The 122,658-nt window shown below is 53.1% G+C and overlaps 8 protein-coding genes across 14 annotated transcripts in view; 4 read left to right on the top strand and 4 right to left on the bottom strand.

The window, feature by feature from the left end:
* Nucleotides 1–9,022: 9,022 nt before the first annotated feature.
* On the bottom strand, nucleotides 9,023–39,676 carry SGSM1 (small G protein signaling modulator 1; the record flags this gene model as incomplete). The annotated part of the gene is made up of 24 exons (XM_082293715.1): nucleotides 39,593–39,676; nucleotides 29,662–29,737; nucleotides 26,082–26,244; nucleotides 25,161–25,313; nucleotides 24,569–24,636; nucleotides 24,298–24,443; nucleotides 23,737–23,868; nucleotides 23,079–23,203; nucleotides 21,302–21,369; nucleotides 20,765–20,928; nucleotides 20,242–20,371; nucleotides 17,811–17,949; nucleotides 17,478–17,542; nucleotides 16,966–17,111; nucleotides 16,306–16,434; nucleotides 15,683–15,865; nucleotides 13,909–13,980; nucleotides 12,822–13,403; nucleotides 11,980–12,104; nucleotides 10,729–10,811; nucleotides 10,365–10,474; nucleotides 9,999–10,095; nucleotides 9,471–9,638; nucleotides 9,023–9,111 (listed from the first exon to the last, which is right to left on the bottom strand). Exons 1-24 carry the CDS (start codon nucleotides 39,665–39,667, stop codon nucleotides 9,023–9,025), a joined length of 3,288 nt encoding a protein of 1,095 aa, XP_082149841.1. The 5' UTR covers nucleotides 39,668–39,676.
* Nucleotides 39,677–44,648: 4,972 nt separating this feature from the next.
* On the top strand, nucleotides 44,649–51,632 carry LOC309579864 (sodium-dependent serotonin transporter-like; the record flags this gene model as incomplete). The annotated part of the gene is made up of 12 exons (XM_082293418.1): nucleotides 44,649–44,823; nucleotides 46,540–46,674; nucleotides 46,765–46,984; nucleotides 47,126–47,264; nucleotides 47,454–47,588; nucleotides 48,234–48,337; nucleotides 48,639–48,972; nucleotides 49,177–49,308; nucleotides 49,394–49,493; nucleotides 49,713–49,813; nucleotides 51,164–51,331; nucleotides 51,552–51,632. The coding sequence occupies 12 exons, from the start codon at nucleotides 44,649–44,651 to the stop codon at nucleotides 51,630–51,632; spliced, it is 1,824 nt and encodes a 607-aa protein (XP_082149544.1).
* Nucleotides 51,633–55,693: 4,061 nt separating this feature from the next.
* Nucleotides 55,694–68,092, bottom strand: ANKRD13A (ankyrin repeat domain 13A). Of its 2 annotated transcripts, XM_082293203.1 has the most exons (16): nucleotides 67,695–67,719; nucleotides 66,123–66,176; nucleotides 65,420–65,552; nucleotides 65,185–65,309; nucleotides 64,676–64,721; nucleotides 63,898–64,041; nucleotides 63,344–63,539; nucleotides 62,703–62,769; nucleotides 61,676–61,757; nucleotides 60,927–60,985; nucleotides 60,196–60,332; nucleotides 59,742–59,899; nucleotides 59,181–59,285; nucleotides 58,825–58,976; nucleotides 58,548–58,612; nucleotides 55,694–57,783 (listed from the first exon to the last, which is right to left on the bottom strand). In XM_082293203.1, exons 2-16 carry the CDS (start codon nucleotides 66,129–66,131, stop codon nucleotides 57,585–57,587), a joined length of 1,677 nt encoding a protein of 558 aa, XP_082149329.1. In that variant the 5' UTR covers nucleotides 66,132–66,176; nucleotides 67,695–67,719; the 3' UTR covers nucleotides 55,694–57,584. The 2 variants fall into 2 exon arrangements, with proteins under 2 accessions (XP_082149329.1, XP_082149328.1); XM_082293202.1 differs by lacking the exon at nucleotides 66,123–66,176 and having other exon boundaries at nucleotides 67,695–68,092.
* Nucleotides 68,093–68,634: 542 nt separating this feature from the next.
* GIT2 (GIT ArfGAP 2) lies at nucleotides 68,635–93,201 on the top strand. 4 transcript variants are annotated; one of them, XM_082293254.1, is made up of 20 exons: nucleotides 68,635–68,748; nucleotides 73,072–73,205; nucleotides 73,719–73,831; nucleotides 74,526–74,631; nucleotides 74,949–75,035; nucleotides 75,180–75,310; nucleotides 75,748–75,842; nucleotides 76,484–76,529; nucleotides 77,334–77,382; nucleotides 77,830–77,902; nucleotides 78,227–78,324; nucleotides 78,605–78,716; nucleotides 79,169–79,311; nucleotides 80,023–80,172; nucleotides 81,791–82,039; nucleotides 83,480–83,569; nucleotides 85,960–86,042; nucleotides 86,130–86,312; nucleotides 90,121–90,184; nucleotides 90,971–93,201. In XM_082293254.1, the coding sequence occupies exons 1-20, from the start codon at nucleotides 68,697–68,699 to the stop codon at nucleotides 91,181–91,183; spliced, it is 2,271 nt and encodes a 756-aa protein (XP_082149380.1). In that variant the 5' UTR covers nucleotides 68,635–68,696; the 3' UTR covers nucleotides 91,184–93,201. The 4 variants fall into 4 exon arrangements, with proteins under 4 accessions (XP_082149380.1, XP_082149379.1, XP_082149382.1 ...); XM_082293253.1 differs by having other exon boundaries at nucleotides 77,331–77,382; XM_082293256.1 differs by lacking the exon at nucleotides 81,791–82,039 and having other exon boundaries at nucleotides 77,331–77,382.
* A 291-nt stretch (nucleotides 93,202–93,492) lies between these two features.
* On the bottom strand, nucleotides 93,493–98,141 carry TCHP (trichoplein keratin filament binding; the record flags this gene model as incomplete). 3 transcript variants are annotated; one of them, XM_082293378.1, is made up of 12 exons in its annotated part: nucleotides 93,493–94,012; nucleotides 94,486–94,569; nucleotides 94,640–94,828; nucleotides 95,017–95,098; nucleotides 95,322–95,494; nucleotides 95,747–95,813; nucleotides 96,113–96,225; nucleotides 96,416–96,589; nucleotides 96,806–96,874; nucleotides 97,457–97,510; nucleotides 97,719–97,899; nucleotides 97,969–98,141. In XM_082293378.1, the coding sequence occupies 12 exons, from the start codon at nucleotides 98,139–98,141 to the stop codon at nucleotides 93,980–93,982; spliced, it is 1,392 nt and encodes a 463-aa protein (XP_082149504.1). In that variant the 3' UTR covers nucleotides 93,493–93,979. The 3 variants fall into 3 exon arrangements, with proteins under 3 accessions (XP_082149504.1, XP_082149505.1, XP_082149506.1); XM_082293379.1 differs by having other exon boundaries at nucleotides 94,708–94,828; XM_082293380.1 differs by lacking the exon at nucleotides 97,457–97,510.
* Nucleotides 98,142–99,302: 1,161 nt separating this feature from the next.
* Nucleotides 99,303–102,043, top strand: GLTP (glycolipid transfer protein). The gene is made up of 5 exons (XM_082293544.1): nucleotides 99,303–99,441; nucleotides 100,132–100,193; nucleotides 100,412–100,545; nucleotides 101,043–101,193; nucleotides 101,356–102,043. Exons 1-5 carry the CDS (start codon nucleotides 99,339–99,341, stop codon nucleotides 101,536–101,538), a joined length of 633 nt encoding a protein of 210 aa, XP_082149670.1. The 5' UTR covers nucleotides 99,303–99,338; the 3' UTR covers nucleotides 101,539–102,043.
* A 3,011-nt stretch (nucleotides 102,044–105,054) lies between these two features.
* Nucleotides 105,055–110,679, top strand: TRPV4 (transient receptor potential cation channel subfamily V member 4; the record flags this gene model as incomplete). Its single annotated transcript, XM_082293265.1, has 15 exons — nucleotides 105,055–105,419; nucleotides 106,328–106,500; nucleotides 106,660–106,812; nucleotides 106,944–107,084; nucleotides 107,174–107,472; nucleotides 107,906–108,085; nucleotides 108,170–108,328; nucleotides 108,442–108,534; nucleotides 108,698–108,771; nucleotides 108,857–109,022; nucleotides 109,222–109,288; nucleotides 109,509–109,822; nucleotides 109,954–110,081; nucleotides 110,280–110,401; nucleotides 110,537–110,679. The coding sequence occupies 15 exons, from the start codon at nucleotides 105,055–105,057 to the stop codon at nucleotides 110,677–110,679; spliced, it is 2,577 nt and encodes an 858-aa protein (XP_082149391.1).
* A 5,635-nt stretch (nucleotides 110,680–116,314) lies between these two features.
* FAM222A (family with sequence similarity 222 member A) overlaps nucleotides 116,315–122,658 on the bottom strand; it is a gene marked incomplete at both ends in the record, with an annotated part of 12,061 nt that continues 5,717 nt past the window's right edge. Inside the window, 1 exon segment of the mRNA XM_082293177.1 lies at nucleotides 116,315–117,522. Coding sequence (XP_082149303.1) covers nucleotides 116,315–117,522 — 1,208 coding nt within the window.

Here is a 122,658-nt window from a genome sequence, read left to right as displayed (position 1 = left end):
TGAGGACATGGCTCCATCCCGATCCCAGTGCTATCAGCAACAGCACGTGGTCAGACTTGGGGGGCTGTGGGGAGAACAAAGGGATGCAGATTTCCTGGGAGTTTGCTTTTGTTTTCCCAAGCAGAAGAGTGACTCAGATTTCAGCGCACTCCTGTAACTCAGCCAACAACAACACGTCCTTAGTCACGGCGATAAAGCCGAGGATCTGTGTTCCATTTGCTGAACTAAAAAAAGCTCAAACTCATCCACCCAAGGGCCAGGTCAGTCACTAAACCAGACACTGCGCTGAACCCCAAGCTGAGCACAGTGACGACAGCATCTTCCTCCCCAACAACCTCACTGAACTCCTGGAAACTGCTCAGAAAATCCACTGAACCAGCACGGATAATCTCGGTGCTGCACTATCACAGAGAGCTCTCTGATAACTCCTAAGCACTCACATGTCGTTCCAACACGGCTGCCAAAGCCTTGCAGAAATGCTTTCACTTCCTGAGAAATGCTCCAGGAAAAAGCACGGTACTTCCTTGTGCTTAAGGACCGGCCTAACACATCCCTGTGCTGTTGTCTCCTGGATCTGAGCTCGTTTTTCATGGCTGTGAGGTACATCCACAGCTCGTTGCAAATGCCAGAGCATGGATTGCTCCACCTTAGTCATTGCACTCAAAAATTGCGAGCAAAAGGAGAACTTAAACTGACAAAGGGAAGGTGTGATTGAATTTTAGGAAGAAATCCTTCTCTGTGAGAGTGGTGAGGCCCTGGCACAGGGTGCCCAGAGAAGCTGTGGCTGCCCCATCCCTGGAAGTGTCCAAGGCCAGGTTGGACAGGGCTTGGAGCAACCTGGGATAGTGGAAGGTGTTCCTGCAAATGAGATGGACTTTAAGGTCCCTTCCAACCCAAACCACTCTGTGATGCCCTGAGGCTCCCAATCCCAGGCTAGCAAAATCCCTGTCGTAGAGTCCTCCAGCCCCCAGTGCTGCTGGGCTGGGTAGGAACCCAAGGCTGTCAGCCCTTTACCCTGCATCACTCAGGTGGTGGTGCCTGTGCAAACTGGGCCTCTCTGCAGGGTTTGCCCAGGCATTGCTACAGCTGTGGGTCAGCCTTTGAATTTTCAGCTTCATTGTCCTTTGGAAAAGGCCTCTCTGAAATACGTGCTGGAGCACCTTAAGGCGGCAGAGGGAGCGTGGGGTGTTGCCAGGACAGCACCCACCTGGGCAGATGTTTGTGCCAGGACTCAGCATGTCCATTCATGCATGTTAACAAGGGCTATAAATACTCCAGGTCCTTCCCAGCTCCGGTGCCACGTGCCAGAGCCTGGCAGGAGGGTGTGTGAGGACAAGCACTCACAGCTGGGCTCACCAGCACAGCCCCCAGTGCCCCCCATCACAGCCAGCCCTGGGCGCGGGCCACAGCCAAACTGGTTCATCTGCCACAGCAGCTCAGGAGCCAAAGGATTGGGCTCATGGAGCAGAGGATCAAAACAGAGCACAGAAAAAACTGGGGCTGCCACCACCCTTTGGAGGAGCTCCCATAATCCAACCCTGGCTGATGGTGAACATCTCCTGAAGAGCCCTTGTTGGCAAGGGGTGGGAATGGTTTCTCTTCCTGCACAGGACAGAGCTGCTGCCTCACTGGGGCTGCTTCACCAGCTGCTGTCTTGGGCCCTGCATGGAGGTGGCAATTGATGGAAATTTCCATGCACTTCAAAGCACAATCTCAGGATAGCTGCTTTTGTGAGAAACTATCCCAAGTTAAAAATTAATGAAATTCACTTTTAGGATCATTTGCTTTCCTCCATCAGAACGGTAGGGTTTTTGCCAGCCTCTCCGCACCAGAACAAAGAGCATTCCTGCTTTGGCACCTTGGGGATGTGGCCTCTGGTGATTAGGTTGCCAATTAATATCAGGTAATTAACACATTTGCAAGGGCTGGTTGAATCCCACCCTGACATTTTGCAAACTCTGCATGTTTGGGGAGTGTCTTCATCAGCTTTTGAAGTTCTGAGCTGTGATCTCGCTGCAAACCTCAGCCTGCACTGGAAACTGGGGCTGCGCCATTAGAGCAAACATGCCTCAAGAAGCAAACATATTAAGGATTAATTAAATACCAGGATTTATTTAATTAAGCCTCTTCACGTAAGTATGTAGAGGCAGGAATCTGGAGCGAGCATCCAGCCTTCCTTGCACTGCCATTTTTAGAAATGCAGTTAAATTCTGTGCTGCTTAAAACACAACATTGGGGTGGATGTGGAGCCCTCCTGCCTCCAACAGCAGTGCAGGAACCCACACCACAGAAAGGTGGTTGGGAGCACCTCTTCCCCATTCCCACACACGACATCCCCCTTTGGAAGAGCACCCAAGGATCTTGTGGAGTCTAGAGGGGTGACAAGTGCCAGCCCTGAGCAGGGGCAGGCACCACAGGCAGCTTTGTCCTCCTCATGTTTTTGATGAAAAACTTGTCCCTCCTGTTCCCTACAAAAAAGGCACCGCAGCCCATCCTATCAGTGCCAGTTTAAAGGTCTGGAGATTGATCCAGGAAATACTGAGATCAAGTCCAAGGTCATTTTGGGCACCGTTGCAGAATGCACTCCTTCACCTCCTGCACACCCCAGCTGGCAGCACAGGATCAGGTATAAACCATCACCACCATGTGCCAGCTCTGGGCTGCTCCATGCCAGGGCCCTCTGTCACCTCCCCATCTGCCCTGTCTGTGGCAGTTCACTCCATGCAGCACCAAGGACCTGGCCCAGCCCTTTTCCTCCTCTTCGATTGCTCTGTTTCACCCTCAGTTTAAATTCTCTGCGTTACAGGGGGGGTACAGCAAGAGGTAGGATGGAGGTGACAGTGCCAGCAGAGCCAAGGAGGTGTCACTGCCACACATCTGCCCAGAGGGACAGGGACAGGTTCAGCAAGGCTGGACAGAGAAGGCCAAGGCATGGGATGGGGCAAAGCAAGGACCGTGAGGGCAAGGAGGGTGCAAAAAGGAGCCCCAGGACCCCCAGGACAGGGGACACTCACCATGAGCAACAGAAGGCTCTGGAATCTGTGGAAATACAGAGCATTTTGGGCACTCCCTGCTCAGGGTATCCCCATTTGCTGCCTTCCCAGGGACCGCGCAGCCAGAAAGAACCACCAGGATCTGATTGATTTGAAAATACATTAACCATAGAGAATAGAGCTTTAATTTTTCTTTCTCAACAACAATAATGAACAGTTTACATTAAAAAAAAACCAACCCAAAAGCATGAATAAAATAATATAAAACAGATATTATACCACAGTGTGGAATTCAGATAACCTAAGAACATTAGCAGCACTTCTACAAATAGATTAAAAGCTTTAAGTGCTCATTAAGCTCAGATCGAGCAACTCCCAGAGACCAAAATGGCATCCAACAGAGAAAAAGCAGCAATTCTGTGTAGGGCAACAGAAAAGTCTAATGCCAGGACACCAGATACATTCAAATCCCTGTGCTGAGGGGTAATTCCCTGTCCCACAGAGCCCCCACGATGGCTGTCACACCCTGTCACCCTCTCCAGAACACTCCTTGAACAAGGGGAGTAACAATCATGGGTCTGAGGTAACATCCACGTCGTATTTTCAAAGCTTTTCCTTAATTCTGTTTGGGAAAACAGTTTCTTCCCCAGCTTCTGGGAATTACTCTCCAGAGGGACTGAATTTCTGAGAATTTAAGTCACTCTTACATAGTCACACAATGACATTTTTTAGTCTCTCAGTATCCAGGATCGAGATTTTCAATTCTTTGTTGCCCTTAGCAGCAAAGCCATACTCATCCCTAAAACTTTCACGTACTTAAGATCTTGTGCATAGTTTCAATTTCAGCATTAATTCATTTTTTAAAAAAAAGTTTAAAAAAAGGATAAAATGGTGCTTTTTCCCCCTTATCAAAGCACTGATGCAAAGTGCCCTTGCTCCTGGTCATGTCCCTCTGCCGGTGGCTCAGGAGCCACCATGGAGAAGGGACCGTCCCCTGCAGCGCCATCCGTGGGCTCTGCTCAGCCTCCATGTGCAAAATCCATCTATAAAAGGAAGCTATTAAACTACTGCACGGGAATTTAAGGTGGAATATGCTTATCACCAATCTAAAATTAAATTAGGAATTGGATTAGATTAGACACAGTAAAAGACTTCCATGGTTATTCCAACCGCGCACAATCTCCGGGAAGTACAGGATTTGGGCAAAGTTGAGAAGGAATCCACAAAATGAGCTGTGTGAACGTGTGGCTACGGCACCAAATGGCCTCAGCCATGGCCCACGTGGCCACCAGAGAACAGAAATGTGGTGTCACCAGGGACCACAAAGGTTTAGATGCCTTCATCAGTGAAATATTGATTATTCAGGGCAATGAGGATGCTGACCTTGAGTGAGATCACTGGAACAGCAGGAACAATCAGTGGCATTTGATCTCCTTCAGGGTGTCTGAAAAAGCTTTCATAGAAAATTCTGACACAGGTCCTGGCGAGTTCCAACCCTTCCACAGTGCTAGGAAGGGTTGGAACTCCCATCTCTACATTGTGCTCTATCAATTTGTGCTTGCACAATAGTAAAATGCTGAAGACAAGCCCAGAACTGCTCAGTACTCAGGGAAATTCCCAAACGGAATGAGAAATAAGACAGAGGTTTTGATGACATGACCATCATTTTGGTCCTACTGATCAAAGGCTCAGAGGCTCCCACTGGGCCTCTAGAGAAAAGTGATTTAGATATTGTAAGATATTTCAAAAGCAAACTTAAGATGATGAGAATCCCAAAACTGGTCCCATCCCCCTGGTCAGAGCCCCATGGGCCACAGTGGCTCTCAGTGCAGGGGACCAACCTCAGGATAAACCAGGAAAGAGAGGGAAAATAGTCAGGCAAAGTAAGTCATAAATAAATAAAGAACAAATAAGAAGAACCTCGTCCCATAAACTGCTCTTGGCCACAAGGCTTGTGTCTCCAGGATGGGATTTTGGGATGAGGTCTGTGATCCCCACGCACCTCTTCAATAGTTCCATCTCTCAGCCTGTTTTTTACCTGTCAGTGACAAGGGCTGACACACTGCTGGCTCACGTTGCACTACGAGGAGCATTTGGATGAGTTAAGAGATGTTCTCCATGCCAGGGGCTGGATGAGAGCAGGACAGGGAGGCAGCAGGAAGTTCCCACACAAAAACCCCTCTCAGTCTTCATGAAAAACGTTCACAGCAAAGCGATTCAGAAACTTCAACACAGCAAGAGAAAAACTAGGAAAATCACACATTTAGGAACAAACACAACTTCTAAAGGGTCTGCACAGGTGACACCAAAAGAGATGGGGACCAGGAGCTCGTTGGAAGGTTGCATGAGCAGAAAGCTCAAATGCAGGAAGAGAATCCATTTGTCACTCCCTCAGGGGAACACAGGGCCAGGACACAAACACGCAGTGGATTTACACACACCGAGATGATCTGAGCTCAGCAGCTCGAGCTTGAGACAAACCCCAAACCCCACAGCAACGTGGGTGAGGGTTTGGAGTGAGGGTGTGATGGGAGCTGAACTCTCAGCCCATGGAGCCCATCCTTCCTCAGGCTCAGCTCTGGAGCGACTGGAGCAGAGAACATGGGCTGGCAGCACATGCAACCCTTGCTGCACCCAGAGGAGTGCAGCAGTCTCCTCAGAAAGCGTGGAGTCATGGAACGGTTGGGGTTGGAAGGAAACTTAGAGGTCACTTAGTTCCACCCCTTGCCATGGGCAGGGACACCTTCCACTAGCCCAGGGTGCTCCAAGCCCCATCCAACCTGGCCTTGGACACTTCCAGGGATGGGGCAGCCACGGCTTCTCTGGGCACCCTGTGCCAGGGCCTTATAGTAAAGAATTTCTTCCCAAAATCCAATCTAACCCTGCCCTCTGTCAGTTTAAAACACAGAGCTCCAGTCTCTGGTCCCACAGAGCCAATAACAGGCTAAAATAGTCCTGGGCTGGCAGTGCCATTGTGGGGGGTGGATTTCAGCTGCATGGAGCTGCTGGGATGAGACATTCCTCTTTCCCAAGACAAGATTACTGTATATGGACAAGCATTCCCTGGCCACGGGCCTCTCCTGCATGGCAAACAGGCCATCCTTGGCTGCACGGCTGGGAGAGATCCCTGCTGGCTTCCACAGCCATGATTGCCACTGTCAGAATTCCAGAACAAGGCTTTATCTCGTGGGGATCCGGCAGTGGGGCAGAGGCAGGCAGGAGAGGCTGAGGCCGGAGAAGGCCCACAAACAGCTGCACAGCAAAACCTTTGCTTTTCAGCTTCTTAGCAGCTTTTAACCATCAAAGAGGGCCCCAGGCTCCTGGTGGTGCCTCACTGTGGGTCCCCACAAGCACAAGAACCTGCCCAGCAAAACAGATGAAACAAAACTTTTTAATATTATTTTCCCCTCATTTTGTTTTTTTTTCCTCTTGTCCAGTCTTAAAGTCAGAACTAAGATGAAGCCAAACCGAGGTTGTGATGCTGGCTCTGCTCTGAGCTTCCTGTTGCCCCACCAGAGCAACTCTCCCAGCACAGGGACAGTGACAGATTGGCACATCATGGAACAGGTGCTATAGAAACCACACAGTTCTCAGAAGCAAACGATTTCTCACTCCTCCCCCCTCAAAAAATAACCCACTTAGTTCACATATTTTCTCTCTATACTGTATATATATTATATATAGACACGATTCTCTGGTAAACATTTACAAGATATTGTAAATAACATTGAAAATTTCTATCTCCATTTGCACAACAGCACGCACTCACACGCCAACACACAAGGACACACAGTCAGGTACAATCAATAAATAAATACTTTCCCCCCCACCCCAGAAATGATTCAAAAAACACTGCTATTGAGCGGCCCAAAGACACTCTCAGTTAATACAGACAGCAAATATTGTGCAGAATTTCTTGGCTGTTTTTGTTTAAAAACCAAGGAATGAAGCTTGAAAGGTTACGTGTCAGTGACGTTGCTTGGTCAGGTGGTGTTTCAGGTGACCTGTGGGTCCTTGTCCCTCAGGAAGGGGAGTACAGAGTGCTTCCCTTTGCCTCTAGACAGGTGACAGATCTGTCCTAGAACCTTGAGGGAACAGGAGCAGCCTGGGAAGGAGGGAGGACAGGAGCTTTTCACTCTGCTTGGTGGAAAGATGAAAGATTCTCACAGGAACTGGCAGATCTCAAGCTCTTTGTTTCCTATGCTACTACAGCCCAGCACCTTTTGGGGTTTTACTACTTCAGGGAATTTCCCAGATTGTTGTACACATCAGTTGGGATTATGAGGAGTGAAGGGCTGCCCATTGCTCTCCTCCTGCCCCAGCCCCTTCCCCAAAGGGTTCAGGATGTGCCACTGCCTTTTCCAGCTGCGACCTCCATGTCCCAGTATACAGAAATGGCTGATTTGCTCAGAAACAGCAAACCACTCCACCACGCTCCTCAGGCCTTCCCTGAAGCAGCAGTTTTCTCTGGTGAAGACTGACAACCACCTTTTTTCTGCCAGCAACATCTGACACGTGCCACAAGCCAACACAAACCAGCACAGACAGATGTTCCATGGGAGAAGGAAGGGCCCCTTTCCCTCCCATGGGAGCACTCCAGCAGCAAGGCAGGAGCAGGGCCAGAGGAGAGCACACACACAGCACACATTGCACCCGGGAGGAACACAAATTTTTGCAGCAAAACTTGAGAGAAAGTACCCTTAGAGAGAGAGCTCCAGCCCAGTGCCCCCAGCACTGCCCTCCCCGGCTGGGCTGGGCCCTCCATCCACCCACCCCTCTCCTTTTTCTGTATTGTTTTTACCTGAGTTGAAAAATGACTCCAAAGCCTCTGCAGGGCAGCCTGTGTGGGACACAGCAGCTGGAGAGGCACTTCATGCAGTGGGCTCCAGGCTGTGCCACAGGAAAAGTGGCCACACAAGTGCATCTTCCCAAAGCAAAGACCACTCAGGGACCTTGGGCTAGTTTCCTCTCACAGGCCTGTGGGAGAAGTCCACCAAGACCTAACTGGAGATGCTCAGTGGGATTAGGGGACTCAACAGCCAGCCCTGAAGCACATGGGAAACCCCCAGGCACCAAGGGGATTGTCTGAGCTGTTGAGCTTCGAGCTGCCGGTCTTAATGGACAGACAGGCTCTGTCAGAGGGAAAGTCAGGATAATTAGGAGCTCTGACTTGCCTTCTGAGGAGCCCTTCCCTCATAGGAGCTCAGAGGATCAACAAGGAGACCAGACTCCTACCACAAGCAGCTAAAGTAAGGCAGGTAAGGAAACCGCCAGCCTGGAGTTCCCAGAGGAGGTCGGGACCAGATTTCTCAGCGTTCAGAGAACATTACAGAGGCTGGATTTTGAAAAATAAACCCCAGTGCTGAATTTGGAGCTGTTCTGAGAATCCATCCAGACATGAAGCTCTTGTGTGCTCAGATACTGTAGGAACAATGTAAAATCCCAGGGAGAAAACAGCGCCCTAAAAAAAAATAAAATACTGAAGGGGAAGCAATGCATTGAGGGACAAGATCAAAAGAGGAGTTTCTGTGATCAAAGTCCCCCCCATTACTGGCAGAACCTCGTTGTGTTGGTGGGAAGCTGAGAACTGGCAGCATCCCTGTGCTGCCCGAGCTCGCAGGGCTGGCTGCCTTCCCACACCACAGGGAAGGGCTGCCCAAGGAAGCAGCTTTCCAAGGAATCAGCTTTCCCTATGTGCCACCAAGCTCTGCTCCCCCAGCTCTGCCCTGGGATGTGGCAATGCCTGGGCAGTTTTGGTGGCCACGGCAGCTGCTGCCCCTCCAAGGCCAGGAAGCCACTGCCTGGTCCTGCTCCCGGCACAGGAACACACCTGGAGGGATCTTTGGTTGAGTCACTGCAGAAGGTCTGAGCCGGGGCCTGTGCTGAGCCCAGGGGACTCCCAGCTCACACAGCAGCACATGTCCCACCACCTGAGTCCCACAGGTGTGGCACTTGGAGAAACAGGAGAAGGGAGGAAGTATCGGAGGGGAGTCCCGGCTCTTTGCGTGCCTCGTCTGCCCCAGGGTCCTTCATTTGTTCTCGATCAGAGTCTGCACTTTATAGACCAGGTCCCGAGCCAGCTTCAGGATCTGCTTGGTGTTGTGGCGCTCGGCCATTTCTGGAACACAGACAGAGGGACCGGACAGGTCAGACCTGAGCAGCCCCCACCCCTACAGCTCTGCTGCCCACATTCCCAACCTCCCCTCGCAGGGACACCTGGCTCTGGAGAGCCATCCTTAACCAGCCCCTTGGGATGGGGAAAGCAGCAGGAAGAGCAGCCCAACCCCCAGCTCCCTTCAACACGTCCAGGTTGGCCACTGCTGAGGAGGGCAGGTGGATCCCAGCACCACCAGACCCCTCAGAGCTCTGGGTGTGTTCAACATTTCCAGCATTGCCCAGATGTGTCCACAGCCAGCCACGTGCTGCCCACACCTGAGCAGCTGCCCCAAACTGAGCCTGACAGAGCACAAGCTGTACCATTGAAAAACTTGATGATGTCTGTGAAATCCATGTTGTTCTCCAGGATGATGTCCCGGTACATCTCCACCAGGGCCAGGGCTATGAAGAGCACGTAGTGAGCAGAGGACACGTGAGCAGCAGCCCAGATGGTCTCCCAGACGGCAAAGACGTCGTCGTACACCAGCTCTGTGAGCAGAGAACAGCAGTTACCACTCCACTCACCCCACCCTGACCCTCAGAGCTCACAGCAGCGCTGGGGAGACATGCTGGGTGCTTCCTTCCCCCAGGAACCTGCTCCAGCTGGAAGCAGTAAGTCAGTCATCTGCAGGGAGAAATATTCTGCCCTGCAGCAGGTGACACGGGCCCCAGGACACACTCGTGGAAAGGCTCAGCAGCAGCTCTGGAACAACAGGTTGTGTATCTAGACAGAACAATCAGCCAGACATAAACCAGGGAAAAGTGAAAAGGAATTCCAAGTTAAGTTTAAAGCTGCTGAGAAGCCTGGAAACGGACCCTGCCCCACCCTTGGGTGGTCTCAGCACACACCTCTCTTGAAGTCCAGGAGAAACCATCGGTAGCAGAAGTAGAAATGAGTGTAATCCCCATTCTGGTGCATCAGCTCAAAGAGCTCAGAGTCCAGAATCTGTCAAAAAAAGCAAAAGGAAACTCAGGAATGCACACACAAAGGACCGGCCATCCCTCTGCCTACTTCCCTCCATCCCACTGCTCTCCTACTGCATCAGCTCCCACCAGCTCCTCCCTCCCTTTCCTGGCACACGCTGCTCCAGGCTGTCCTTAGAGCCCCTGCTGTCTCTCCTGCTACCCAGCACTGAAACCCCTCCTCAGCCCCTCCAGGACCAGCTTCCCCTCTTGGGTGTGAGGAGCCACCATCCCCATGCCAGGAACCCTCACCTGGATCAGCGACCTCATGTTGGCAAAGTGGGTGTCCATGGCTCCTCCGTGGGGGAAGTTCTGATTCATCCTCTTCATCAGCTCGGTGAAGCAGCTGAAAGCCAGAGCCTCTGTGCAGGGAGGAGAGACATCACTGCTGGGCTGCACAGGCACTGCTGCTGCTGCTACAGCAACATCCTTCCCAAAAGTCCACCCTGGCCCCAAGGTGGGCTCCTGGGAGCCAGGCAGTATCATGGACAAACAGGATCCCGCTCCCCATGCCTCCAAGCACTCCACTGCAAAGGGTCACCTCCAACCTGGTAGATCCCCCCAGCAGACCCCCACACACAGGGACAGGGAAAGCAGAGCAGAGCCACCCACTCACCATCATCCAGGATGACCAGGAGAGGGGCCAGCAGGTCACACATCCCCTGCACGTAGCCAATCTCAATGTGCTGCCAGATGTAGCTGTGTGAGAGAGACCTGGGTGAGAGGTGACCTGGGACCTGAGTGCCACCACCTGCCACCTCCTTTGCCCATGCCCTGTCTCCCTTCCCAGGATGCTGGGGCAAATCACACCTGTTCATTCTGTTATCCCTGTGCTGCAAATTACTCAATTCTTGTGGTGACTCCCAGGTAGGACATGCATGGCACAGTCCTGGATCTACACCCTGCTATGGCCACATCCAGGGTCAATCCAGGGCCGTGCCGTGGCCATTGCATGGAAAATCAGCACAGGGAAAAGCAAAATGGGAAAGCACAGAACAGTGGGGTCATTGGTTAAAGGGCAGAGACTGATAGAATTTGTTAATCTCTCATTCTTATCCTTCTCCCTCCATTCATTTTCTTGGTTCTCTCTGCAGACACTGCCTGCCTCGCCTTCCCATTCCCAGTGTCCCAGGAAGCACCCAGCCCTGCAGGGATATCTTCCCTTATTTGGTAGCAAGGCAAAATGTGTTCAGAGAGGACTCAGATCTGCTGCTGGCACAAGGGAAGGATCTTTTCCAGCCTGACCACTGGTTTTCCAAAATGTGCTGTGCTGAAGGTCTAATCTCAGCAGAGATCTCCAGCTCTGGCTGTTGGGTGAAGTGACAGCACTGATGGAACAGCAGCTTCTCCTCATGTTTGCAAGATGAGTGATAATATTTTATCCTTCGCTGCCTGTGCAGCAGCGGCTGAGCTGGAGCTGGTCTGACTCTGTGAGTGTCACTAGGCAAGCTCGGAGTCACAGGGACTCAGAAATGCACCCAGGTCTGGTTCTTTCCCGGGATTTTGGGCAGGCACAAACCATTCCGGTGCTTCAGGCACTCTCTCATTAACACTACCTTAGCACTGTGGGCTGATCCTCATTAAAACATTTTCCAGGCATAGTTCAGAAAGCAGGCAGGCTGCACTGGGTTCCTGGGCAGCCCAGGGAGCCTCTGCCTTGGCCAAAACCCCAGGACACAGCAGTGACAGGGGAAGGACAGCCAGACACCTCAGTCTGGGAACCGCAGCGTCCTTGGAGCTGTGGCCCCAGCGCTGGGATGATGAGGGGATTTGGGGGAGGAAGGCAAGGAGCAAAACTCAGTAACCACAACACAGTTTGAGGCTCCAGCCTGCGGGTGAATCCCTGGAAGCCCCCCACAGCCCCCACCTGCACATGACATTGCGGAGCTTCTCCAGGTTGGCGGGGGTGAAGTACCAGTAGTTGCGGTCACAGCGCTGCACGTCCTTCTCGATGCGGTGCAGGTTCACCGTGTACATGTCCAGCAGCTCTGGCTGCCCAAAACAAGAGCAGAGTTGATTTGTTTTCCAGTAAAAAGCAAGGTGAGAGTCGCAAGGGCAGTGGAGCGACAGGGCAGAGTTTGGGTGGAAGGTGGGAGCCCCTCTATGCCCAACTGCAGGCAAATGCAAATCCTGCCCCTCCATTCAGCCCCAGTGAGGAAATCTGGAGTGTGGTGTTCAGTTCTGGGCTCCACAGCTCAAGAAAGACAAGGAGCTGCCAGAGAGGGTCTAGCATAGGCCAGAGAGATTATTTGGGATCTGGAGCATCTCTGTCATGAAGAGACACTGTGGGAGCTGGTCAGTCTGGAGAAGACTGAGAGGGAATCTCATCAATCCATACAAACATCCCAAACTGTGCACCAAAAGGACAGTGTCAGACTCTGTTCAGTGGTGCCCAGTGACAGGACGAGGAGCAATGGCCATAAACTGAAACACAAGCTCCACCTTGACGTGAGGAAGAACTTCATTCTATGGAGGGTAGCAGAGCCCTGGAACAGCTGCCCAGGGAGGGTGTGGAGTCTCCCTTTCTGGACACATTCCTGTGTCACCAGGACACATTCCAAACCCACTTGGACACATTCCTGTGTCATCTGCTCCAGGTAGGAGGGTTGGACTGGATGATCTCCAGAGGGCCCTTCCCACCATTCTGGGATTCTGTGGTCCTGTGAAGCAGCCAGGAAGAACCCCCCCCTTGGACAGGTCTGTACTTACAGAGTAGGTGACACCCGTGGACGAGAGAGCAGCTGGTTCACTGCTGGTCAGATCAGTGACAGTCAGAGAGTCCAGCTGTGGGTACAGACTCTCCATCTCCGGCTCCTCGGAGAGGTTGTCCTCACTCTCCACCAGGCTCTGCTTCTCAGCCTCGCTGTCTGCCCAGCTCTCCACCACAGTCAGGGCCACGGTGTCACTGTCATGCAGGAGCCCTGCTGAGCCTTTACCCACAGGGACAAAGTCCACGGTTCCACCAGTGGGAAATTCACCTTCCAGGCTGTCTTGGCCTTGCAGCTTCTCCTGCTGGACACCATCTGTGTCCGGTGGGGCTGGCACATCGGACCCAGCAGCCTTTCCCTGGGAGCTGGATGAAGATTTGGTGGTTTCCAGGGCACTGTCCTCGTTACTGAAGCTGCGCTCAGAGAACCCCGATGTGATGGAGAAGTTTTGGGAAGAGGGGTGCCCAGAATCAGGGGAACACGTGCCGTTGGGAACTGTCCCATTGGGGATCTTGCTTTGTTTGCCATCTTCCAGCTGAGCATCTACTTCAGTCTGTTCCACCTCATCCACAGATTCAAACACCTGCAAAGGGTGAGTGGGAAGACATCCCAGGCATTCAGCAAGTGTTGGGAACACAGGCACTATGTCCCCAAGAGCTGTGCACTCATAGTGCCCGTGTTCCCAGCAGTGGAGAGGAAGGAAAATCCCCCTTTAGCTTCTTCTCCCTGGATCTGAGTCAGCGCTTGGTCGTTTGCACAGCCCCAAGCCCACAAATCCCTGCTCCAAAGGACTATGCTTTTCTTGGCATTATATACTGGGCAGAAATTTCAACAGGTGTAAACCATCTGGGCATGAGCAGAGGGAGCAGCCACAGACCTTCAGGTGTGAGGCCACTGGGCAGAGCTGAACACTGAGCACCACAAGCAGAGCACAGTTCTGACATTAATAGCTCCAAAGCAGGTTGGGGACTCATTTACCTCTTCCAACACTGGTTCTGTTTGCCAGAAATCATTTTGGTTGTGGTGAGGGATCGGCCCAAGCCAAGGCAGAGCCGTGGGGTCAAGGAAAGGAGGGACAAGGTGCTCACCTGGGTGCTGGAGCTGGAGTCGCTCTGCAGCCGGGCGTGGTTCTGCCGGCCGGAGCTGCAGCTCTGCGAGGACTGTAGGGGACAGGGAAAAGGGCAGCGAGAAAGAAAAGAAAAAGGGTCGGGGTGAGGGAGCTCAAGTAGAGGTGGCACTTCTGCAGGTGAAGAACAAGCAGAAAATGCATCCAGTAAATTCTCACATTTGATCCATGGAGGGTGTTGCTGTCACATCAGTGCTGCCCTATCACCCAGAGCAGTGCTCTGCTTCAGCCCCTGACACTGCTGGGAAGGTGACAAAGCCAAAGCCCCAGGCCACTGCACTTGTTCAAGTGCTGTGAGTTGGGTCTGAAGGAGCTGCTTTCCTCTGGCCTGCACAGAGGTCATACTGCCTCCCTGGAGTGCAAATTTCTACAAATCTCTGTCCTAATTTGGCAGCAATGCAGCTCAGCCCAGCTCAGTTTACATAAACGATGAAGTCAGGCTATAAAACAGTCCCTCCAAGCATATTCATGCTTTTTTCCTTTTCTTCAAGGACAAATATTGATGTTTCAAGCCAGACTCAGTGGAAGCAGCTCCTCTCAAAGTCACGAGCACCCTGTTCTGGTTTCCAGCTGAAGCACAGAGGGAAGGGCTGGGCTTTGCAGGCACCAGCTCCGTGCTCAGCTCCGTGGGGTCCCTCTGAGCAACCAGCCCTCAATGGGAACAAGTCCTCCCCATAAACTGAGCAGAGGCCGTGACATCACACACAAACAATAGGATTTTAAGAAAATACAGCACAATCAGAACAGCAGTTGTCCCCACCCTTGTATTGTGGGTGTTTGCTGGGCAGGGCTCTGGTGGAGAGAGGAAGGGCGACAGTTTTCCTCCATTGCTATGGGAGCACTTAAAACAGGAAATTTCAGGTTGAGATGGGAAAAGGGGGAAACTTTGCTGGTGTTCGCTCTGCCAGCTCCCTTCCCAGTGCCTGTTCCCAGAACAGGCACATGTGGGTACAAAGGAAGAGCCACGGTGGAGATGCTGAGGGGATGGGAATGATTCCCAGGGCTTCAGCCAATGGAGCAGCACCTCTGCTCACCCTGAGAGCTGCATTATCCAGTTCCACCCTGGCCCTGGCTCAGACCTGCCTTCCCTGCATCTCTCCCTCTCTGGGCACACACGTAGCCTGCAGGATTGGGGCTGAGCTCATCTCTTTCCCAAAGCACCCACACAAACTTCCCAGAGGGAAGCACATCAAGTCTCGAGCGCTCACCTCCCCTCAGCTCTGGGACAGTAGCCTGAGGCCAGGGAATGCTCTGCCATGCTGGGCTCTTCTCCTCCAAGGACAAAACTCTCATAGAAACACTCCCTGGACTGTTCCCAGGACTGCATTTTCTTTCACAGGCTTTTCCCTCCACACCCTTTGGTTTGAGCTGTGGATCTCATTCCTCACTGCATTGCTAAAAGCCAGTCCCACTGTGCTGGGTGTCCCCATGGATGAGGCAGTGCACTGATGGTGTAATGAGGCTTCTTCCATGCTGGGAAAGGGAGCCAGGAAGCCCAGTGTCCTGCTTCACAGCCCCTCAGTGCCAGGAACGTGGTCTTCCTCCTCACCCCTACTTCAAACCATCTTCCATGGAGCTAATCCTCGTGTGCCCCATGAGTATCTCACTTCCACAGACTACAGCAAGGGACAAGACACACAGGTGGGCACCAGTCAGGGAAGGAGGATGGGCAGGACCTGTGTCTCCATCCCACAGGGACTCCAGGTGGGCACTGCCCAAGCCCCCCACACCCTCACCTCGTTGCTGATGGTCGAGTCCCTGTGCATCATCCTCTGGATGTGGGAGTCCAGGCTGGCCCCTGAGGAGCACTTGGCCAGGGCTGCGGCGTGGGACTCCTTCTCGCGCTGCCGGACGATGGCCTCACAGCCCAGCCACTCTGCCATCGTGTGCTCGTAGCACGCCCGGGTCTGCTCGTCAGCCTGGGACACAGGGGGACAGGAGCTGGGAATGGCTGTCCCTGGAGAGCTCCAAACCAGCCCCTCCTCTGCCCCAAGCAGCCCTGCACAGGGGGGTGCACATTCGTGTGAACTGTGGCTGGGTGGGACACAGTCACCCTTACCCTGCACAGTGCCTGACCCACAAAATGTGGCCAAAATTTGGATGGAGAAATGCCCATCCACCTCCTCCCTGCCCTTCCAAGGTGCACAAGGCACTGAACATGAGGAGCTGCACAGGCCAGCGATCAATTCCTGCTGATCCACGTGTTTGTCCCACGCCTACCTACAGCCCAGTCCAGAGTGGACATGAGGCCCAGTGGGCTCACGGGGTGGGCACTGCAAACAGCCCCTTCCACTGGGCAGCACCAGGGCACACCAGTGAACACACTGGGCTGCTGAGCTGGCAGCACACCCTCACCAACCTCCTTCCTCTCTGCCTCTGTCATCCCAAACTGGTAATGGCCCAGCAGGAAGGGCCACACAGCCTTCCTGATCTCGTGCTGGATCCCGCCATAGTAGATCAACCGCAGCAGCTCCTGGTCCTCGTAACTCTGTGGGAAGAGCCTGGGGTCAGGGACACAGCCAGCACATTGGATGTGAAAGTGTCCCCAGCCTGGCTGTGCCACCCTTCACCACCCCCAGCCCTGCTGCCCATCTGCTATAGATGATCCCTCAGAGCCCTGCCTGGGCTTAAGTAGAGCCAGAGGCTGCTGTGGGTGGGCATTTCAGCTCCCCACACCAGAGAGTGGCCCACAAAAGTCACTGAGGGCCACTGCTGTGCCTCTGACCTGGCAGCACATCAGGAGCCCACTCGGGACAGCAGAACCTGGGTGACAGACACTGCTGCAGGCAGGCTCTGAGCTGAAGCACTTTAAGGAGAGCAGTGTTCACTCCCCAGCTCCCACGTGCCAAGGATTAGGAGCCTCAGGCTCTGTGCAGCCTGGGACAGCCTGGCTGACTTCCCTCCTTGAGGAACTTGTTGACGTGTTTGACCACCTCCCCATGCTACACCCACTTCAGTGCCACTGCCCTGGGCTCCCTGAGCCCAGCAGAGCCAGTGTGTCCCCAGGGCATGGCCCTACCGAGCTGTCCTGCAGGTATCTGTGCCAGATGTCCACGGTGAGCCCCGCGCTGGCGCTGCAGGGGACGTCGGGGGACACGATGTTGTGGTTCACCAGCGCCGACAGGTGGGTTCTCACCGTGGACAGGTGTCTGCAATAGGCCAGCCCTGCAGCAGGAACACCACACCTTCAGCTGTGGAACTCCGGGGGAAAACGAGGATGAAGAGCAGGAGAAAGCTCTGGTGAGGCTGGTCCCTGGGGGAGACCCCCTGCAGCCATACCCAGCCCTCAGAGCAGGGAATCTACTGGGACAGGTCCCTCATGCTGTACCCCCAGTGCTGCTGCTCACAGGGCTCCAGGCTGAGGGTCAGAGGGCAGCTGTTTGCTCCCCACCCTGAGCACGTGCAGCAGACAGGTCCCAGTTCCCCTGACCACTGCCAGCTGCCCCAGCACCACTCCCAGTGCAGAGCCCAGGATCTCATCCCTTATCCCAGCACACATCCCAAGGCAGCAGGGAGGTGACAAGTACTCACATCCATAGAAGGCCCGGGACAGGATCTGGTACTTCATGTTGTCACACAGCAGCTTCAGCGGAGCTCTGCCAACAAAAACCAGCGGGATGTGAGGAGAAGGAATGCTCCTGTGCATCCCCTCAGCCTGACTTTGATCCCACTGATCCAGCTTTGCCTGCAGAGATTCACCAGGGGCGCTGCCCAGGTCCAGAGCAGCAATTCCTGCTGCCAGGCCATGGAGCAGCTGAGATGTCCCAGATGCAGGGACAAGCCTCACCTGAGGCACATCCCACCGACCCTGCCGTGGTCCCCAGACACTGAGCCCTGGCTCTGCTGTGCCCATTGTCCCTGTACCTCTCGTGGCTGCAGCCATTGGCCGGGCCCCCGTCGGAGGAGCCGCTCTGGGAGCAGGAGGAGCAGGAGGATTTGCGGGTGCTGGGCTGCCACATGGGGGGCAGGACAGCCCCTGGAGCGTCCATCAGGTCCTGGGGCACTGCAGGAGGGCAGAGAGGAGCATCAGGTACAGCCTGGCACTGGCCTGCAGTCCAGGAGCTACAGGGGCCCAACAGAGAGCTTTGATTGGCAAATGCAGCATCCCACACTCTTCCCAAGGAGGCTCCAGCAACCAAGTAGGACCCAGCACAGGGAATGACAGCACTGGTAAGCTCAGGAGGGAGGAAAGGGAACAAAGAGCACTGATGAGAGAGAACCATCGCTAATTAACCAGCTAATTCAGAAAGCTGATCTTAAACTGCTTCATGCTGTCCAAGGCAGAAACCCAACACCCAACACAGATTGCAGAGAGCAGAGAAAACAGGACTGAAATCAGCTGCTGTCCCAGGAAGAGCCGATTACTGGGAGGGAAAAGGCCCATCCCTCAAAGGATCCCCTCCAAAGTTCAGGGAAAGAAGGGAGCATCCAAATCACAAGACAGGAGATGAAGACTTGGATGAGGAGGTTGAGAGGGACAGCAGGAGCTCTGCATGTTGTCACTTGTTAATCCCTGCTTAAACTCAAAGTGCTGCTGCAAAGGCCTCAGGTCCTGCTCAGGTACCACCCACACACAGCCCAGGCCATGAGGAATAATCCTTTTTACCCCTCCTTGGAAATTAAATTGTGGTAGAAATTTCATCTTCTGGCTGGGCAAGAGTGGCCTCACTCTCCCGTGGTGTCACTGACTCTCCCTGCTTGGGATAAGGAATAACTGACATTGGCAGGAAAAATACTGAATTATTCCTATGAAAGTCCCTTCCCCTCCCACTGAGCTGAAGGGTCAGTGACAGTCGGTGGTGACAGGGACAGCTCTGCAGGACCTGCCAAGTGACAACACAGGTGAGCTGAGCACCAGACCCAACCAACAGCTCATTACACTGATGCCAAGAGGTGCCCAGAGCAGCACGGAGAGCTCGGGATGTGCCAGGGAGACTCAGACACCACTTAGGGATCACCACCATCTTGCTTCCAGCTGGAATCTTCATGATCTTCCCTCTCCCAGCAGTCACAGGTGCAAGGAATGGGTGAAAAGCACCATTAATGGCAACTAGAGACACGGAGAGAGGACAAGGGCACAAATGAAAAGGGGAGAAAGGAAGAATCTGTGGAGAAGAGAGAATGATGCAGTTGCACCCCTGGCTGGGGAGGTGCACAGGAACAGCACAGGCTGTCATGATGCCAGCTGAGGAGATGGCAGCAATTCATTTCCCAGAAAATGTGGCCCCCAGCCCGGAATTTTAACGAGTAGAACAAAAGGCAGCCACGGAAGGGAGCATCTCTATCTGCTGGTTTAGCTTCAATCAGGTTTTAATCTGACTCACTGAATTGTGTTAGTCAGCTGAAGGCAGGGAGAACCAAGTATAATCCCAGTTGACATTATGGAGGAGTCACAGCGGATGTAGTTTCTCCCTCATAGCCTCCAAAATACAGGAAAAAAGTTCCATCAGATTTCAGAGCTTTTTTAACACACACTCCACAAGTCTTCTACCTAAAACTCATGTTTTCCCCCTTATAAAGTCACCCATGATGTCCCCAGAGGTCAGAAAATCGCTCTTGGCATCTCACAGAAGAGTGAGGACAAATGTACAGACATTTCAGCCAGGCTCAGATCATTCACCACCACACACTAAGAGGCATTTCTGGTTTGGAGAATCCAGCAGCATCCCCTCCCTTGAGTTAGGGACTGAAGACAGGTGGGTGCAGCCTGGCAGCAGCCAGAGCAGGGTGCTGTGACCTCTCCTTTGTGCTGCAGAAGCCACACTTGACAGAACATCACTGGATTTAATGCAGCCTGGGGACTGCAAGAGAAGAATCAGCCCTGGGGGCTTGTGATGGCAGAAGGTGGCCCCCAAGTGACCGAGGTGAATCTTTTCACTGAAATTATGTGTAAGAGAGGTTTTTTCTGATCACTGACGCTGTCGGGCAGCTGCAGAAACAAAGCACTCAGTAGCAAGTGGAAGGTTAGAATAAAAAACACCACAGAATCATGGAATGATTGGGCTTGGAAGGGAACTTAGAGATGATGGGCAGGGACACCTCCCACTAGCCCAGGTTACTCCAAGCCCCGTCCAGCCTGGCCTTGGACACTTCCAGGGATGGAGCAGGCACAGCTTCTCTGGGCACCCTGAGCCAAGGCCTCCCCACCCTCCCAGGGAGGAACGATGACATTTAGGATCAGGCAGCACTGACACAACCAGAGCCCCCTTCCCTGGAACCACCTCCTGGTTTGCCCCGTGCCCCTCAGCACCGTGTTCTGACTCCTACTACCCCCCAAAGCATGCCCTGCACTCACCAAACTCCGCCTGTGTCCCGGGGTAGATGATCCTGAAAACATAATCCGTGGCTTCGTCATCTTCCTTGTCGGACGCGGACTCGGAGGAGCCCTGGGGGCTGCGCTTCCTCAGTTTGGGAAACACCTTCCCCTGGGGGAGCAGAACGTGCCCTTCACGAGACACCCTAGGCCCAACCACTCCCTTCCCGAGCTCCTGCCCCACACACTTTGCCATGTCTGCACATTCCCTGGGCTGGATCAGCCTCTGGATCAAGTTTCCAGTGGCAGATGAATCCATAACCCTGCTGGGCACAGCCTAAGTACAGTCCAGAGAACCAAACCCTCATGGGCAGCTGTCCCACGCCACCCTCCCCAGCTCTCCAGAAGGCTCTGTTTAGCTGGGTGAGGCCATGAGCTAAACCAAACCACCACATTTTAAGCCCACTTTCCTTATTAACTCTGGGAGGGGATCATTTAAAATGCAGCAGCCGCTAATGCCAGGCAGAGGATCCACATGGGAAGCCCAGCAGGAACAGGCACCCACCTTTCCCCGCTGTGACCAGAGGGGTGGATCCAGCTGACCATGGGGCAGGAGGCCGTTCTCCAGGCAGGACAGGAACTGCAGCAAGTGCCCTCCACGGGGGAAGCGCAGAGGTGGCCTCTGGATGCCATCCTGGCTCACCAGGACAACCGTGCCACCACTGTCCACTGTTGGCAACAGCGAGAGCAGACGCACCCATCAGCGAGAGAAACAGCACAGGCCGAAAGGCAGAGGGCAGGAAAGCTCAGGGAATGGAAAATAAGGATTTTCTTCCTAGTGTGGGTTCTTCTCTAAGTCCAGGATAAGACAGGCCCTGGAGAAAGCCTGCTGGGATCACCCCCTTGGAAATCAGAGCAGGGAGCACTCCCAGCCAAGCACCACAGCCAGGAGCTGGGGGAAAGACTTTCCTAGAAGCACTAGGATCACCCAGAGCTCTGGGCATCTGTCCTGCAGCCAAAGCAGAACCCTGTGCCCTCCCCAGAGGTAAGGGATCAAGTGCCAGGGTGACACAGCCCCCAGCAGCCCCGGCTCTGGCCTTACCTTGCTGGTGACAGTGCAGATACACAATCTCCTCCAGGCGAATGGTCATGGCATAATCCCAGTACACACTGGAACAGAGTGACAGGGAAGCTGTGAGCCTCAGGGATGTGAGAGGCTCTACTGCTGCTTGTGGCAGCTCCAGATCCTGCTCCAGATACCCTGGAACCAGGCAAAGCCACAGAAAGGATGAGATCCCAGAGCAGCGATGCCAGCCTGATGAGCGACAACATCCCTCCAGAAGCAGGAACTGTCCCTGCCACCTCAGCTCAGCCAGGGCCAGTCCTGTCCCACCTGCTCTGGGTGGTTTCTCTACCCTCACACTGTTCCCAGACACAGAAAATGTGTCCATGGATCCTGGCTACTCTGGGCACCCCAAGAATCCACCAGGAGCAGCCCCAGAGCCCTAAGGAAATGTGCAGTGAGGTCCAAACCTGGGCTGCTGCTCTGCCCTGGCTCGGGGAAGTAAACCCTCACAATTTGTGGGGTTTTTTCAGAGCTCACAACACATTTGATCTCAGCTGCTTCTGTTCAAGAACTGTCTCAGCACAGGCACCTCGAGGTGTCTGAGCAAATCTAGAACATGCAGGAGAGCTGGTGGCCACCAGACAGGGCAGGGTTTCATTCCTCTGGAGAGACCAGAGCTGCTGTCTGAGGGTGTCAATCACATCCCACTTCTTTGCAACCAAGCAAACTTCCAGATTCTGAGCAGCAGCAGCAGCCTTCACAAAAATAGTGCTTAAATAACATTAAAAACAGCTCGTGAAGGCAGTGAAGGACAGGAAGGTGTGCAAGAGTCACTCCTTGTACAGTCATACTTACTGTGCCATCTGCCTCCTCTCTTCCTTGGTCACGTCTTGACACTGGGAAATTTTTAGAGCTTAGGCTGATGCCCAAGATGAGAACTCAGAAAAGGAGTGTAGAGATGAAAACAGATTTTAGGGGAGGGTACCAGGCACAACTGAACAGCCCAGGGGCCAAGAAGAAAGGGGAGATGAAAAGAACACAGGTAAACAAAACCCGAAAAACTACAACTGACAATGAAGAGAACTGAGACCAAGTTTTGCTGAAGAAGATCTCAACTCTAGGTCAAAGCATCAGTGTCCTAAACACTCCCGTTTTCCTGGAGCATCTGCTGCTGGAAAGGGATTTTGTTTCTCAGGCAAACTGGGACATGGCATGATTCTGCAAGGCCTGTGAAAGGATTGCAGGTGGCAAAGGAAAGGCCAGCAGTGCCCCAGGAGAGAAGGGCATGGCCACACTGCCTGCCAAGCCAAGGGAGCAGACTTCAGGAAGAACAAGCTCCAGGGACTCGGATAAATCCAAGGAACTCGGAATACCTGCACCAGGATCACCAAAACAGCACCACCAAACAGCTGTCACCGAGCCTGATCCCCAGGGAGCTGCTCCTGCTCCCTCCCACAGATTCTCTTCCCTGCCCATGAGCTCCTCAGGTCCCCAGATGACAACAGCCAAGATAAACCTGGGAGCACTGTGTCCTGGGAGGGAGGGGAGGGCGTTCCCCTCAGAAAATCCCCCAGGGCAATTAATGAAACCCCTCTGTGCGTTTTGGAACAAGCCCCATTCCCTCACTGAGCACTTCCCAGCAGAGACACATCTCACACCACCTCCTGCCACCCTCTCCCAGCCTCCTTCCCATTCTAAGCTCAAGGATGGTGATTTTGCTCTGGGAAAACACTGATGGCTTTGCACACCAGATCCAAACTCTGGCCCAGGGGAACTTTTCCCCCCCTGCCCTGGCACACTCAGAGCCAGTCACCTCTTCTCGTAGTCCAGGTCCCCCACGGAGCCATTCATCAGCTGGTTGGGGGTCCACTTCAGTGCCATGATGTCGGCAGTCTGGTGAAGGGACAGATATCCCGGGATTGCCTCCATGTCATCTCTCTTGGGAAAAGAAACACGGGGACAGAGTGAGCTGGAAGATGCCAGAAGCACAAAGCCCTGGAGCCCAGTCCTGGCCCCTCACACAGCCCTGCCCGCTGCCCCTGAGCCCACCCAGTCACAAACAGTAAGAAACCCACTGTGTTGCTGGAAAACCTCCTAGCAGAGACTCCAGGATACCTCACTGCCTTGGAAAAGGGCTGAGAGCAACTGCCCAGCAAGGAAAACTTAACAGCTCCACCTAAAAGCAGTTTGCATTTCATTTATTTGACTGCAAAAAGCAGGAAGGGACAGGAAAAGGAGTTTTGTGGTAAAGAATGGGCAGGGAGAGGAGCCTGTTTCTACTCAGACTGAAGCAGAGCTCTTCCACCCCACTGGGAGAATCCATATCACCAGGACCTCCACAAACACAGTCCACTCACTGTCCTCACAGATTAAAAACGTGCTTTTCTCCACCCAAAAGCAATTTGGGATAGAATGAGGTGCTGGGGAGCAGAGCAGGGTTTCAAAGCCCAGGTTTCCCAGCACGAACTCACCGGCTGCACCAGGACGTTGTTCTTGCCGTACAGGAGAGTGGCTCGGGAATTCTGGTGCAGGGACTCCACGTAGTCCCTGGCAGACAGGGATGGCCTGTCATCCATGCTGCCACTGGAATGTCTTTTCTGAATCTGCAAGAGACACGCCCACAAATCTGAGGTGAGCACAGACACCCTCTGGCTTCCCAAAAGCTTCTCTTGAACCTCATTCCCTCCTCACTTATATACTTGAGAGAGTCACTACTAGAAATCTTTCCCTCAGGGTGCTCTAAGGGGATTCCTAGCTCTGTCCGAGCTCAGAGAAGCCCCAGGACTGAGTTTTGTTTGCAATGCACAGAGCAGATTCAGCTTGCTGTTCGCACATGATGTTCTCAAGGGACACAGACCCTGGGATGCAGTGCCATGAGGGGCTGGCACGCCAGTGCTCTCCATGGACCATGTTCCCAGCACCTCTGCCTCAAAGACTTCCCTCATCAGAGGGCTCCACAGGCCTTTCCAAGCAAAGGGAACCCAGATCCTGTGGCTCTGGGAGGAGCACAGAGAGGTTTATCCCCCACTCACACAGAGCGCCGGGCGCTTGGTGGGCGAGTCCTGGCGGCAGTGGGAGCTGTGGATCCGGTGCCTCTGGACCAGCTCGTCCGCAGAGGGGTCTGTCCAGAAGTGGTCAGCAGTCTTCATCTTCGTGTACTCCAGTGCACAGGGCCCCACTGTGGAGAGGAACACCCCAAATGTAAGGGAGCCATCCGTGATCCCACAGCCGCGGTCACCTCCCCAATCCGCAGATCATAGATTTGGGAGCGCGGGTTTGGAAAGCAAGTAGGGAAAGTGTTACCCAATAAAGATGCAAGAATTGGCCCATCCACAGGATCCATCAGGAGAGCTTCCTTCTCGTAGTACTTACTAGAAGAAGTAAAGGACAGCAGAATGCTGGAGCACTACAAAGTTATAGACAGTGGGTTTAAATCCCTGTCGTGCCCTTTGCTTTCTCTATCTCCCCTTGATGGGGAGAGGGCAAGAAGCCCTAAACAGGCTATTTCTGACAGCTGAGAAATTCCTGGGGAACAGCCACCCTCCTGCAGCACATCACAATCTCCTAACAAACCTGCCCAGGAGTGGAGACCCTCCCAGGACACCTCAACATGCAGATCCCAGAAGGAATCAGGGCTGCATTGCCCTGACAACCCAGCCACCACCAGGGCCAGCATGGCCTGTCTGTATTTTAGGGAGTGATCACCAGCAGCAGGGTATCCATCAGAGTCCCCATGATGGGCACTGAGTGACACAGCTGGCCTGTGCCATCCAGGGACTTCCCTGGCCCACATGGATACTGTTGTTCCTCAGCCAGCAACACCCCCAGTGCCATGAAGGGGTGGGTGCTGGCAGTGATCCGGACAGGGACATGGGTGGCCTGTGCCAGCACTCACCTGCTGTTCTCCACCAGATAGTGCACGATTTTATCCAAGACCTTTTCGAAGAGGGCCGTGCGGATCCAGAGGTGCTTGATGGCCTGAGGAGACAGGTTGGGCAGCTTCGGCACCTTGCGCACGTTCTCCGGGACGCCCTGGGCTTGGTTTCGCCTTTGGAGGTACAAGACAAGAGACAACACCACCACAGGCTCATCCCTGAACTCTGAGGGAGCCCAGGGCACTCCTGCCACCAGGGGTTTGGGGGTGTTGGCTGTGGTGATGAGGGGATCCCAGAGAACTGCCTGGGACAGAGCTCTGGAGGTGCTCCCTGTGTCTATCCCACCCCCTGCTCCAGAGGGGCCACACCTGCATTTGAAACCAGACTTCACTAAATCCATTCCCCACTGTAAAGACACCCCAGAACTCTGCTCTCCCTCAGCAGAGTCCTCTAGCCCACACATCTTTCCATGGCTGAGCTCACAGGCTGAGCAGCTCATCTTAGGACAGCTTAAAATTCCTGCCCGCAGGAAGCTGCTCCATCCATCTCCCTGTTAATTGTCCAAGGATGAGTAATCCTCTCCCAAACAGCAGCTGAATTACTGCAGGTTCAAGCCCTGCACACTGAGACAGACCAAACGTGGTTCCAGCTGGCTTGGTGAACTGGTCCATAAACTGTGACAGCTCAGCAGCAACGTGCTCAGCTGTCCCTGAAGCACCAGAGCAGGCACAGAGGGAGTTAGGACTTGTCCACCCCTCCTTAAACCACAACCACAACTCAGTCTCCTAGAACAGCAACCAGTTTGGTCAAGATATAAAAAACCCCAGGACAAGACTGAAGGAGCAATTCCTCCCGTCGAGGCTCAAGCTGGACCCAAACTACACCTCCCACCCCAAAACCTGAGTGAGCCGAGAGGATTGGCAGCCACAGCAGTGCCTTACGCGTTCTCAATGAGCTGCTCCAGGTCCTGCACCTTCCTGCAGAGCTCCTCTGCCAGGGGGAAGCTCTTGCCCACCTTCATGAACAGCGCTGCGATCTTGTTGCTGCGCAGGAACCCGGCCGCCCTCCGCTTCAGCCCGAACAGCACGCAGCATTCCACGGCGGCTGCAGCAGAGCACACACCATGGCATCAGAATATTCCCAGCTGGAAGGACCCACGGGGATCATCGAGTCCAACTCTTTGAGTGACTGGCCCATCGGTGGAGCACACAGTTATTAGCACCACGCTCTACCCAGCTGAGCCAACCTCAGCGTCACTGGAGCACCTTCCCTGTGGAGTCAGGCTGAGAGAGTTGGGGCTGATCAGCTTGGGGAAGAGAAGGTTGTGTGGAGACCTCACAGCACCTTCCAGGATCTGAAGGGGCTACAAGGAATCAGGAAAGGGACTGTTCATCAGGACACTTCCCACTAGACCAGGTTGTTCTAAGCCCCATCCAGCCTGGCCTTGGATACTTTCAGGGATGGGGCAACCACAAGCTCCTAAAACTCCTCAGACAGTAAATTTGAAGGCAGAGACATCCCCACCTTCGCTTCAGGAAATTCTAACCCCATCACACACGGGAATTAACAGCAAACATCACAGCCTCTCCAGGCAGGGTAATTGCTGTGCTGGGCAAACAGGCTGACACTCTCCTTGTGGGTTTCTCGTGGATTGTGGAGAAACCAGCCTCTCCCTGATGTTTTCCCTTTGGCCCAGTCTGAAGGATGGGCACGGCTGGAACAGGAGGTTTCACTCCCTGTGCTGGGATGGTGCAAGTGAGGAGGAGAAAGCTCAGGAGGCAAGGACAGGCACACTAAGGGTTTCTAAAGCAGCAAGGGAAATGGGGCAGTTTTCCCCAAAAAATCTGTGTCCATACAAACATTTTTCTGAAAAACTGAAAGGAACAAAGAACCTGGGGATAAACCACAGGCAATGCCAGCAGCTCAGTCTGGCTTTGGGGACCCTCCTGGCTCAGCAGTGACTCCGTTAGCACTCAGGGACACAGGGACTTGTTAAGTCCTTGTGGAAGGCTTTGCCTGACTCTGTTTCCTGGACTCTGCCCAAAGGCACTCACCAAACCCCAGTGAGTGCCCAGACAGCCCCAGACACTATCCCTGCCCTGCCATGGTGAGGGGGGATCCCGGGAGCCGGCGATGACTCCACAGAAAGACGCGCACACGCACAGGCTCTGCCTGCAGCTCATTCCCAAAGTCCCCTGGGAAGGCTCAGGATGGATGTCTAGCACCAAACACAGACTGATTAAACAGGCTGATCAAAGCACTGGAAAATCACACGGACCCGCAGTCCTCAGACCCTTGATCCAGGTCTGACAACGAGCTTCCTCTCCCTCCTCCCCGGGAAGCCGGCGCTGCCAAGCTGAGCCCACCGGATGCTGCTTCACCTCCTGCCTGGAAAGGCACACTTCCCTACAGCTGAACAGCTCCATGGAGACACGGAAAAAGGCATTCCATGCAGCTCCCAGGCTGTGAGAGGCTCATTATCTCGCCCTGCTCCGTGCTGTGCCTGAGCTCGGTGCCGAGCAGCAGCATCCAAGGGCCGGTGAGACACGGCCTGTGCTGGCAGAACAACAATTTGGGCCAGCCCAGCCCTGCTGACTCCCAGCAGCCAGGCAGAGACTCTGCATGGACACCTGGCTTTGAAACCAGGCACTGCACAAGGCCTCCCAAAGCCCAGAGGGCTTCACCTGCCCCGGGATTATGTGCAGCTGCAAATAAGATACAAGCCAAACTGCTCCATGGCTTTGCCAGAAGATCCAACATCTCTCTCATTTTCCCTATGCTCCGTGGCTGAAATACAAGTGACAAACAGCCCCACCTGCCTGGGACTGCACCCAGGGGTGCCCATTTGGAGTGGCCAGCTCAGGCAGGTCCTGAAAGCTCAGGTACCACAGCAGGTGAGCAGCCAGGGTTGCTCCTGCCCAGCTGCGCTCCCGAGAGAGAACCTCTGTGAGCTCCCAGTGCCACCAGTTCCATTCCAAATGCCCAGCAGACAAATGGGAGCACTGGTACTCCTGCTGTGCTCAGGTCACAGGCAGCACATCCCAACTCCTGCCAGGCAGGGAGAAATCCCAAGTCCTGAATGGCCTCTGGCACACGGCATCGAGACAGAGCTGTCAGCAGCATCTGTTCCCAGTGCCACATCTGAACATGTGCAAAACACCACTGCTGGCAGAACTACACGGAAATGTGCAGCTTCCATAGGAAAAACTCTCCCCGTGCTCTACTAAATCCAGGGGTAATGGTAGGATTTTTAAATCGGATGAGTTTTGGAGCTCAGTTGTGTCACTGCTGCAAGCAGACACTGAAGAGATTCTCCTCACCCCTCAGGACATTACCTACAGCATAGCCACGTGGTGCAGGGGCCCCGTTCAGCTACACCCAGGTGAGGGGGGAACTTTGGCTGCTGGCAAAAGACTGAAGATACTCCTGAGCTGCCCAGAGCTCTGACACGATTCAAACCACTCGAGCTGAGCAGCCTTGGCTGACGTGGACACCAAACCCTGGGCTCCCACGGCCCCGCCGCTGGCTCCCCATCAGCCTCCCAGGGCAGCCTGGATGTGACAGATGCCAGCTCGTGTTTGTCTGCTCCAAACCCCCCTCAGAGCACCACGGGGGCTGCTGCCCTTCCCTGCCAGACCACTGGCTCCATCCGGAGGGGTTTGCGCTACGCCGGCCGCACAGAGGGCTCGGCGAGGAGGGCTCTGCTGGGAAGGCAGCTCTCTCCAGGGAAAAGGGCAGCTCTGGCAGCCAGAGCCAGGCTTGCAGCACGCTCTGCTTGGCAGGGAAAGAGGTTATTTACAAGCTCACCCAGCTCCTGGAGAGCCACAACACCGAGGAAGGTGCACGAACCGTTCCAGTGAGAGGAACAGCAGACGGAGCAGGAGGGGGACACCGGGAGCCAGGGAAAGGGCAGCAGCATCGGGAGAGGCCAGAAGGGACCAAGGAGCCCTTCGTGCCTGGATGCCTCAGCTCCCTGCTGCAGGAGCCTATAAATAATCCCAGGCTGAGAAGCCTCGTGCTGCACAGAAAAGCAGGGAATGAGTCACACCTGGAAGTCTGCTCTGCTCTTTCGATGCCACACAGGGAACAGGCTCCTGAGTGTCTTTGATGTGAGGGCCCAGGAAGAAAGGAGAAAGCCCAGCCTCCAGGCTCCTTTCCATAAACTCCTAGTCCATAACAGCAAAGAAAGATTTGGACTTGACAGACTTTCAGTTGAATCAACTCTCAGGGGAATTTAAAAATAAAAGATTATTTCTAGTCCTTCCTCAATGGCTGCACACACTGCCAGCACCCCTCCCTCTTTTGACATATCCCTGTATATTTTAAGCACAAAGACCTCAGGGACTCTGACCTCTGCCAGAACAATCCATCCTCTGGCACTCCCCAGTGCCCAAGCCCAAGGTCCTGGAGCTGGAGCATGTCCCCAGGAATGACTGGTTCCCAGGAATGGCACATGGCACAGCCCAGGCAGGGAGTGCCCAGCACCAAAAGCCCCAATCCAGGCCAGCATCGGAGACTCACCACAGAAGGAGATGATGTGGCTGCTGTCCTCATGCACGAATTTCCTCGTCACAGCCTCCTCCATGATCTGCTTCACCTGCAGGACAGAGGCAGTTAGGGAAACTTCAGCATGGAGCAGAGTGAGGAGTCCTGCAGTGGGGTGGGTGCACAGGAACCTCCTCTGCTCCCAGGTTTCCCCAGCTGCACAGGAGGTCTCATGGAGGATGCAGCTCTGCCTGCTGAGCATCGCCAGCTATTTCAAAAAGTCAGGTATAAAAAAAGGGCTGCTTCATTTTTGAGAAACTTCACAGGAGGAAAATGATGAGCCGAGAATTAACTGAGGGATCTGAGCACCGTTTAGATGAAAGTCATCTCATAAAGGTAGCTAAATCTCATATTTAAGGCTTTTACAGCATTGTTCTGTTCTCTCATTTTGACAAATTTCCTGTGACGCAGCTGTCCCAAATGACTGCAACTCTCCATCAGTGCCTAATTCAGCAATCACCTGGCACCAGCTGTGCCCAGGAATTCCATTTGCACAGCAGTGCCAGCAGCTCTGCCCTCTCTGACTCTCGACTGGCACTCAGCTGATCCAGGGGAAGCTGTCACTTAGTGCTCATCAGGGGCACGATTAGGGGACAAAAACAAACAGGACCCCACATAAATTAGGAGGGTAATTATTTGCAGGGAGCAGATGGGAGGTCAGACCTGGCAGGTCAGGTCTGGCAGCACAGTGGTGACTTCCATCCCCAGCTGTCACTCTCCCTAATCCTGCTACAACCAACCAGAGTCCAGCTGAATCTTTGCTCCTTAAACATTCAGTTCCCAACCACTTTTCCTTTCAAACACAGCTGCCAGCATGCCTGGATCTCATCTCCCAGTGCCTCTGTAACATCTTGATTTTGGAAAACACAGGGGAAAGTGTTCCCAGTGCAGAGCTGAGGGTCAAGACTTGGCCAAGCAAACCTTGCAGGAATGGGAGACCTTTAATGGCATCATTTGGGGAATTAATCCCCTTTGCAAGGTATAATCAAAGTTATGCATGGCTGACAGCTCAATAAAGGAAACCCTGAGTCTGGATTAAGACAAGAGTCCTCTCCGAGCCAAGAGCTGCTCTGTGTCAGAGCCATCAGGTGAGATCCCAGCACTGCTCCCTGCTCGGTGACTAACGGAGCACTGAGACTTCCCTGGATGCCTCGGATGAGCTGGTACTGAGTCAGGAAGTCACAGCAAGGAATGTCACCGAGATGTGGAGCTCGGGACTGGAGGTGGCTGGGAAATTCCTCTTGGCACAGCGTGATCCAGCTCCTCCACCTCCCACATCGCCCACATGCCAACCCCGCGCTCAGAGCGGTGACTCCACCTGCAGGAACACCCCGGGGACCAGGAGAAAGCTCCATCTTCCACCCCAGTGCTTTGTTGTGTCCCAAAACTGCAGCTGGCCCTGGTCAGGGCACCTCCTGGTGCTCCTTTACTCCTTACCTCCCACCTACAGTTTTCCCCTTGTCCCGGTGCCCTGTGCTGGGCACCAGGGAAGGGGCAGCTGCAATCCTCACTCAGGGCTCCCTGCTCCAGCAACTTTTTATTTTACACTTCAGCAACAGAAACGGGGACAGAGCAAGTCCCAGCAAGAGGAGAGGAGCCTCTGTCTCCCACACATCCCTCGACCTTGGCTGCAGGGGTGGATCAGGGATGGGAAGCACCACACACCTCATGTCCACCAGCGCCCAGGTGCTCCCCAGAGCCACCCCTTTTCCTCCACCTGGAATTCCACGTCACCAAAGACATTCTGGAAGCCTGCCCAGCTCAGGAGCTATCCCTGACCACCCCTGGGAGCAGCCCTGAAAGGGAGGTTCACATCCTGGGGCCCTCAGGGATTCCCTGAAATTTGGCTCTCCCAGCTGGCTGAGCCACCCTTGTCCAGGTGGCTCCTAACCCTTGCCCAGGCAGGCTGAGCTTCCTCTGTCAGCAGGGCATAGCACTTCTCTCTCACACATCCAGCTGATCTCCCAGAAAATGATGACACACAGATATTAAATGCACACTCGTGCCAGCACTGGTGGTATCAGGATTTTAACCCCCCTCCCGCAAATACACCTGAGAATCAACGTGCAGAGTTATGTCTTTACCAGCTTCTGATTCAATCAGGAAATATTCCAATATAAGCAGCACATTCAAATATTTGTTTGAAATTTCAATATATTGACATGATGCCACAGGGCCTTCCCCAGGCCAGTGACCATCTGCCTGTCCAGGGCCTGGGGAGCATCCAGGACAGCAGGAGCCAGCTCTGACCAGGCATTTCAGTGCCAGCACTGCACAAACCACCTGCACGCTCGAGCCACAAGCAAAACACCTTCCAAGAGACACAGATTAGTGGAAAATTACTCATTAAAAGTAAAAAAAAAAGAAAATGCACTGCATTGACTGAGGTTGTAACGCTAAAAATAAATCAAGGAAGTCTAAAGGACTGGAAGTGGAAAGGGCACTGCAACAAGGGCACTCACCTGGCATGTGACAAATACAAACACCAGCCCAGGAGGTAGAAGACAGACAGACAGACACGGCCTTGTAACAGAAAACATGGGATATCTTGGAATCCTGGAATGGTTTGGGTTGGAAGGGACCTTAAAGCTCATCTCATTCCACCCCCTGCCACAGGCAGGGACACCTTCCACAATCCCAGGGTGCTCCAAGCCCCATCCAATGTGGCCTTGGACACTTCCAGGGAACAGAATCAACACTTCCAGGGAACAGAGCTCAGAGATCCCAACTTTCTCTAAGCACCAAGAAAATTTTCCAACAAAACCATCTTAACGTTTGCCCAAACAGACACAGCTGGCATCTCTAGGACAGCTCCAAGCCAGAGAACCCCAAAACTCCTGACAGATCTCCTGTGCTGTTGTCTGCAGACCCCAAAGGACTCTCCCACTCAGAGCAGCCCCTCCACAGCCATCTGGGATCATCACCACCACAGCTGGGATCTGCCACGTGCTCCCAGATCCTCTGGGAGCTTCTGATACCCCGGGAACATCGGCTCAGCCGAGCTTGGCTCCCTCCACAGAGAAGACTTGAACAGCCTCTGAATGTGCTGCATTCCAGCATTTTAATGCTAATTCTCAGATTGTAGCCAGAACAATCCCAACAGATGAAGCTGCCCACTCTGGAGCTCATGCCAGCCTAGGGAAATGAGATGTTTGCTCTTCTTTTATTAGAAAGGAAATTAAACCAGCAACTAATAATTTAGCTGTAGGTAAACTTGGGAGGAATCTCACCAAGAATTCCACAACAGTACCAACAAACCCCTGGCTCCAGCTGTGAGCACAGGACAAGTCCCCCTGGAAAGTGAAATCAAACCCTCACCTGTCCAACAACCCCAGACCCCAGGGAGGGATGAAGGCTTAGACCTCTCTGCTACAAAATTCCCAGGGATATGCATCATCCAAAGCCCAGCTTTCCTGTCACCCAGTCCTGTTGTCATTTACACTGCTGGAACAAGCGAAATATTATCACAGCCACCACCGAGGTGCAGGGACCAGGAGCAAGCCAAGAACTCCAGGTTTAATTAGTCCAAGAAAATATTGGCTCACAACTGTTTTACCTGGCCAGGTTTTTCCCTAGAGAACCCGTACTCTGCATTATCCAGGGATGTTTGCAGTCTCTATTTTCCTGCCATCCCTCTTGCAAAGCCTTTCACTGGTTATTAAAGCATTTCTATGGAAGCACAACACCTCCTGTCTATTTGGCCATGCTGGAAACTCCATGGAATTGTTTACAGCAAGCCAGATGCAAACAGAGTCCCCAGGGAGATCCTTTTCCCAGTCCTGTTCCAGGGTCAAGCTCGCTCACGTTGCCACAGGCTGAGGGCAGCTGCTCCCAGGAATAGGCCTGGTCACCAGATCCAGCACCAAAAAACATCTGGATGAGCAAAAAATGTGGCCCAGCAGCCACACACTGGAGCTAAAGCCATGGGAGAGCATCCCATCCCAAACCCAAAGGATTTACAGCAAAAAATAGAGGTGAAGATGAAGCTGGAGATGTCTCCTGCTCCCTCTGAACATCCACCTCTACACGGGGTGTCAGATTGGGTGGATGAGATGCTGCAGGACCAGAGCCAGGAAGCTGCACTGCCTGTATCCCCTCAGAATCACAGAATTCATCACAGAATCATGGAATTGTTGAGGTTGGAAAAGGCCTCCAAGATCACTGAGCCCAACCATTCACCCAGCACTTCCAGGTTCACTGTCCCTGTTCAATCCGCCTGGCCCAGGAGAACCATCAAGCCCACCAAACAAACAAACAAACAACAACAAAAAAAAACTTTAAAAAAAACCCCCAACCCATTGATGAAAGAGGCTTTAAACCTGGTTTGCTTTTGTACATTTGCTTTTCAAATTCTTTTCCAAGCTGCGGTTTTCTCGTTCTCATCACGGTCTTTAAGTGCTGCTTTGATTATGTGTTTGCAGTTAATTCTTGCACTTAAAAAATCCCATTTTCCGTGTCAGTTTTGGTGCAACGAGTGCACGTGGGCATTTCTTGCTGTAGTCTGAGCTCTCCTGTAATTGCTTCTCCCAACCAAGGTCTCTTTCCAGGAAAAAGCTCCACAGGAAGCAGCTCCCCATGCTCTGGAGCTGTGTCCATGGAGCACTGCAGCTCTGTCACTTCCCAGGTGTTTCAAAACGCTGAAGGATCACTGACATGCAATATTAGGACATCCCCAGGCAGGGTTGTATTTGCAAGGACAAACAGACAGGGGAATATTTCCCAGCAGGAATGTGAGCCTGGCTTTGCTGGATGTACCAAAGGTGTCCAAAGCAAAGCAAGTGGAAAATCTCTGCTTGGCTCCAGGACATTATTCCAAACCCCCACTCCTGGTGCCCACAGGAGTCTCTGTGTGTGGGGAATGGTGGATGGAAATCCTGGGATATCCAATCACATGGCCAATGCTGGAGCTAAAGCCACTTTTTAAGCTAAAGCAGAACTTCTCAGACTGAAACCTCTCACCAGCCAGCTTCACCTTCTCATTTGAAAATGAAATCTCTGCCTGTTGCCTGTCTCATTGCTACAACACCCTTTTTTAGCAGACTTGTTGACAAAATTCACGTTTTCCAACTCGACGCTGCAGGATTTCCTGTTTCTCCTGCCTTACCACGTTCCTCCTCTTTCCAGCAACAAACACCCAGGTGATCCCAAAAGCAGGTGCCAGACAGACTGTTCAGCACCACCACGAGCTGCAGCCACGCTCTGCCACTTCTTCAAGAGTTTACAGGCTGACCACTAAAAAAAAGCCCAATTAATTGTGCTCGGATCAGTTAAAACACAGAGCACGTGCACCATTTATACCCAGAGACCTCAGGGCTCTCGCCAGACGTTTTGGTGGCCCCTGGCATGAGGGGACACCACAGGGACACCTCTGATGGCACCAGACACTTGTCTTGAAAGCCATTTGGCAGCTCCCTATTCTTCCTGCCACAGAAACATCGATCACACTCCTGCCCACGGAGACCTTTGGCTTTTCTAAAAGTCTTACTTAATTATTTATCACCACTTGCTGAATAAAACATGGCACCTCCTGCAGCTGAGGGATCCTCCACGTGACACACAGGAGGGATTTCCAGGCCAGCCCTTCCCCAGGAACCACATGTGCTCACAGCTGGGGACTGGGATGAGGCTCCTTGGGGGATAAGGGAGGAGAAGAACTCTGAATGCTTGTGCAGCTTGCTGGAAAATGAATTAAAAAGATATTAGTGGAAGGATCCATAATGCAACATCACATCCTGGGGGGACACAGGGGCATCCCAGCCATGTGTATTTACTGAGGGTGTTTTGCACCAGACTTTCTTCACAGGGCTTCAACTTTTGGCCAAAAATCCGTGCTTGCAACTCTAATCTAAGCTGCCTAAGATCACGTTATAGCTGGTTCTATTCCTGTTGTGCTTGTCAAACGCACATTTCCACGCCATCTGTGGGCACTGCTGGCACTGCTCGCTGTAAATGCTCAATACAGACATTTAAAGAAACATTTAAGGAAAACTTTAGTCATTTCTGTGTTTCCAGCAGCCGACCTCGAAGCCGGGTTCTGTTCTCAGCACATCCCAAAGCCCCTGGTTTTCCCAGGTAGTGATGTTGCCCTGACGAGGCTTTTGGATTCACTGAAACGTGGTGAAGGATGAAACCAGCTTCCAGCTCCCAATCGCCCCGAAGTCCTGAATCTGTGCAAAGCCAGGTATTTCCATGGCAACAGCCAGGACGCCAGGAGGGAGGAGGGGGAGGATATTTTGGCAGCAGAGGACAGAGGGTCCTCCCAGCACAGGGAAGGTGTGAGGAAGGGGGAAAGCAGCACAAAACCTGCTCTGGGGATGACAGCTCAAGCCAGGGGTTTCTGGAGCACCAGAGCTCTTGTGCAAAGCCCTGCTTTTACATCGAAGAGGAGAGGAAATGGTCCCCAGTGATCAGTGCTGCTCTTCAGAGCAGATCGATGCAGGCAATCGAGAAATGCTGCATTAAGGGCCCTCTGTTCTCTCTTGATACAGAAACATCTGAAAAAGGCTGCCCTGGGTGCTTGAGAGACATCAGAGGGTCCCTCTGCCAACAGCAGCTTTCATCACCAACCTGCAGCTCATCATCCTCATCCTTATCTTGCCTGAACACTTTTGACAGCTACACAAAGGCCTTTTCCCTTTTTTTTTTAATAAACTGGCCTCGAGAACACTTAAAGCTCTCAACATTAATTTTTCAAATCCTAGTAGCATTAAATTAATTTACAATTTTCTACCCATCCAGAATGAAATAGCTGGCACTGACGCCTCCAATCTGATATTTTGGAACGGCGGGCACACAGAAAAACAAACCCAAGCTGCAAAAACACTGCTCTTACCAGTCATTTGTGTTACTTAGCCACAAACCAGGCAACATGGCTGCAAAGCAGGGGCTTCTCTGAAAGGGTGGGAGGAAGAGACTGACTGTTGTTCCCATGACACATGATGAAGGAATTAGTCAACAGCCACACAGTGACAACCATTCCAGCTACTGAAAAACAAACAATATATCTGGTAGAAGACAAGCAGGCTGTGGCCAACCCCAATTTCTAAAAGAACTCTAAGAGCAGGCAGCAAAATGTTCAATCCAGGTTTGATAGCTACCGAGGAACAAAGACTCAGAGCTGCCTCCTGAGTGGCAAGTTAAACATAAACTAAGTTTTTGCAGAAGAATGACCAAGATGACTGTTTGCTTTCATACACCATTCAGCTTTTCACTCAGCTCACGCTCCAGGGACACGTGTGCAGGTGGATTGCACAGGTAACACCTGCTTCCCTCCCTCTGTGCCGTGAGGCTGCCTGGAGGGAGCTAAAAACACCTCAGGATTCTCCTCTATTAAAAACCAAACTTGTGAAAGAAGGGGAGGAGCACAGTTTGGAAGGGGAGTACTTCTACTTGGAAACCCACACCCCTCCAAACCTGGGTATTTCAGGCTCTGGGTTTGTAAAGAAGGCTCATTCCATCTGATAAAAGCTCTGAAAAAAATCAGAAAATGTTGGTCATGCTGCTTACCCTGCACAACAGGACACAGGATGCCTCCTGTGTCAGACCTCATTCCTTCCCTTGCAGCCTGCTGACAAACAGTCCATTTTGCAGCTTCCAGAGTTGGTTTGATTTATTATGACCATACAGGGCAGGGGGGAGGAAGAAGATGGTGACAGATAACACAGCTCATCTCACCCTGCACATCCACTGCAGCACAGGACTTCTCCAGAATCCAGTGCCTTAACCATGGCAACAGCCAAATACTGAGGGCTGCTCAGTGCCCTGGCTAATTCCAGTTTACTGTTTCTGTCCCTGCTCGGATCAAACCTTCCTCCCAGTGTTTGCCTCGCTCAGTTATGGCCCTGGGTGACAGATGTGCCACAGCTCCCCAAGGACAGCCCTGGCTGTCCCTGCTCTCAGCTGGGCTCACCTGCACCGAGGGCCCTGGCAGCTCACACAGAGCCCTGGCTGGAGCAAAACCAGGCGTGGTCTTGTGAAATGAGAATAATACAGGTTTGAGAAAGGTTAAAAATTTGGGAGTGGGGAAAAAACCCCAGGAGATTTCTGCAGCTGGCCCTTTCTACTGCTCCTTGCAGTCTGCACAAGCTCCTGACTCAACCTGAGGTCAGCCTAGAAAAGGAAGGAAAACCAAAAGCATGAGCAAAGCGGGCCTAAAGAGCAGGCAGCAACAGGCACAAGAATGCCCACCTGCTCCCAGTCTCGGGGATGGCACTAAATAATTAACTCCACAACTTACAGGATCACGTTTCCCAAGGTTTTTAATTCCCACCAGAGCAAAGCCCAGGTGGAGAGCACAGGTCCTCTGTGGAATTCCCCCACCTGTGTGGCTGTGCACCCACAGCCCCCTTGCTGGACCCAACCCCTGTCCAGGTTCAGAGCTTCCAGCGGGAGTGGAAGGGCACGTGGAAGGCAAATCCCAAGGGAATGGTAACCACCTGGTACCTGCACAGGCAGGGAACCCACATCCACACCAACATCCCGAACAATGGGACCACCGGGACAAAGCCTCTGCTCTGTGTCAGCTCTAAGGGGCTGCTGGAGAGGTCCTGGAGTGTGCCAAACACCCAGGTCACAGCACCATGGTGGCACTTCACCAGGGCAGGAGGGCTTCCCCCGTGCACCCCTTTCCTCCCTCAGGCTTTACTCGCATTCACCAAACCCACATTATCTCCCCAAAAGCCAGCAGAAGGGCACGGCACAACCCCAGCTCTGCTCCCAGAGGTACCAGCTCCACTTTCCCCCAGCACACGGCCCCAGGAGGGAGCAAAGCTGGGCACTGAGGGCCAGCACGGCAGAGGCTCTGGGGGAAGCTCCGGGCCGGCAGCAGCCCTGGCTCCCACCCTGCAGCAGCCGTCTCTGCACTCAGGAGCTGCCACAGACAGTAATAATGAGATAGCAGCTCTATCCACAACGCTAAATAAATGTCATACCCTTTTCCTGGTTTAATAGCTGTTGCTGAGGCAACCAGTGGTATTCCTTAGCACCACACCCGGCACAGCATTAAAGGTGGGAAGTGGTCTGGATGGGCAGCGCAGTCACCCTCCCCAGACCCACCACCCACGGGTCTGCTTCTCCCGACTCCAAGCAGTGTCTTCCATTCCCCGGGAGCCTGTAAACTGGATAGCGAGATGCTCGTAAGAGCAGAAACAAAACACCACACATCCCCCCACACCCTCCGACATGCCGGGAGGTGACCTGCAGGGACAGAGCGTGGGTAGGACAGGACAGCAGCTCCCGGTGACCCAGCGCTTCCCCACCCGGCACGCCTCAGCTCCGTGACTCGATGGACCGTCTACTCAGGTGTAACACACGGGATAAACACGGAGCTCGAGGCAGCTCAACATAAAACACCGTACAAACTAATAGAGTTAAAGATGCCTGAGAAGAGGAAGCAGAGCGAGAACGCCATCACCCTGCCCTGGCCACACACATTTGGGCCCCCCCTTTTCCTGCCCGGGGTCCCCAGCACCCGCTGCCCCCCGCCCTGCCAAGGAGCGCCGTGCTGCGGGAGGGCTCGTCCCATCCCCGCTCCCAAGGGAAGGATGCAGCACCGGGAGTCGCCCCTTTTTCCCTGCGGAAAATCCCAAGTTGTGGTGTGCTCTGCCCCCAGCCAGAGGCGATTTTTCCAAGGATGCGGGGCGCTGGGATGCCGGGCACTGGCGCTGCAGGGATGCTCCTCCGCCCCCCGGGACCCGCAACCGCGCCCGGGTGGGCTCTCGGCCGGGAGGGCTCTCGGCCCCGCTCCGGGCTGGTTTCTTTGGGGGCTCTTAAACCCGCGGAAGCAGCAGCCGGAGCCAGCGGATGCCACGGGCGAGCGGGCCCGGGGCTCCCCCCGGGCAGAAGCCGCCGCAGCCGCCGCTCCCCGCGGGCACCGGGCCGGGGCTGCTCCCGGGGGTCCCGCACCCACCTCCTTCTTGACGGTGCGCAGCAGCCGCTGCCGGGTCTCCGCTTCTGCGGGGAGAAGGGGGGAGAAGAGACCCATTAGTGCGGCCCTGCCCCGCCACCCCCAGTCCCGGTGCCGGTCCCCGGTCGCGGTCCCCGCCCGCCGTACCCGCCGGGGCCGCCGCCATGGCCGCGCTCGCTCCGCAGCGCCCGCAGACTGCCGGGCACCGGGCCGGGCCCGCCGGGCCGCGCCGCCCCCCGCCCCGCCGGGGAGGGGCCGCCGCCGCCTCCAATCCGCGACCGGCACCCCCGGGCACCCCCAGCACCGGCACCCCCGGCATCGGTACCCCTGGGCACCCCCAGCACCGGCACCCCCGGCACCCCCAGCACCGGCACCCCCGGCACCGGTACCCCCGGCATCGGCACCCCCGGCATCGGCACCGGCACCCCCGGCACCCTCAGCACCGGCACCCCCGGCATCGGCACCCCCGGCATCGGCACCCCCGGCATCGGCACCGGCACCCCCGGCACCCTCAGCACCGGCACCCCCGGCATCGGCACCCCCGGGCACCCCCAGCACCGGCACCCCCGGCACCCTCAGCACCGGCACCCTCGGCACCGGTACCCCCGGCACCGGTACCCTCGGGCACCGGCACCCCCAGCACCGGCACCCCCGGCACCGGTACCCTCGGGCACCGGCACCCCCGGCGCCGGTACCCCCAGCACCGGTACCCCCAGCACCGGCACCCCCGGCACCGGCAGCCCGGGTACGCCCGCCATCCGCAGCCCCGGCACCCCCGGAGTGCCCCCTATCCCCGGCACCCCCGGCAACCTCGGCGCTCCCGACAGTGGCACCCCCGGCAGGGTGACTGGGTCCGGACCGGTGCTCCCTCAGGGTCTCAACCGGGACCAGTGCCACGGTGGGATCACAGCCGTGCCCCAGCTCCCGGGGTGGCGACCAACCCCCCCTCCTCCCCCCCCCAGCTGATCCCCGTTCCCCCAGCCAGGTCCCTGCACCCCCGACCCAGCCCCGAGGTGCCCGGGGACGGCGGCCGCGGGGCTGGGTGACACGGGACGGGGAGAGCCCTGGAGGTGTCCCCGCACACCGGGATCGCTGGGGCACTGTCTGGCCTCGGACAGGGGTTCAGGGCTCTGGAGGTCCCTCACAGGGACGAAGCAACCACGTCCTTTCAGGCCTGAGCCATCCAGGCCCGCTCCGGTGAGCTCCAGCACAGCGGGAAGGTGACAGCGACCGGAGACCCCCATTGCCTCCTCTCAAAATCACAACATCGCAGCCCCTCGGAGAGCGCCCTGCCTGCAGCTCCATTAACATCTCTTCTGTTTTCCTCTTCCCTCGTTTACTGTTCCAGGACATTTCCATAGAAACAGCATCCTGGCTCCTCCGCAGTCCAGTTTCCAATAACTACAAACCGCGTTACTGCGAGGGCAGCGTTGCCCGGCCGTGCTGCACGGCCGCCACCGGCACGGCCCCGCCTGGCCCCGCTGCCGTCGGGACTCAATCCCGGCATGGGCAGCAGGGACACCGCCAGCCCCCCAGAGTGACCCCAGAGCTGGGCTGCATCCTCTCTGCCTCGGAGCTTTTCCTGCCAGGCTCCTGCTCGGTGACCCTAAGGACAGCAGGGACCGTAATCATGGTTCCCTCCACTACCCAGGATGGCAGGAGAACAGGAGGGAGCTCTGGGCTCGGAATTAGTCCGAATTCGGTCCCTTTTGTACCTTCCGGGGACCAGGAGGAGGCCTGGGCCATATCCGTTGTAGAGGAAAACTTATTTCCGTGTACTCTGATTCTCGCTGTTTATTTGCTTGTTAAATACCTGTTAGCAGAGGTGGTGGCAGCACGAACGTAACCGAGCTGCACCTTGGGGGAATGTGATTGCCGGACCACACGGGTCCCAGAACTTTTGGGGGAAAATCGTCTGAAAGAAGCACAGGGACAAGCTCTCCCCAAGCTGGCTCCCCTTCATTGGAAAATTCTGCTTCTCCCTGGATTAAAGACAGGTGGGAGACGACTGGCCCCTGTTTTCTGGAGCCTGGAGATCTTAAATGAGAGCACGTTGATCTATACTTAATGTGATTAAGTTACATCTCTGAGTATCATTCTAATTAAATTAAACTTCCCACTGCTGCCTCTGCGGCTTAAACAGGATAGTTGTTTTAAGACCACAATTCACTCCCCTGCATTTCCCTGCACGGATGAGAGGGTGGGATAAAAGCATTCTGCTAATCAAGTCATCTTGGTGTTTGGAAACAACTTCTAAGTCGCTGGATATTCAAATTTAAATCTGATTTGGGTTGGATTTAAACTCTGCGTTTTCAATCTGAAGTGATTAGTGCTTTGAAGAAATAAAATAACAGGAAAAAGCAGAAATAAACGGATGAAGCAGTGCACAGACCATCCCTGACCGTGATGTCACAGGTGTAAAAACAGGATATTGGCAAAGAATTCTTCCCTGTGAGGGTGCTGAGGCCCTGGCACAGGGTGCCCAGAGGAGCTGGGCTTCTCCATCCCTGGAAGTGTCCAAGGCCAGGTTGGACAGGGCTTGGAGCAACCTGGGCTAGCGGAAGGTGTCCCTGCCCTTGGCATGGGGTGGAACGCGATGAGTTTTAAGGTCCCTTCCAACCCAAACCATTCCGCGATCTCCCCAAGACACCTCTCCCCCTGCCCTCCCCATCTCCAGCAGCTCTTTCCACCTTGCAGCTTCTAAAAACAAGCGGAGATTTCAAAGCTTTCCCCTCATCGATTTGACAGCGCGGCCCCGACCCTCTGCCGGAGGAGCCGCAGCCGCATGAGCGGAGGGGCAGCGGCGCAGGGAGAGGGGGCAGCGGGACGGGAGCACCGGGAGCATTCACGGCTCGTTCCCCAGCGAGCTCCCGGGGGGATCGGTCGGGGATGGAGGCACTGAACCGAGCAGGTGGAGCGGGGCACCCACCTGCGAAACGGAGCCCGGTCCGTGCCTGAGCACAGGGAGCTCCCGGGCAGCAGCGTGCGCATCCCTGCGCTGCAAAGCCCTGCCGTGGACGGTCCGGCAGCCCCAGCTCCGCCCCACCCCGGGTGTGATTTAACAGCTCGGTGCGGGGGGAACAAGAGGCTCTTCAGGAGAGAAAGGAGCTTAGTTTTAAACAGATGCCGGAGTTTGCACAGCCGCTACTTCACGCTGGGAAAGGCATCTCTGTCCGGTGCTCGAGGGATGCTGGGGGCTGTCCCTGCTATCCGCAGACCCCACAGACCCCTGAGACCCCTGGCAGTGCCTGAGCCCATCTGCCGAGCCCTCCTGAGCAGGGGCAGGACGTGGGCACAGGGAGGTCCCACCGAGCCATTCCACGCAAACCCCTCGGAGAAAAGAAGGGGCAGCAGCAGAGAAAGGGCTGGTATCTATTATTTACTATTTTTCACAGTTTATATGGCACCAGCTGCCTCAGTTCTGTTATTTATGCCTCGCGATGGTCCTTGGTCAGGGGGTTAAACCCCGCTGCCCCCGGCACGCTCACCTTCATCCCAAATCCCGGGGCAAGGGCGGCCCCAGAGCCTGGGCTTTCATCTCCACTCCCGCGCTGAAGGACGGGAATCCACGGCGCTGGAAAGTGCCAGGAGTGACACAAATCCCGGATAAACCACAGCAGATTAACTGTCCCTCACCTGTGAGCTGGGGCTGGGCTCGGGGGGAGCCACACCGGGCTCAGGAGCGGGAACTGATGGAGGGGCTCTGCCGGGACCCCCCAATCTCCGCTCGCTCTCCCCCAGCGCAGGGACCACCCTGAGTCCCTCCCACCCAACCCCTTCGCTCGGGGGAAATCCTCATCTCCCCTCGTAACCCCACCAGCGGAAAACTGCTGTATTTCACAGGAGAGGTGTTCAAAGAACAATAATTTCGTGTTAAAGCAACAATAATTTCAGGTTCCATTGCAGAGAGGGAGAAGCCCGTGGAGCTCAGCCCACCCTGTGCAGGGACTGACCGGACTGGACCCACTTTTAGGCTTTTCCAACCTAAACGATTCCACGAGTCTGTGACTCCATTCTATGACAGCCCAAGCAGCCAGGGCCAGACACAACAAAAAAAAAAATCTAAAAAGTGCTTTTAACTGGAGGTTTCTAACGGGTCTCCGTGCGTGTTCCTGAGGGATTAACAGTGTCCAGAGGCTTCCCGTGCCGGGCAGCTGCGTCACGTCGTCACAGCAACCCGATCGCCAAGGCCCTGCAGCCGCAGCTCCGGCTCCATCTCTCCTGTAGTTTCTTTTAATTACAGATGGGAAAGGCTGTGAAAGCCGGGGCTGGAGGTCCCCAGAGTCCCGGGAGAAGCCGGTGACCCCGGGTCTGTGCAAGCCCTGCACAGGCGCGTTTCACAACAATGAATTTTGCTGTTAAACTGTCACAGGGCAGAGCGGTGGCTTCGGGGACACTGCCATCCCCTCCTGGTCACAGCTCAGCGGCGAAAGTTATTTCCCTTTCATGTGGCTTATTCCCAGCAACTCACACCCCAGAGAGACCCGTCGAGCCCAGATGGATGAGATGACCTTTAAAGGTCCCTTCCAACCCAAACCACTCCATGATTCCCCAGTTTCCCCTGCAAGCACGAGCATCACCTCCTTAGCAAAACACACCACGGAGAGAGAAATAGGGATTTGTCAGGAGAGAAGAGGAAAAACGGTCCCATTTTACCACCTCAGCCCCAAAACTGAGTTGGAATCCCCTCCCCTGGGTGGGACCCACGGGGTGATGTTCATCCACACAAGGTGAGGCTGGTCCCCACGGGGTGAGCTCGGTCCCCGTGAGGTGATGCCAGTGCCTGCAGGGTCAGGCTGGTCCCCGTGGGATGACGCCGGTCCCTGCAGGGTCAGGCTGGTCCCCACGCTCAGGGGCTGCTCTCCCCTGCTGCCTTTGATCAGAGCATGGCTCTGGTTTCCCTGCCGGCTGCTCTCCGTGCCGTGGGTTTCCAGCGGGAGGTGGGGAAGCGCAGTCAGCCTGACCCTCCCCTCCTCGGATCTGTCATCAGCAACAGAAAAATCCTTCCCGGCCCCAAGTTACTCAGCCTGAATCCTGCAGGATTTGCCGGGGTGGAAGGATGGCAGAGCAGCCCTGCCTGGGTCCCCCCGCCAGCCCCGCGCCCCCGAACCCCCACACCCACCCCAGGGACAAGTGGAGCAAAAAGATGGATTTCCTCCTCTCCGTCATCGGATTCGCCGTCGATCTGGGCAACGTCTGGCGGTTCCCTTACATCTGCTACCAGAACGGAGGGGGTAAGGACACCACCGGGTTAATTTAAGTCTTCTTTTGGAGAAAAGGTGCCTTTTTCCTCATTTTCCATCTCTTTCACCCTGGAAAATTCACTCTTTCTTTTCCTTCTTTGTTTCCAGCTGCTCCACTTCAGACAGGGTGGTTTAGAGACCGACCCAACTTCTCCTGACATCTGTCTCTTTTCTATTTGTGTCTTTCTTCATTCAAAATCCTCCTCCACTCCCTCCACCCTCCTTCCCTGGGGTCTTTCCCTGCTTTCCTGGTCTTTCCCTCCTTTCCCAGTGGGGTTAGGGGTGCGTTAGCAGCTCTAGGATCACAAAGGGAAAATTAGCATGGTCCAAACTGCAGAAAATGATTAAGGTCCGTAAATTTGGGCTGGGAGGTTCACACACTCCGTGATCTCGGATCTCTGGGAAGCTGCCTTTTGGGATAGATTGTGGTTTAAAATCACCCTCATGAGCCTCCCACCCTCCTGCTGTGGATCCTGGCTGGCAGTGCTGGACCCCACGAGCAGCCCCGGCTTTGAGGGATCAATGGGAAGCAAAGACACAGAAACACCATGAAGGGAAAAACCTTCAGTAAATGGCAACTAAATAAATTGCTGGGAATGGAGCAGGATGGAAGCCCCCCTCACATGGAAATGAAAAAGGAGGGATGAGAATTTTGTGCTGTTTGGGAGAGCGCAGCGGATTTAATTGCCAAAGTCAGCTTTCGGGGAACATCCTCTACTGCTTGGGAAAATTAGAAAGAGATAATTAGTTCCATACTCAAGGCGAAACCGTGGATCCCAGGTGCCCACGTTGGAACGCAGTTATTTGTGAGTTGCTCCTGTGGGATTGGGAGCAGAGCTGAGCCCCTCTGCGTGGCCGTGGCTGGGGTGGGTGGTTCCCACACGGGAGGGTGAGGAGTTCAGGGAGCAGCTCTGGGGGAGCACAGCCCCATGGAGTGGGAACACTGGGATGGGCAGCACTGGACTCACCCAGAGCCCAGGCTCTGCCTGGAAGGAAAAACACTGAAAACACTTGGTCCTGTTGGGCCAGTCCTGCCAGGCTGATGGGGGGGCTGCAGGAGGGTGCTGGGGATATTTGGGGTACTGGAGATGACAGAGATATTTGGGATAGTGGGAGTGCTAGGGATACCAGAGATGCTGGAGGTGCTCGGGGATTTTGGGGATACTGGGAATGTTGGGGTGCTGGGGATGCCACAGCACACACACATCTGTCAGAAGGAGGAGCCGTGGGGGGTTAAATTAACTAATCCCAGCAGAACTCAGAGAGCAGCTCCACTTCCAAAAGCTCCATGGGGTACAAGTGTAGCCCCAGTAAAAACGAGGATGTTATGAATAATGCAGATTACAGCGTTAATGATGTGTCTTGAGGTGGCTGCGCATACTCACTCAGATTTTCTCCAAAACTCTTCTAGACCTGAGGGGTGCTGGGTGTCCCCTCCCCTGCGCCCCGATGGTTTGTGTGGCTCTTTGTTCCATCCTGGCCAAATGGTGCCTCCCTAGTGAAGGATGGGATGCCAGCGGGGCTGTGCTGGGAAGCTGGAACACCGAGCAGGGTCTCACATCTCTGAGCTCCTCTGACCAGATCATTTCCAAAGCTTCTCACAAACACATCCAAACCTATTGGGGCAGCAGCAGGAGGGAAGGAGGTGACAATGCCATGGTCCCCTGGCAGCCTGGTGGTCACCCTGCTGTGCTCCCTACCCTGCAGGAGCCTTCCTCATCCCCTACACGCTGATGGCTGTTTTCGGGGGGGTGCCCCTCTTCTACATGGAGCTGGCCCTGGGGCAGTTCCACAGGACAGGTGCCATCCCCATCTGGAAGCGCATCTGCCCCCTCTTTAAAGGTGAGAGACCCCCAGCCCAGGTGACACCGTGACCCCCAGCCGGTCCCCAAAGCTGTGTCCCAGGGCTGAGCCTGATCCTGCTTTTCCCAGGCATCGGCTTTGCCATCTGCATCATCGGCCTCTACGTCTCCTTCTACTACAACACCATCATCGCCTGGGCTCTCTACTACTTCTACTCCTCCTTCTCGGGCACCCTGCCCTGGGCGAGCTGTGACAACCCCTGGAACACCCCTGACTGCACCAACTACTTCGGGAAGAGCAACGTGACCTGGACCAACTTCTCCAGGTCCCCTGCCGAGGAGTTCTACACGTAAGTGCACGGCTGTGGATGGTGTGTTTGAGTTGAGGGGGCACTGGGAGCAGGCTCTCAGGTGGGAATGCTCCTGAGGAGCTCATGGACTGCCTGCCCGGGGCTGAGCCTGCTCCCGGCCGTGGGAATCCCTCCCTGCAGGAGGAAGGTCCTGGAGATCCAGAAATCCGGGGGTCTGTACGACATCGGGGGGATCCGCTGGCAGCTGCTCCTCTGCCTCTTCCTCATCTTCACCATCGTCTACTTCAGCCTGTGGAAAGGGGTGAAAACCTCTGGGAAGGTGAGGAGGGCTCCAGCACTGCCCCGCCAGGGCAGGAGGGACCCATCACCTGCTGGGGGTCTTACCACTCACCTGACCGTGGAAGAGGGAATGCCACCTCCCCCCCAGCCCCTGCCCCCACCCCAACTGAGCCCGACACGGGGGTTGGGTGCTCGGTGGTGCCACGGGGTGACAGCTGCCTCCCCTCAGGTGGTGTGGGTGACAGCCACGCTGCCCTACGTCGTCCTGCTCATCCTGCTCATCCGTGGGGCCACCCTGCCTGGAGCCTGGAGAGGGGTCGTCTTCTACCTGCGCCCAGACTGGGGCAAACTCCTGAGCACCGCGGTGAGTGCGTGGTGGGACCCCCTGCCCGGGGCGTGGCAGCACCCAGAGCCCTGCCCAGGACACCCAGCCAACCCTGCCCACGGGTCTGGCCCCACCACAGGGCAATGGGGACCTTGTTCCCACAGAAACGAGGTGCCCTGGAGAGGCTGTTGGAAATGTAAATCCGTAATTGAATCACCCATCTCATTCTGGCCGGTTTTGTTTGTGCCGTGCTCCCCCCTGGGCTGACAATGGGCTTCCTGTGGGTAATTACCAGGCAGCACTTGAGAATTCTCATTAAAGGTAATGAGGGCCGTGCTGCCAGCACTGAACCCGCTGGGCAGGAGCGGGCACTGCAGACTCGGGGCTCCCCTCGATCCATCCCTGCTCCGAGCGTGGGCGAGCACGGGTGACACTGCTTAGTTCTGCTGCTGCCGGACCCCAGGGTGGAAACGAGCTCACTCCATCCCACAGCAGCTCCCTGGCTCCCAGGACATCTCCTGGGGGGACAGGGCAGGCAGGAAAGGAGGTCTGGACACATGTGCCAGCACAGCCCCATGCCCGTGCCATGGGGTGTCCATGGGCACTCTGTGGGGAACCTCTCAGCCCCCTCCCAGCCCCAAGGGCCCCCTGCCCTGCCCATCCTCCTGTCGTTTCTCCCTCCAGGTTTGGGTGGATGCTGCTGCACAGATTTTCTTCTCCTTGGGCCCTGGATTTGGAGTCCTCCTTGCTCTGGCCAGTTACAACCATTTCCACAATAACTGCTACCGGTGAGGGTGCCAGTGGGCACAGCTGCAGTGGAGGCACCTTCTGGCAGCTCCTGTGCCCCACTGCCACACCCCAACAGTTCCTGGGCCCCACAGCCACACCCCAACAGCTCCTGGGTCCCACTGCCACACCCCAACAGCTCCTGGTCCCCGTGGCTGCAGGCTGAGCATCTTTCCCCATTTCACTGATGGTTTTGGTGTGAGGGGCCAGGAGAGGGAGCTGGAGTGGGGGAAGGCCAGGGCAGCTGGAGCAGGGTGAGGGCTGACCTGGAGGGGGGGTCTCTCCCTCTTTTCTGCCTTCCAGGGACGCGCTCGTCACCAGTGCCGTGAACTGCCTCACCAGCTTCCTCTCGGGCTTCGTCATCTTCACCGTGCTGGGCTACATGGCCGAGATGAGGGATGTAGAGGTGGAGGATGTTGCCAGAGATAAAGGTTCTCCTCCCTCCAGCAGCCTCTTCCCCAAGAGAATTCCCACCCCCGGGGCTGTGCCAGGGAATGGCCAACCAAGCCAGTGTTCCCTCCTAGGGCCCAGCCTCCTCTTCATCACCTACCCTGAAGCAATTGCCAACATGGTGGGGTCCACCTTCTTCGCCATCATTTTCTTCCTGATGATGATCACCCTGGGGCTGGACAGCACGGTAGGAGCAGGACAGCCCAGCTGTGTCCCCAGCAGGGACCAGGATATGGCTGATAGTGGGGTGACAAGGGGAGTTATAGCCTCAGGAAGGTGGGGATGGGATGGGATGGGATGGGATGGGACATCCCCCCTCTGCCTTGCGGGTTTTCTTGGAGAGCAGGACTGTCCCCATGTCCCATTTCCCCACCCCACGTTTCCTTTGCAGTTTGGGGGCTTGGAGGCCGTGATCACGGCTGTGATGGACGAGTACCCCCAGGTCCTGGCAGGGCGACGGGAGCTCTTTGTCCTTGGCCTCATCACAGTCTGTCTCCTGGGCTCCCTCAGCACCCTCACCTATGTGAGTTCCACCGGCACTGGCTCCCCACACCCCACTCCTTCACCCCCGTGGGGTCTGCAGCCTCCCCCTCCTCGTGCTGCTCCAGGGGGGAGCCTACGTGGTGAAGTTGCTGGAGGAGTTCGGTGCCGGCTGCTCCATCCTGGCAGTGGTGCTCCTGGAAACCATCGCTGTCTCCTGGTTTTATGGTAAGAAACTGCCTCTGGCATGGAAAACATCCCGTGGGCACCTGCACGGGTGTGTGACCCTGCACAAGTGAGTAAATCCCAGGCACTGAGGGGCACAAGCCCGCACGTGGCTCCTGGCCAGGCTGGGATGGGAATGGAGGGCGCAGTGTCCATGTGGACATCCCTCCACCCACGTCCCCAGCGGGATCCCGGGGCTGTGAGGGCTCTCTCCTCTGGCAGGGATCCAAAGGTTCTCCCACGATGTCAAAGCCATGCTGGGCTTTACCCCGGGGCTCTTCTGGAAGCTGTGCTGGGTCGCCATCAGCCCCGCCTTGCTGGCAGTGAGTATCCTTGGCCAAATTATGGACAAGTCATCGCTGTCCCTCTGGACACCCCGCAGGACAGCCACTCCCCTCTGCTGCCCAGCCCCCTGTGCCACAGCCACTCCCCTCTCACTCACACGAGGTGACCAAGCTGCCAGGAGAGTGGACAGGGCTGTGGGACCTCATGCTAGCCCTCCCCGTGCTGCTGCTCCAGCCATGGGCACTGCCACACTGCCCACAGCCCGAGGACCTCACCGAGAAAGGGAGCTGGAAATACATTTTCCAGCTTTTTCCACAGCTCCTGGGCAAAGCTGGCTGCAAGTGCAGCTTTGTCTCATCCTCCCAGCACACAGCATCCCTGGCAGGGCCGGCCACGGGTCCATCTCCCGTGCGCTGGGCTGGATCCGTCCCTTTGAAATGCCAGCTCCCACGGCACTTCAAAGGCTGCCGTCGGCAGAGGGGTCTAATCTCACTGGATCTGCAGGAGAAGAGGCCTTGTGAGGATTAATTATGGCTCTAAGCGCTTTGCCCTGGTTATTAAAGAGAGGAGCATTATCATCAAAGCGAACGGTTTTGTTTCAGCACAGGGCTGCGCAGCCCTCGCAGGCCACCGGCTCACGGCGCTTGTTAGACAGAGGCCCCCAGCCCTCACCCAGCCTGGGAGATGTCCCTGTGATATCCACGCTGGCTGGGGTTTGGGAGAACAGGGGGAGCAGCAGGACTTGGATGGTGGGCATAAAATCATGGAATCACAGCATGGTTTGGGTTGGAAGGGACCTTAAAGATCACCTTGTTCTATCCCTGTGCCCTGACAACCTGCGGGATGAGCTGCCGTCAGTGCCAGGGCTGGGGAGATCAGAGAATTATTTAGGTTGGAAAAGCCCTCTAGGATCAAAGAGTTCAAGCATTACCCAGCACTGCCAAGGCCACCACTAACCCATATCCTCAAGGGCCACATCTACACATCTGTTAAATCCCTCCAGGGATGGGGACTCCACCGCTGCCCTGGGCAGCTGTGCCAGGGCTGGACAGCCCTTTTGGTGAGGAAATTTTCCCTGATGTCCAACCTAACCTGGCACAACTTGAGGCCATTTCCTCTTTCCTGTCCTTTGTTCCCTGCGAGCAGAGCCCGACCCCCCCCCCCCGGCTGCCCCCTGTCAGGGAGTTGTGCAGAGCCACAAGGTCCCCCCTGAACCTCCTTTTCTCCAGGCTGAGCCCCTTTCCCAACTCCCTCAGCCACTCTTGCTACTCCAGACCCTCTCCCAGCTCTGTTCCATTCTGTGGACACGCTCCTCAGTGTCTGTCTTGGTGAGAGGGGCCCAAACTGCTCACAGGACTCGAGGCCCCTGATGGCTCTGCTCGTTACAGTTCATAGTCATCAGCTCCCTCCTGGACCAGCCACCCCTGACCCTCTTTGACTACCAGTACCCTGAGTGGAGCATCTCGGTGGGATTCCTCATCGGAGCATCGTCCTTCATCTGCATCCCCCTCTACATGGTGTACAAGCTCGTCTGGACACCGGGGTCGCTCAAGCAGGTCAGGAGCAGGATGGACAATCCCATGGCTCCTGGGTAGGCTGGGATGGGCAGGGGTCAGCCCGGGGCTGGGGCTGGGGAACTGGGCAGGTGGTTGATGCATCCTCAGCATCTTTGCTCACGTGGCAATTAAATCCCACCGGGAGAGCTGCCTGGGAAGAGCTCAGAGGAGCGTGGCTCCATGGCAGGAAGGAAACGCCCCGTGTTTGTCTCTCCCTCAGCGCCTCGCCATCTGCATTCGGCCCGAGAAGACCACGCGAGCACCCCAGGCAGAGGGGGTGGGCATGGCCCCCGTCCTGTAGCACGGCCGGGGGACACGGAGACTGCTCTGGCTCCCTCCTTGGCACAGCGATGGGGCAGCCACCATCGCCCTCCTCATCACGAACTGGCTCCTGCATCTCCACGAGCATCCCGGTGGAAGCGGCACCGTCCTGGCGGAGCAGAGCCCGCTCTCGCTGCTGGCTGCAGAACCTGCGGCCCGCAGCAGAGAGAACGGGACCCACTGCTGGGGCCCGTGGGCTCTGGAAGGCAAGGGGACAAAAGCCCGGGGTTGGAGGAGAACTCCAGCAGCTCCAGGAGCGGACGGAGGAATTGCCCCCCCGCCCCGTGCAGCCCGAGGGTGCGAGCAGTGCATGTCTGTAGCTGTGCCGTGAGTCTTTGGAAAATAAAGCTGATGCCGATGCTCGGAGATGAGGGCAGGGACAGGAGCCGGAGCTCGCCGTGCTGTGTTCATGGAGCACCGTGCGTGGCTCAGAGCTCGGGCTGGGCTAGGGGACACGGGGGGGGCTGGCGCTGTCCACACACTCCTTGTCCTGCTACAAAGATCCCAAATCTGTCGGAGGAACTGCCCGAGCCCAGGGGTGGGTCCCAGATGCTGCCGAAGCCGGGCAGGTCGGTGCCTTCTGCCGCCCCATCCCGGGGGATCCTGGGAACTGGCAGCTGAAGAAGGAAAGACCCTAATATATCTCATTTTAAAACCAAATCCTGGCTCGAGGTGAGGCATCCCTGAGCTGGTGCGAATCAGCCACCTGCCGTGGCTTCCCAGTCCCGTCCCATCGCTCGAGTGCAGCATCACCGTTCCTCGGTGCTTGGGGCCCATTAAACACCTAAAAGAACCCACGTTCATGACAGCCGGGGCCTGGGGGCACACACAGGGCTTGGGGGGACACGCGGGGCTGGGGTGGGAGAGAAGATGCCCACGGGGCTGCAGGGACGCGCGGGGTGGACACCCGGCCGCTCCCGGAGCCGCTCCCGGCGCCGCTCCCGGCGCCGCTCCATCGCCCCGCTCCCCCGGAAGGCCGGTCCCGGGGCGGGGCGGGCGGCAGGAAGGGGCAGGGCCGGGCCGGGCGCACAAAGCCCGGGGGCCGGCGGGGTCCGTGGCGTGCCGGGGCTGGGGCTGTGTCGCGGCGTGATGGGGCTGGCGGCGGCGCGGGGCTGGGCGCTGTCCCCGCTGTCCCCGGGCCCGGCGGAGCGCAGCCGGCCCTACGCAGTGCTGCAGCACCAGAACCTGGGTGAGGAGCGGGGGGCACCGGGCACAGCCCCGCCACGACCCGGCCGGGGGCTCGCGAGTTGGTCAGGCAGTGTTAATTGATGTTCTTTCTTTTCCCACCGCAGTGCTGCTGGGCAGCATCCTCAGCGCGCTCCTGCTCACCATCATCCTCATGGCCATCTGTGTCTACCGGCCCGTCCGGCGGCGGTAGCGGAGCGGGACCCGCCGGGGCATCGAGGGAATGCTGCATCCCACCTGGTTCTCCCACCTGGCATCCACCATCCCAGCACTGCTTCAGTCCTGCCGGTTCTCCCATCTGGCACCCACCCTCCCGGCACTGCTCCGGACCCATCAGGTTCTCCCATCCGGTACCCACCGTGCCACCACTGCCCCAGACCCACCGGGTTCTCCCGTTCGCTACCCACCCTCCCAGCACGGCTCCGGTCCCGCCCGGTTCTCCCCTCCGGTCCCCGCCGTCCTGCCGCCGCTCCCGTCAGCTTCTGGGGATGCCCTGAGGATGCGAGCGTGGCTTTTCACCCATCCCTGCCCGTGCTGTATCACATGGCTCCATCGTGATGTGGCTTCCAACAAAGGTCTGGCCGGGTGCTGGAAATCACCCCCTCCCTCAGCCAACAGACTCCTGGAGCTCCTGGGGGCGTGTCCGCAGCAAACCCGTCTGGCTTGGAGCGGGGTCTGGAGCAAGGCGCCTTCCTCCCAAATGGCAGCGTTTTGGCGAGGCTGATCCGACACCGATGTGCTCGAGAGCATCCCCGGGGTGTGCAGGCACCCGAGGCCTGGCATGTCACAAGAACAGAGCCAGACTGGGGCCATTGTCCGAGGAGCAGCTCCACGTGCTCAGTCACACTACGTCCACTTTTTGCTTTCTGATTAATTCAGTTCCTTGTTTGAACGCTGAGGCTTGGGGCTTGGAGCAATCTGGGCTAGTGGGGGGTGTCCCTGTCAGGGCAGGGGGTAGAACAGGATGAGCTTTAAGGTTCAAAAGTGGTCCAAAGGCAAAAAGCTCAGTGACCCATCCAGCGGTGGGTGGGGGGTCTGGTCCGTTCTTGCATCTGAGCAGAAACACTGATGCACGACCTGATCCTGGTGTAGTGTTCCCGGGCCAGGCTTTTCATTCCCAACATGATTTGCTTTAACTCCTGGCTAAAACGCCCCAGATAGCCTCACATCAAACCAGCCCTGCTGAACCTGTTGGGATCTGGGGTGCAGGTGAGGGATTCCAGCATGTGCTGGTCACTGTCCTCCTGGAAACAGGAGCCTCCAAAGGTCTGCAAACCAGGCAGATGCTCTGGAAGTGTCTGAGCTCCAGCCAGACTAATTTTCTGCAGTTTTAGTAACAAGTGTTTACACTGAATCCCACTTCCATACAAATGCTGCTGTTTTGTTTTGCACTGCTACAAGTAGTAACTGGATTTTACTAATTATTACTTTGATATTTAACATAGAGGTGTTTTGCTTAGTAATTTATTTAGAGTTTTTAAATGTAACTTGCAGAATGATTGTTGTTGACCTGCTCTCTAAGCCCTTGAGCTGCATCTGAGGTGAGTGCTGGCATTGAACAGGGATTTTCTTTCTGTTTAATGAAATGACAGAGTGAGCCTGGCCTCAAACAGATGGAGTTATTAATCCAGGAGTGAGGCAGCGAGGCAGCACTGTTCTATTGCTTTCTGCTTCTCCTTTTGCTCACTGATTCCTGATTTTTCTCGGTCCTTCATCACTGTGAAGCCTGGCCTGCAGCCTGTGCTGCTCGTGGGGGTGGATGGTGAAGCTCAGAGCCCCAGCTCTGCATTCCCGGGAGCAGAATTCCTGTTTGCTCTCATTCCTCACTCCCTGCTATGCCTCTTTGTACAAATAAAACGCTCAGTAAACAATCCAGGCTCTTATTTATTCTCGGCTGTGCTGTTTGTTGTTAACTGGGCTGTGGCTCCACAAAGGGGTGAGGCTGTCCTGATTCCTACCTCGGGTCCCTCACAGCTCCTACCTTGTTTTTAGTGGGATGGCAGTGCTGGGGGAACGTTTCCATGGATGTTTGTCAGCAAGGAGCCGTTAACAGCACAATCAAAGCGCATCCTACAACGCTTGTGCAGTTACCAGCAGCTCAGCTATGAATCAAAACTCAGCCAAAGCAGTGTAAGAAGGGTTTCCAAATAAAGAAAATCATGAAGTGCTGCTGTAAAAAGCCTTGAAACGGGATCAGAAGCACAAAAAAAGCACAGTCTTGATTTCAGGAACAAACAGCACGAACTTAGAGAACTTTTAAAGCTGGTTAGTTTTAGAAGAAGCTGCAAGTGTTTGTATCTCTGAGCTTCTCTTTCCTACATCAGCCTTAAGCTGCCTCAGAGAGAGAGGTTGGACTCTTGTTACACAACAGTTAAATATTAAATGTACTCAGAACCCTCTGCTCCTCTCTTACCAGAAGGTGCAGAGAGAAATTAGTAAAGTTACCCTCCTGCCTTTCACCTGTGTTGTACTGATCCCCCCTTTTCACGACAGGGAGGTTAAAAACTTGGCTGAAGATGTTCTGGGGATTATAGGTCTGATTCACACTAAACCAGAACTACCTTTAAGAATTCAGTAGATGATAACGTCACTTTAATGTACCAAAATACAACAAAAGGCAGATAATTAGTAAAAAAAAAAAAGACTCCAAATACAGTGCTAGAAAAAAATAACTGTGTGTGCTGTAATGTGCAGTACCTTTGGTTTTTCTTCCAGCACACAGATGGCATCCATCTTACACTCAATGGGTTAAAAGTCAGGCTTTAAGAGAAGCAGCACCTGGCTGAGGGAAGCAGGGCCTTCCAGTTTTAGCTGGAATGATACAAACACCAAAGAAAGCAAAAAAAACCCCAAAAACCCAAAAGCAAATCCAATTTATTTTACAGTCCCAGACTAAGAAGCAGGAGCATAACAAAACTTCAACTGAAAGTGCTCAATGTTCTTTAGTTTAAATATAAAACCAGAACAAGCCAGCTTGAAAAATGCTATTTTTACCCCTCTTGTAACCTTTGAAATGCTTAGCAGAAGACAGGCAATGCCAGGCAGACGGGTTTGTAAAGGCAACAGCACTCTTTATTCCCACTGGAGGAATGCCCACAGCTCCATCTCCTACCTCCCACCCTGTCAGGAGCTCAACATGAGGCCTATTCCCTTTTCCCAACTGTGACAGTCACAGTAATCCCCTTTGCAAAGAAAGAAATTCCAACCCAGCCCACTGCCCCTGTGCAGGACAGTCCCCATTCCTGTAGCACCCAGGAGGATGTTTTTAGGGATGCAAGCTGTCCCAGGGAACAAAACCAGTGTGGAGGGGCCAGTCCTAGTGTAGGCTGAAGGAACTGTAATAATTTCCTATGTAAAACAATGGATTATTCATTTTAAAATAGGGTTCCAAGTCACCAACTGCCCCCTTGGTTATGATCAAGTCCGTTTTATAGTGATTTTACATTGGTTAATTAAGAGTTGGTCACCCAGAACTGCCCTGTTTAGCCTGAGGAACAGGAGCAGTGTTAGGAGCAAGCTCAGAGCAGCTATACCAAAGGTTCCTCTGCTCCTGCCTGCCAGAGCAGAGGGATATTGCTCACATTTAACAACTGTAAGGCTTTCCTGTGGCTGTTCACTGTGTACTTGTGGAGTGCACTCGAGAGTCACAGTGTGAGTACTGTAAACACCGACAGAAATGCAGATAAAAGAGCTACAAAGATCCTGTATGGCCAAAAACCTGAGGAAAGCTGGTTAAAACAGACCTAGGAATCGTTACAAGACCAGTTTGATGAGTGCAGGCCTAGTGGCTTGGTTTAAAATCAATAAAAATATTCAGGTAAAAAAATAGATGTATTCACATGAAGGACAAGCGTTGGGGTTTTAAAAAGCAACACACGTTTCCCTTGCAGAATTAAAACTTCTCTTCCAATAAGGATACATTAAAATCTCACCTGAATTCTTTTGCTGGTTGCATTTAGCACCCACACTCAGCTGTGTACACCAAGAGATCCCAAAGAAGCACCTGTATCTATCCCTTAATTTCTTGCTGCCCTCTGACCATGGGAACGAGCTGGTTTGGAATCGCTGCAGAAACTGCTGCTGTACTGGACAGATGGTCCCATTTCAGCATCTAAAATTTTACTGGCTACTTGTTTTGTCCTTTTTCAGAAAGCACTAGCTTAATCTGGAGCTTGGATGAGCTGTTCAAGTATAAAATCATCCCTCTTAAGCCAAAAATCTCAATAACTAGAGGAGAGAGAACCACATCTAAACAAAACTAACAGAAAACATCTGTCAGCATGAAGAACTACCGTGTGTGTATAGGCAGGGAGATGCTCTCCCATGAAACAGCTGGAAAAACAGGCAATGGCTTTGAATTATTGAGAAATAATGAAGCAGATGAGTATTTCTTTGGTAAGTAATGAAGTTTCCCTCCTGAACTCCCCATAAATCAGGCTTTCAAGCTTTACTGCAATCCCACATCCTGATGCAAAGCAAAATTTCCATCTGCTCTTCAATAAATAAGTTTAGATAAAAACATTTCCTTCAAAGCTAAGACTGCATGGTTGGGGAGCCAAATGCGGAGTCCTGTGATCTGGAACTCCCCCAAACAAAAATAAATCACGTTTCTGCAGCTGATGCCAACTTAGAAGGCAGGTGAAATGTTTCCTTAAGCAATCCAGGAGTGGTCTTCAGACTGACAGCTCTGAAAACCTCCAGTTTTACGCAGATTTGGTCATCCCTGCTTCAGGAGGTCACTTAGGAGCTATTTTTCCACAAGAGAGAGCTGTAAGACTTGCTGAAGCTCTGCATCTTCCCTTTCCCGCCGCTGCTTCTCCTGCTCCTCCTGCTCCCGCACAGACAATTCCATGGCAAGCTGTAAGTCCTTCTCAAAGCTGGAAACTTCACTGGAGCTGCTGCTGTGGGAGTTCCCTGATCTTGTCAGAAAGCTCTCCTGCAGTGCCCTGATGGAAAAGAATAACTTTGAGAAGTAAAAGAGACAGAGCCTGTCTCATATTCCTTGCAATGATCCTTCCTGGCAACTGTTTTAGACTCACAAACCTGAAAATCTCTCCCAGGGGGAAGAAAACAGTTTGAGGATATGAGAGCAGCTGTTCTAACATCTGTAAAATTCTCAATGTCAAACCTTGATTCCTTTGAATCTTTCATAGATACCAACAGTTGTATTTTCAATGGGCCTTTAAAAGCATCCTCACCTGGTTTAAAGGATTTTCCATTTACGTAAGAACCCAGAGGATTCAGTTCTTGGTTTCTTTGCACTTAACTGCAGAAAGACTCCACAGACACCAGAGCTCATTTTTAAGTGTCCATTAAATCTGTGTTTTTAAGGATTACACAAGGATTTAAAAAAAAAAAGAAGAGCTGCCTTGAAGTGTGCAGCCTCTAATAACTAAACATTCAACTGAGAGGGATCAAATTCAGAGTTTTAAGAGCAGAACTGAAGGACTGGATTTGTTTGTTGAGTAAAGAATCTGTTGTGTGCACAGACCAGCCCCACAGCTGGGAAGAACTACACTACACAAACCAGGGAGGCCCAGTTTAGAGTTCTTGTTTCTTGGAGAAGTTGGAAGAAGCACAAGAAGAGACCTTGAGTTTTGTGCATCTGCTACTCACATACGCCAAAAAAAAAGGCAAAATTGCTTCATGCTACTGCTGGGGGTATTTTGGCTCTATCACTGCATGGTTTGATGTGAAAAAATGTACTTACTTCTGATACTGTATATTGAAGTCCTGGGAATATGCAACTGCTCCGTTGGAATGCACCCCCAATTCCTAGAGATGGGTAAAGACAGACAATCCCACAGCAGTTATCACGTCTGCAGAGTAACTCACTGAAAGTAACCCTTAAACCACCCTTAATTCTTCTTTGAAATACATTATTTTTATCTTCTGAGGTCTTGAAAAACTGATCCTACCCAGGTTTCCTTCAGCTCTTGCTGCACAATGCTTGCCCAAGCTGCCACTGCACAGATCCCAGCACTTACTTTATTTCCACCAGATTCCAACAAGCTCTGCTGGATGGCAAACTGCATGATCTCATTATCCTCATCCTGCACGTGGATGTTCCTGCCATCATCCTGGATGTGGTAGGATTTGGGGATCTCAAACACCGACTGGTCGACCTCAAAATTAGCACCTACAGAAGCCAAATGAAGTTAAAAATACACTGTGCCCTGTTTGTAACAAGTTGTAACCGAAAAGATTCTGGTGAATGCTTTTGCAGGATAACAAATTGCAGCTCCCCCTGTTCCATTCCCTGCAGTTCTGCTTCTCTCTCCTCTGTGCATTCCACGGACAGGGATGTAAAAAGGTGGGATCCCTGCACCTTTCCACCCCTTACCTGCATCACTCTGTGCACCACCAGGAGAGCTTCTCTCAGCTGTCCTGCAGCTGTTGACATTTTCAAAAGTAATTCGGGCATTCAGCACGTGAAACAGGGGAATTTCTGTAAGAGGACAAGATTTCTGTCAAAATGAGAACTCTTACTCACTTCCACACCTACATCAAACCCTTACATGTTTATGGGGTATATTCCACAACAGCTGCCTATAATGACAAAGCACAGAGTAACTCACCTCACCAAGAAGGTGGCTTTAGTTATTCTCAACCTCTCTCTAAATCTCTTATTTTAGAATAAGACTTGCCAAATTTAAGGCACTGAAGGTAAGAGGAAAGAGGCCGACAACAGCTCATTCTCACTGAAATGACACTGTCTTTAAAATGATATTTCTGAACTGTTCATTCAGAATTTGGATTTTGTGACCCCAGATACACAAGACAATGTTTGATGTCTCATTTAGTGAGACAAGTAAAAGGCTAATGTGGTTTCTGTAAATAATATATCGCAAAACCAAAGGGAAAAAATGGACAAGATGCTACAATAAAAATTGCTAAAGATTACCAATTTTGACAGGAAATCCCGGTGGAAATTCCAGAGTGATGAAATCCCTAAGTCTGGCAAAATGAGCACTGGTTCTGGCCATCAGGTCAATGATTGGAGTGATTTGTTCCATAAGAGACAAAGGGAATTCTTCACTCATCCACAAGGTTGCTTTAAATCTTTAAGACAAAATAGGATAAAAACTCCCTAAATTCACAGTTTAGGAACAGATGCAAAGCAAAACAGGCAGTTGGGCAGTGACAGGAGGTTACTAACAAGTTACAGCACCAGCCCAAATGTTTGCTTTCACTCAGTGGAATTAAAAATAGATTGTAGCTGAATACTTCAAGATCCCTCTTCTGATTAATTGTGAAAGCTGGGGGAAAAAACCACACTGGATATTTGTAAAAATGGTTTCCACGGATTAGAAACTGGGAAGAGACTAACTAGAAATAGTTTAAAGGGTATTTCTCACTTCTGTGTTCTAATGGTGACTTCCTTTGGTCTTCCTATGTCTCTGCCTTTCAGATCAAATTCTGGGTTGAAGTATTCCTCCAGAGTAATAGCAGTGGGATTGTTGGTTGCAGCATACTCTGTTGTCCTGGAGGTACTCTAGAAGGAAAGAGAGGAAAAAAACCACCCAAAAAGTACTGAACAGACTGTGGCAACTACAAGAAACTTTTAAGTTACCCTTTGTGAAGTAACTCATTCCTTATTTCAGATACAGTGACACACAGCCATAAATACCAGCCTTTACTAGACTGGTTTCACTGAGGTTAAAAATCTCCAAGCTTTTTAGAGACAGGAAAAATCTACTTAGATACTTTAAAGCTGGAAACCAACCAGAAATGTACACACGAGCCACAGCATTTTCAAGCTCCAAATCCTTTACTAAAGTCAAACCTTTGATGGATTGCTTGAACCCAAAATCTCTAAATCCCTGTCAATGTGCAATGCCATCCTGACAGAGAGCCAGCAAATCCATTATCCACTGTTCTTCAGCAGTTTAGAAGCAAGGGAGTTTCTAAAGCCACGTGGAATCATGGAATGGTTGGGGTTGGAAGGAATCTTAAATTTCACCTATTTCCAACCAAACAAAAACATCCTCAGGGGAAATGAAAACCTCATAATCAAAACTGCTGCCAAACTAAGGAAACAAGAGGTGACTCCACACACCAGTGACCTGTGCTGACATCAGACACTCACCTGAGCACCACATTCATGCTCCACTGTCCCCAGGAACGATTCCAGAGGGCTCCTGTCAGCTTCAGGTAACAGGAGGGAAAACAAAACCAGCCATTAGTATTAATTAGCAGTAAAACTGGCACTCAGGCCAGGCTTCCAACCCAAAGGGAAGCTGCTCAGATCTCCTGTGAGCTTTACCAGGCAAGCCCAGGACCTGCAGCTGACAGTATAAAACAGGAACAACACACAGAATGGAGCAAAGATTGTCAGTGGGGTTTTTTGATTAGCAGACACCTTTATGAGTCCCAGTGCCTCAGTGGCCCCATGGTAGGGGAATTTCCATATGAAGTTACTGGCTGGTCACCCTTTACTCTAATTCAAATACCAGAAGAAATCAGTGGACCAAACCAAACAAAACTTCCAAGCAAACAAAGCTTCTGTGAATCTTGCATCCATGGCCAAAGTGAAGTAAGGTCATGAACACATTTCAGAGCAGAAAAGTGCAGAATTTTCAAACTGTCAGTAAACTTTCAACAGGTTTGAAGGGCTTTTCTTTCCTCTAAATACAGCTGGGATAAAACCAGGTTCATCTGTAGGTTAAGAGTGAAATAATGAGCTGCCTCAGACACAGAACATGTCAAAGTAAAGCAGGGCAAAGTCAGCAAGAAGAGAATTTCCTTGTTTGTGTAGCCAGTGCTTCAGTCACTCAGAGGAGATGACAGAGAGCCAAAGGGTTCTATTTATCTCCAGTTTTCCTGTGGGGAAGATACCTTTATATCTCCTCTTCTCCTCTTCTGTTAAATGTTCTGTTCTGATCCGTGTGATCACATTCACGTTGTTTGCCATGTAGACCTTACAAAAAATGCAGGGACAAAAACCAAGCAGCATCACAGGTTAAAAAAAAGAGTTCCCCAGTAAAACATCATGTACACAAAACTAACTGAACCAACCCCAACACCAGACAGGCATTTCCAAGAGATTTTAAGAGGGAATGGAAAAGGACAGTCAGGGAACAGTATTTCTAAACAGAGATTAGTTGTAAGACCACAGAAATGAAATCTAGTGACAGTTTAGTTCTGCAGAAACACTAATGAACTCCCTGTCCAGCTGAAGAGCCCTGCAGTCTTACCAGGAAAAACCTTCAGATAAATGTAAAAGCTACTCAGCACTTACTCTTCTGGTGAGTGAAATTTAAAAAATGTAATTTATTGCACCAATTCCCAAACCTGGAGTAAACACAGAACCAGGCAAATTAAATCCCGTGATTCTGAACCCAAATTCCTACCACAGTAAGGCTGTAAAGCCACCTTCAAAAATATTTCACTGAGGCAAAATAGAGGTCAAAACCAGTGTCAGGTGGAACCATTCTAAGCAGCTGTGACTCAGGAGCAGGGCAGAGTCCAGCTCATGAATTCATGATGCCACTCAAGGCTGCTGGTCCCTTGCAATGCTGTTATTATCAACAGGTTCCTCAACTTTCACACACTGAAACAATGGCAGTGTTCAAGCATGAGTTAAGTGCCAGCCTTTGGAAGGGAAGGACTGCTGGCAGCTTTGCTGAATCTTCTGTCCCTCTTCCCCCCTCTTTAAGCCCCCTTTTTCCCCTATATTCCCTTGCACAGGGGCTCCATCCCTCCCACAGCCCTGGAAGTTCCTCACTCCAGCCCAATTCTGCTGGCAACACAACAAATGTCCCAACAGGAATTTTAAGACCTGGAATATTCAGGAAATACAGGAAAAGCACAACCAGACTTCAATTTGCTGCAAGACCTATCAGAAGAACAGAACAGGCTTTACCTTGGCTTCATAACCATTGACACCTTCTGATTTTTCTGTCCTCCATACCCAGAATCCAGATGTGGTTCTGATAAAAAGGGAACACCACAAGTGTCTACACAGCTGCATTTCTACACAACCCCCAGCTGGTTCTTCTAAATCTGATTTTAAACAACATTTGACAAATTATTAACCCCAGATACCTGGAAAAATAGGTGTAGTAATGAAGGAAGACAAATGTGTGTCTGTTAAGACACAACATACACATTTTTTTTAAGTATTCATGTGAAAGTTGACTTATTTGTTACCAAATCTGAGCTCTTGTCCATTAGCTCCAGCACATGGATTTAGGTGAAATGCAAATTTGCAGTGAGCAACTGACTCAATCTTAAGAGGCTTTTCCCAACCTTAATGATTCTACCCCACTAATATGATAAACTGGAAGTTTTCTGCCAATGATTTCTTTCAACTGGGAGCTTTTTGCCAAGCAATAGTGGCAAGCTGACCAACCCAAATTTCTTTAATGGTTTGTGAAGCTTAAAGAAATTTCAGGCGTAGCCCTGGAAGTTTTAGTTATCAAAGCTTTTGAGAGTTCACCATTAAAGCTTTTTCCAAACGTAACATCAAAATGTCTATCTGCTAAGACAAACTCTCTGTCTCACCTTTCAAAAGCAATGCTTTTGGTATCAAGGCACGTGCTGATGATTGGAGATGTAAGGCGTCTCTCCACATCTTTCCTCTTGGGCGTCATGGATCCCAGAGTCAAACGCTTCATGTGCTGGGAGATCTCAAACCTCTCTGTTGTGACAAACTTGTCATCGTGGTTGATCTCGATGAGTTCTGCCCAGCCACCAGTGTCTGGTGGAAAAGGCACAGTTGAAGTTAAAAAACTCAGCAAGTGTTCCAGGGTGAAAAGCTGGGGGTATATCGTGTATCAAATCCGGGTGTTTTTGCACTCAGCTGGGATTGGGGCAGCAGAACAGAAGGAGGGAAACTGAGTAAAATACTGAAATTTTAGCCCTATCACCAATTTTTTACCCCAGATTTACTCAAAGAAAAGAAGCTAAGCCATCACAAAACAGTGTCTCTAAGAGACACGAATATAAACATAAAACCTTCGTAAAACACAAGAGGCCTTTTTTGTGTAAAATCAGGATTTCTCACTGTGCTCACATGGAATTTGGGCATCAGTAGTGCAGGCAGGTGAACTCTTTACCTTCTCCCTTGAAGATGACAGTCCTCCTGCCCCTCTCCCAGCTCATGTTCTCGAAGCCCAGCAAGGTGATGTCGACGCGCAGCTTGGCCCGGCTCTTCCAGATGCGGCACACGTCGCTCGGGCACACCCTGGAAACCAGGGGCACTGGGAGAAACGGGAGGATTGGAAAGGGAAAATGTGCAAGAGGTGCAGCACAGAGGAAACATACTCAAGAGCAGGGATTGCTCACTCCTGGGAATGTCATTCCAGAGGAGGTGAGATACCGATCCTCTTTAGCTTTAAGAACAACCAGCTTGGGGTAAAACCGGCCTAATTTACAGATGAATATGAAAAGGAAGAAGATATTTGATCAGACTGAAAGATGTGAAATGGCATAAACCCCATGCCTCGCAGTCTAACAGTTTGATATTTGAAATATTTAGTCAGCTGTGAGGCCTAGTGTTGACTCCTTTCAGGGAAAAGCAGGTACTGCCCAAATAGCCAGTGCATCCATAGATGACACACCATCACTTCAGTCGTCGATGGCCAGGGACAGGTAAAAAAATACCCCAAGAAAAGTCTTCAGCAATTGCAACAACAGCTAAATTCTCCACTACTAGAAACCAACCAACCAAATAAACAGGAAACAAAGAATAATTGTGCAACAAAAACACAAGAGGTCATTTTGAGAGGGAAGAGAGAAGGATTCCGGGGAGAGGATATTTCCCTGCCTGTGTTGTGGGGCATTTGTAACTCATTTTTACAGCTTGGAATTGGTAACAAGGAGCAGGATTCTTACCCCAGCTGGTGAATTCCCATTTCATTTCCACATAAAAGTCAGGAGTCTGCAGAAGGAAAACACTTGATGAATACCTCATGAAATAGTTTTACTCCGACATTAAGCGCAGCATTTCCCATGAACATTTTGCGTAAAGGAAGAAAAAAGAGGAGCAGAACTGGAGAAATGGTAAGTGAATGCTTAAATTGAAATTGAAAGTAGCAATTGAAAGTAGCAGTAACAGCCACTGCCCTGCCCCTGCTGCTATCTGGGGAGCTGTTCTTCCGTGTTTTACTGGAGAGGCAGTAATGCCTTCAAGATTCACCCTCTAATATTGGAGTTCATGACAAAGGATTTAAACAAAGTCAAGGAAAAGCCTCCATGTCCCTCAGCACTATGCAACATGCAGGCTGGAACAAAACACAACTGCCCAGCTGATTACAATAGTTCACTTAACTGAACTACTTGATTGAGAATTCAAGCAGTGAAGTCAGTCTGGAGTGAGAGTTTACATTTCAATAAATCATCACCTCGTTAATTTTCTGCAGTAACTCAGGAACTCCTCCGAGGGTCATGGAGGTCTGCTGGTAGTCCCGATGCTGCAGGATCAACTGGACCATCTCTGGATCCCCTGTGCTGACAGCCTCGTGCAAAACTGAAAGAAACCCAGCCATGGCCTAATGTCTCTTTGCTTGCTGCCCAAAATTCCACGTAAAAACAAAGAACATCTGCTACCGAAAGTATCACACCCCAGGTTGTCCTTACCCGTCCATCCCTGCGCGTTCTCCTTGGTCACATCTGCCTTGTGCTGCAGGAGGACCTTGGCAGATTCTATGTAACCCAAGGAAACTGCCAAGTGCAGCAAGGTCCGGCCCCGCGGATCCCGCTGGTCAACATCCTGTCAGTGTCCGAGAGAGAAAGAACGCAGCTCATCAGAGCTTACACAAACAAAGGGCTAATCCAGGAGTCCATATTCCCTGCCATTCCCACAGTTCCCAAACTCTACTGCACCGCCCTTCTGCGTGGCCGTCTTGCTTCCCCATGTGAATAAAAGGAGAAGCAGAATGGGGCCTATGAAATGCCCCAAAAACTGTAGGACAGGAGTTCTTGTTGATGCTTCTCATTTCTTTTTCTGTCATTCTTTCCCCTCTGTCTCTCCCCAGAAGGGTCAGGAGGAGATGGGAGTTCTCGTCCGTGTGCATCACCCCACAGACAACCGAGAGCCTGAGACCCCACAGAGGGCTTAAACTGTCCAACAAAAGAGGGGGGGGAAAGGGGAAAAAAAAGGCAACAGGGCATACAACACGGATTTTGGACAGCACTTTTGGAAAGGACAGAAGCAGATGGTGTTTCACAAAGCACACACAGCACAATGAGGATTGAGGGCATTCTCTACAAGTCACTAAAATAAAAAAATAAACTACACAGGCACAAATATCCAAAACATGCAAGCACAACATACTCATACCTTACACATTTTTCACTATTAGCTTAGAGATTTGAAACAGAAGAGCATCTATAACTAGAGGAAAAGGGGAAAGTCAATAGCAGAATGAGAAAGGAAGGTTATTGTGCACGTTAACAGCGTTATCTGACAGCATCAAGTCAGAATATCTCACACAGAGTGGGGAAAGCTTTGGTTTAATGCATCTTCTTTTCTGGGGTGGAACATTAATTAATTTGCTTCCCCACCTCCTGCAGCTCCAATACTGCAGCACCAACAAGTAAAGGGCTCCAAGGGTCCCTCCCCACTATCTTTGTTGCTGTTCCCTTGTCCCCACATGCCCGAGCCAGTTTGCCACTCCAGCTGCAGCTGGGAAGTGGCTTCGATCCCTTCACGCGTCCCTCCGGCAGCAGGAAGCTCATCCCAAAGAAGCAGGAGGAAACAGATCTTTGGAATACTTTAAAAAAAAAGGTGTTTAAAAGCAGGTAAAGGAAGTAAGAGACAGACACAGTCCATCTTCACACACTGCTGGTTTCTACAGGGAATGGAGGCAGGAAGCAGCATTCCACAAGCGGGAGGCTGCTGAGTGATCCCTATTTAATGACAAACTCTCACAGGTGTCAGAAATAAACACACAGGAGCAAAGTGCCAGTGAGGTTAAAGATTTTGTTAATGCATAAGATGACATAAATTAGATTAAAAGTGACTGCATTCCAAAGATTCTCCCAAACCAGGGCAGGAACATGCTCTAAGCAGGAATTAGTAAGTCAGGTGCACCGTTAGAGCTGCAGGTGACAATCAGGAGGTGGCACAGCTGGTCTTGGGCTCATGTACTTGTGGTGTCAGGTATAATTAATTAATCAGCTCTGCTTATTAACTGTACCTTAACTCTAGCCTGTGTCAGAGCTTTTCCACAGCAGCTCAGCCAGAAGGATTTTTGCTGCTCGAGCTCTGCTGCAGCTTTCAGGCCGTTTCCTTACGTCATCGTGTCCCAGAGAGGGGACAGCTTTGTGTTTTCTACTCTCCAGCATGAAACAATGATCCATTTTTTTTCACCAGAGATGCTGAAAACATTCCAACCAATACAAAAACTCTGCCCCCGATCTTGGACAGCAACAAATCCATGAGAACTGATGGTGCTCAGCAAGGTAGGGGCTGGTTTGATCTCTGTCAGCAGCAGCCACCTTTGGTGCACGCTGACTTCCCACTAAGCTAAACATTATTTATTGCTTAAATAAATAAATTAATTTCCATCACAGCTGCTCTTCTAAAGCGACTCCTAACTCTCTCAAAGAGCTACTCTGCAGCTGCACTGGCATACTTAAGAGCAAAGCTTTACAGATGGGAAGCCAACGTTTAATATCTGGCGTGAAAGCATATTCCTACACCTCCTTCCATCACTCCCACACCACAAATAAACAGGTGACGAAGTTCAGGGGTCCCTCAAGCCCAGCAAACGCTCCTGGCAGTACCACCAAGGTGCTTCTCCCTGGCACAGCAGTGAGCGAGCGGCACCAAGCCCCGCACTATGGCAAAAGCTCTTTTGAGGCCACCAGCCCCCCCAGCAGCCCCTTCAGAGCCCGGCTACCCCATTACCTGGTCCTGCAGCTCCTCGTCCAGCCGCCTGTAGTCGTTATTCCAGACCAGGATGTGCAGGGGGAAGGCGCTGCTGGCCCCGCCAGGGGAGCTCATCCCGGCACACACCTGGGGAGGGGGAGCCAGGGCCCCTCACTCTTCCCTCTCTGGATTCTGGACACCCCAAGTTACTCAAGCCCTGACCCTTTCAGCTTCTCGTTTCTCCTGGCACCCACCGGACCCAGGTGTGTGTGTGCGCGAGCCCGGGCCACAACCCCCTATGAACCCTTCACCCCGCTCCAAGGGGAGCCCCATGCAAAACCCCACCGCGGGGGTCTCCCCTGCTCCTGGTGCCCCTTGCAGCCCCCCGCTCCCGAGGGTGTCCTCCCGATGCCCCCTGAGCGCCACTCCCGGGGGCCTCTCCGATCTCGCCCCCTCAGCCGTCCCTGTCCCTCTTCCCCGTCCCTCCAGGGACGGCTGGGACGAACCACAGCGCGGCCGGAGCAGGGGGGGGCTCCTCGCCGTCCCCCCGCACTCCACCGCCACGGACAACCGCACGGAAAGCGGAAGCTGCTCCCCCTCCCCCTCTGCGGGCGGACAGATGGAACGTCCCGCCCGCAGCTGTCCCATTGCCTTCCGCGCGGTGGGGGGGGGGCGCTCAGCACTGGCTGCTCTCACCCCGCCTTCGCCCGGCCTTGGTTTCGCTCGCTCGCCCGCCATGCCGGGTGAGGGCAGCGCTTGCTGGAGAGCGGCCGCTTCCACCAGGCTTCCGAAGGCCCGTCTCTCCCATCACCCCGCCGAGAGCCTGCAGCGGGCGGGCGGGCGCGGCCCCGGGCGCGAGCACTCGGTGCTGTGCCGCTGAACCAGAGCTCAGTCTAAGGCAGGCTGTTACCAGGAGTAAAGATGGCGGCGCGGGCAACACGTGGAGCTGCTCTGGGTGGCTTGGCGCGCATGCGCGGGGCCGGCCCGGGGCTGGCGGGGCCCGTTACCGGCCCCGCTGCCGCCGCTGCCGCCGGTCCCGCGATGGCGAAGCGCCTGAGGAGCAGCGAGGTTTGCGCCGACTGCAGCGCTCAGGGTAGGCACGGCACGGCACCGCCACCGGCACCGCGCGGGCTCCCCTCTCGGGCCGGGGGCCGCAGGGACGCCGCTGGCCCGGGGGTGTCACCGCCCCGGAGCGGCCGCTGCTGCACCTGTGAAGGGCCCGGGATGGTTTGGGGTGAAAGCGACCTTAAAGCTTATTCCGTCCACCCCCTGCCATGGGCAGGACACCTTCCAGGAGCCCAGGTTGCTCCAAGCCCTGTCTAGGCTGGCCTGGGACGCTTCCAGGGCTGGGATATAACTCGGTATCCGAGTGTCCGGGTCCCGCTGGCACCGCCGCCCCTCCCGGGCCCGGGGGAAGCTGAGGGGGGCAGAGCCCCGGGGAACATCCTGTAGACACCCAACGGCATGAAAGGAAATGTGGAGCTCCCTAATTTAGGAAGAGAAAAGCTGACAGAAATCCACCTTCCAGTCACGGGGCTGAAAGGTGGGAGGAGGGCGTGGGTTGGGAATGTGTCACTGGAAGGGACAGTGGCTGTTTTGGGGGAGTTGTGAAGGCGAGAGCGGGGCTGGGTTCGGAGCCGTGCATCCATTCCTGTATTCCCAGGGTCGGGGGGGGTTAAACTGGGACTTGTCCCACGGCCGGGGTTGGGTGTAGGTGTCCCAGACTTCCAAGGAAAGTTGCGCTGAGGTGTCTGGAGACGCGGGCACGCTCAAGGAGCAGTGTCTGCTCTGTGCTGACACGTCTCCCACTGCAGATTGTTTGGGAGCTTATGGAAACAGATTTTGTCTTTGGAAAGGCTGTTGCATCTCCTGACCATCTGTAGTTATGCTGCTCTTGTATCTAAAACTGTCCTGGTTTATTTCATCAGCTGTGTGTGTTTGTTCTGTCTGTATCTTTTCTGTCTCTCTAGTTTTTGCCATTTGTTTTTGGGCAGGTTCTCCCAATATAATTAATTAATTATGTACATAATGAAATGAATTAAAGCACAGTAATGTAGCTAACAGTTGAATTGGCAGAAGATAGGTTGTGGGAGGGGGAGAACAACTTTTATCAAATCTGAGTTATGTTTTAAAAAATGATAAAAATTCCAAGTTAACTTCCAGGAAGTTACTTCCTTCTTTTTACAGAAGGAATTCTTCCCTGTGAGGGTGGGGAGGCCCTGGCACAGGTTGAGCCATCCCTGGAAGTGCCCAAGGCCAGGTTGGACGGGGCTTGGAGCACCCTGGGATAGTGGAAGATGGCCCTGCCCATGGCAGGGAGTGGAACTGGGTGAGCTTTGAGCTCCCTCCAACCCAAACCAGTCTGGGATTCTGTGATTCTACTTGTATCCTTGTAGAATTTTGGTTTTACAATAAATGGAGTTGGCATGTCTCAGGCAGGCAGTTGTCCCTATCACACAGGGAAGCCTATCTATGCTTTCACACACCGGGAGTGCTCTGACTCTGAGATAAAGCTGTGTGAATGTTTGTGTTCCTTGAGCTCCTCGTGGTATCGGAATCACTGTCGGGGTAATCCTGTAACCCGGCCTTTTACCGTGGCATTAGAGCACTGCCAGGTCTTTACTTATTTACTAGAAATCCACTGGCTTTTCCACATATATGAAGAAATCTTAATTTAATCCTTTTGTAAATAAAGTGAATCAACCCCTTCCTTTACCTAAACCAGGGGGTTGTCAGTGGGTGCAGAGGGGCTGTCTCAGGAGACCTGAGGGCTGCAGCCTTTGCATCACAGCGGGTGTGCCTGGCACCTGCACTAGTTAGTGCTTCCCCTGGAGCCTCATCAATGCCCCCTTTGTTCCTGTGGCAAAGTACAGAGGGTTTTCTTTGACACGAGGTGATCTTACGGGAGCTCTTGTGCTGCACTTCCTATCCTGAGGCAGGAGCTCACTTCTCAAACCCACGGCTGGGCTTGTCTTCATCTCACGCTTCCTGTTTTGAACCACCCTGCAGGTTCCTGAAAGCGCCCGCCCGGCCCTGCAGCTTCTCCCCACTTGTCTTTTGTACCAAAACCAGCGTGGGCAGCAGGGCCAGGCTGTGACCACCCCTGTGCTGGGACACTGAGGCCCCTCGAGTGCTCCGTCCAGCTCTGAGGCCCTCTCTCCAGGACAGACATTGAGGGGCTGGAACATGTCCAGGGAAGAGGAAGGGTCTGGAGCAGCAGGAGCAGCTGAGGGAGCTGGGAAAGGGGCTCAGGCTGGAGCAAAGGAGGCTCAGGGGGAACCTTGTGGCTCTGCACAAGTCCCTGACAGGAGGGGGCAGCCGGGGGCGTCGGGCTCTGCTCCCAGGGAACAGGGACAGGAGGAGAGGAAATGGACTCAAGCTGTGCCAGGGGAGGGTCAGGTTGGGCATCAGGAGGAATTTCCTCATGGAAAGGGTGGTCAGGCCTTGGAAAGAGCTGCCCAGGGAGGTCTGGAGTCAACATCCCTGGAGGTATCCAAGGAAGGACAGGACGTGGCACTCAGTGCTCTGGGCTGGGTGACACGGTGGGGATCGGGCACAGCTTGGACTTGATGATCCTGGAGGTCTTCTCCAACCTCAGTTATCCCGGGATTCTGTGTATTTTGGTACTGGCTTAAACATATCCTGATTGAGTCCATAAGTAGGTCTCTCTTAAAAATTACTCAAATTCCAGGGCAGACACTTCATTGCATTAAATTTAAACCTAAAATATCCAGGGGCATTGGGTGTTGAGGTGGAGGTAAAGAAAACCCCCGGTGCTGACTGTTGATAATGCAGAGCAATGCTCACAAACAGCCTGGGAATGGCAAGGGGAAGGATCCCTTAGGATGCCATCCATGTGTGATGAGGTTGTCTCTAACATGAAGGGACCAGGCTCATTAATCTGGAATGCTGCCTCAGTTTGGCTCATTAGGTTGCCATGAATGCATCTCACTCCATTGCTATTCTTTTTCTTCTTGGAAGTGAAAGTTGTTAAATAATGGAAAGATTTTAAAAGGAGTTTATGTGCTTGTTGTTAATTTGGGTTTTTTATAATTACTTTTTCTTCTCTGAAACACCTGCTTTCATTTGGCTCTGGGCTGGGCTGGTTTTGGCAGGTCAGGAGATGCTCCTGTCCCTCGTGGCTCAGACGGATTTGCCTGCGTTGCCTGCAGCACACCCGGATCATCAGCTCTGCTCAGAAACCACAGCTGTGGTCACATCTCATTTGCAAGGATTCAGTCCGTTTGTTGCATGGGTCACAGGAGACTTTTCCATGATGCACCACTGCTCAGATGTGTTCTGACAGGACTCAGAAGTTCTCTCATCAGATACCAGGCTCGCCTTGTACTCACTTATTTGGCCTCAGACTCATCTCTGCATTTGAAATTAAGATTTTTCCAAAATAAAAGAGATCTTGATTTCCTTTTTTGTTCTCCTGGGATGTGCTAGGTCTGAAGCTCTGCTGGCTGCTCAGTTGCCTGTTCCTGCTGGGTTCAGGCACGTTGAGTTTCACGTGTCACTGACAGAAATTGGAGTTTCTTCTGGAGACTGAGCTCTGAGCAGCCAAGGGACCTGTTTGGTGTCCTGTGGGCATTTATTGTTTCAACCCAATGTGCCATTCCTACTTGATTTTATGCCTTTTGATGTCTGAAGCTACATAATAGCTCATATATATTATTTACTACTTCACTTCCCATCAGTTTTCTTCTGGGCTGCTTATGAGATGCTTCAGTTCAGATGTGGTGAGAGATGAAGTTATTTTGCTTGAGAATTTTGGATTTTATTGAGCCTTTGACTTGACACATCGGTATCCTTTTTTATTATGACATTCTTGAGTGTTTTTATTATTTAAAGTGGAAATTTAAAAGACATTGTTATATATAAAACTGAAAACAGAGTAGTAGGTGAAAAAGCCTGAGTGCTGTGGCAACTTCATGTGTATAGATTTGTTTTTAAAAAAGATTTTTTGGACAAGTTTAAAAAAAAACCAACAAAAACCCCAAGACAACCACAGGTTTTTTTCCAAAGAGCAGGTAGGTGCTGTTGTTAGGAATACTTTTGTGGGAGTCCACAAAATAACAAGTAAAGCACTTGAAGGTGGTGATAAATTCAGTGTCCTGTTATGTTTAGCAAGGAAAGTATTTTCACAGGAAGAACTGCAAGCAGTGGGGCTTTTTCCCAAGTTTCCACTGCAGATCTCCTCACTGTCCTTGGAATCCCACATCCCCCTTGAGTGCAAGGGCTGGTGTTTCCCATTTTCCCAGCATCCAGAGCCCCAGCAAGGCTGTAACATTTACAGGCTCACCCAGTGGCTAAGCAGGGACGGTTAAAAGGCAGAGCTGCTCATTTTAGACTCTGCTTTTGCAATCCAAGGTCATGTTGCTTCCTGTGTTACAATGAATGGCTTCTTTTGCAGATCCTTGCTGGGCATCCATAAACAGGGGGATCCTGATCTGTGACGAGTGCTGCAGTGTGCACAGGAGCCTGGGCCGTCACATCTCCCAAGTGAGGCATCTCAAACACACCCCGTGGCCTCCTACACTGCTGCAGGTAGAGAGGAAAACTGTTTTCCTCCATTAAAGCCAGATATAGTGATTTTTTAAAATGTAATTTAAATCACTAAACCTTTTTTTGAGAGGGGCTGGTCCTTTTAAGCTTTGCTTTTCGAGGTTATTCTTGTTTTGTTTCTCTTGTTTTTCTGTGGTGGACCACAAAAATCAGAATTGTCTTTGCCTTTTGAATTTGACGCCTTTGCTTTGGAAGGTCACCTCAAGTTTTCTTTCACAATTCTGCTGTACATCTGCTTCAACCTGAATTTTTAGTGTAATGCAAGATTTTCTTTGAACTGGAGCTGCTGTTGGGAAAAGCAGAGCATTTTAAGGGTGTTCTCCCTACATTCCACATCATAACCTCCTAAACACGTGCCCAGTTCTGATATCCCAGTAGGTTACAGATGCTGGCCCTCAGAGTGGGAATCTGTTGGCTTGATATCTACTTGAAAATAAGTACAGATATTTGATTAATGCAGCCAGCAGCAAAATGTCTGTGTATTCTGGCTTTCAGATGGTGGAAACGCTGTACAACAATGGTGCTAATTCCATCTGGGAACACTCCCTGCTGGACCCTGCCTCCGTGATGAGCGGGCGGCGCAAGGCCAGCCCGCAGGATAAAGTGCAGTAAGTGGGAAATGCAGAATTGTTATGTTAGAGAAGTGGGGTTACTTTATTCAGCAGTGACAGGGCAGCAAGGAATCTGTAGGAACTTGTGTGTGTTGGCTTGCTGGAAGAGAAAAAGACTAAAGTGGTTATTTTTTTCTTTTATTTCTGAGTCTTGATTTTTTTTAATTTATTGAAAAATGGGAATACAGGGCTTGAATTCTCTGAATTATTGATTCCTGTTGAATGTGAGGACCTTTAGTCAAAGGACTTTTCTTTGTCATGTGCTTCAGTTCACTGAATGCTGCCAACAAAATGGAGTTTGGTTGAGGAATTAAGTAAAACTTTAGAGATTTTTGCCCCTGACTATGGTGCTTTATTTGAAAATGTAAATAACTGCGTAGAGTAAGCGTAGATCTTAAGCTGGCATGATTTTAGAGTCTGTATTTCTTTTAAGAAACAGACACCACATGCTACAGTCTGCAGATATTTGATGGTTGTAACAGACGTTTTCTCTGTATGGTCAGACAATCTGCACTGGGTTGTTTTTAATGAAAATATTTTTCCATGCCTAACTTTGCCACCAGCAACATGCAAAGCTCTGATTCAGTCTTCACTTGTGAATTTTTCTGTTTTTCTGGAGCATCTGTATTACTTATGAAAGCACTGATATTTCTTTCCTTTCCCTTCTTGCTGCCTGGGTTTCTCTTTGCAGTCCCAACAAAGCAGAGTTCATCAGAGCTAAATATCAAATGTTAGCATTTGTGCATCGCCTGCCGTGCCGGGAGGACGACAGTGTCACTGCCAAGGATCTCAGCAAGGTCAGTGGCTCCTGGGACAGCACAGGCAGATCTCACTGACTTCCCTTAGTTGCTTTTGGCTTAGTTGTTTCTGGTTTTCTGCACTATTACATAAATAAATAAAGCTTGACTTCAACTTGAAGCCCCTTTTTTGTGGTTATGTATGTGGATGCTGGAGGTGATGTTAAGAGGCAGTAATTGAAGTGAACTGGTGAAAACCCTTTACACAAAAGATCTGTAGTGAGAACTCTGCCTTGTTTCTCAAAGCATGGCTGAAAAACAACTGCTGACTCACAGTTGTTGCTGCTGTATTAAATATAATTCTGCTTCTTTTTCAGCAACTCCATTCCAGTGTGAGGACAGGGAATCTGGAGACCTGTTTGCGACTGCTCTCCTTAGGAGCTCAAGCCAACTTCTTTCATCCTGTAGGAACGTTTTCTTTTCATTCTTTTGATATACAATCAATTACAGTTCACATTATTTATACTCATTTCAGCTGATTCATGTTGTATTTCAATCTCCTACTCACCCCTGTTGGTTAAGTAGATATTTTCTTTCATCTCTTGCAGGAGAAAGGAAACACCCCGCTCCACGTTGCTGCGAAGGCAGGACAGACTTTGCAAGCAGAACTATTGGCAGTTTATGGTGCTGATCCTGGCACACAAGATTCCAATGGGAAAACTCCAGTTGACTATGCAAGGTAGGAGTCTCTGATGTCCATAAATCACACAGTGGACCTGCTGAGATACGTTTCTGTCCTGAAATAGTTTGTCTGTTAAATGCTAATAGTACTTTTTCCAGGAAGAGTGAATGAATGAAAATGAGGAGTAAGTATTTTCATCAGATCACAGCCTGTGTTCTGGGTGCCTGAGACATCAGCTGTGAGCCCAATGACACAGGCTGTGCCAATCTAGCAGCTCACAGGAAATTAATCAGACAAGAGTGCCTGCAAGTTCAGGCTTCAGGAGTGGGGGTTGACTCAGGAATTGCTGTAGGAAAGGGCCGGGTTGGGGCACACGGGGTGGAACCAGGCTGTGAGTCTGTGATGGGTTGATGCAGTGTTGGCTTGTACTAAATCTGTTTCTCTGCCCATTTCTGTGTGTCACTGACTGACCCCTGTCCTCTGTGTGTGAGCAGGCAAGGGGGGCACCACGAGCTGGCAGAGCGGCTGGTGGAGATCCAGTACGAGCTCACAGACAGGTTGGCTTTCTACCTCTGTGGCAGGAAACCAGGTGAGCACAACACCTGCACTCTCAGACCTGTCACTGTCTGTTCCAGCACAGTTCAGACTATGCTGTGTCCTATTTGTGTCAGTGGCACTGCACTTCTTGTATCACTTCCAAATATTCTAATGTTATATAAAATTACACAGAAAGAACCAAAGGAAGTTTAAGATGCAAGATTAGGGTTGATGCATTTAAAATTCAGATAAAACTGCAGGGTTTTAAATAGATATAAATTAAAAACAAAATTCCTTCTTGGTTTTCCACAAATACGTGTTTTTTATATACTGTAAAAACTCTTCCAAGTAGTTTCTTCTAATTGAAATGCAACAGCAGGGGAGTGTTCTATTAAGTGTGTGCCTTTTGAACACAAGGACACTTAGAGATTTTTAACCATAAAGGTAACCTGTGTTAGAACTTAATTTTCCTTTTTAACAGAATTTCAATACAAGTAATAAGCCTTAATTGGAATCTTTGATAACACCTGGAAATCATGGCAGGAGCCTTCTTTTATAACTTGCTAGTTGCCTATAATTGGAAATTGAGTAATTACATGCAAGATAAATTACTTAATGTTGCCTGATGCTTATATTATTGAAAACTGTAAGCCAGTACCAACCTATTAAAATACAATTTGTTTTCAACTCTAGAGCACAAAAATGGGCAGCACTTTGTTATACCTCAGATGGCAGACAGGTAAGTTGCTGATTCCATCACATGTCTGAAAACATCCGAGTAAAAAAACCCTAATAATTAAGTTTTCTTTCCTTACTGAAACACCTTTTAAGCTTGTTGCCATTCTAACTTTTTAATGTGTGCCTTTATTAGTTTTGAAAGCTTTTTTCCCTAGAAAGAGTATTGGGTTATCAACAAATCAGAAAATTATAGAAGTTGACTGTATTTGTTAAAATGCAGGGAGAAGGGGAGACATTTCTGTGAAGGGAGCACACATGGGGAATTCCTAGGAAACAGATTGTGGAAATAATTCAAGGACCAATTGAGTGTTTTCCTGATTTTTGTAATACTTATGCTTTTAACTTTTGGTTGTGATCAATGAAATCATATTTGTATTAGAAGCATCAAGTACTAATTTTAAGTCCCTGTTCCTTTTTTATTGCTGTGCAATTGGAAATAAGACGGCTGTAAGTAAACCACTGTCCAACCTCCTGCTTGCAACATTGCTGTGAAAAACTGTAATGACCTAAAAATTGTGTGGGTAAAAAGCTGTGGGTATTCATATTCCAAAGAAATTTTGGTATTATTTGGTTTTTAAATGTAAAAATTGTTGTATAAGAGAGCATAAGAATGTGCTAATAGTGATATTATAGTAGCAATATTAGTAACATCAGTGTGTTAAAAATAATGCTAAAAACACTAAAATATGAGGGGGTTTAAGATAAAGTGGCATTTTAATCACTGAGTTACCAAAATGTAGAATTTTGATACGTAGAAGCCCTGAAATGCTGTAGGTGTAATGATCACTTCCTGTTTTCATAGCAGTCTGGATGTATCAGAACTGGCAAAAGCAGCCAAGAAGAAGCTTCAGTCTGTAAGTAAAACTCCTTTTCTAGATGTGGCAAACTCTGCATTTCATTTTTCAGGCTTCCTACCACAAGTATCTCTTGACCCATCTGCTGTAGGAACAGCTTGAAACACACAAATATTTTGTGAACCTTCACTGTTATTGAAGTCCACATCTCCAGTGGCATTTGGTACCTCATTCCCACAGAGCCTCTGCTTCACCCCAAACACAAAAGGTCTCTTTGTTGTCAGATGGGAGTGAGAAAAAGTCCATTGACCAGGAAGGGAGAAGTGTAGAACAGAATGGTTGGCTCTGTACCCAGAAATAGGGTGGTCATACATGTCTGCTCCCTGTGCAGGCTGAAAAAGGGGCTGAAGAAAAGAGCAGAGCTGTGCTCTTGCATTTTCTCTGTTATCAGAGATCTTACTGGGTTTCATTTCCTTTCAAAGTGTAATTATTCTCTTCAACCCTTAGCTAAGCAACCACTTATTTGAAGAACTTGCCATGGATGTGTATGATGAAGTTGACAGAAGGGAAACAGATGCAGGTGAGTGAGGCTTTCTGGAATGAAATAAAACAAATCTGGATTGTTACTTTACATACAAGATGCCAATCCAAGCACATGTTCTGTTCAAGTGCTTCTGTATTCAGCAATTACTGCTGAGGGGAGTTGCTTTGTCTTGCATTGCCTGATGGGGATGTTAATTGAAAAAATCTTGTGTTTTTCACAAAATGGAGAACCCTCTGGGGAAAAGCTTTCCTCTGAATTGATTGTGTTTGTGTTTGAAATTGCAGTCTTTTATTTCACAAAGAAATAGTGTCAAGCAGTACAGGAAGGTTATTCCCTCTTTTTGTTTTTTCTCTGGAGCAGTTTGGCTTGCTACTCAGAACCACAGTACACTCGTGACAGAGACCACAGTGGTCCCTTTTCTTCCTGTAAATCCTGAATATTCCTCAACCAGGAATCAGGTATGAAATCTTCTTAATATTGTAAAAATAATTTAATAGGCCAGGTAATTAAATAGGCTTAAGTAATATTGCTTTACTGCATTTCATTTTTGTAGAAGAGTTGCATCCACTTGGAAAGAAGTTAAAATCATTTCCTATTTCCCCTTTAAATCATACTGTTTGCAATAAATGAAGTTGAACAGTCAACTCCAAGTGTATAGTCAGTTCTTCCTGGGAGCTCTGCTGTTCATCTGATGCAGGATGTACTTTTTTTTTTCCTCTGCATTATTCTGTAATTTAGGGAAGGCAGAAACTGGCTCGATTTAATGCCCACGAGTTTGCTACTCTGGTTATAGACATTTTAAGTGATGCCAAACGAAGACAACAGGGGAATTCTCTCACTGGTTCTAAAGGTGAGTGATCTTTTGTTGTCAGCTTCTTTGCAGGCACTTCCTCAGTAGTTTGATCACTCCCAGAGCCCCTCAGCAGTGCTGAATTAAGAGAGAGATCTATTGTTTTTATATATTGAGGGGTTTTTTCTGGAGAGAAAATACAAAAGAATCTCTTCTAACTTTTAATTTTTCCCTGTATTTTGTATTTGAATGCTGCTACCCATTTGTCCAATGTAGTCTGTTGGAGTTTTTAAATTTGTATGAATTTTATTAAGCTCCTAAACGATTCTCACCACTTATTTTAACTTGCCCAAACACTTAGAAGAAATGAAAAGACAGAACCATAAAACTTCAAAGTTTGGGACAGTAATCATTCATACCTCTTAGGTGGATCTAAATTAATTTTTTTCAGAGTATGAACTTCCATTTCTTCTCCAGATTTACTAGTATGTGTTTAATGTGTTGATCTGCAGAGAATGTGGAGCTGATACTCAAATCCATCAGCAATCAGCACAGCAGTGAAAGTCAGGACAATGACCAGCCTGATTACGACAGTGTTGCTTCAGATGAAGATATAGATCTGGAAACAAATGCAGCTAAATCAAACAGGCAGAAGGTAGGCTTGAAATAGTGATACACCCCCAAGTGTAATCTGCATTCATGATCAGAAAATCAATATCTTAATTTCACAATCATGCCTCAGTCTATGAACTTTCTAAAATTAAATGTTGTTGCTTAAGGAATTTTTATTGTAAAAAAAAAAAAAAAAAACTCTCTGGAAAAGTAATGTGTATGTCTGGAGATAAGATCTAGATTTAATTGCATAGATGAAATAATTGGATCTGCCAAAAAGCTCTGAATCAGTGATTCCATGGTATTTCACAAACATTTACTGCTTCCTACTGAAGAAATACTCACAGCAGACCAATAGTGTCCAAGTGAGTTAAACCATTCCTGGAGTAATGCAGAATGATATCACAGGGCAGTAAACCTGGTGGTTCTACTTTAATCTTCCCTGGGGTATGCACACTGGATATTTAGCAGTCTGTCATTTATAAGTTTGCAGTTCTTTATTGTATATTTTTTAAAAAATCCTTATAAAACAGTATTTTGTCACTGAAATGCTAATGCAAATGTTTTTGGAGGAGCTAAGAGCTAATTGACATCAGATTGCTTTTATAGAGGACTTCAAATGATTCTGGTTAATGGATCTTATTCATTTTGAATTGTGATGCCTTTAAAGTAAGTACATGAAAAGCTGTTGAAATCTCATGGTCTTGTTTTCTTCTTCTTAATGGTGTCAGTATTTTTCTCTTCCTTTTCCTAGAGCTTGGATTCAGACTTGTCAGATGGACCAGTGACAGCCCAGGAATATATGCAGGTTAAAAATGCCTTGGTGGCTTCTGAGGTGAAGATTCAGCAGTTAATGAAAGTGAACATCAACCTGAGTGATGAGCTAAGGATTATGCAGAAAAAGGTAACAGCCACAGCAGAGGGAACTCCTCCAGCTCTTGGGGTGTCTGAAGTTGTTAGAATAAAACTGCTGGAACTGAGGATGAGATAATCCAGTATTAGGATAGTGAGAACTCATTTTAAAGTGGAGCTGCTTTGGGATCAGACACGAGACTATAAATATTTATGTGCAACACGTGCTTTGAATGTTGTTTTTTCATGGTGATCCAACCTAGTAAATCATGAGGCTGATTTGACTTATGTCAAAACTTTGACATCAGTTTTCCAAGTGACAAGGCAGTTGTTGCAAGTCTTGTGTGTTTTTGCTGTCCTGCTTCAATATAAGCAGCTTTAAACAATGAGGAAGCAAGTGCCAGCCCACATCTTATGTGTGTGCACTTATCTATATTTTTGTGGGGTTAAGGACAATTTATATCTGAGTTCACTATCCTGTCTGTCACACTGGCTAGAAAGGGCTGGCTGCTTACCCTCAGATTAATCCCTTTAACTAGTGTTTAAAATCCTGTTTTCCAAATAATTACAATCCTGCAAGAGTGATGTGTAGAGAAAGTTGTTCAGGCTGTGGGGTGCACCCACTGTTTTGGGGCAGAGCAGGGCTTTTGGAGAATGGTGAGACTGTTTGCACCTGAGGCTGAGCTAATTCAGCATATTGGATTATCCTTGTCTGTTAAGTGCCAACATTTTCTTCTATTCTGTTGGAATGGTGAACACTGGGAGATCTCGGGGTGTTTCCTTGGTCTTTCAACAGCTTGTACTGGTTGAGCATTTCTCTTGAATCAACTGAATTAACTTTTCACTTACACTGAGTTTCTTTAAACAGATATAGTCCATTTAGGGTTAAAAAAAAAAAACCTTTGGGGCCTATGAATTAATGAGGCTTTAGGATATTTACATGGTGTAGTAGAAGGGAGATCATTGCTGTGCTGCAGTTTTTCTTCACTGCATCTTTTCTTTCTGATGTGTTAATATAGCAAACTTACTCTAAGTCCACAAAATAATCAGAATTGGTGCATTTTCACTATCAAATGAATACATAATAAAAGGCTTTAAAATGCTTTCTTGTTGGCTTCTTAGATAGCAGTAGCTGATGCCTAATTTTCGTAAGCTAAACTCTCTCCTTGCTTTGCAGAGCAAGCTTGAGTTCCTTTGTGCTGCCTCTGGTGTCTGTGCTGCAGTTCTGGCATTGTCAGATTTCATGGGCCTTATGTGAAAGTCTTCTAAGTCCTTGTATTGGCTGTTGAAGTGGTTCCCTTTGCTTGGAAAACTGTTGTGTTGGCAGTCCTTCCCCCCACAGCCTCATTCTATCCCAGGATTCCTGTGCCAGTAGAGCAGGCTGGAGGGAATGGGTCATGTGTTTTGGAGTACAACAGCCAATTTTAACATCTAACTGAGTTTACAGCCCAGCAGCTGCTGGAAATCAGCACCTAAATACTTCCAGATCTGGAACAAAGGTGTTTTTATGCTTATACCAAGCAAGTCAAGTAGATTTTGAAAGAGAAATGAACCCCCAGCTAGCAGTACCTGGATTTTCTAGCACAGCTGCCAAGCGAGCGTTGCGTGGTCACTTGGCTTTTGGCACTTGCTCTTTGCAAACCAAGTAGTACAGTACAATTTTCTTTCAGCTCCAAACGCTACAGAGTGAAAATACCACCCTCAGAAGACAGGCCACAACCAATATCTATCAGGTGCAAAGTGGTTCTGAGTACCCAGACCCCAGCAGCAATTCCTCCCTAAAGCGGCGCCCGTCGGCCCGGGGCAGCAGGCCCATGTCCATGTACGAGACTGGCTCAGGGCAGAAGCCCTACCTGCCCATGGGGGAGGTCACCTACCCAGAAGAAAACATCACCAGGCTGCAGCCCTTCCCTCCACACGTGAGTAAAACTGCTGCTGCTTCTGCATTGCCTCTCATGTTCAGCTTTCCCGTCTCTTCCAACTCTGCTTGTTCACTCAGCTTCTGCCTCAGGGGGAAAAAAAAGAGGGGACAAAAAAAAAAAAAGGGGAATAAGAACTGTGAGAATTGTTCATGTTTGCTGTATTAACATGTCTGCAGGAGCCTGATGGTTTGAAAAGCAGAAGCTGTAGCAGTTCTGGAATATGTAAACTGGAGCTTTGGGCTTCTGCTCAGCTGGTTTTTTAACCACACTATATAACCACACTACATATATATAAAATATCAATATGTGATTGTCTGAAAACCAGAAAGGGGGGGAAAATAGTGTTCCAAGAAGGTAGGTAAAGTTCATGTATTTCTGGAGATAAACACACAGGTACCAATCTGTGGAACTTCATAACCACCTTGCAAAAATAAAATAAAATTGAAAAATTTTCCCCAGCCCACCAGTTTCTTATTCTGAGTTTGGAACTGGAGGCTGGAGATGGGTTAGATCTGCCAGTCAAGCAGATTCTTCTGGTTTAGTATTTTCCTGTGTGATGTGGAGAGGGAGTTCTCTGTTAGCCAGAGGGATTTTGCACTGAGGTGTTCACACTTTACAGAAGTGACCCAACACACACTAGTGCATTTAATTAACAAGTGTGTTTAATTAACTAGCACAGTTAATTTTTGATTTCACCTTCTTAGATTGCCCTGTGGGCAGGAATACAGGACAGTGGTTTTTTGACACACATTTAAAATGTGTGGATTTTTGACAATATCTTTCCCTGTTGGTAGCCCTGTCTTGTATTTACTTCCAGTTAAATCGTTAAGACCTTTAAAATGTATTTTGAAGTTACCTTTGGCATGAGGGAGGGCAAATGTTCCATGCACATTCCACAGAATAAAGTTGAGTGCACCAAGGGAATCAGCCTCCACCTTCAATTAAATTAATTTAAACTATGAAATCTGGATCATTTTAAATTATATTGTCATGTTGATACGAAGGCAGTTCTGGCAGCAGGAAATGTCCGAATTCATTTGTGTTTGACAGTGTTTGCAACATGTGTCAGTGCTTTGTATAGGTCCTTTGGTCATTTGGGTGGAGATTTGGATAGGAGTAGCTGTTCTGAAGCGTTGATCTTATGTGGAGTTAGTTAATTTGGCATGTGGTGAATTTTTTTTATTCTCCGTGGAATTTGGCACGTGGTGAATTTTTTTTATTCTCCGTGGAATTTGGCACCTCTGGAATCTCAGCATTACAATGAGCACGAATTCAATTGTGTTTGGAAAGAATTAAGTCCACTCAGCCTAAGCCAGATTCTCAACATCGTTCTTTCTTTATGTCACCTCCATGGTTTTAAGAATGTTCCTTTAATTTCATTAAGAGTTTGTTTGTGTTTTGGTTTTTCCCGAGTGTTTTTCTCTTTCCCATTTTTAGATCGGGAGGAGTGCGTTTGTGACCTCCTCTTCATCTCTACCTTCCTTCCCCTCCACGCTTTCCTGGTCGAGGGATGAGAGCACACGAAGGGTTAAGTACCTTCCCAATCGGTCTTTTCCCTGGAGGAGGTGCCAATCTCCCCAGAACCACATCCTCTCTCTTCCCCCTCTCACTGCCTGGCCTTCCAGCCTGCATGGAGCAGAACTTCCTCCCTTCCATTCCTGCTGCCACCAGCTCTGGGCACTTGCCTCTCTCTAATTTCACATCTTCAGCCTTTAACACCATGCACAGTTCTCCAGGTCACTTGTTCAGCTGCACAACAGCCCCAAGACAAGCTGGCTGTTGTTTGGACAGTGATTTTCCGGGCTCTCACTGATATTTCTAAGCCAATGTACAACTCTCCTGCTGACTAAAAGCACTGCATGAGGCCCAGCTTCAAAGCTGCTTTCCTTGGGGGCCAGTGGCTTGCACCAATCCAGGTGGTCCTGATTGACTGTTTGCCTTACAGATACCAAATTTGGGGGTTTAAAAGTTTATTCTGGCTTCTCCCTGCCAGGACACAGAACCTGCTTTTTAATTCCTTCTGTCCCCATTTTATTTTGACTGTACAATGTTTGGACATACCAGTCCAGAAAATACTAGATTTGCAAGTAGGGATAGATGATCAAACTTTCGAGGGAATAACCTCCTTGGCCAAATGGAAATCTGGGTTTGGCTGCAGTGCTGTCTGGCACTGGAAACTTTCACAGGGTTTGGTTGGTTGCTTTTATTCTACACTGATCCTGTATTAGTGATCCCCAGTATCCTCTTCTTGTCATTCATCACTGCTGTTTGTATTTCTGACCAGATGGTAGAGTTTCGCCACTGTTGGCGTGGTCTCTGTACACCTGGGAGAGGGGAAAGGTCAGACTCTACATGTAATAGTTTCTTATCTTCAAAATACATGTCACTTTTACAACTGATCTTTACCAGCTGTCCTGAGAGAGGAGTGTTCAAAAAATGCTGGTTTTTCCTTCTGTGCAAAGTAACTTTAAGATTGAGATGGTTTCATAACTCCAGGTGCTTCAGTTAAGAATTGTTGGTTTAGCATCAGATGAGTGCTTAACAAATGTACTGAATCTCAGCCAGTGAAAACCAGTTCCTGGTCACATTTCTGGTCTGTCAAGAAGTGTTATTTGGTAAGCAGATTCCTAAATGTTTGGGTCAGGGATGCACATTGGAGGTGTCCCTTACAGTTTAACCCTTGAGATACCCTGATGGTGAGTTCAGGGTTTCTGTAAGAGCCCCAGGGCCCTGAGCTGCTGCTCTGTGATCAGAGTGACATCAGCATGGTGTATTTGACACCGGACATGCTGTGTTGGGCACCTGGGTGAACCTTTGTAGTTTTTAGAAGACTTGAGGCAGATGTGTGGGTGATCCTGGAGCCTGGCTGAGGATTTGGCCTCCGAGCTCATTTTAGTATCCCTTTCTTCATTCAGCCTTTGCTCTGGGATCAGCCTCCCAGCTGGATCAACCTCCCACTTTGCAATGGGCCTACAGAGCTCAATCCAGCCTCTGCTTCCCTGCATTCCTCCTGCTCATTTCAGCTTCCACTTTGGAATTGGCCCCTGCCCTCCTGACACAATTCTTCCATGGCCCTCTACTCTGATGGTTGGGCCTCCTGCCCTTGTTGCATCCTGTGTTCTGGGGCACAACTCTCACTTCTTTGGTCTTCCAGCTCTGCACCAGCATTCAGTGGGCCTCAATTCCTCACACTTTGGCTTCCCACCCTGTTTTGGGCTCCAGTTTGCAATGGGCTTTAACCACTCTTGTGTTGGCCCCCAAATTGTAATGAGCTCCAAGTCTCATCAGCTCTGTATGTGCCCTTGGTCTTCCACCTGCAGCTTGGACTCCCCTAGTCTCTGTCTCCTGTCTTTATTTTGGCTTTCCCATTGCCACAGTCTTTAGCCCTTGTTTTAGGCTCCCATTTTGCAGTGGCCTTCCCAGGGCCAGCCTCCCACCAGTTGGTTTCCTCTGTGCATTCAGCCTCTCCCCCATGGTCTCTGACCTCTGCTCTGCTGTCTTGGTTTGGCCTCTTTTTCTCTAGGGCTCTCCCCTCTCCAGTGGTTCTTGCTCACTCATCAGGCTCCTGTTTCATGGTGCTGCTTCTCTGTTTGGCCTCTGCTCCTGGTGGGCTTCTCGGTGTGTGCCCCTGGGGCAGTTTCAGTGGCAGGGAAGGATGCTGTGCTCTGTCTGTCTGTCTGTCCTGCCATGCTGGGTGCTCAGGGGCTGGTGGGGCTGTGCTGTGCTGGCAGTGCCCAGGGCCTTGGGTACAATCTGAGCAGGAGCCTGGCATGGGGAGAGGGGCACAGCAGCTCCAGGGTGGTGGCTCCTGCAGGAGCTGTTGTGCAAAGAGCAAATCCACATGCACAGGGCATGGCTCTGGCACAGCCCAGGGCTGCTCTTTCCTGCACAGGCTGAAGTAAATCTGTTCCTTGCAGGCCTCAAAGCTGGAGAAGCAGAGCAGCGTGTCTGAGAGCGACTATGACAACCCCACCACCCCTGTGGAGCTGGAGGAGCCGGGGTAGGTGCTGTGACAGAGCTGACACAGCTTGGGGGTGACAGGAGATTGTTCTGTGCCCGGGCCAACCCCTGCTTTGCTCCCCTGCAGGTCGGGCAGGAAGGGGCGGCAGCGCAGTGTCGTTTGGCAGGGGGAAGGGTCCATCCCTGAAGACACAGACTCAGCCCCCAGCACCAGTTTGCCCAGTACAGAAGATGTGATTCGGAAAACTGAGCAGATCACCAAGAACATCCAGGAGCTGCTGCGAGCAGCACAGGAGAACAAACATGACAGGTAAGGAGGGAGTGCTGGAAAAGCTCTGCAGTTGGTGAGAAAACAAAGAAAATTCTTCAGGTGTTTTCACCTGTAGTACACCTGTAGAAAAATACAGCCTCACTATTTCACACCTGTAAAATGTGTAGGTCTGTGGCGTTCCCTGGTGTCCTTAGTGCCACGGGGCAAGTTGGGGGGACAAGTGACCAGCCCCTTGTGAGTGGGTTCTGGCTGCAGTGCTGCCTGCCCCGCCCTTAACTTGTGAGTCCTGCTGCAAAACAAGTGTTGAATAAGACACAAATGTGTTGTAGACAACTCGCTGCAAGTGCTTCTTGGGTCTTCACCCCTCTGTGTCCATAGGTGATCACGCTCCACAGAATGTGATAGTAACACCAGGTCTTGCTTCAGACAAAAATTGTGAAAGGGAGAGAATTTGGCTTTCCTACTGAGCTATTAGTACAAATTATGTATCAGCAAAAGTATTTGACCTATTGTGTTTAGATACAGACACAGCTGAGCAAGCAGAGCACTGCCTGAGCGTACCAGGCTGCAGCAGCTTCGGCTCCCTCAGGGAACTTCTGGCCCACCTGAACAATTTCCAGAATAGATGTGGGTGACTAAAAGTGATACTCCCTTTGCTGATCATCAGGTGCTGCTTCCCACGCAGCTCTTTCAGAGGGCTGTAAATCAGAGTTACATATTCACAGGTGTGAGCACATTTTGGGGCTGGAACACCCTGGGCTCCAGCAAACCTGGCCCTGCAGGCTGGCAGATCTGGCCCTGCTGTGGCCCCAGCTCGGTGCCCTCTGTGCCTGGGAGAAGCAGCAGCGGTTTGTGTTGAGCCCTCACTTCCTGCCTCGCTCAGAGGAGTGCACAACAATGGGGCCACTTTTGTTCTGTGTTTTTTCCTTCTTGTACTTTGCTATTTTTAGCAGGGCTGGCGTGGCCTCTCCTTCTCATGCCAAGTGACGATTTCTGCCGTGGTTGTGCTGAGCTCGTTGCCCTTGGCGTAACCTTTCCCAGTGCAATCTCTTGTTGCTTGTTTCTCACAGGGAAGCTTTAAATAAGTTTAGTTTTTATGGTATCACACTATATAATATGATAGTGACACTATACAGTGATATTTTTTCTAAATCATTGAAGGAAAGAATGCAGCATACCTGGCTTTCATTGTTGAATTGATCAGGCTTTTAAAAAACCTGTTATGCTGCATTTTTGGTTTCTGTACCACACGTGGAGTGGGGTGTTTGCCTATGCTTAGATGAGTGTTACTTTGCAAAACACTGAAGTAGGAAGCTGCTGTTCTTTGTTTTCCTCTTCCTTGGCTTCCTTAACACAGGGAAATGCTTCCTTATCAGAATGAGATACTTGAGGATGTAATAACACATCCTCCAAGCTCGTGCTGCGAATGTTGTAGAGAAAAATCATGTGCTGCCTAGATAACTGGAGAGTAAAAAAAAGTCATGCAAGAATATCATCTATTAATAAAACCCCTTCTTCCTTTTGTTTCTCACTCTCTCCCATCCCTTTCCCTGTGCTCCATGGGCTGAGCAGGCCCTTGGAGCGTGGGGGCACATCCCAGCTCAGACACAGCCTCGGCACGCGGGTCCCTGGGGCTGAGCGAGCCCCCGTGCAGCCTCTGACCAGCCAGCAGCCCGGCCCTGCCTCCTGGTACTCTGGCCTCTGTCCCTGCCTCCCAGGCACAGTGTCCTTTCTCCTTCTCTGCTGCCCCTTTCCCTCCCACTCCGGCCACACGGGGGTCGTGGAAGGCGATGCATGAAATGCTCCAGGGGATGAGGGAACTGCAGGCCAGGGGTGTGGCACAGCCCCTTCAGCTCCCAGTAGTGATCAGTGGGGAAACAGAACCACAGCCTGGAGCTGCAGCTGGCTCTGGTGCAAAGGATTCTCCTGTCTCTGTTTCATTTATTGCCTATCAAGGTAAATTAAATTACAACAACTTGGTTGGATCATGGAATCACAGAATAGTTGGAGTTAGAAGGGACCTTAGAGCCCATCCAGTGCCACCCCCTCCATGGGCAGGTACACCTTCCACTAGCCCAGGTTGCTCCAAGCCCCATCCAACCTGGCCTTGGACTCTTTAAGGGATGAGGCAGCCACAGCTTCTCTGGACAATTTGTGCCAGGGCCTCACCACCCTCACAGGGAAGAACTTCTTCCTTTAGGAAGAAATCTTTGTGGTTTGAAGGTCCCTTCCAACCCAAAGTGTTCTGCGATTCTATGAACAAAACATGTGGTTGCTGCATCTTTGCACCGTTGCAAAAGTAGCAGGAGTTTCACATCCCCAAGGTGGAACATTCTCACCTGACAGCTAGCTGAGGCCCCTCAAGTGTTTATACAGCTGGGGGTCAAATGAGATCATTTGCATCCCAAATCCATGAAAAAAGATGTCTGTTTATATGGTATCTTCCAACCTGACCAAAATACTGTTTATTAATGCCTAAAATAGAAATGAAATTTAAGTGAGAGGCTCTTCAAAACAGAACTGCCCAGGTTCAAACCCCGGCCAACAAATGTCAGGATTGGAGAAAGAGATTAACACAATTTACTGCTAATGAGGGATTCCTTTTCCAAGCTGTCACTACTTGAATATCTTCCTGATGTCTCACTGGAATGTGTGTAAACCCAACACAGTGTCAGAGCATTTCACAAGCTCCCAGTGAGTGTTTAGACATTAAACTAAAGCCATTCCTCCAGGCCACGCTGGAAACTTTGCAGCTGACCTAGAGCGCATACAATGAAACACGTGTTGTTCACCTGGGTGTCTCATTCAGGTTATTCTCAGGGCTTTCTCTGGTTTATTAGTGAAGGGTTTAATCAGTAAATTGACTTCTTAATGAGCAGGGCGCTGCAGGGAGCAGATTAATCATTAACTCAACAGCAGAAGGGGAATTGTGGTGAACTTGGAAGACCTCTCTCCACTTTTAGTTTATTTGGAAGAACTCATGTGACTTGAGACACATGGAAATACTCCTTTTCAAGGCATTTTCCTGCATTGCCAAAATGACCCCAGTGTGTTGCTTCTCTCTCAGTGCATTTGCAAGTGACTGATTTTTTTGCACCTTTTTGTGTTGCAAGAAGATCAAATAAATAATGACTGGGGAGGGGGGTGGGTTCGGGGACTCTTTTTGCTTGAAAGGGCACTGACCTACCATAACCCACACATGCTGAATAGTTTTCTTGAATGCTTTGTGATTTTTGAGATTCTCTTCGTTAAGACTGAATCATGTGAACTAACTTATGCTAAAGTTGAGTCTTTGATGCATAAAAACGAGTCTCTTGAAATGAGACTTGAGAGAGCACACTAACACTTCACTATTCACAGCAGTTTATGGTAAGATCTATTTTGAACAGACCAGCTTTCGTTTGGTATATAAATCAGAAGAGAAATCAATGAGGATTCATGGAATCTGCCTTTGTTTTATTAACTAACTCATCAGAATTAGTGAATATTTAGCCTAGAACTCACAGGCTATGAATGTAGTTGGTAGTTTGGGGATGCATGTGTGTGAGAACTCTGCCTTGTCTGTTTACTGGGTATTAATGAATCCAAGAAGGCATCTTGGTGTTCTGAAGTTGCACACAAATGGAGACTTTCCTGAGAATGTTTTATATAAAAGGTGGGGGCAGTTATTCCTTCAAACCAACTCTGAAGAACAACGAAAATCTAAGAAGTAATATTGCACTCTTGGTTAAGTTCTTGCTTTTTCTGAAGCCACGTGGTTGTTTTTAGAATAACAATCACTGAGCAATGAACTTGAAGAGGGAAGGGAGTCTCTACACAATAATTAACCCAGGGCATCTTTTTGCAGTTATATACCGTGCTCCGAGAGAATACATGTGGCAGTGACAGAAATGGCAGCCTTGTTCCCAAAAGTAAGTACCTGCCACCATCAGAATGGTTTTGGCCCTGTTCCTCAAGTGTAATTTCCCTTCAGAATGAAAATCAAAAATTATTTTCCTTAAATGAAAATGTTAGGGAGAAATGATGGGGTTATGATGCACTGTTGTATTTACTAGCATGGCAGCTGGGAAGGGCTGAAGTGAGTCCAGGCCTTTAATTGTACTCTTGAACTTAAAACTCTTTAAGAACAGCAGAAAACTGGAGGTACTTGGATCTGGCATGAAGAGTTGTGGAGTTCTATGGGAATTTCACCAGACTCATCACCCCCTTTTCCATCTGAGTGCCATTGCCTGGATTTCTTTCCTGCAGCCATGTTTAGATCTGTTACCCATCCACCAAAGTGATCTGTTTGCTCACAGCAAATTTAGGGAGTGAAATCCCCACGGCTGAGTTCTTGTAAAGTCTTACCCACCTCTCCAAAACCACGAGGAAAGAGCCAAGGCTGTTGTCCCGCCTGCACTGATCGTCCTGGACACGCTGTCCCCTCCTGCCAGCCAGGACATGGGCTGGGACAGTAAACAGGCACCAGAAATGTGCATGAGTAACTTCCTAAGGGAGGGCATGGAGCTATTATTCCCTGCCTGCTGCCTGGCAGCTGTTTGGAACCTCCGTGAGAGGAGAAATTCTGCCTGCTGCCACGAGGGGAAGGCAGAGCCTGGCCGCAGCCATCCCGCATCAAAGAAACCCTTGTGAGCACTCCCGGCTAATTAAAAGGTTGTGTTGTTCTGCCTGGTTCAGCTTCTGTTTTCCCTTCCCAGAAGCCCAAGTCGGAGCTGGTGAGGACTTCCCTGCGCCTGCTGACATCCAGTGCCTACAGACTGCAGTCAGAGTGCAGGAAAGCGCTGCCCGCGGAGCCCAGCCCCGCGCCCGACATCCAGCTGGTGACACAGCAGGTCATCCAGTGCGCCTACGACATCGCCAAGGCTGCCAAGCAGCTGGTCACCATCACAACCAAAGAGAACAACAACTGAGGCACTCGGGGCTTTTTACTCTGGGGTTTTTTAAAGGTTGGATTTCAACATATAGGTGTGGAACTATGCGCATTTTTATGAGGAAAAAACTTCAAGGGGCAAGAAACTTTTTTTTTTTTTTTTTTTTTTTTAAACTCAGTATTATTTTTGCATGTTTTCTAACAATTTTATGATTAATTTAACCCACTGCCTTATTTTGTGCCTGTGTTGCCAGTGTAGTTATGGATAATAGCATGTCGCAAGTAGCTGTCGAGCCACTCTCGTGTCCCAGCACTGTACCGAGCTCTTGTAGATGTTTCCTTGGGGCCACGTTCTGCTTTCAGATCCTGCTGGTGGAACTGCTCTGACACCACTGCACAGATGGGGAGGGCAGCATCTCCGTCCCTCCAGAGCCTCCCCTGCCAGGATCCCTCTGGCTGAGGCTCCCCAGGCTCCGGGACCGCTCCCAGCAGGAAGAAGGTTTGTCCTGGTAACGGGGTACCAGCCCAACGTTCTCTGTTCCCATACCAACTGTTGTGCAATATGTTTTTAGTCTGCTAAACCAGTAGTAGTTGTGGGCATCCAAGCTTGTTACGTGTAACTCTACAAGGTCTTTGTCACTTTATGTTTTGGAAGGAATTTGAAACTTAATAGTTATTTCTTTTAGTTGTCACTATGCCATTAATATATATGTTTGATGTTACTTTAGGGCATTAGTGGTTTAAATACTATCCTTTGTTTCTGAGTTAGTAATTCATTGGTAAGTTTCCTGCAGAATTTTCCTGTCATCTTTGAGGCACCATCTTGCTTGCAGCAGCATTTCTCAGTAACTCCAGATGCAATTTCCCTAAAGATTTCTGTGCTCATTAACAAAAAAAGGAAGTTAGAAGAGTGCCAGTGCAAAAGCAGCTGTGTCTGCCACAGCACATAACCTCTGTACCTCAACATATCCAAATGTGAAAACACTTCTTGTATATCCTAAGTTTTTTTATGCAAATCTTTCAAAATTTGACAACTTGCTGCCAGACTGCCTGGCCCCAGTGGCCACATGTGCTCCAGGTTTCTTCATCCGTAACAGTCCACAAAAGTGTGTCAGTCCATAATTTCAAAAATGAGAATTTTTTTGGGAGTCTGAATTTCAGGTGGTGCAGGAAATCACTGATTTTTGCCCCTGCTTGTGTCCACTTGGAAGTGTGCTGTCACTGCCCAGGAGCCAGCCATGGTGTGTTTGTGTGGATATATCCAAGCACAAGTGCCATAGCACTGCTGGATTCCTGGTGCTGTGTCTGGCTCCCAGAGCCTGAGGGAGGGAAGGAATGGAGAGAGGAGATGACAGCCCAGTAAATTAATGTTCTTCATTGTGGGGTTTTACTTCCTCTCTGTCCTTCTGAACCCCAGAAGCAGCTCTAGCCTGACAATGCAGGGGATTAGAACTGCAAATGATCTTTGTGAGACCTACTTCAAAATCATGCAACTGGCAATTAAATACATTGAGAATCTTCTAGGAACTTCTCCTTAAATTGGCATGGCTGAAAGGCAGCAAATGGTATTTTTCAGTCTCTCAGGACACCTCTGTGTGCTGTTCTTTAACATATCTTACCTGCTTTCCAAAGCAGGGTGACACTGAACTATGGTGTAATTTATCACTTATTTAAACCTGCCTTTGATCCAAAACCAAGGGACACTTTAGGAACTGCCAGCCCCTGCTCCAGCCACACTGAAATCAGAGTGGTTCACACCCCACAGGAACCCCCAGCAGCAAGTTCATGAACTCTCCACTCACAGCACTGCAGTCACAGAGTTTGTAGCACCTCAAATAACAAAGGTGTTTTTCTTTTAGGACTAGATCTCCTCTTGTTCCCCTGTACACAAACTTGCTCTTCCTTTACAAAATGCTGCAGAGGAAAGGAAAAGCTTTTTTGCCTTTTTCCAAACCTTGTATTTATCAGTGTCATTCTGTCTGTACAATATTTTGACTTTTAATCTTTTGTTTACAGTATTACTATAAAATGCTAAAACCCTTTCAGCGTGTGAAATAATGTGGGGTTATTTGACTGCTGGTTCTCTAAAGATCTTTGGAAAGGTTTCTACACTTGAGTAAAGCACTGAGGTGCCTCCAGTCTTTGTCACAGCTCTGTTACAGCTCCTTGGGCACTGTGACAGGACTGATGTCAAGCTGCAGTAGTTGATGGTAACAGCAAGGAATGAAGTACAATAATCAACTCAATCTCCTCCTGTTGCATAGTCTGCTCACGTAAAAAAAACCAAATCCTTGTTCAGGTTTCAATTATTCATTATTTATGAAACAAGTGAAAAACAACATTTAATGAAGTCTCTCCAGCACTTTCTGGAGAGGAACTGGACAAGCACTGCTGCCCCAGCACACATGATCTGACTGATTCGCAGTGTGCATTATGAATTAACTCCTCAAAGTCCAGTGGGCACCTGGGCACAGCCTGATTCTCCAAGGTGGGAGTCTGACACAGCCCATGGTGTTTCACAGCTCCTGTTCCTGGGCAGGCACTGATTCTCTCACGGCTCAGGTCCACAGGGGTCTTTTGTTTGCTGGGTTGCCTCACGTGTGCACAACTCCAGAATGCAAAGTGAAGCAGTTCACTTCTCTGAAGGTGCTTACACTTCCACATGCTTGAAGGTAGTAGAAATTTGCTCCTCTTCAGCTGGGCCACAGCTAAATGTTTTCAGAGAGTCAAGTTTGGTCTCACTGTAGGCTATTCCAGAGGCACCATTACTTCAAGAGTTCCTTGAGCCTTCAGAGTTTTCTTTCTGTAGTCTGGAGCTGCATCTCGTGCTCGTTCCTCAAGTCCAAGCTGCTCTTGGGTAACTGTAGAACTAATGGGGTCAAAACAAAGACCAGCACTGGTTTATGGGCTCTGGCTGTTCAGCATGCACAGGAGGTGATGTGCTGGGCAGGGGCTTTAGGTAGGGTTCCTCAAATTCGATTTTAGAGCCAGGCAAAGCAGGACAGACACCACAGACACTGAGCAGGGGAGTTGCACTGTACTGACTGCATTAACAGAGCCAAGAAATCCCTTTCAGCACTGAGCAACATTTGAGGCATTAGCAACACATCTGCCTCAAAAATTCTTTAAAAGATAGGGCCTAATATATCAATATCAGCAAAAGAGAGAACTGTAGAGCTCTATGAGGGGAAGGAACAGCCCAGTGTTGTGCCCTGGCACTGTGACAACCAAAGCGCAGATCAGAGACACTGATGCTGTCACCCTTGGTAATGGACTCGTCTGTCGGGGTGACCCCTGTGCCAGGACAACCTCTGTGTCAGAGTGACCCAGGTGTGACCTTACCCTGCTGTGCCAGCCCTGCTCGCGGTGCTGCCGGGCCCATCCCTCCTGCTCTTCCTCCTCCTCTCTCGAGCTGCACTCTGTCCCCTGTGCACAGGAAATCGGGTGAGATGGGGCGGCCTCACCAGCCGGGTGTGTATTGGGGAGCTCAGCCTACCTGTGCCTGCAGCTCCCTCCTGAGGGCTCTCTGCAGTTCCTCCTCCTGCTCCTTCTCCCGATGAGTACCTTCCTTCTTTGCCTCCTCGAGTTCTTTGATCAGCTGCTCTCGATACTTTATGGACTCTTCTTGGGCCCGTCTGTTTAACTCCATCTTCTCTTGGATCTGACGCTGTCTGCCTGCAAGGACCTGTGCGAAGGGAGGGGATGGAGGGAGAAGATGGTTAAAGAGTTCCCAGAAAACACACCAGACAAGCAGAAAAATTCCTTCCACCCTGCTGTGGAAGGCTCTGACTCTCAAGACAGTGGTAGGTGACAAGTGGAATGATGGTTTCATTGAGCCAAGGGAGACACATCAATAACAGAGGTCATCATCACCTCATTCATCAGGCGATCTCTGGCCTTCTTCTCTCTTTCCCATTCTTCTTCTCTCTTCTCCCAAATTTTTTTAGCTTCTTCCCTAAAGGAGAGAGGAAGAATTATGTCTGAGGTTAAAAGCCCTGTATACTCCACAGGCACAGATGAGCTATCCTGTGCTTTTGAGGAGTACTCAGGTTTCTCTTCAGGTTTGTTCCCTGCCAGTTGGTGTGTCCACCCCACCTCTGCCTCTCAGTGACCCTCTGACCCAGAACATACAGCACACATGGACTCTTCAGGTGAAGTTCAGAGGTGGGCAGACTCACCTAAAGATAGTCTCGAGCTCTGCTTCCCTCTCCTTTTCCAGCTGGAGCTGTTCCTCAATGACCCTCTTCATCCAGGCCACGTCTGCCACCGCCCGTTCCTGCCGCGCAATCTGCCGGCGCTGATCCTCATCTTCTTTCTCCAGGAGGGCTGATAAGATTTGCCTGTCTGTCTCCTGGAGAAAAACCACGAGATTAACTATCTACCAGCCTTGCAGCCTGTGTGCAGGGCTCCTCTGGGCATTACTGGTGACAGTGTCAAGGGTGTGCTCAGCCAGATGCTCCATCCGCTGCTTCCCTGTGAGCTTTGTGCTCCTGTGCACAAGCTGGAAGAGGCCTCCTGATCTGTAGGAATCAGAGGCAGACACAAAACACAGAACAAGTTTTTTCACCCCACAGCATCTATAAAGTATAAATGAATCTCTTACCAGCTCCTCCTGTATCTGCTGCGCTCGTCTCCTTAACTGGACATCACACTGATGCCTCAAAAAGCGACTGAAGGAAGAAAAAAAAGAAAAAAAAAAAACCTGTATCACATTGACTCTAAAGCACCACGTCATTGTACAGCAGCACTCAGGGAGGTACATGTGTGACAATGAGGAACCTGCTACCAGGAACAAAAAGCACCAGTAACAGCACCAGTGCCTCTGCTCCTTGGCTGCTGTGGGCAAGTCCACCAAAACCCAAATATTTACATCCTACCACTGCTATGTGGAATATCTCCTTGTGCCCCAAGTACTGCTGTGGACACAGGAACAGATTCTATTCAAAACAAGCTCCACTTGGTGTCCTACCCCAGCTCTTTCTTCCTCCGGTGCTCTTCCATTTGTTTCCTTTCTTCTTCCAAGTTCTCCAGCTCCCACTGCTGCTTTAATAAATTCTCTTGTTCCTTTTTCAGCTTTGTTGCCTAAAAAGGACAAAACAAGCGCCAAGAGAGAGTACATCAGAGAGCTACAGCATCCCACAGAGCATGCTTGACCAGTTTGTACCCTGTGCTGCTCCCTACAGTGCAAACACGGAGAGAAGAGGTCAGGTCAGCCTTGCTGTATTTCCAAGTGAAGCAATGAATTCTCAAATGAGGAGAAAGTCAAGATTACCTTTGTCTCCTGTAATTTCAGTTCTTCTATCTGCTGAAGCAACGTCTCCACTTGCTGCTTCTCCTCCAGCTGACGCTTCTCCTCCTCTTGTCTCATTCTCTCCGGCGCTTCCCCTCGTGCCGTTTCGTACTCGTTTTCATAACGTTTCTTCTCTTTGAGTTCAGTCACCTCTTCCTTTCCCAGCCCAAAGAAAACAGCATCTCAGGTTAGCCTGACACAAAGAAACAGCTTCTGGCTCAGAAAATCCACAGAGCAGACCCCAGCAAGATGGATGGCTTTGTTAACAGTGCCCTTCCCAGCAGCAGCTCCTGTGGCACAAGTGTCACATCTCCACCTGCACGTGTTTCAGAGTCCTCCCAGGGACCAGAACACCAGGGCTACCCCCCATACCTTGGTTTTTTGCGTTAGCTGATCACCCCAAGCCTCTCTCACGTGCTTCCTGTGCAGCTCTGACTCCACCTGGAGATACAACAGATGCAGTAGGGCCATCAGTGCCAGAGGTTCTGTCCCCCAGGATCTTCCAGACTCTCTGGAACACCACCTGGCCCTGAAATCCCAGCAGGATCTGCCTCTGCAGAGGTGGGTTTGTCTGAGTGTCCGAGGTGCCCACCAGGTCCTGAGCTGAGGGTTATTGTCACATGGGAAACACCACAGTGACAGTGACACAGGGCTGCAGCACTGGAGCAGCACGTGAGTGGAATAAAGAATGAGGAAGCGCCACAGCATGCCAGGTATAGCTGAGATATTAAGATTTATATTTTTTCTATTATTTATATTTTATGCACCTGAGATATTTACATTGTGAGCACTGAAAATCTGCTCAGAGTCTGAACAGATTTCTGACTTTTAAAAATACAGCTTTGAGGGAGCTTCTTAAAACTAAACTAAAACCCTTTCACTTCTTTGCTTTTTGTTTATCAAAACTTGGGGTTGTTGCTGTGATGCAAAATGAGTGGCAACAGTAGAGATACGATGACTTTCAAGTTAAAAACAGGTTTCATAAATACAAGGCAGCGGGGACTAAAGAGAAAGCAGTATCACCTCTCGGAGCTCCGCGTTTTTGTTCCAGTGCTCGTGCAGCAGTGGCTCAGCAAACTGGGAACACAGAGCCGGGTCAGGTCAGGATACGCGAGAGCTCGGTATCCCAAACCCCGCCAAGTCTGACAGGGATTCAGGGCACCAAGTGCCGGCAACTCCTGGGGAGCCCCCAGCAAGTCCCGCTGGCACAGGTGAAGCACGGGAGCGGCCCTTCACGGGACGTGCCCCGGGATGCGGGACGAGCACGGCCGGGCCGTTCCCTCACCTTTCTCCTGCACTCTCCGGGGCCGTCCCGCAGCTCCTGGCTCCGCATCCCGCCCCGCCGCCGCTCCCGCAGCTCCGCCGCCAGCGCCTCCTGCTCCTCGCCCAGCAGCCGCTGCAGCCGCTCCCGCCGCCGCTGCAGCCGCGCCGCCTTCTCCTCCGCGTCCTTCCGCGCCGCCGCCGCGCTGCCGCACACACCGGCGGTCAGGGGGACCCCGGCAGCGCCCCGGGACCCCACCGGACCGCGGCCCTACCTGGGCGGAGGGACGCGGGGCTCGCTCCACCGCGCCTGCAGGGAGCAGCAGGCGGCGGCGCGGGCGAAGGCGCGGCTGGTGCTCTCCCACTGCTGCCGGCTGCGCGCCTCCAGCTCCCGCCGCTCGGCCGCCCTGCGCTCCGGGCCGCGGCCCCAGCGCAGCCACAGCGACATCGCAATGCGCCCGCAACGCGCCCGGCCGCGACGGTTCCCGCCGAGGGACACGGCGAGACGGGCTCCGCGAACACGGAGGGAGGCGGGGACCGACGGAGGGAGGCGGGGAGACACGGAGGCGAGCACGGAGGGACGGGGAGATGGAGCGACGGCGGGGGATCCGTTCGCTCCGACCCGGCCCGGCTCGCAGGACACGGTGCCGCTGTGCCAGCTCGGAGCGCGCAGCACCGCGGGGTTTATGGCGCTGTAAATATTTCAGGGGTTAAAGGTTTCTGTTTCTGCCCGCCTTGGCAAGGCACCAGCGCGGCGCCGCCTGCAGCAAACCCAACCGGACCGGCCGCTGCGTGACCCGGGAATGGCCAGGCACCGCCGGAGGGGCTGCGGGGCATCCCGAAGTGAGCTCTGAACATCCCAGGACGGGCTGTGAGCACCCTGGGGTGGGCTCAGGGCACCGCGAGCACCACGGAATTGGCTCCTGCTACCGCGGGACGGACTTCAAGCATCCCGAGAGGGGCTCCGGGCACCACGAGAGTCTAGCAGCGGGGAGGGAGGCGGCAGCAGCCGGCAGCGCCAGCAGATGCCACCGCCAGTGACCCACAGCTCCCCGCACCGGCCTTGTATCCGCACCCTCCCTGCCAGCCACAGATCGCTATCGCCCCACGACCTGTTTTTCCAGAATAACCGGTAAAAACACCATATTTGGGGCCCTGTCACCGGCAAATCCGCTCCCCACGCAGCGCACGGGCTGAGCCTCCCTCCGCTCCCACCCCTTCTTCACCTCTCCGTGTCCCCGCTCGGTGTCATTTTCCCACCCAACCCCTCACTGAGGTGTTTCATCACTCCCGCGCGTTGAGGTTTGGTTTCCATCTGTTCCCTATAAAATATTTATCGCCGTGAATAATTAACGCCGGCCCCACTGACGCTCGGAACGCGGCCGGGGCAGATCGAGCTCCTCGGTACGGCCAGGCCCCGAGTCTGAGGGGGCGGTGGGGGCGTGGCCTCCTCGAGCAGCAAGTCCCGCCCCCCGCCGCTCCGACCAATGGTTGCGCACCGCCCATAAGGGCGGTGCGCAGCCATTGGCCGGAGCGGCGGGGGGCGGAGCGTGGCGTGGGCGCGCTGCCGGGTCGGCCCCCGCTGCCCTCAGAGCCCCCTCAGCCGGGGAGCGGTGAGGGGGAGAGCGGGGGAAGTGCGCTGGTCATGGCGCTGCTGCTGGAACACGAGTTCAAGCCGCTGCCGGCTGATAAGCAGATCGAGACTTTGCCCTTCCTGGAGGCCGTGGCGCACCTGCCGCCGTTCTTCGGTGAGACCGGGGTGGCCGGGGCTGGGAGATGAGGACTGGGACCAGGCCTGCTGCGGGCTCAGCCGCTGCGGGGTGCCCCTTCCCCAGTTTTGGGTGGTGACCCTCCTGCCTGATCCAGGGCTCACGCCGGGCTTGGCTGCTCTGCCAGGGCCAGGGTTGCATCACGATCCTGTCAAACCCGCCGAGCAGCTCCTTTGGGAAGCGTCCTGTCGTCCCCTGGAACACCCCATCCAAAGGCATGGCTCGGGGCAGGAGCTGCCATCCCACCCATGGATCCCACCCCGTGTCGGGACATGGGTGGGTGTCGGCGTGGCCGCCCTCGTGTCACAGTGTGCTCGCTGCCCTCCACAATGTCAGCTATTGTGTGGCGGCTCGGTGGCAGCCCCGGAAGCGCAGGACATGGGGCTGCCTGCCTGCGGACGGGCAGTGTCCGGTGCCTGTCAGGCTGTTCCAGGACCTTCTGCCAGGGCTGTGTCCCGGAGCCTGGGGGATTGGAGGTGGGGTCGTAGTAGGTGGCAGGGCTGTCCCAAGAGCCAACATCCATCTACGAAGCTCAGAGATCCTTTTCTAGTCTCGCTGGCATGTCTCAGTGCCCAGGCTGTGCTTGAAGTGAAACCTGTTGGTTATGGGATGTCTGTGGTGTCCCCTGTGTCACCAATGACTAAGTGTCCTCCCTTCCTTTCTCCACAGATTGCCTGGGGACTCCCATCGTCTACTCGCCAGTCAAAGCAGACCTGACTGGAAATATCAGGGTAGGAAGGGACTTAGGAGGGCTCAGAGGGGAGAATCTCTGGGGAGAGATGCTGTGGGACTGAAGGTGTTTCAAAAGGCTTTTCTTCCCACGGGGACTTTGGGCTCAGCGGTGGCTCATCGGGGTCACATGTTTATTCCTGGGACTCCTGCCCAAAGCCCCGTTAGCAGCCACTGTGATTCCCTGCTCCTGGGAGCCAACCCCCTTCTCTGCCCTCAGAAAATCCGGGCGGTTTATGACTCCAACCCTGCCAAGTTCAAAACACTGCAGAACATCCTGGAGGTGGAGAAGGAGCTGCATGGCTCGGCCTGGCCCAAGACGGGCGCGACGCTGGCGCTGATGTGGTTGAAAAGGTGACTCACAGCGTTGGGAGCTGCTCTGGCTGTGTCGCAGCATGTGGGGAGCTGGAGAATGCCAGCTGGAGGCTGTGTGGGCTGGGGCTGGGCAGTGTGGGGTGCTGTGGGGAGCACAGGGAACCCCCTCCCCAAATCTCCCCCGGGAATGCACACGGAAATTCAGCCTCAGAGCGTGAGCCCACAAATTGTCTGGACGGGCCAGGACCCTGCAGTGCCTGGAGGATCCATGGGGCCGCACCTGGCCCTGCCCAGCTCAGCCCTCAAACCTTCACATGGAGGTTCTATCCTTTCCTGGGCCCCATGTCCTGCCCCCGAGGGCTCCATCCAGCCCTTCCCTCTCTCTTCCCTGGATGCACACACAGGGACAGGCACCACCTCTGCGAGGGGGATGCGCTGCTGGGACTGTTGGTTTTTGGGATGCTTGGACACACCAGGCTGGAAGCTGGGAAGCAGCACCCCCTTCCCTGAGCCAAACATCTCTGCTCTTCTCCCAGGGGTCTGAAATTCATTCTGGTGTTGCTGCAGAGCATCTCCGATGGCGAGAGGGATGAGGAGCATCCCAACCTCATCCGAGTGAACGCCATGAAGGCTTACGAGATCGCGCTGAAGAAATACCACGGCTGGATGCTGCAGAAGCTCTTCACGGTGAGCATTCCCTCCCTCTCCAAGCATCCAACCATCATCCCCAAGGCTGTTCCTGTGCACTGACAAGTGTCTGGAGACCCCACGGTGTTGGTGAATAGGACACCCCAACCCATGGTCTCTATTGGGTTTGTGGGAGTCAAACTCCCTCTCCCTGTTTTATAGGGCTCAGTCTACGCTCTCCCCTACAAATCCGATTTGCTGAAGGCCTTGGAGAAGGGTAAAGAAGTCAAAGAAGAGGAAAGCATAGAAAAAATCCATCAGTTTCTCACAAGGGTCACTCCAATCCTGGATGCAATTTATGAGATGTACACGAAGATGAACGCTGAGCTGAGCTACAAAGCCTAAAGCTGGCACAGGACTGGCACAGATTAAATAACGTATGATGGGTGTTACCTGTGTCTTCATCACTGAGGCAGCTGGGGCAGCTCTCAGCTCTCTGGTGACTTCGATTCCTGTCTGGATCTGCAGTGGATAACGTCTTTTCTAACCAAAAAATAATAGTAATTAACTTTCTATCAAGAACACGGCAATAAAACAATTGTGGGTGTCACCCTCGGATTTCCCAAGAGGAAAAGCAAGTGTTTCTAGTCCCAACTCTCGGATTCCTGTCTTCAGTGGGGCAGGGAATGAAGTGTCCTGCTGATGAATGAAGTGGCACTCAGACCGTGCCTGGAACCCACCAACGGGCACCTCCTGTTGATGGCACTGGATTGTCCAGAATGATGCCCGTGCTGGAAGAGCTGATGACTTTCCCAGGTGACCCCAACTCCTCCGGTGCCGGCCTGAGAGCGAGCCCCTCTGCCGGGATTCGGAAACCAGGGACTGTCCCCGTGGTGTTTGCGGTGCCTTATGAGCCCCCCTCGCCTCCCGAGCCCCGGGAGCAGCAATTAATAAAAACTGACAGTACCCGTGGCCTGGGAGCCTCATTTGGGGCTGTTCATGGGGGCTGTGTCAGGAAGGGTGTTTAGGGAAGGTGTTTTAGGGCTGTTTCTGGCAGGGCTGTTTTCAGTAGGGAGATTTGGGGTTTTTTCCTAAGGGAGCTGCTTTCAGGAGGGTTTCGAGGAGGGTGTTTTGGAGCTGTTCCTGGGAGGCTGTTTTGGAGCTGTGTCCTGGGGGGGCTGGTTTTTGGGAGGGTTTTCAGAGCTGTTCCTTGGGAGGGCTCTGTCAGAGACGTTGTTGCTGGGGGTTTATTTTTTGGAGGGTATTTTGGGGCTGTTCCTGGTGGGCTGTTTTGTGGCGGGTGTTCCCGGGGGATTGCCCGGGGGCCGCGGGGGCGGGGGGGCCGGGCGGGGGCCGATCCCGAGGGCGGGTCCCGGTGCCGCCTCCGTGCTGGAGCCGGGGCCGGGGCGGGGAGGGGCCGCTCTGGGGACCGGCCCCAGGCGACTCGGCGGCGCCGGAGCCTACGGGACTTTCCACGGGACCTTTCGCGGTACGGAGCCGGGGCAGCGGGCAACGGGGGGGCACGACCGGGAGTGGGACGGGCCGGGACGCGGGGACCGGGGCTGGATGGAGCCTCCGGTGGGGGACGTGGAAACTGGGGCAGGATGGAGCTCGCCGGGCAGCACACGGGGACCTGGGCAGGATGGAGACCCCAGGTGAGGGCTGAGCTGGGCAGGGCCAGGTGCACTCTTATGGGTGCTGTCCGGACAGTTTAGGGACTCAAGACTCTGAGATTGAGATGCCAGGTGAGTTCCCAGGGGGATCTTTGGTAGGAGGGGGCTCCCACCAGCTCTGAACCCCCCGTGCTGCCCACACCGAGCTCCTGGCTCTTCCCGAGGTGAGCACGGCCTCAGCGGTGAGGATGATTTGGGGAAGCAGCTGCATCACTCCAGATGAGCATTTCCGACAAGAACTCGCTGTGGTTTCAGTGATTCACTCCCACCAGATCACCCTTTAATGTCATGGGACACCCTCCCTGCTGCTCACCCATAGATGTCCCCACACATCCCGGTGTCGGTGACAGCGTCCGTACTCCCGTGATGGGCTGGAGCGGGGACTGACTGGGGACACTGGTCCAACTGGGAGGTACCTTGGTGGGAAGCTGGGAAGAGGTGGGAGCACAGGTGGGGTTTGTGTTGGATGCGAGAGCTGTGCCTTGACTCAGTTATTCCATGAGGCGAAGAAGTCTGAAAAATCCAAACGCAAATAACTAACGGGCCAAATCAAACCCCTGTGACAGCACCTTTCCTGGCAGCGCCCGGGCTGACGGCACCAGCCCTGAGTCCCTCACTTCCCACACAAGCTCCAGCCACAGCCAGTGACAGCAGGTGTGTGACAGCCCGTGCCGTGTCCGGGTTTTCCCTAAAGCTGCACTTTCCTAGGTCCCAGCACAGTTTGGACAGGTCAGGTGCTCCATTCCCATTCCCAGCCCGCAGCATCCGTCTGCTTGGGCAATTCCCTCTTCTCCGTTGTCCAAGGTCAAACCGGCCGTGGGAGAGCCCCTGTTTGCACGGGGTCAGGATGTGGGACCTGTGGGCTTTGGCAGGTGCTTGTGGAATTTCTTGCAGAGATGGAGATGGCAAGAAAGTCAGCAAAGAGGAGAAACTGTCAGCTCTGTGTCCCCCAGGGCTGCACTGTCCTTTCTGGGCATCCCCTGAGGCTGCACCATCCCTGCTGTGCATCTCCCAGGGCTGTACTGTCCCCCAGGGTCGCACTGTCCCCACTGAGTGTACCCCACGGCTGCACCATCCCCACTTGGTGCCCTCCAAGGCTGCACCAGCCCCGCTGAGCATCCCCCAGGGCAGCAGGGAGAAGGGGCCGCTGCCTGAACCCCCTCCCTGTCGCTGCAGGGTTTCAGGGCTGTTTGCCACCCTCACCCCCTGTGCCCACTGGAGCACCGCGTGGCTGCCAGGATCTGGCTGCCTCTTTCGAGCCCTTTCCCCGGCTGGGCTGCCCTCCCGACAGGGCCCAGCCTGCCATTGTGGCTTGTCGCACAGAGCTGCAGCCCAGCACAAAATGACAGGTTTTCCGCTGCTTTTTCTGTCCCGGGAGGGCTGAGCTCCCTGCAGGCGGGAGCTGTGCTGAGCCCTAACGCTGCTGGGTTTCGCCGGAGGGTTTTTGTGGAAAACGGGGCTGGGGGAGTGCCCGGGATCAGTCACCTGTCCATGTCCGGAGCGGCGTGGTGGGCAGGACACGCCGGCAGGGTACAGTCTCTGCTGGCCGCACTGATAGCACGTCTCTCGTTCATCTCCACGTCCCTCCGGGCAATCTAAACCCGTAATTTCTTGTCCCAGCCGCTGCTCCTGCCCCCCCCGCGCCGCACCCGTCCCCTCCCGGTGCCCAGATCCGGGTCCCACCGACCCCCCTGGGTTGTGGAGCATCAGGAACAGCCCTGGCCCCACTCCCAGCCCTGCTGCGGTGGCAGCTCCTGCTGCCTCTGGGCGCGCTTCCCTGGACGCTTCCTTGGATGTGGGGAGTATCCCAAGGAATGTTTTCTTTCCTTGGGCGGCTGATCGGAGTGCACAGGGTCTGCTCTGTGCCCTGTCCTGGGCTGCACCCCGGGCTGACCGCAGCGAGGCCGGGCTCGCCCTCGCCCAGCACGGCAGCGCCGCAGCCGGAGGGGCCCCCGCAGACGTGAGGGGTCCCCGCAGCGGGTAGGTGGGTGCCGAGAGAGCCGGGACAAGGCAGGGCCGACCGGGAGACTCGGAGCTACAGGGGATCCCGCCGGCCCCGACCGCTGCCAGGGTCGGTGTGGGACCTGTCCCGCCGCGGGGCTCGGTGCCCCGGGGAGAGGATGGGGAGGGTCTTTTGCGGGTGACACTGAGTTTTCCTCTGCCAGGTCTCTTGGTCTCGTGGAAGGAGCCGGGGGCCACAGCCACCCAGGCAGGTCAGTCGTGCCCGTCCGTTCTCCGTGCAGGGACCATGGCAGACATCGAAGACGCCCCGCGCGATGCCGGGGAGGGCGCAGGGGAGGACGGCACCCTCCAGAACGACTCCTTCCCGCTCTCCTCTCTGGCCAACCTGTTCGAGAGCGAGGACACCCCGAGCCCCGCCGAGGCAGCCCGGGGTCCCCCCGGAGCTGGGGATGGAAAGCAAAATCTCCGCATGAAATTCCACGGGGCCTTTCGGAAAGGCGCCCCGAAGCCCATGGAGCTGCTGGAGGCCACCATCTACGAGTCCCCCGTGGTCCCCGCGCCCAAGAAAGCTCCCATGGACTCCCTCTTCGACTACGGCACCTACCGACACCACCCCAGCGAGAACAAGCGCTGGCGCAGGAGGGTCGGGGAGTGAGTACGGGACCCCCGCGGCCCCGGTGCGGCGGGGGGTGGGGAGGGCGATGTTCAGCAGCTGGGGACGTGGGCAGACCTTCGAGTGGCACTGCGGGGTGTTGTGGGCAGAGGTGTCGCGCACAGGGAGCAGCTCCCGGTGAGTGCCAGTGGCAGCGCTGGGCTGTGCCATGCCGTGGTGGGGGTCCGCAGCCCCCGGTGCCGCGGGGCCGGGAGCGCGCTCCCCTTCCCCCTTACGGGAGCCATGAAAGAAGCTCTGTGCGCCCGGCCGCTCCCCTGGCCGGTGCGGCCGTCTGGCTGCGGCATGAAAGGGCTTTTCAGGAGGCCTCCGCCCTGCCCCCGCCAGGAAACCGGAGCCGGGGGGGGCAGCCCACGGCCGGACGCACAATGCCCCTCTGTGCCGGGCACCTGGGGCGGCCACCGTGGCCCCCCGCCAGGTCCCCACCCAGGGGTGCAACCGGCTCAGGAGAGCGGGATGTTCCCTCGTGGAGGTGGGTGGAGGGGGCCAGGATGCCCCAGGAGCCCTCAGACTGGAAGTCCCCAGCTGGGGCAGCCGCCCTCCGTCCTGCCCCCATTCTCGGTGCCCGGAGCTGACCGGTTGTCCCCGGTCCGTCCCCCTGCTGCCGACTGCTCCGACCGGTCCGGCTTCACCCGTGGTGCCGGAGCGTGACCAAGCCCGAGGGGCACAGCTGGGGGCCCAAAGCGCTGCGGTACCTGGGTGGAGCTGGCGAGGCACTGGGAGCGCTGGGCGGCTGTGGGTGGGGAGGCTGCCCCGGCCTCACAGGTGACCCCAGTCGGGAAGTGTCCCCACTTGCCTGTCCCCAGTGGCTGAGCACCCTCAAGCTCATTGCAGAGGTGGGAAACCGAGGCAGCGGCTCCGGTTCCCAGCGCTGGCGTTTCTCCCGCAGGAAGCAGCCGCCGGCCGCAAAGGGACCGGCTCCCGACCCGCCCCCCGTCCTCAAGGTCTTCAACAGACCCATCCTCTTCGACATCGTCTCCCGGGGGTCCCCGGCCGGCCTGGATGGGCTCCTGTCCTTCCTGCTCACCCACAAGAAGCGCCTCACGGACGAGGAGTTCCGAGGTGAGGACCTGGGTGTTCCTTGCCCTGGTGCCAGGGCTGCGCCGTGACTATTGGTGATCCCGGTGTTCCTGCGGGAGTGGGGATGCACAGCTCTGGCATGGGAAGCCGGGGGTATGAAGGGGCTTACCCTGGCCCCTCCTCAGCACCTTCCACTCGCAGAGCCCTCCACGGGAAAGACCTGCCTGCCCAAGGCCCTGCTGAACCTGAGCGGGGGCAAGAACGACACCATCCCCATCCTCCTGGACATCGCCGAGAAGACGGGAAACATGCGGGAGTTCATCAACTCGCCCTTCAGGGACGTCTACTACCGAGGTGGGGGGCGTGGGCCACCGCTGGCCCCGCCTGGCCATGGGGAGCACTGGGATGATTCGGGGAGCTGGGAAGGCTGGGACTCGGGGGATGTCGCGGGGTAAGGCGGTGGCTGACGGGCGGTGGTGTCACAGGCCAGACAGCCCTGCACATCGCCATCGAGCGCCGCTGCAAGCACTACGTGGAGCTGCTGGTGGAGAAAGGAGCAGACGTCCATGCCCAGGCCCGCGGCCGCTTCTTCCAGCCCAAGAGCGAGGGCGGCTACTTCTACTTCGGTGAGCAGGGAAGGAGCCCGGGTGGCTGCACCCCAAGGTGCCCCCGCAGCGGGGAAGGGGTGACAGGAGCGCCGGTGATGTCCCCGCAGGTGAGCTGCCCCTCTCGCTGGCCGCCTGCACCAACCAGCCGCACATCGTGCACTACCTGACGGAGAACGGGCACAAGCAGGCGGACCTGCGGCGCCAGGACTCCCGCGGCAACACCGTGCTGCACGCCCTGGTGGCCATCGCCGACAACACCCGCGAGAACACCAAGTTTGTCACCAAGATGTACGACCTGCTCCTCGTCAAGTGCGCCAAGCTCTTCCCCGACACCAACCTGGAGGCCCTGCTCAACAACGACGGCCTCTCGCCGCTCATGATGGCAGCCAAGACCGGCAAGATCGGGGTACAGTGACCCCCCTGTATTGGGGGACGGCTCCCTGCCATCCCCGCTGAGTCCTGTCGCGCTCAGTGCGTGTCCCTGCACGGCTTCTCTCTGCAGGTGCTGGTGGAAACCTGGATGTGCAGCCTATTAACCCGGCTAATTAAAGCCCCTTTGCATTCTGGCCCTTTCCTAACTAACTCCAGACCCTTGCACAGCCCATCCTCTCCCCTGACCTGCCCTCAGCCTCTGGTGGAGGAGGGTCATCAAAAATGCAGAACTGCAGCATCCTGGGGGCTGCGACAGTGTCTTTGCACCACCCCAGGAGCACCTGGGAGCATCCTGAGTCCACTGGGGTGGGTTGGGGGATGCACCCGGGGTGGGGTGGGAGAAGGGCAGGATGCCCCAAGCAGGTGGGGCCAGGTCTGGGGGTAGCAGTCCTCCATCCATCCGGCAGATTTTCCAGCACATCATCCGGCGGGAGATCACGGATGAGGATGTCCGGCACCTCTCCCGGAAATTCAAGGACTGGGCGTACGGCCCCGTCTACTCCTCCCTCTACGACCTCTCCTCTCTGGACACTTGTGGGGAGGAGGTGTCCGTGCTGGAGATTCTCGTCTACAACAGCAAGATCGAGGTGTGCAGGGGCTGGGGGGACTGGGAGGGGTCTGGATGGGACGGGCTGGCCCTGTGCCCTCTGTCAGCACCCATGTCCCACCAGAACCGCCACGAGATGCTGGCCGTGGAGCCCATCAACGAGCTGCTGCGGGACAAGTGGCGCAAGTTTGGGGCCGTCTCCTTCTACATCAGCGTGGTGTCCTACCTCAGCGCCATGGTCATCTTCACCCTCGTCGCCTACTACCGCCCCATGGAAGGCCCCGTGAGTCCCCACGCTGGCCCAGCCCCACGGGCCAGTGCTGCCTCGCAGTGGGGTCTGCTTGGTCTCTGTCCCAGGGGATGGGGGAGCAGCTCAGCTCTGTCCTCTCCCCACAGCCGCCCTACCCCTACACCAGCACCGCCGACTACCTGCGCCTGGCCGGGGAGATCATCACCCTCCTCACTGGAATCCTCTTCTTCTGCACAAACGTCAGTGTGGCAAGGCAGGGGGTCCTCCCGTGGGACCGCTGAACCCTTGGGGTCCCCAGGGGTGACAGTCCCTGTGTCCTGAGGCATCCACTACTTCCACAGTGGCCCCAGACACGGGGACCCTGCCACCCCAGACCCTCCAACCTCTGCCTCTCTCCCACAGATCAAAGACCTGTTCATGAAGAAGTGCCCGGGTGTGAACTCCTTCTTCATAGATGGCTCCTTCCAGCTGCTCTAGTACGTGGGGAAGCCCCGGGGCCACCACAAGCCACTGCACCCCCCGGGCTTGTGGGTGCAGAGTCTGACCCCAACTCTCCTCCAGCTTCATCTACTCGGTGCTGGTGATTGTCACGGCGGGGCTGTACCTGGGTGGCATCGAGGCCTACCTGGCTGTCATGGTCTTTGCACTGGTCCTGGGCTGGATGAACGCCCTGTACTTCACCCGTGGGCTCAAGCTGACGGGGACCTACAGCATCATGATCCAGAAGGTCTGGTGGGGTCATGGGTCTTGTCCTTCTCCAGGGGTGATCCTCCTGTGGAAGTGTAGCCTAAAGAGGTTCCTCCAGGCTTTGTGAAGGGTTCCACTGGCTCTCCACTGCCCTGCTCCCAGCCCGGCCGTGCTGGTGGCACAGCTTGGTGATGATGCCATGGTCCAGCACACCTCACGCTGCTCTCCATCACTTTCAGATCCTCTTCAAAGACCTGTTCCGCTTCCTCCTGGTCTACCTGCTCTTCATGATCGGCTACGCCTCAGGTAACACCTGGCTGGGGGAAGGACAAGCCCTGTGGCTCAGCATGGCTGGGCAGGGGGCTGCAGAGCCCCGGCTCCATCCCACCTGCCCACAGGCACAGCCATTGCCTCCTCCAGGAGTGGAGAGGGTCTCATCCAGAACAGAGCCACATTGGGACCCACTGTGGATCCCGTCCTTGCCGTTGCCCCTGCGGACTCGCTGTCCCTGTCCCTTCTCCCTCAGCCCTGGTATCCCTCCTCAACCCGTGTCCCAGCAGCGAGTCCTGCAGCGAGAAGTCCAACTGCACAGTGCCCACCTACCCATCCTGCCGGGACAGCCAGACCTTCAGCACCTTCCTGCTCGACCTCTTCAAGCTCACCATTGGCATGGGCGACCTGGAGATGCTCGAGAGCGCCAAGTACCCCGGTGTCTTCATCATCCTCCTCGTCACCTACATCATCCTCACCTTCGTGCTCCTCCTCAACATGCTCATCGCCCTCATGGGGGAGACCGTGGGCCAAGTCTCCAAGGAGAGCAAGCACATCTGGAAGCTGCAGGTACCAATCTGGGGGCTGCGGGACAGGGGCTCCAGGGGCATCCTGTGCCTGGGGTGCTGCAGCATCGAGGCCTCCCAAGCTCCGTGGGCCAGGTACCTCCATGCTCAAGCAGTCCCTGGTGTCCCTGGCAGTGGGCCACCACCATCCTGGACATCGAGCGCTCCTTCCCAGTGTTCCTGCGGAAAGCCTTCCGCTCGGGGGAGATGGTCACTGTGGGGAAGGGCACGGACGGAACCCCTGACCGCCGCTGGTGCTTCAGGTAAAGGTGGGCGCCCTCAGGGGCTGGGGAGCAGCTGAGCCTCTCCCGCCACAGCCAGCAGCATTTTGGGGAGCTGGCACCACACACTCGTTTGCTGGGTGCTTTGTACTGATGTGGAGGCAGCTGGCATTGCTGGTGGGTGCCAGAACTCCCACCCTGGCTCCCAGGCAGCCCCTGTGGGTCTGACCTTCCCCACAGGGTGGACGAGGTGAACTGGTCCCACTGGAACCAGAATCTGGGCATCATCAGTGAGGACCCGGGCAAGAGCGACACGTACCAGTACTATGGCTTCTCCCACACCATGGGCCGCCTGCGAAGAGGTGAGCGCCGTGCTGCAGGCAGGGAGCATCCTCAGGATGCTGCTTGCAGCCTCTGATGAGCCCCAGGAGCAGATCTGGAGGCCAAGGCAGCAGCCACAGGCTCCCGGCTCTGCCAACCTCCCACCCTCTCTACAGATCGGTGGTCGACGGTGGTGCCCCGCGTGGTGGAGCTGAACAAGAGCTGCCCGCCGGAGGACGTGGTGGTGCCCCTGGGGACCGTGGGCACAGCGGAGCCGCGGGAGCGGCGGCACGGCCATGCCCCAAGCTCCCCGCTCTAGCCCGGCAGCACCGGCAGCTGATGGACTCTGCCCGGGCCCCCGGAGCGGCTCCAGAATCGCGACCGGGCTGGATGGTGCTTGTCTGCTCCTCAGGGATCCGTGCAGCCTCTGTCCCTCCGGCAGCCGCTGTCCCGGCGGGTGTCCAGCCCGGGTGGGGGGGCCTGGCCCTGCCCCGGCGATGTCGGAGGTCTTGGCTCCAGTGCCACCGCTTCGCTTTGCTGTGCCGGGGCCGTGGCTGTGCCGTGCCAGGAGCCTCGGCCCGGGATGGGGAGCACGGCCCCCGCCGCCCACCAAGGCCGATGGTTTTGCCACAGAGTTTTGCACAAGATTTATACGACTATTTATTTAGTAATAAAGACTGACCCGCCACCGCCGCCTCCTCCCGGCACTGAGTGATTCCGGATGGGAGAGCCACGCTGCCGGCGGGGCTCGGGGAGGGATGGAGGAGCTGGCTGCTCCCTGGCTGTGCCGTGCCATGCCAAGCCATGCCAAGCCATGCTGTGCCTTTGGGCATGGTCACCCATCATGCTGAGCTAAGTGGTGCATGGCCGTGGTGTACAGGTGCGGTACAGGGATGTGAGGATGTTCAGGTGTGGTACAGGGATGTGAGGATATTCAGGTGTGGTACAGGGATGTGAGGATGTGCAGGTGTGGTACAGGGATGTGAGGCACAGGTGCGGTTCCCGGTTACGATGCTCAGGTGCGGTACAGGGATGCGATGTGCAGGTGTGGTACAGGGATGTGAGGCACAGGTGCGGTTCCCGGTTACGATGCTCAGGTGCAGTACAGGGATGTGAGGCACAGGTGCGGTTCCCGGTTACGATGCTCAGGTGCGGTACAGGGATGTGCGGCCCAGGTGCGGTACAGGGATGCGGTGCGCGGTCGCAGTACGAGGCCGCCCCACTGGAGGGCAGCACACACCGCGCCGTGCGGGACCGGCCGGACCCCGCACCCCGAGCGCAGGGGTGGCTCCGGGAGCAAACCAGTACTCCGCATCCCATCCCTTCCCGTCCCTAGCCCATCCCCATGGATCCCCGTCCCATTCCCATCCTCACCCCATCCCATCCATCTCTGTAACTCCTTTCCTCCTCATCCTCACAGCCAGCTGCAGTGGTGAGCGTTCCGTTAACAACTGGATGTTGTGCAAGTGTGAAGGAGCTCTTTGGGTGGGCACCAGTGGCATGGTGACACGGTGACACTGACAGAGACCCTGGCCAGGGCCCTGGGGACAGCCCAGCTCTCTCAGCAAATGCTTTAGCAGCAGAGGGGACGCTTCATCTTCCAACTTGATGAGTCGCCGTCAGCGTTAACGGCACCATCTCCGTTTAAATGTGATTTACATACATCTCTCATATTGTGGTTTAAGTATTTCCCCAGGGTGAGGGATGAATATGTTTCATTATCACTCCCTGGGAGAGGCGGAGGTGGCGGCTCCTGCTTCATAATCGAATGAGGAGCTGAGCTGCTCTGCTTCTAGGCTGGTTCTTGGGTGAGCACAGTAAACTTGGCTTTCACCTGGCTGGGTGGCCACAGGTCCACAGTGGCCAGTCCTGGCCGGGGAGCCCTGGAACAGAACTCAGTCACCCAATGTGCTGGTGTCAGGCTCAGCACCGTGGCTGCCTCCTACTGCAGCACCAGAGATGGGATTTTCCAGTAAAATGAGATATAAACCAATTTTCTCCCCTCCCGTGCAAATCTTGGTGCCCCAAAGCCAAGAGGCCACATGTGAGTGGGCTTTAAAAGGATTTGGGGTGTGGGAAGGGCAGCTGCCACCAAGTCCCTGCATCATCACTTCGCACCCTGAGGTGGCTCTGTGGGGACGGGAACACCAGGGCACAGGATGCCTCTGCCACCTTGGCCCTTTTACCCCCTGCCCCACCAACCCCTGAGGTGTTTCACCCTCAGCTGTGGTGACGGGAGCACCCTGGGGGCTGGTGAACACGGGGTGCTCGGCCCCGGCCCCCTCCCGCCCCTCCCCGCGCCGCCCTGCCAGCGATGACAAACCCAACAAAGGGAAGAGAAAAGCACTTGTCATCCAGAATGCGGAGCGTGGAAGCAAATTTATTTTTAGATAAATCTAAAGCTTAATTTGTGAAGCTAATATCAATCAAAATGAGAGATGGGTTTTTTTAAGTCCTCTTGCAGCCGTGCAATTTATACTGCCTGTCTCTCCTCCTCGCTCCCAAACAGCAAAGGCGGCCGCTAAGTTTAATATCAGCCTCATGCACACCTTCCTTGGAAATTCGCATTATTATTGGTATTATTATTAATATTATTTGAATAGGAAGATTTCTGTAGGCCGGAAGCAGCATCATGTCCCTTGGTGCGTTCCCACAGCGCTCATGGGGTGCTGTACCCCATGGGATAGGAGGGTGATGGATTATGGTGGCTGGGATGAACCTCAGGGGTCCCTGCCCGATCTCCCACCGGTGTCTGCGCACATTTTGGGTCCCCACATGCTCGCCTGCACCCACCAGAGCTGGCAGAGCAGGCCCTGGCTGGAGGCAGGCGCCCACCAAGGAGGGACCCATTTATTTTGCATTCCACAGCTGAAGCCTCCCCGTGCCCAGCGAAATCCTCCTCGCGAGGAGCGATCTGAGGCGAGAATTAACCTGCTAAATAATAAAACCCCCGCACACCTCCTAATGAAATGTAATGACTTGGAGACCTGCAAGATGGATCGCGCCGTCGCTCGCCGCCGCTCGCCCTGATTTATGGCGAGCTGGGAAGTCTGATGGAGGCAGCGCTAATGAATCCTCCTCCCACGGGCACCGTTGACGGAGCAAAGTTTCTCCTGGAGCCCCCAGCACAGCTCCGTGCACCCCAGCCTTTGTCGAGTCCCCCCTTTGGCGCAGGGGGGCCCTCAGGGAGGGGCTGGCCAGCACAGAGGGACTCGCCAGCAGCCCCGCCGCGCTCCAGCCTCACATTCCTTTGATGTGGCGTCTTTGTAATGACAAAGATCTTAGCAAAGATCTTCCTCCAGACGGACTAATTTCAACGCGCAGGCAGGCAGTGGCACACCCCCCCCCCTCCCCTCCGCCCCATCAGTAACGTTAACCTCTGTGAAAATTCCCTTTTGTCCCAATTTCTCTTTGTTCCCTGGATGGGCTGTCACGCCGCTCGCTGCCGGTGACGGAGCGGTCCCCTCCCGGCGTGCCGTAAATTCGGCGAGGGAGCAAACCAGACAAACGGAGCCGCCAGCCCCGGCCGCAGCCACGGTCACAGGGCAGCTCCGGGCACGTGGCTGTGTCCCCATCGCCGTCCCTTGTCCTTGTCCCCATCCCCATTGCATCCCATTGCATCCCATTGCATCCCATTGCATCCCATTGCATCGCAACGCATCCCATCCCTTCCCTATCCCACTCTCACCCCCATCCCCATCCTGTTCTCATCCCCGTTCCCATCCACATCCCCTTCCCTATTCTTATCCCATCCCATCTTATCCACATCCTTGTCCCCATCCCATTCCCATCTTCCTCCCTGTCCTGTCCCCATCCCTATCTCATCTCATCCCCACCCTTATCCCATCCCCATCCTCATTCTCATCATGCCCCCATCCTCATCCTGTGCCCATTCCCATCCCATCCCATCCCATCCCATCCCATCCCGTGCCCATTCCCATTCCCATTCCCATTCCCATTCCCATCCCATCCCTGTACCCTCTCAGCCATGCAAGGAGGGCAGCTGAGCCCCTGCCCCACTGAGTCCCCTCCCTGACTGGGATAAGGACACACCATATGTCCCACCATGGCACACAGAGGCCAGGGAGATGCATCCACAGCCCGGAGCTATTTGGGAATTTAGTACCATTATCCCGGTGCCACTGACTCACTGCTGCTGCTGGCAGAGCAGAGGGGTCGGATTTAGGAGCCCCCATCCCACCTGGGCAATGCCCCTGCCCTGGGGAAACCCAGAGGGAAACTGGCCGTGGGTGAGGAGTGGCAGCAGGGATGGGAACACGGTGCCCCGTCCCCGCGAGGGACGGACGTCCCATGGGCGCACGTGAGGCCGCAGCCCTAATCCCAGGGATTTGTCCCATATGCCACCCCTTGGGTGTGAGGTGGAGGCTGGTGCCAGGCCGGATTAATGGCTCAGCATCGTTAACAGGTTATTTATAGGTGCTCCTCTGTGCCCTAAAAATCTCCAGGAGCAGGGGGGTGTCCCTGGCTCTGGGGGGGGAGCCTAGGGGAGGCCACAGCAAAGCAAAGAGACTCCAGAGCACACATCCAGCGAGATCCTGGTTTTACTTTGGGAAAAACACCATCCGGACACACGGCTTGCAGGTTTTGTGTTGTTTTTTGGTTGGTTTTTTTTTTCCTTTTTTTTTTTCTTTTTTTTCTCGTTTTTAAAACAATATAGTGCAGCCAGCACTTCTCACAGTAGAATATAATGGTCAATTTTAGTATAAAAAAAAAACATTCTCAGAGATTTGTAAATGCACTTAGTGCTTGAACAGGCTTTCAGGGATACAGTACCTCTTTTCCGAGCACAATCACCTTGGGTTTCATTGGGATATTATTCTGCTTTTACCTTTAAACATCAAAACACTTTGTATTTCGTGGTGAGGAGCCTTTTGTAAATGAACAAATCTATTAAACACAGAATTACACAGAGTGAATAACGGACCATAATGAGCATTTTGGAATTGTTTTGGGTTTTTTTTTTTTAAAAAAAAAAAGAGATAAAAAGGAGGTATGTGAGCGCCCCGGTACCGCAACCCAGAACCAAGGTAGAACTGACAGTAAGGGGGGGAAATAAAACAGCCTGGAAGTGTGAGAGCCCGGGGGTTCCCAGGAGAGAGGGGCTGAGGGGGTCCCGAACCTCCTGGTTGAGTGGGAATAGGAGCCAGTGGCCACTGTGGGGCCAGGCGAGAGGAGGATGAGGAGGAGGAAGAGGGGTGGGAGGAGACTCTGTAGCAGCCAACACGTAGATGTACAGCCTAGTCAACTAAAAAAAAAAAAAAAAATTAAAAAACCAAAAAAATCTGTTCAAGTTTTCAAGTGTTTTTCTTAAATAGCCTCCAGACTGTCCCCAGTTATTAGCTTTAATCAAAGCAGTGCAAGTTACGGACTTCAGCTACAGGTCAGGCGCCAGCTCCCTGCGGCCACGCGCCGGCCGCATGCCGGGCTGGGACCGGCCACCGCTGGGCTGGCACTGGCCACCATGGAGCCTCCCAGCCACCGCCGTGCCAGGACCAGCCCCTGTGGAGCCTCCTGGACAGCTGCCAGGCCAGCACTGGCCACCATGGAGCCTCCCGGCCACGCACCGCGCTGGGACCCACCATGGAGGGTCCCAGCTGGCCACGACACCGGGCTCTGCCCCGCTCCAGGCACTGCCAGCGCAGCAGAGCCTCCCCTCCCTGGATAGCAGCAACTCGTAGCAATTCCCTGTTCACATTCGTGGAGATAAAATGATTTCTGAGCTATATAGACAAGCGGTCCTTCGGCCTCGGCTTCCAGCAGGTCGCGGGTGTGTCCAGTCTGGGGACCCCGGTGCAACGCCAGTGTCCCGGGAGCCCTTTCGGCAGCCGACCCCGTGTCCCCCTCCCCGTCCCCCCGCCCTCGCTGCCGCGGTCGGCACCCGCAGCTCGCGCCAAAGTCCTCGCCCTGGGTTTGGGAAGAGCAGCATCGGTCCCTTATCTGTAGACGGGCAGGCGGATGTGGGCGTGCTGGTGGTCCAAGAGCCTTGGCACAGACACGGTCTCGTAGCCCTTGCCCAGCATCTGCTCCTTGATGCAGGGCGGGTGGATGTCGTTGATGAGATACTCCAGGGACTGGAGGCTGCTGCTGAGGATGGAGGTATTGCAGAGGGTCTTGCTGGGCAGCCCCTCGGCCGGGGGCACCCCCAGCTCGCGGGGCCCGGCCCCCAGCTCCGGTGGGTTGTAACAGTCGCTGTTGGGGGTCACCAGGATGCTGTTCCAGGGGGGAGCGAAGTACTGGCCCACCGCGAAGTTGCCGTGCATGCAGTTCAAGGGGGACGAGCTCACCTTGTCGGCCGCGCTGCCCAGGCCGTAGGGCCGTGAGGCGCCCGCGCACGTCTCGGGGGACTTGCTGAGGGCCCCCCCGCCGCCGCTGCCCCCGCTGTACATTCGCAGGTGCTGCTGCTGCTGCTTCTGCTGCCACACCAGGTAGTCCATGCCCTCGGGGTAGACGCCTGCCTTGGGTCCCAGGGCGGCGGCCGGGTTGGAGCCCAGCGCCAGCTCAGCGCCCTTGCGGCACTCGGGCAGGACGGTGCCGCCGTAGCCGGGGCCGAAAGCGCCGTGCTTGGCCGGGCTGGGGTGGGTGGCCACGACAGCCGGGCAGCCGGGCTGGGCACCCTGCGCCTGGCACTGCTGATTGATCTGATAGATGATGCTCTGGATGGAGGGCAGGTTGGAGGGCGGCAGGGCCAGGCTCCTGCCCGCCAGCGGCAGCACCGAGGCCGCCACCGTCACGTTGGGGGGCACGGGACCCTCCAGCTGCTTCTGGCCGCCGTGGTAGCTCAGCTGCCCGGCGCAGGAGGGACCTTGAGCTAAAGTGCTTGAGGCGGGGTAGGGAGCGACGCCCACCTGGGCGGGCGAGAGCTTAGTCCGCTTCCCCTCCGAGTTCTTCACCACGCTTTTGCCGGAGGCTTTGACGATGGCCAGCAGCCCCTGGTAGCCGCCGGCGTGCAGGGGGTAGGGGCTGTACCGCTGCCCCGTGGTGTCGTAGCCGTTCACCGTCCGGTTAAGGTGCTTGTGCTGGGGGACCCTGATGTTGGTGGGGAAGATCTTGATGGTCAGCGGGCTGTTGGCCACCTTCTGTGCGTAGGCGTCCAGTTCGGCGGGGCTGGGGTAGCGCGGGGAATGCATGGGGGCCGTCTCGCCTGCGGGAGCAAAGCGTGGGGTGAATCCAACACCGCCAGGATGAGGAGACCCAGCACCCCAGCACCATCCTCCCCCGGCTGGATCCCACCCGCTCCCGGCAGAAACCAGGTCACGGCACCGAGCTGTCCCCTCCCACTGACGGGAGTCACTTGTAAGTGGCCTAAAATAAACTCGGTGTGGAGAATGGAAATGTCACTTTACCCAACGGGGGAATCTTTCTCTGAGATTGGATTTAAACTACATTATACAAGCAATTTCATGGGTGCTTTGCGCTGCTACGAGAACCTCACCAAAAATGGAAAAGCATTGCATTTACCAGCCATAAATCAGCAGTTCCTATAATGAGCACAAAAATGTCACTTTTATGCAATTTTACAGATGAACAAAACTGGTGAAATTAACTGTGGTAACCTACTGGAGTCAGCAAAAGCCACTGCAGAAAAAAAAATTATATATGTATATAGTTTTGTTCCTTTCAAACTCTTTCCTGAGCAAGTTTCTGCCATTCTGGTGTGAAAACTCATTTGTCGTTCCCATTATACTTTCATTTGGAGTTTATCTTGAGTATCCAATGAGCCACCAACTGTGAAAATGATTAAATCTACAAAATCTATCTAATAGATGGAATAAATTAGGTGTTTAAAATCTCCACACACACACACACAGGCACACGCACGTACACGTTGGCACATGGGAATGATGGTTGGTTCCCAGCTGGTTCCCGAATTCCCAACCCTGCCAAGGGATATCTACGGAACACCAGGAATGCCAGACCTGGTGCCTGCCCAGAGGAAGGTTTTGGAAGGGAGAGATGGCAAAACTGGAGGGGCTGGGGAGCCTTCCCAGGCAGTGCAACCCCTCAGTAGCCAGAGCACTTTGCTCCCGATGCCACCAACCCCTGATGCCGCCACATCCTGGGTGGCAAAGTCACCGCAGAACAGCTGCACCACTGGGCACATTCCACATTCCCTACGAAGGCACTGCCTGTCCCAATCCCACTCTGAGTGACGTTTCTGTGGCTGTGACATGCCCACATGAACCAGGCGCTGGTTAAAACCAGGATTCAGAGGGAGGGACGCACTGGAATCTGTGATTCTCCCATCACCCCCACTCTCAGCAGCAGAGGGGTGGTGGGGGGACACAGCAGTGAGGCTGTGGTTGCTTTCCATGCTCTCCATGCTCTCCATGGGTGCAGTAATTGCTCAGGCAGGACGTAGCGCCTGCGCCAGCCATTGCTCCCATTAAGCTGATGTTATGGGCTTTTTACAGGTGTCTTAAATAGACATTCTTATTAACGAGTGTATTAGGCCAATTAAAACCAGCGCCGTTGAGGAGGATTTAATAGAGCTGCCGGGACACAGGAGGCACGGCACCAGCAGCTCCCTCCAGGCAGGACACGTGAGGACGTTTGGCACCAGGACTTCCCAGGCACCAACCCTCCGGCCTCTGGAAAGCTCCGGTGCTCCCACAAAGCTGTCGGGGTAGTGAGGGCACACTGAGCGAGCATGGTGGGCTCTGCTGGGCATGGGCACCCCCCAAGACAGCAGGCTGTGAATGGGACCTCTCTGCCCAGAGGCATGGCATGGAATGGCACGGCATGGAATGGCATGGCACACACATCTGCATTCCCCTTCATGCCAGCACCACTGTCCTTGGAGGTGGCAGCATCGTGAATACTCAAATAACATGACACTAATTAGCTGGTGACACTTGCAGAATCCCTAATGAGCCTATTCCACAGAAACACTCATTTCCGAGGAAAAATATTTAAAAACCAAGGGGCCGTTGCAGGAGGGAGGGAGGGAAGTGGCGTCACCCGCGGGCACCACGGTTCCCTGACCAGGATCACCAAAACCCTATCCCCAAGCGCTGGGGCTGCAGGTGACACTTTTGGGGTGTCCCTGTGCCACGGGACAACAACCCCGGTGATCCGAGCCTGGCCGAGGGCATCCCACCCGCCAGCCCCGGCGCGTGCCCGGAGCAGCCTTTGTCGCCTCTTTGCTCCAGCTGGGTTGGATGTGACAAGCCACCAATTGGGCGTGTTGTCACATCTCAGGGTGACGCACCGCACCCCCGCCGGGAAAATTACAGAGCGGCCGCTCTCCCGGCGGCTGCCGGCACGCCGGCGGCTGCGGCGCTGCCGCTCTCCGCAGTAATTACCGCTTCCCAGCCGCCTGTAATTACTGCGAGATGCGAACTCGCCCGAGCCACGGCGGCACCGGCGGGCGCAGCCGGCCCTGACACAGCCGCTCGCTGCTTGTCCCCTCCTGTCCATCTCCTCCTGGACTTGGAGCACCGGAGCTGACCCGCCGGGGATGCACGGCGGATCCCTCGGCTGCCGGTGCAATCACCAGCACCACGGCTCTTGCCATCCCTAAACCCAGCCCAGCCGCTGCCAGCGAGGAGTGTCCACCACCAGCCTCTTCTCCCAGATGTTTCCCTGCCTCCCAGCTCCCTCCCTCACTGGCATTCCCATGGGATGCGTCTGGCACGCCCCAGCTCCCCTCTCCCTCCCTGACCGGCTCTATTTTTCCAGCCTGCACTCAATAACGGCTAAATAATTGAATCTGCTCAGCAGCCAAAGATTTGGTTTGAATTTTATTGGAATTTTAAATTGTTTTGTTTCTTCAGTATTTTATTACTGTAAATGGAAAATGCATCGCCCGCAGTAATAATCCGGTAGCTTTTTATATTACTCTGAGCTTCTGCTCGGAGCATTATTGGAAAGCCAGGCAGAGAGGAGACCCCGGCTAATGGCAGCACGGGCTTATGAGATTACGCCTGCAGCTAAACAACTTTTTACTTTAGCAAATTGGCCACCAAACCCGGTCCCAGACACAGATGTAAATCCCAGACCCCGCTGGGGCCGTGATCCGGAATAAATCTCGGTTTATGGAGAGGGGAGCACTGTCCCTGCTGTGCCCAGAGCAGCAGGATAGGGCAAAATGTCCGATGGGGACCAGGGATGGCTGTGGGAAGGGTTGGAGAGGTGGGAGGAACCCCTCCCAAAAGCCTCCTCAGACGTGCCCACCTGCATCCCCCACATCCCCCTCACACCCAGCATTCCCTGCATCTCCCACATCCCCCACATTTACAGTATTCCTTGCAACCCCTGCATTCCTTTGATCCCTGGTGTCCCCAGGGACCCCCACACCATGCCTGGCTGCAGCCACAGCCCTAGGAAAGATAAGGGAAGGGAAGGGGAAGGGGAAGGGGAAGGGGAAGGGGAAGGGGAAGGGAACTGGGGGTCTGCTTGGTTAAAGCAGTTGTGGGATCAAAATGGCACCAGGAAGGATGCCCAGGACCAGGAAGGATGCTCAACACTGGGAAGGATGTTCAGGATCAGGAAGAATGTTTAGGACCAGGAAGGACAGAATGGATCCTCACTTCCAGGAAGGACGCTCAGTACTGGGAAGGATGCTCAGGACCAGGAAGGACAGGACAGACACTCAGCACCAGGAAGGAAGCTCCACGCTGCTCCCACAGCCCAGCTGCCTGTGTGTCCCCCAGGCTGGTGCTGGAACAACATCCCTGGCTGGCTTCCCTCGTCGCTGAAGGAGGATCAGCACAGGCACCAGCAATTTGTGCCTTTAACTTCCAGTCCATGAGACTGCACTGCCTGGCAGCTGCCCAGCTCTGGAAAGGGACAGGGAGCAGGATATTGGGGTGCACAAGAGGGAACAATTTGGGGATCAGCACCAGCAGCACCACAGCCCTGAGCACGGGCTCAGCAGGGAGAAGCCGAGTGGGAATGTGGCAGGACACGGCACCTCGGTGGTTAACAGCAGCACGAGAGACACGTGCTGCTCCCTCCCTGCCCCCCATTCCTTGCGAGATAAGATGGGACAATCCTTATTTTTACACATCGAAGGCGCTACAATATTTTGCAATAAATGAAAGAAATAATCTCGGCAGGGAATCTTTATAAAGCTGCCGAAGGCGACGTGTGGCTGGAAGCTTCCCAGCCTTGCCTTCCCCTGGTCCCACAGGAAAAAGCTTTTCACCCCTTTTTTCAGATGTGAAAAAAAGCTGCAATGGAGGGCTCGTCCCCAAAAAAGCAGCTCAAGGAAAGCGTCTGCCCCAGCTCTGTCTTCACGTTGTCCCATCGCCACATTCACCCTGGGAAGGGGCATTTTCCTGGAGCCCTGAGCATCCTACCCAACCTTACCCTCCCTCCTCATCCTCACCCTCCATCCCTGTCCTGCCCTGCTGCCCCTTTTCCAGAAAAGCACTGACATTTCCAGCCCTGAGCTCCTGGTTTGTTCCTGCCCGGCCTCTCTGAGCTGGTGGGGCAGAAGGACAGCAATTAGGCAGGATTTTTAATTGGCACAGGGGCGGGAGGGGTGGGAAGGGGAGCGGTGCTGGGCGGAGGAGCCCACTGGGGACCTGAGCAGTCGTGCCAATGGCTCTTATTAAAAAATAATAGTGCTGCAGCCTTCAAATGAATTAAATTCCACGAGAGCTGAGAGCTCATCCCCAGCTTTGGGACCAGGATCGCCGTTCCCCTTGCAGTGAGGCGATCCAAATGCCTTCGAAGCTTCAAAAAGCATCAAAAATCCCCTTTTTCTCCGCCTGCCACACTGGGAACAGATTTTGTAAGAGCTAAACCCTAAATATTTGCAAAACACTTGGAAGAAACCTCAATATTTGGAAAACACTTGGAAGAAAACAAACAAAAGCTGCTACATTTAGCAAATCAAGGCAGTCCTTCAAGTTTTGGGTCTGTGCCCCAGGTAGCAAAGCTGCCTGGCAGGATCTGGCTGCCCTGGAGGGCAGAGCCTGGCACAGTCAGGGTGGGAGACAGAGCCAGTGACCCCCGGATGAGGGCAGGGCAAACTCCAGGGGGTCCCAGCTGGACCTGGGGGGTGGCTCAGGGATGCTGCCCTGCCCAGACCAGGGTGACCGACGGGTGGGCATGAGGGGGGGGGGGGATGTGTACAGCCCCCCAGCCTGGGGAGAGCAGCCACGAGTGGTTTTTGGGTGCTGCCGGGCAGGGGGGGCTGCGGGCACTGTGCCCCCCGCTCCGGGCGGGTTGGGTGGCTGCCACATCCTCCGGCCCTCCCATCCCGCACCAGCGGCGGTTTCTATGGTGACAGTGTCCCCAGGATGGGTGGCGCAGAGGCCACCGCGCCGCC

The sequence above is a fragment of the Coloeus monedula genome (genome assembly GCF_965178545.1).
Source record: "Coloeus monedula genome assembly, chromosome: 18".
Classification (NCBI taxonomy): Eukaryota; Metazoa; Chordata; class Aves; order Passeriformes; family Corvidae; genus Coloeus; species Coloeus monedula.
Note: the sequence above shows the minus strand (reverse complement) of the source record. Positions and strands in the feature narration are given on the sequence as shown.

Bases quoted from the DNA above. Each gene is read 5' to 3' on its own strand.
- GIT2 (XM_082293253.1), top strand. From the start codon at position 68,697: ATGGCGAAGCGCCTGAGGAGCAGCGAGGTTTGCGCCGACTGCAGCGCT. The intron at 75,311-75,747 runs GTAGGAGTCTCT...GTGTGTGAGCAG, and splicing joins ACTCCAGTTGACTATGCAAG to GCAAGGGGGGCACCACGAGC. The intron at 77,903-78,226 runs GTGAGTGAGGCT...TCTCTGGAGCAG, and splicing joins CAGAAGGGAAACAGATGCAG to TTTGGCTTGCTACTCAGAAC.
- GLTP (XM_082293544.1), top strand. From the start codon at position 99,339: ATGGCGCTGCTGCTGGAACACGAGTTCAAGCCGCTGCCGGCTGATAAG. The intron at 99,442-100,131 runs GTGAGACCGGGG...CTTTCTCCACAG, and splicing joins GCACCTGCCGCCGTTCTTCG to ATTGCCTGGGGACTCCCATC. The intron at 101,194-101,355 runs GTGAGCATTCCC...CCTGTTTTATAG, and splicing joins TGCTGCAGAAGCTCTTCACG to GGCTCAGTCTACGCTCTCCC.
- ANKRD13A (XM_082293202.1), bottom strand. From the start codon at position 67,790: ATGAGCTCCCCTGGCGGGGCCAGCAGCGCCTTCCCCCTGCACATCCTG. The intron at 62,770-63,343 runs GTGAGACAGAGA...CCTTTTTATCAG, and splicing joins AAAAGCATTGCTTTTGAAAG to AACCACATCTGGATTCTGGG. The intron at 58,977-59,180 runs GTAAGGGGTGGA...TGGCTTCTGTAG, and splicing joins TGGTGCACAGAGTGATGCAG to GTGCTAATTTTGAGGTCGAC.